The sequence below is a fragment of the Amphibalanus amphitrite genome, unplaced genomic scaffold (assembly GCF_019059575.1).
Source record: "Amphibalanus amphitrite isolate SeventyFive unplaced genomic scaffold, NRLGWU_Aamphi_draft 000149F_arrow, whole genome shotgun sequence".
NCBI classification, from domain to species: Eukaryota; Metazoa; Arthropoda; class Thecostraca; order Balanomorpha; family Balanidae; genus Amphibalanus; species Amphibalanus amphitrite.
Window position 1 is genome coordinate 345,349 of NW_024881644.1, and position 121,003 is coordinate 466,351.

General features: G+C 48.5%; 1 protein-coding gene across 1 annotated transcript; it reads right to left on the reverse strand.

Annotated features, from left to right (window-relative positions):
* Positions 1-16,787: 16,787 nt before the first annotated feature.
* On the reverse strand, positions 16,788-97,794 carry LOC122382886 (protein O-mannosyl-transferase Tmtc3-like). Its single transcript, XM_043368785.1, has 16 exons — positions 97,593-97,794; positions 63,327-63,391; positions 46,277-46,464; positions 41,328-41,464; positions 37,900-37,981; positions 37,478-37,577; positions 31,138-31,253; positions 29,310-29,482; positions 28,827-29,079; positions 27,966-28,114; positions 23,309-23,530; positions 20,521-20,614; positions 19,476-19,766; positions 18,955-19,236; positions 17,352-17,546; positions 16,788-17,025 (listed from the first exon to the last, which is right to left on the reverse strand). The coding sequence occupies exons 3-16, from the start codon at positions 46,460-46,462 to the stop codon at positions 16,801-16,803; spliced, it is 2,505 nt and encodes an 834-aa protein (XP_043224720.1). The 5' UTR covers positions 46,463-46,464; positions 63,327-63,391; positions 97,593-97,794; the 3' UTR covers positions 16,788-16,800.
* Between the last annotated feature and the right edge of the window lie 23,209 nt (positions 97,795-121,003).

Consider the following 121,003-nt stretch of genomic DNA (forward strand, 5'->3'; position numbering starts at 1 on the left):
TCTGGCAGCACACACCAATCAGACGGGCATTAACCTTCCAGGCGGTGGGGGGGGGGGGCATTTTTTGCCCCCCCTTTACTTTTTTCGATATATCTCGAGAACCGCTGCGCCGATCGTCACCAAACTTTCAGTACCCTCCCGGGAGTAGCTAGCGCACATGGTGACCAAAAATTTTTCCAAAGGCTATGATAGGTTGGCCGCTAATGACGTAAGAGTGACGTCATTTTTGCCATTTTCGACCCAAAAAAAAGGTTTCGCGGGAAGAGCTGTCAGGCCTACAGCTTTAGAGATACAGAAAAATGTTTTGACATAAAAGGTGTGGAATCAAAAGGGCTACAAAACTGCTATTTCGGTTTTTCGATTTTTTTTTATTTTGACCCCCAAAAATCAAAAAATAGATTTTTTGAATATAATAGCCAAAAAATCCAAAAAGTTTTTTGAATTTCGAAAAAAACGGAATATATGTGATAGTCCCTACCGCTTTCTATCTACATACCAAATTTGAGATCGATTGCTCTTTTTTTGTCCAAGTTATAGCGTAAAAAACTGTTCAAAATTGATGACGTCAAATTTTCAAACTCAATTTTTAGCAATTCTAGACCTCGTAGCGCAAAACAAAGACCACCATTAGACTCCCCGTGACGAGCTGCATCGAATCAATACCCATTTTATGCAAAAATATCAACTTTGAAATTTGACCTTTTTTGACCTAACCTTGACCTGACCTCCACCAGAAAGTGACCTAAACCGTACCTGATGGTCTTATAACCAACACCATTGAGTTGGAAATGAAAAACTGGCCATAAAACATGCATCACATAACCTTAGTAAAGTTGGGCTCATGTGGTGACCCTTGGTGACCTTTGGTGACCTGACCTGTGACCTGACCTGGTATGACCAGTGACCTCTAATAGCAACATATGTACTAGACAACTGACGCCTTATCGCTGATTTTCGACAAAATGCGTTTTACTCGGTGTTATAGCGCTTTCCCTAGAAGCCCTGTGGACGGTGAAACATTTTATCTTTGACCTGACCTGTGACGTCATCGGTGACCCCGAGGTCAATGAAATTTGGTTTCCCACGACAAATTTGACAGGGCTATCGAACGCCGTTTGAATTTTGCGGATCCGTCCAGTAGTTTCGGAGATACGGGGGGGGCAAAAAAGTGCCCCCCCCCACCGCGTGGAAGGTGGCTGGTAGGCCCACCGCCTGCCGGGTTAAGGGCCTTACGGTGGATTTAATGATAGTCCGCGTCGGGGAGATTTGCCATGCCAGTCACTGGCGACTAAAACGAGGTTCTGTGGGGGACGATATGCCTACATGTTTTACCACATTTGTTTTGAGTAGCGTTATGCCAGTGCGTGGAAAAGAAATAAATACACCCAACTATCAGCATTTGATGAATTTTATATTTAGCACAATGATACATGGTTCTATGTATTCTATGTATAAGTCTATGTATAAGCCTCTTAAATGTAAGTAAAAACAAATTCCTCGGAGCGGCCACGTGTTTCTTCTGGGAAAGCGTTTATTGGTGCAGCAAATGTCAGTATTTGAGTATTTGAGTTGGGATTAGGCATGTGTGCTGATATGAATCCGCTCTGGAATCCGGTTGTGTTTAATTTAGCCCAGTTTGATTGGCGTGTTGAAATTCTGGGATTCTGGGCCGTACAAACGTGATCCATATTAATCACCGTGGAATGAAAATGGGTTCCGCAGGATGTAATTCATCAGTAATCACGTGTCCGGTCGGCGGCAGACATTGCCTGTCGTGCGCCAGATTCGCTACCATATATATGGCAGCCAGGATATGGCAGCTCATCCATCAGCGCCTGGATGCCGGAAACGTCCGTGAAAATGATTCTGATATTGAATTATTGCATGGTCCGGATTTGTAAGAATGTATAATGCATAGTCACAGGTGATAAATAACAGCAATTTTTGCTTTCGTCGCTGTAGGGGATCTTCTTTCGGTCACTTGAGCCAATTACACATCAAACATTATTTTCATAGAACTGTTTCCATTGGCATGTGCTAGGTGCCATACGTTTCATCAGAAGATGCGCAACCAGAAACCATCGCACACTTCGTTTCTTATTACATACGCTTATCATTCTCAGTGAAAATAAGCTTCCTGTTAAAACAAGAGAGGCTTGCCGTTTCCAAGGAGACAGAGTTGTGGAGCGAAATATGTGCTTGATTGTTGAGTGCAGGTGCCTATGTGATGCAAACCCTGTTCAGATCCATGATTAGAGATTGTCACTCCCGAGGTTTATATCCCGCTGCTGGTGAGGATTTTGAAGGGCTTGCGTTCAATCCCCAGCTGTCTGTTCTCATTCTCTTCCGATTCCAGTTTTGTAATCTATTGTCAAATCACATTTTCCTGTTCCCCTCCTTTTGTTTTTTGTTTCTCTCCAATCAGCAATTTGTTCCCCTCCTGTTCGTCCGTTTCATGCATTTTCGCCAAGCCAGGATCAGAGAGGGAACACGATGGAGTGCAAATAAAATAACGATGGAACGAGGCCCGTCAAAGCTTTACATTCGTTGCGCGTCGTCGACAGAGCTTTGCGTCGGATTGGCAGTGGGGGCTGCGCATATCTACCAGCCTGACAGCTCGGCGCTGTACCGAATGGTGTGCGACTGCAGCTTTCAAGCGGGGACTGTTGGGGAGAACTTCTTTAAATCCGATCACTCACGAACGGACAGGAGGACAGCAATCGTGACAAACTAGAAGAATTGTAAACATCTCGTGTTTAGCGCAATCTGCTTTTTATGAATGTGTGTAGAAACGTCCTTTTCAGCCCTCTTTCCTTCATTTGATGGTCATAATTGCTGAAACATGTATTGGGTTGGGCTTCCCGTCACCACCGACGGGAATTTCCGCGCTCTGTGAGCGCATACAACTGGTGGAACTGTGTAGCGAGATAGTTGCGAGCTTTGGTGACACGTCATCACTCAGGAAAAAAAAACACTACACGCCTCACCTCCTTTACTCTCACAAAACAATTCAACTGGAACCATCCAGCCGCTTGATTGCACTAGTTTTAGGCTCCGTCATTTATTTTGGCCGTGTTTTGTTCTGATATGATCCTTTGCTTTAGTGTTGTTTCAAGCCACCAGGAAAATTAATGATACCTGTTGATAGAGCCCATCTTCTTGTGTGAAAATACAGCGACACTCCTATTTTAGTTCTATATGGGAGATCAATATTGCTTAATAAAGGTCTACTACACCGTACAGGTAATACTCATTCACGCAAAAAATGCTGGTGAATAAAATATATGTCAAACGAGAGGAAAAAAACATCCAAATATCCGTTATCCTCCCCCTGAATGGGTAATTATTTTCGGAATATACCTTTTATCGCGCAGATACCTGTCTAACGTCTATGTAGTTCTACAAAGGTCACTATTATAGGCATTTGGGGCCGTACAAGTCACTGCGATGAAAGCTAGGATTGTGCTGATGCAGTGTTTTGCGACTGTGAAGATGGCCTGACCGTATTGAATACTGCTCAAAAAAGTGAAAGTGGCCAGTGTCCGTAGTGAGTGACGTTAGCCCTCACCTCAATCAGGCGTACACTGCTGCCTGCGTTGACGCTGCGCCATTGTAGTTCTGCAAAGTGTCACTAGGTGGCTCTAGTAGTAACGCCTGTAGGTATGCTGTGCCGCATAGCGCTGTACCGCGTTAGCTTTTAGTCGGCGGTGAATGACGAGTGGAAGTGAAACGTTAAGTGCAGAGAGTGGAAAGAGGTCCGAGTTTTTGAAAGCGGTGAATGGGACTAATGTAACAGTGACTAACCACACTACACTCAGATCCAAATGAAAATCACCCCTGCACAAAACGGAGAAACGCCTCCCGCAATAATAACTGGGTTAGTGCTTCAGCTGTTAGTCTCCGCCGCCAACGAATTTGCCCACGTCTACTGACACCTCCTGTCAGAGGCTGGGAGTAATGAATGCAGCTTTCTCAAATCAGCGGCCCAACATCGATTCAGCGGCCGTGAGTTTCAATTCCAATAGAATTGCGAGAACTTCAGCCGTCGTTTTCGGGCACGTCCCTTCCTGAAACGTCCCGGTAGATTCTATTGCTAAAAGAAAATTATTTTGGACTTTAATTTACATTCAAATATAGCTTATCAGACACTAGCTTTCGACGACTGCAAACTGAGGCGCACATCATTGAATAAAAACGTCTGTAGGATTTGTTGACAGCTTAATTTTGGGAGTGTTCGTGCGATATTTACTGTGTGCACGGGTAACGGTGTACACCCGCTGAGGCAGAGTCCAATAAAACCCGGGTCGGCCGGCGTCGTTCCATTAGCCCGGTCCTATAACCCGGACACCCCGCGGCGATCGGCGTCGTGTCCCGCCTGTGACCTCTGATTTGTGACTGGGTCAGACCCAATACCGGAGGAGCCAGGGGAGACTGGCCGGCGATCTTGGTTGGGGCTTCTATATTTAACTACATTTCTGTGCGATTACATCAAACTATTCTTGTAAATCTGATCCTAAGCCTCAAGCATGTTTTTAAACTGCTTCAATCATCAAATATCACTAATCAAGTGACGAGATAAAGCTTACAGTGTTAGTAGGTGCACTGCCTACTTCCATACACGCCCACGTCTGCAATCGCTCGCCTGGCACCCCGTCCAGCCTGCCGCACCGACCGTCAATCTGCACAGGTCGGTGGGTGCGGCCAGAATCTGACGGTCGTCGACCGATTGTGCCGCGGCCAATGTGACCGTCGGGACCGACCATGTCCATCCACAGAATAACGGCGGCACGGTGGTCGAGCCGGTTGGACGCAGCACTCAGAAAACACTTTGAGAACATTTTTGAATAAGGGCTCATATGAGTGCCAAAACAGGGCTCAAATCTGTATGATTTTAAAATCGGTATCAGTTAGGCTCCCTTTTCGGGCATAAAGTACATTAGCCCCGAAAGCGGCATCAGTTCGTCTTCCTTTTCGGGCTCAATTCGAGCTGCGTTTTAGGGCTCCACGACGTTCCGCCATTCCGTCTTTTGCTGTTTTCAGTGCCATGTGTTGGTGTACCTACCGCCGTGATTTCAAAATGAATGGTAAGTTATTAGTTATCAGTTATCGCTATCTTTTAGAAAAAATCAAGATGTTGATGATCATGCCATTTTAATCCCTTATCAATTATAATTGTGGTGGCATTTGTTCAGAAAAGGTCTGATCTACAATTGTGGCGCCGTTGATACGAATACGCACGGGTTTGATTATTCGTTTTTCTTGTATTTGCGCCACATGAAAGCATCATATCTGAATTCAGGATGTCAAATAGTGTAAGAATGTGCAAAATTTTTGTCTGGTTCTTCGTGATGATGTGATTGAAGCAATGCTTTCAAGGGTAGGTAAGGATTTTGTTACTTGTTCGTAATTGGTTATCTTGATGCTCAACTAAAATTAATCCTAACCTTGCCTACTAACCTATTAAGTTAAACTTAGTACCAAAACCTACCAACCTACAACCTATTTGGATCTTTCATATGCTTATAACATAATAACATGCTGCTGCTTCTGCTAACATGCTGCGGAATGCTGGTTGACATGATGGAATGCTGGTATCACAGTGTTCCATGTTTCAGAATTTTAGGTGAATAACCACACATGATGGGGAAAATATTTTCATCCTAAAAATATGACAAGTGGCTTTATTTCATCTTTGCTAAAAAAAATATGTCAAAAGTTTGATTCAACAGCCAGCTGCCAGGTTACGCATGACTTGACAGTTGATGCATCTACTCTACATCATTTCATTTTAGATCCTGTGAAGGTTCTGACAAAATCTGAGGTAGGTAAAAAATGGCATTATGCAGTTTTGCGGAAAGACTAAATCTATCTCATTTTGTCTTCAGATTTTTTTTTTGGGACACCCAATTGAAATCCAATTTTAGAACACTGTGACACCATGCCTGTGTGCCAAGTAAGAGGAAGGGTCTACAAGCATACATCAAGATAACCAATTATGGACAAGTTGAGACTTGAGTCATCAGCTCTTATTTGTGGTTACGTTACAATACCTTCAACTGCATGATTTTGCACAACTTCCATACAGGCATCCAGACTGGAAAAGGTTCAAGTCCATACTTATTCTGGTGCTTGAATATGACAGTTCAAAGATGGAAGGCATATGATGCTACAAAATGAAAAAAGTAATTCTACTTACAAAAAATAGGTATTCATATCTATCCTAAACTAAACTGACCTAAACTTACCTAACCTAATCCAACCCAACCCAACCACCCCAACCAGCCCAGCCCAGCCCAACCCCCCAGTAAACATGCCGACGTCGGCCCGACGTCGGGCCGAGGCTCGGCCCGACGTCGGCCCAACGTCGGTTCAACCTCGGCCCGACATCGGCTGGACGTCGGATATGCCCGCATGTTCCGACGTCCAGCCGAAGTCCAGCCGACGTCGAGCCGACGTCGGGCCGAGATCGTTTGCCGAGGTTGACGAGATCGTTTGTCGTTGGACCGACGGGGCCGACGTCGGCATGTTTATTGGGACAACGCGCCAAAAATATTAACCGGCGGCGGGATTCGAGCCCCCCAGTCGCCGACGTCGGCATGTTTACTGGGACAACACGCCAAAAGCATCAGCCGGCGATGGGATTCGAACCCCGTGCCATTCGAACGCGAGGTTAGTGCGCTAACCACTACACCACGCAGCCAGCTAACGGATATGGTTTGTTTTGTTGTGTTATGCCCTTTTGGTCTGACAAGACCATTTCAGAGCCGGAAGGATTATAGGATGGAGACATTGGTCTTCTTGGCGAGCACCCTGGGTCCAGTTCATATAGAGTCCCTGGTCCCATTGCTGTTACGTGACACTTATTGGAAAGGGCGACCCCACAATGGATTCATAGCCACTCTTACACACCTGCACCAACGTTTCCCAAAGTGTCCCTTTGATAAGTGGCACTTTGGCAAAGTGACACTTGCCGACTACCCTTTCCATATGAACTGGGCCCGGCCCTGGTGAGTTGCCGGGGCTGAGCCTGACCAAAGGATAGGCCGAGCAGCCCCCAAGCACTCACCGCACCCGGCTACGGGCGAGCTCGGCTTACGGGCAATCCCAAATGGGATAAAGTTTCCCGTGCAGTCCGGATCAGGGGGTTGCGGCGTGGAGGAATATTTGAGTTTCCTGAGGATATTTTGAATACAGAAGCTCTTTATGAAACATGAAACATGTATTTTATATTATTTCAACGGTCAAAACAGCGGCCGATGTCGGTCCGACGTCGCCCCGACGTCGGCCCGACATCGGCTGGACCTCAGCAATTGATCTCGGTCCGACGTCGGCCCGACGTCGGCTGGACCTCGGCTGGACGTCGGAACATGCGGGCATATCGGACATCCAGCCGACGTCGTGCCGAGGTTGGACCGACGTCGGGCCGACGTCGGCATGCCGATGCCGAGTTGCCGACGTCACCCCGACGTCGGCCGACGTCGGGCCGACGTCGGCATGTTTACTGGGCCAGCCCAGCCCAGCCCAACTCAACCCAAAACCTACAGTCTAAAACCTAGAGCTAAAACCTGCAGCCCAAACTGGAAAACATCCATATGGTACGCCGGACGCCCGTGAAGCCGTCATGCGCCGAAGTTCGGCGCAAGCTATTTTGCAATTTGCGCTGAAATTTCTGCATTATTTGCGCCGAAGGTTAGTGCCCTTTTGCAACAAAATTAAGCCACTTATACAAAAAGCACGTTTACATCTGCTGGCCAAGGTTTTATAAACCAGACAGAACGCTCTGGGCCTTAACCACTCCTGACTCCCATGTTTGAGCGTCCAAATTAGTTGATGTTTCCATGGAAGCTGAATACCACAATACTTGTAGCGCACTGTAGCATCGTGCCGTGAAATAAGGCTCGGGACGGAAGTTCCGGGGTCACAAAAATTGGTGTGGCGGTGTTGTCGCGGCTGGCGGGCGCCAGCAAGGGGTTTAAGTTTACGACACCACTCTTGTTTCAGGAGAGGTGTCAGCGATTCGAGACTACTTGGGCATGCGGGCAGCGGGGTCGGCGTGGCTGCCTGCGGCTGCGGCCACACATCTTGGCGTCCTGGAGGCGGAGATGCTGATGGTGGCATGAGTCATCACTGGCTGCCCGATTTCCATGCTCCAAGACTCGCCGTGAGGGCAGAGGCGGGCGTCGTGCCGATGGAGAGATGAGGAGGGATGGGCTGGCATCGCGCCTACTGGCGAAGGCGCTCTCCCTCCCGTCGGAGGACCCGCCGCGTCGTGGCGGAAGCCCCCCCCCCAACCGTGACTGAAGTCAGTGACCGGCTGGAGAGAGCGCGGGGGAGCGGTGTGGGACCACTGGAGTGGCGCTGCCCGCCGAGGCGCGCTTATCCACGAGACTGCCCCCGTAGACGCCAACAGACGGCGTCACGGTCCACCTGGACCGGCTGCCGATCGGGGCGTCCGCGACAGCGAGGAGGAGTGCTGCGGAGGCGTGCCTGGGAGCGCTCCCCCAGCGTGCGACGTGGGCCTGGGTCGACGGGTCTGCGACCGGGGGAGTAATAGGAAGGCGGCGCTGGGGCCCTCACCGAGCACCCAGACAGTACAACATTGGTACTGCGGGAGGTGGCGGGGAGGATTTGCTCAAGTTACCGATCTGAGATGGTGGCGCTCAAGACGGCAAAGCAACATCTCCTGGAGCACCCGTCCTTCGAGGAAGACCCCATAATCATTTGCTCCGACTCGCAGGCGTCGCTGGCGACGCCACGAGGTGGACAAGTGGCTCAGACACCCCCCCCCCCTCATCCCCTAGGTGCCGCCATCTGGGAGTATATGATGGCCCTAGTGGCTGTAGGGGGCCGAAGAATCCACCATAGAAGGAGGGCGGCGATAGCCCGATTAAGCTGGGCGTCCAGTGGAGCCTCGGCTCTATCATGGGCATTGGGCAAGGACTCTGCGAGCACCCCCGTCTCCTCCATCTTCGACGGCACTCCAGTCCCACCCGAGCTGTCCCCACCCGAGTTTCCCAGCAGCATGGGCCACATGAAACCGAACAGCGCCGAGCCGCTCGACGCTGAGGACCAGGCGAGAGGAACAGTGAAAAGGTGAAACGCTCGAAACGGCGCGCGCCGCCGGCCGAGGGCGCCGAGCCGGCCCAGGCCGGCTGCGGGTCAAACAGAAGCCGTCTCCGCGGCGGCCGCCCAGTGACAGCGACTCGGACTGACGTCGAGGCACCGCTGCCGCCTCCGCCGACCAACCCGCCGCCCAGCAAGGGCAGTTTGAAGGCGGCTGCGCCGGTGAAGGTGGCGCGGCCTGGCAGGGGCTGGGGCCGGCCCACTCCCAGCTACCCGTCCCGCGAGGTGCTCAGTACCACCGACTCGTCCGATTCTGAGGCAGCGCCGTCGGCGGGCCGCCGCCAGCAGTGACGACGACCGGCTGGCGGCGTTCGCGCGGGACTTGTCCGACTCCTGGTACTCGGACTTGCCGCCCAAACTGGACGCCGGCGGCGTGAGCACCAGCAACGCCAATAAAAAGTCCACCTTCATCCGGCTCTTCTCGCACCGTGTCAAAAGGACTACGCCGCGCGGCCGGCCGGCCAACTCGAATGAGCGCAGCGAAAGGCACACGTCCCCGACGGCGGCACTGGCGCCTCCCGCCGCGCCGCTGCCGGCGTTGCTGGCAACGCCGATCCAGGCCCATCGATTTCTACTGTTTTGTTGCCTACGTGCCGCTGCCGCCGCTCAGCCAGCACAATGGCGTGCCGGTGTTGCGCTGTCGGATCGAAAAGCGGCTCGTGCAGCGGACGGACGGGTGCGGCCCGCGCGATGAGCCGCCGCCGCACACCGAGCTGCGCCGCGCGGACGTGAAGGTGGAGCTGGCAGCGGCCTGCTCAGTCCCCTCGACGGCGTCGACCGGCTCTCCGGCGATTTGCGGTCAGAAACGCCGCCGCTTCTGGGACCCTGCACCCTGGGACCAAGGTGTCAGAGCGCGGCGCTGCCCGTGAGACGTTAAGTTAGCACAGGCAATGTCGTCTGCACTCCTTGCAGTTCATGTTGAATACACAACCATGTTGCGAAGTAATAGGCGCCGGGTTTTTCAGTTCATAGAACTTTTTCCCTGGCTATTACACCCCACAACCGAACACTGACACCTTGCACAAGTATGACTGTGTGTATGAATGTTAATAAATACATGAACCAATGTTGTGTTTTCGGTTCCAGTACCTTCTTTGGGCACTTCGGCAACAAGTAAGTAATCCGTTAGCTTTGCCACACCTAAGATAGGCTCCCACGTTGTTATTTGCTCCCGGGTTAACATAAACCGGTTTAACGTAACTTTTGCATCCCGGCCAAAATTGCCGGGTTATAGGGACCCTCCCAGCTTAACATTCGTTTTGAGTTGAGATAGCCAAGTTTGCGGCCAGGCTCAGAAACCACCATTTATCCTGGTCGCAACCCCCGCAGCTTTATGGTGTTCAAGAAATTTCTTCCCTTTACTTGCAGGGTGGGACCAGCGTGGTCCCTATCTCTTAACCATTACGGGAATCTGATGACGTCATCAGGCTTTCGAACGTCCGTTAAATGTTTGACTAAAACGTTTTGTAGCACGCGGTGGTATATGCTGCTTTGCGCGCAACAAATGCCGCACCTTCAAATAAAGGCGCTAGTGAGCCCTAATATTGGCTTCACCACACAATTTGAGCCCTCAAACTGGATTCAGGTGAGCTCGAAAATGGGGATCGGGCTGAAAACTGGTTTCATAGTGAGACTAGTTTTGAAGCTTGACACCGATAATGGGTACTGACTGAGCTCTGTTTCTGCGATCAATGATACCGATTTAACCCTATTCCTGGCGGGCTCCGCCGGGACAAGAAACTGGCGGGGGGGGGGGGCCGATTCGGCCCCCCCCTGAGATCTCGAGAACGAAGCAAGATAGCGACAAGCGGTAAACGGCATCGGATACGCATGGACAAGGTCTACAATTTTTACAAAGGTCATTTTCAGGTCAGGTCAAAGATGACGTCACAGGGGTCGAAAAAGTCAAAATGGCGGCGCTAGATATGGAGAGAGTTTTTCTCGAATAACTTTCGGATTAGTCAAGATAGGAACAAACTAAGGGCATCATCGTGATCCTCTCGTCAATCCGCATCGAATGATATACATGTTGACCTCGAAAGGTCAAGGTCAAAGGTTGACCTCAGGTCACGTGACCTCGAGGTCATCATGTATATCATTCGATGCGTCTTGACGAGCTGAACACAATGAGACCATCCACGCGTCTGTATCTTGTTCCTGTACGGAGTTATTGGCCAAAAACCTTTGGTGACCTTTGATGACGTCACATGACCTCACAGCTGCCCAACAGCAAAACAGACCTCAAGGTAGTGAAGGTTGATCGTATATGAAGTCATGTATGGTATATGGGGCCATTCCGACCCGTTTTAGTGGTAAAAACAGGGAGTTGATTTTTCCCCCATTGACTTATAATGGGGAGGTCGCGAAACTGACCTGACCTTAGGTCACCGATATCAAAATTCCGAGATATACAAATTGCACATACTGGTACCCTAACTAAAGCCTGAAGAGAAGAAATTGATCGGTCAAAAACTCTAGCTCTGGCGTGATTGCAAACTTTTCTGAGGTAGGGTCACCAAACCGCCTCTGGTGACCTGACCTGAGGTCAGATCAACTCAAAATTTTCAGACATGTTGCGTAGAAGCCTTATAGGAAAAGTCAGAAAATTTGAGCTTCCTAGCTCAACGCGTTTGGGAGAAATAACCAAAAAACCTCAGGGGGGGGGGGGCTCCTGAGGCCCCCCGCCAGGAATAGGGTTAAGGGATCGTATGAGCCCATGTGGCGTTGCTCAGAAAGTATTCTCGAAATGTGCTGTCTGTTTTGAATATGGTACATTAGCCCGAAAACTGGTCTCTGAGACCGAAAATGGGGATACTGTTTTCTCAGTGAGGGCGACCGAAGGTGAGCAACAAATCTATTGAATTGTTCATTGTTTATCAATCAGTTAAGCAATTAGACGGTTAGTAATTAATCACATGTAGTAGTTACTGCTATACTTAGTTACTACACAGTACACAGCCTGATACTTCACATGAGGCCCAGATGATTAGGTATGTTCATTAAAAAGCAGCATACATTGGCATCAATTGACGAAGAACGTCACAACAGCAGTCAGCACAGCTATAACATCAGTCACATTTAACTTTCTCTCACCGTTTCGAGGATGCCGCTCTTGGTGTGATCGATTCCAGCCACTGCAGCAGCTCCAACTTGGTCGAACGTCAGACCATTCTGCTTAACAATTAGCGTGTACGCGTGGGGCACGGCCGCCTAATGGCTCAGGAGGTTCGATGCAGCTAAATGGTTAAGTAGTTCAGCGGCGAATTTCAATTGGCAGCAACAGGATAATTCCCAAACGGCGATAGGCCAAAGCTGGCAAGCATCATTTCAAAGTTATTTATTTGAGCTGTACTGATTTAGAAAAACAAAATATATCCAAAATATATAAAACAGAGAGAGAGAGAGAGAGAGAGAGAGAGAGAGAGAGAGAGAGAGAGAGAGAGGGAGAGAGAGGAGGGAGAGAGAGAGAGGGAGGGAGAGGGAGATGGAGGGAGAGAGAGGGAGAGGGAGAGATGGAGATTGAGAAAGAGAGAGAGAGAGGGAGAGGGGGAAGGGAGAGGGAGAGGGAGGGTGAGAGGGAGAGGGAGAGTGTGAGGGAGAGGGAGCGAGAGAGAGGGAGAGGGAGAGAGGAGAGAGATACTATGACTGATCTGAACAGCGCATCCTCAGCAGGATCGCTACCCCCGTCCCACAAGATATACCCCACGGACCACCCAACGGACCACGCTATAGCCCAATATCACCGAGTAAGCCATTCCCCACAATCACACCTATCCGTGCTTCTATCCTCAGGATACTGAAATCCTTCTCCTCCAGGCCGCAACCCCCCTCCGGGCTGGACAGGCAACTTTATCTCATGCGGGCTGCTCCCTTGGAGCGGCACCGCTGCTCCTGAGGGAGCGCACCCCGTAGCCGGGTGCAGTGAGTGCCTTGGGGCTGGGTGGCCTGTCCTCTGGACGGGCTCAGCCCCGGCGACTCACTAGGGTGCCTGCCCAGACCAATGTCTCCCCCTAATTCCTATCATCCTTCCGGCTCTGCAATGGTCTCGACCGAAAGGGCCTAACCTAACAAAACAAACAAACAAAATCCCCACAACCACAACCGTCCATAGCGACTTTCATCACCCGGCGCAGAATCGTGTTGGCCCGTGTCATCTGCATCCGGGAGCCGGGCGTCGTGCTCTCATATAATACCGGCCCGCGGGCATGTACCGGCCAATCAGCATCGTTCATATAGAGCCGGCCTGACCGCCGGCGGGCACATATAGGGTCGGCCCTTATGTACCGATATTGGATCGCCTCCCAGCTCACCGCCGCTGTCACCGCTCCTCCGTCAGTTGGGGTCAGATATACACCGCGTCTATCCTCTTCGTGTTTTTTTTCGCAAGTGGTACCTAGAGCGTGTTTACTCAGCTCTCCATCTTACAGCTCTCTTATTTGTCTATCCTTGCTTCACTCTCTCCCTGGTTGTCCGTAATCTAACCACCGCTCATCATCTCTGTCCGTTTTTTCTCTCTCTCCCTCTCTCTCTCTCTCTCTCTCTCTCTCTCTCTCTCAGCGTCTCTACATTACGTCTCCCTTTTCCCGTCCTCCGTCTCTCCTATCCCGTGACCGCCCGTCCTGCCGACCCGCCCGTCGCCCGTCGGTCGCAGCTGACGACGGTCGCCGCCCACCGTCCGCTCTTGGCGGGGGCGGGGGCGGGGGCGGGGGCGTCCAGCCGGAGCGACGATTCGATGCCCGTCGGCCGTCGCTCTCGACTGTCGGTGTCGTTTCCGGCGGCGGCATCGATGAGCAGCGACGACGAGAAGGGACGCTGGCGACGGGGTGGACGTGTGGGCGACAATTCGTTCAGTCAATTCGTTCAGTCGCAACGAATTGACGGGAGGCCGTGAGGGCGACAAGAGCGCACCTCAGTTCTCAGTTGGTTTCCAAGGTGAGTCGTGTGCTGTTACCGGGTAGTTGAACTCCGATGCATAAATTTGTCCTATTTGTATTCGAAGGTATTCTCATATCTCGATATCTCGGCATCATTGAAGTCACCGACGAAGGCACGTTAACAACCACTATGGAATACATGCTTTATACATTTTTTCACTGATGGAGGACAGCGAGGTAGTCCAGTAAACTCATTCCTGAAGACAAAGCAAAGTGTGGACGATTTCTTTGGATAATCGTGGTGCAGGCTTGCTTTACTTAGAAGTCGCATAGGTCAACGGTATAGGATTGGGATTAGCTTTGGGTAACAGTTTGGGCTGATTTCTGACGTCCGTGCCAATTCCATCTACTCCATCACCACGATTGAAGGAAAACAATCGTGTTGAAGCACCCTAAGTTACCTAGAACTTTCGGAACGAACCCATCGCTTGTCCGAGACTTTGCGACTCAGTGATTCTGTGGCCGGCGTAATGCGCGACGACTTTTTGGATCGATAAGCAATAAGTACCAATACCACTTCGCCCAGGTAGGCATAGCAGGCTTACTATGAAGCTAGCTGAAGACTGACGGATGGCCGTCACTGAGCTTTTTCTATCCGACCAGGCAACGCCTCCGTGAGAGGTCGGTGTCAAGGTCAGTGCAGAGGCGGCGCCAATATGAGGTACCTATTTTCGTCAGCAATACCCGCACCGTTCATGTTAGACTTCCCTGAAGGCATCACTAGCCGCAGACCTTTTGGCAAGTCACTATTTGACATGGTAAAATGTTACGTTCAGGCTTTGTGGTGAAATGCTGGGATACATTGCGATAGCAGCAAAAAGATGAAACTTCCGTATCTGCCGTCTGTCAAATCTGCTTATTCACCCACCAGTGACCAGACTTTAAAATAAAAATAAAACGCACACAATCTATATATTTCCTGTATCACAGATGGGCTCCTCAGCTCTCGTATTGACTTCTTGTGACGTCATATCACGTCACGAGCACACGACCTCAACGCCAGCTGACGAGAAAAGCTCGCGAACACAAACAGCCAGCTGACCACTGATGACGTCACGAAAATACGCGACACCGCGACACAACGCCTTCGCCAGTCTGAGAAAAGTCGCCCAACTTACTGTCGGTTTTCGACACATCGACTTTCTCCTTATGCAACATGGCGGCCGTCCCAGCGTTCAGACATGGTCCAAACACAGCGCACACAGACACATTCGCAACATGGCTGTCAGATGCCGATAGAACAGAGCACGACAGTCATGCAAGACAAGGCGAGCACAGTGAACATTGAACAAAGTCGCTGCTTTTCAAGGTTCAGATGGGCAGCGTGGATACGATTTCTCAGCTCATGGTTGGGTGACCCACGCAGTTGCAACGGCCCGCTGGGAGGCTCAGCGATTTTGCTTAAAATATGGTCCATTAGCAGCGGCTACACTTTGTCTGAAAGTATGGATGAATATACATTGTGTACGACAACTGATCATCAGTTGGGCCATACGTGCAGATGCGTCATGTAACATGTTTTATGGAAAAGACTAAAGTACCGCAAAATTATAAATGGAGAGATGAAGCCAAAATGAGCAATAACTGAATGTTGAACCGCAACGGTCTCGATGTCGAACAACACAACATTTAAAGAAACACGAGAAAAATAAATAGGCACAAATAAACCAGCGAGGCGTTTCAATTTCGTTCCTAATCGTTGAAATGCCCAAAAGCTTAACACATTATAGTATTGTCGACTACAGAAGATGAACGGCACGCTCCTGTACAAACAAGTCACACTACAGACACACAAACAACACCTATTTGGCGCACAATCGCAGCTACATTTCCAGTCATCAAAACATCGGCATTACGTCCAAAAGAGTTCAGCCGATCTGTTCCCATTGACCAACACGATCACATATACATCGATAAGCACACGCAGCGTCACTTGCCTGACTATTTGTCGGGGGTAAGTTACAAAGAACCTCGTCTTGTATCAGAGTTCAAGCTCTGACATCCATATGCCTCGACTCATGTGTCACCCCATGTGTCTTATTTTGACTGACACTATGCCACACCTGACACACTATGCCACCAGCGGACATTGCAGCGAGAACGTACAGCTCTGGAGAGAAGCAGGGCAAGAAAGGCACGTCAGCTCCCCAGCAAAACAAGAGTCCAAGTGCAGCACCCTGAGAACAGCTCCGAGCTAGAAATTTGATCAAAATACCAACAGCACGACGGTTAAGAAATAATCGTTACTGTTCGGAGATGATGCTTGGTGTAAAGCTGCCGAAGAGTTGCCGTGCAGGCTAACCATACCAACCGAGTTCTAGACCGCTCAGAAGGCTGCGCGAACTTGTTCTAATCGTATTTGTCTAGTGGACAGCCGTGTACCATCTCCAAGTGAACAGCCACATGACATGCCACTTTACACTTGGCATGGACACTGTCACAACTCTGTGTTGTTCACCAAGGCATGCCACATAGCTGGCCGTTTACCTGAAACAAACAAGTGATTGATGTTGAATTATGAGTAGCAATTATTAGCGAACGTCCACATTTAATTTAACTGATAACTATTCATTTCCAAAGTCACAACAATCGAAGCAACGAAAAAGCATTGCGACGAAACGCGTATTCACAAGCGGAATGTTTGATATTTTAACAATATTCTTTTTAATTGAGGTGTAAGCTATAAGAAAACATTGCAGCCAATCCAGCGCGCCGCACCCCTACCATTCAGCGTGTCGCGTTGCTAGGAGACGCCGTCCTGTCGGGCGCCGGCGACTGCCGCCGGCTGTCTCCGGGAGCGCACTATCCTCAGGTGTCTCTGAATGTACTCCTCGTGAGGGGCCAAGTGAACCGCCCGCAGCAGGCACTGCTCGGCCCTGGCCAGCTCGGAACGCTCCACGTACACCACACACAGGTTGTGCAGACCCTGTACGTGGTCAGGGTCCAGACGCAAAATGTGCTCGTAACACTGCGGAGGCAGGGGGAAGGGACGGTCAGTCAGTGGCTGCACTGAGAGTCCACATGTGAGGTATAGAATGGCGAAAAGGCAAAAAATAACGCATTTTGAACCAGGAAATATCCCAGAAGAGCGCAGAAAGTGGAAGTTAAGAGCAATCAGTCAAAAACATTATGTAATTAATGAAGAACCATTATTTTTACTTACGTTAATCGAATAGCAGGCACCTCAGACTCATCTCTCAAGCTCTCTTTTTACGAGACCTTAAACTAAAATAGCTGTTCTGAGTTCTGACATATAAGTGTTTTGAAAAAGCGAACAAAATCTGTCACACATACCCGTTCCGCCTCATCCAGATCCTTCATATTGTTGACGTATATGTCTCCCAGGAGGATGAAGGCCTTGATGTGGTCTGGGTGATGATGGACCAGGTGGTGCAGAAAAGGGGCGGCCTCCAGCGGCCTGCCCGAGTCACTCAGTAGGAGCGCCAGGTTGAACAGCGCACTACGGAAGTCGGGCTTCAGTTCCACTGCCTGTCAATGAGAGCACAGGAGGAATTCTAAAAGCAGCGACATTAGAAAAAAAAACACGTTGCATATTCATCTGAACGGCAACAGATATTACTGGCTTAGATGAGTCGTTTCACTGGCAATGTATTAGGCCTAGGGTGATAGATTGTCGCATTGGTTTGAAAAGTCTAGCCTTATCTCACGAGGAAAGCTGATTTTGTCGAAGTTCCCACGTCTGAAGAGCCTCTCTTGAACGTTTATTGCCTTCCCCCAGGTGATCTCAGATTATAAAAGTCTCGCCTGTAGTATCCCCCCGAACACTGGCTATCTGACGTCCGAGTGGTTCTTTGAATTCATATCCGTCTAAACATTCCACATCCGTTCTGAAAGAACATCTCACAAGACTTAACCCTATTAGTGGCAGGCTCCTGGCTACCCCTATTAGTGGCAGGGGGGGCTGTTTACGACCCCCCTTGATATCTCGAGATCTAACGGGCCGATTTTCAAAATTCAAACGGCATTCGATTTCGCTCAACGTGATCTACATTTCTAAAAAATAAAAATTAAAAAATGTCAATAGGGGGGGGGGTAGAGGGGGGTAAAAACGGGCAAATTGCAGATACATTTTAGACTGTTTATCACGGCCAAGTTTCTGAACCAATCTTAACGCAACTTTTGCCGATCGATAGAGAATGAACCAGGAATTCACATGGATCCTAAAAATATGCATTTTCAAAAATCATAGGCGGATACAGATCATTGAGATTGGGGGTACACAAAAAGTATAGTAAATAAGGTTTTTGTTGGTACTGTTTCTAAAAAGGGTGGTCATGGTCTTGTTATGTTACAATTTTCTTATGAGAGAACGACTACAATTGTATTGGTCATGCATAGGCGGTGTCAGGGCACCTATGTTGGGAGGTAAAACATAACCCCCCTTTTTGGACGCCTGGATCCGCCTATTATAGCAAAAACGTGTCAAAAGAGGATGCACAATAACTGTATATGTTATCACATGATACCTTTCATTCACTGTTCGTAAAACTGGTGCAGCATCGTGATCTTCGCTCAAATGACTCGCTTCACGAATAGGACCCCCAATTCCCAGTGCTCTGGAGCCGCCCCTGGTAAAGTTATGAACTTGAAATTTTCAGGGAATGTGCCCAATTTAGTTTTAGGAAAAGTCAGAAAATTTCAGCATCGTAGCTTGAGCGGTTTCGGAGATATTCCCGAAAAACCTGAGGGGTGGATAAAAACAACCCCCCCCTGCCACTAATAGGGTTAATAAGACATAAGCACACCTTTCCAATGTTCCTTTAGATCCAATCCATACTCCATTGCCAGTAGCCTTCCTGTTCTCGACACTGCCGTCTCTCCACAACAATCAAAAGCCACCCTAGAGTGGATTCCACCACCTCTCTGCCGTCCTTACCTTCCTGAAGTGCGCCTCGGCGGCGGGCAGATCACGCTCGTCCATGGCCAGCATGCCCAGGTTGAAGTGGACCCTCTCGGCTCCCACCACGGCCGGCGAGAGCTGCAGCAGCCGCCGGAGACGCAGCCGCGCAGTCGGCCGTAGTCGCGCCGCGCCCGACTCCTGGATTATGGCGGCCGAGTTCAGCAGAGCCTGCTGGTGGTCCGGCTCAAACTCCAGCGCCTTGTCCAGGTAGGCCAGAGCCTGTGCCTGGCGACCCAGCTCCAGGTACACGATACCCAGCTGAAATGAGACAACAGGGATCAGCGGGTTCTTGCGGGTAGTTGGTATCCTGCCTGGCAGTTACTTTATAACTATAATATGCCATAATGCATCAGCATTGTTATTTACGTTCCATTGATCACGTTAGATATGTCGTACTTCTTGTATGGCTGTCTTAGTACTCAAGTAAAAAAGATGTCCTCACATCAAGTAATAGTAGATGACCGGGTTGTTTTTACGCTAAGTGTTACGATACTCACGTTATAGTAGATGTCCGGGTTATCGTTGTCGTAGAAGAGCGCCGTTTCGTAGGTGCGCTGCGCCTCTCGGGTCCGGTTCAGACGCACCAGCACGTCGCCACGGTTTATGTACGCCTGGGTGTAGTCGGCCCGCATGCTGATGGCCTGGCGGTAGAGGGTGTCGGCCTCCTCCAGTCGCGCCGGGTCCCGCGACACCAGGTTCGCCAGGTTCAGGAACACGGTCAGGTGGTTAGGAGCCACGCGCGCCTCGTACGTCTCGCCAGATTTGGCCTTCGGTAGCAGAGACTTAGCCTGTGAAACGGAGAAAGCAGTAAAAATAGAGCGTCCGACTGAGCTCTAATTGTATAATTGTTTTTGCTTCATGTATGGTCCAGGGTAAAATGGATTACTGTGTTTCTGTATTAAAAATGTCAAGTAACACTATACTATACCGTTTCTGTGGATTAGCATTTGACCTTTTCAAAATGTTTAATACCATAGTACACGAATTTCATTTCAGTGTAACAGCGTTTCTCTGCTGAATTTCTCGGCAGCGCTGACAGGAGAATCCCCGAGGCGGCGTTGACAGCGTTAATCCAATGTACCTGTGACGCGACATGACGTTCACTGCCGCCGTTCCTCTGTCTGGCACCTCAGGGAGCTAACTCAGTCAGACCGACAGTCAGTCCAGCCGGATCGGCCAGCTTAGTCATTCAGCTAGCCAGCAGAGCAGGTAAAATGTCGAAATAATCTATGGCGTCCGTAGTCTTGCCGTGAAAGCGACAGAGACAAGAAAAAAACACAAAATGCATGATATAAAATATTATTATTTAAGTCCGTCTATACACTCGGGAGCTGAAAATCATGATTACTTTTGGAGACGTCAGCCTTCAAAGACAGCATTTTCGTTTTTTGTGGAAGAGGCTAATTTATCACGTTAGGGAGTCTATATGATGGTTGGAAAGGCACTTAATTAAGTACGACAGCATGCTGAAGAGACGTACTGTGAATGTATGTAATGTACATACAACACATGCAAGTGTACATGCTGCGATTCATGACTGACCTTCATGTACGCCTCCTCAGCTTCGGTGTACATTTGGAGGCTGTTGTAGGTGCGGCCCACGTTGATGTAAGCACCTATGTCGTCGCCTTGTACCCTGGAACATAAAACAATACCGTAAGTTCCCCCTATGGACAATGAAGTGCCGAAGCGTCGCATAGTGCTTCGTTTGGGAAATCGAGCTGGAATAGAAAGACTGCGAAGAAAGCACGTTGTTTGATTCTAAAATTTCAATCCATTCATTCCGTTCAGTGCATTACATGACCACATCGCTTTTTCAGACATCATTCTTAGTATCACCTTTTAACATTCCATCCCCCTTAGGCTAGTCTCCCTTAGGCTTGACATCACACCTAAGCCGAAAATACCTCGCCATCGCATCTCCGGTGATACACCCTTGGCGCAGGCGTTTACAAAAAACAACAACATGGTGGCCTGCGGCGTCTCGCGGAAACAGGAGACACATAACGGGGTGTCCCGGGGGAGCGCGAGCTTCCAAAGCTCTTGGCGCCATTTCGGCGCCACCTTCGCGGCATCTTAGTGGTGGCGCGACGCGGGCTCTGATCTCACGCTAAAATATTCATGCTGTTTTTAAAAGCGTATCTGCCAAATGGCAGGCTTGTCAAAGTTTGTCGGCGCCGCTGGTTCCGGCGACAGACAGCCGGCAAAGTTGGCGCCGAGTGGAAAATGTCCCGGCCGCCCGGCACTTCCAGTCTGCTGGGACTGGCGCCGGCGCGTCAACTCTGCCACGTCTGTCTGGAGGCACCGGACTGAAGCAGTTTACCGCGTCTGGAGGCGCTGGACTGGATATAGCTATCTCAGGGGACTGTGCCCCTCCCTTGTCACAGAAATAAGTTATTCTGATGATGTGTTTAAAAATGGCCAGTAAACAAGTTTGTTTTAATGAACAGGGGGGTGCTTAAAGACGGCGAGTCAGCATATCTGGCAAGTTTCGTAGCTACACATTGTTGTACCTACTGCTGCTACATAAGCGCTTACATTGTTTTCGCATGCCGATTTATTGCCTTTTTATCATAAAATGATTCATTTATAACAACGTAGTACCACTTTATCATTAGCAAATTACTCATTGCCGTTTTAATACACGAGAGAGAAGATTTTGCAATTCTACTGTTTTCTTCCCCATTGAGTTGTCACTTAGATGTTTAGTTTATTGGTACATTGATCCTCGAATCCCATCTACACGAGCCATTGTTTGTCTCCAAGTTCCGATCGGATCCCGCTGGGGCCGATGGCCAATTTCGTTTGGTTTTCGGGTCAGCACGCGCCGCATGTGTCCAACTTACGCTGGCGGCGGGTGACATTAAGGGCCAATAGGAGGGGAGCCAGGACGCGGCCGCGGTCACCGCGCTGACAAGAGATCGCCGCCGTGATATATCGCCCCAATCAGCCTGTGCCACGATGGTCGGGATTCGCCACACCAGCGGCGGCGAATGGCCCTTACGGCACGGCGCCAGTGGTGGTCAGTGTCGGCCCAGCGGTCAGAGCCACCCCCTGCCGACTCTGTGTAATGAAGAGCTGATCGACGGACAGAGACGCACGCCAAAGACATTCCACAATACCTCCAGCGAGAGCGAAGCCTTTCCCAGATGCATTGAGAATGATTGATACAACGAAAAAGAGCATAATCTCCTTTCTAGCATAACGTTGGTGTAAGAAGCCGGTTAGAAACCGTTCGGATCCTCTATTCACCCCGCAAAAAGAGACGGCCTGTAGACAATGGCGGTGTCGCCAAACATGCGTCATGAAGTTTGTGAGCGGGACTATTTATGTGAGCGTGCGACCACGGTCAGCTTTCAACCTTCACCCATGATTGTCTGCCGGTGTGCAAAGATTAAACCGCTCATCACTGGTCCGATTATGACAATCTTTACATGTAAGTGGAATGACGAGCTTATCATTCCAATTTGCAGTGGTGTTTTATCAAATGACGAACATTCAAGTAAATCCAGTATTCATTGTTATCGATTTTTCTGTCGGCAGCAAGTGCCTGCAAATAAATCAAACGCATGGTGGCGAGCAGCAGCGACCTCCTGGGATTGAATCTATTTTTAGAGAGCCCGCAGTGGCGATAAACGCCAGCGGCGAGGGTTAGTTAGTGTTGTGGCCCCTACGAGGAGGTCCGTAGGCGCCTGAAGTTATACTGCACCGCAGGGACCTGTTACTGAATGCAGCAAAATAGGCGCCTGACGCTATACTGTTCCGCAAAGACTACAGCTTCGTCCCCAGATGGCAGCAGCAGTGTGGGCGCCTGAAGGTAAACTGTGCCGCAGATATTACAATTTTGTCCCTAGGTGGCAGCAGTGTGGGCGCCTGATGGTATACTGTGCCGCAGAGATAAGAGCCTTGTCCCTAGATGGCAGCACTGCAAACGCCTGAAGGTATACTGTGCCGCAGAGAGTTCAGCTTTGTCCCTAGGTGGCAGCAGTGTGGGCGCCTGGAGGTATACTGTGCCGCAGAGATTACAGCATCGTCCCTAGATGGCAGCACCGCGAACGCCTGAAGGTATACTGTGCCGCAGAGTTCAACCTTGTCCCTACTATGGGCGCCTGGAGGTATACTGTGCCGCAGAGATTACAGCATTGTCCCTAGATGGCAGCACCGAATGCGCCTGAAGTTATACTGTACCGCACAGCTCACTGTATCTCTGCGGGCTTTGCGTCATGCGTTTTTTTTTTGTGACAGCAGAAGACTGACGCCAATGACATCCCTTCAAGGGGACAGCAAAAGACAAATATAAGCCCTCGCCAACTCCGACTTCTCAACTTACTTGACAGCCTGCTGGAAGAATTTGAGCGCCCTCTCGAACTGCCGCTGGCCTTCCAGTGCATGACCGACGTTGTTGTACAGCTTGGCGTTATTCCTGTTGACGCGCAGGCCGGCAGTGAAGATGGAGTACTCGTCCCTCCAGTCGTGGTTCCGCCGGTACGTTTTCAGGCCGTGCGTTAGTAGCAGGACGGCCAGCGCGGCGTACAGAACGCTGCGACACCGGCTGTCGAATAGAGAACGGCCCGGTCAGCTTTCATGGGCTAAGGCTGGTAATGCATGGTCATGCTTATGGCTGTGGTCGTAATTATGCTGATTTTGATCATCATTATAACTCATCATTATAGTTTGGCCATAATCCTAATTTTGCGCGGCTATGATGATAGATCATTTAGTGTAAATACCGACAATTAAGGATCCTGTCAGTGTCCCATGCCAGGCAATATTTTTCTTCAGAATGCTGCAGTAAGAATATTTATTCTTGCTTAAATGCTTTTCGTCAATAATGAAGAGCATTATGTATCGTCGCTAAAATATTACACCTAAATCCATCTCCATGTTTATGACTAGAGTTTGTTTGTCGTTTATATAATTTCAACGGATCATCCATTCTCGCTCGTTGCTTTCCTTACCTTACCTTACCTTACCTACACTTATCGGGATTTAGAAAGGCACAACGCCTGAAGGTCCCGATCTTGTCGAGTAGGTTCTGGATACACTAGGTTAAATCTTGGGTTGGCACTGGGCTAAGGTAAAGTTTTTTTTTCGTTTTTAAAGTGAAATAATCTTTTATGATTGTAGAGTCCTTTTGCAGCGGGAGGGTGGGCCGACAAAGCTCCAAAGAGAGTCGACACTGACAGTTACAGCGGGCATTATGTCAGACGAGCTGCCTTCGTACGACCATTGAGTCAACAAATCGTTCAACAGCGACCAGTTGAGTGACTGTGTAGCCCCGTGAAAAAGTGTGTCCCATAAAAACATCGCTCTAACGGATGCATGCTAAAGGGCAAAACATTGACATAACTGACATAAAAGAAACAAAGTTGGCGAACACATTGATTGGCTATCAAATGCACTTGAAGATGAAATTTTCCGAAGCCAAAGATTTATTCGTGGTTGCTCCCTGCCGTAGCAAATTATTACTTTGACTAGTACGTAACGGACTAATCATAGATTAGCTCATGTAGATCAGCACACTAGCTTGGCTAGTTTACTGACTAAGCAAACCAGTGCCACAAACATGTAAATTTTACAACTCAATCAATAACCAACGTAGCTTCGATTGCAAACTTCTTGGAATCATCTGCGTCCCATCGCTTCGAACCAGTCATCAAAGACAAGTGGCACTGTTAGATATCACAGAGCCGCCCTTCACTGTCCTCACCAGTCGACTGTTGGACAGGCCCGACCGCATAAAACTCAGTAATAATTAACGCCCCGACCGGCGGGGTGGCCGACCGTCGGACTTATGGGCAAACTATGCTAAGCACGGAAGTCTTTATTGCGAAATCAATGGTCGCTACAACAGAGCGGCGGACATCCATAACGGCAGCATGTACGTACGCGCGACGAGTCGGCGTAAATTATGGCGATTTTCAGCAGCCAAATGGCTGGCAGCGAGGCGAATCGTTCGACGGCGGTCGGTGGTCGACGCGGCCCAACCGGCCGACGATCCGACCGTCCATCGGCCCGGTCATCCGCCGAGCGGCGCTCGTTGGCGGCCCGAACGACCGCTCTAGTCGCCCCATATGTATCCGCGGCTGGCCCGCAGAACCGAGGGCAGACCACAACCGGTCCGCGGACTGGACCACACGTCAGACCATCATGGACCGCAGACCGACCACGGACCACTGCATAGAGCGCTATCGGACCACAGACAGGACCACGCGTCAGACTTAAGGCCGCCGTCCACTGTGCGGAACGCGTGGTCCGTACGGAATTTAACACAGAACCCTATGGACGCATCCGGTCCGTACGGAAATCGTGTGCGCTCCGTGCGGACCGCATCCGAACGACAATCAGCTGTTGATTTTCCGTCAGCTCTCCGCAAGCGTTTCGGAAGCGGTTGCTACGGAAACGAAATAACAAAGTCCGACATGTTGAACTTTTCTGCGGAGAGCGCAGGCGGAACGGGCGCGGACAGGTGCAGTCTTCCGTCTTCGAGTTTTCAATTGCAGATTTAAGAAATAATTTCAATTCTTTCAAGATGAAGTAAGTGAACTCAAGTTCCTTGACATGGCAGCACCATGTTATGCTAGTAAATTGCAATATTTTCTTTTGTAATAACTGATAATTGCTCTTCACAAAGTGTTCGCCAGTGTCCGTGAGCTTTCCGTCTGCGGTCCGGATGCGGTTAGCGTGCGGCGACATTCCTGACGGACTCCGGACGGAATTCCGTCGCAGTGGACGGCGGCCTTAACACAGACCGCGGACCGACCACTACAGATACAAAAGCAGATCTCCACGGACCGAGGACTTGACCATAGAGTTAGCTGCTGTCCAGACCGTAGGCCGCAGTCTAGACCCACCGAGATCGCATAGTGAATACAGACCCGGCCAAAGACCGCACCAGTTCTCACCGGCACTACTGTTCCTGCTCACTGGTCCGTTCCTTCGGACCGTGGTTTCAGGTGATGCGTTTTGGATCACGCAGTACATACGTCCCCGGGTCGATACCCATGATCGGGGTCTTTCAGAACCTTACGGAAACTCCAGCTCCATCAAAGCCTGTCGTGACCGCTTAGAGCCTCTGGAAATCCATCGGCGTCGTAGATGATAGCCAACCATCGCTGGCATATGACTTCCCGGCTACGTAATACCGATACATCCGGTATATAATAGCTCCGTTTTATAGGCTGTGTGGGAATGAAATGATCAGATATGACCGAATTGCCCCAAATAAAAATAGGTTGTTACTGCGGAGGGGGGCTATCGGTGGGGGCTATCACATATAGGTATTCCGTGTTTTTCGAAAGTCGAAAAAACTGTTTTGGATTTTTTGGCAGTTCTTTCATGTTTTTATTTTTTGGGGTCAAAATGTAAAAAAAAATCAAAATTTCGAGATAGCCATTTTGTAGCCCTGGTATTTTTACATCTTTTATGTCGTAAACGTTTTTCTGTATCTTCAACGCTATAGGCCTGACAGCTCTTCCCACGCAACCTTTTTTTGGGGGTCGAAAACGGCAGAACATGACGTCACTCTGACGTCATTTGCGGCCAACCTATCATAGCCTTTGGAACTTTCTTTTTGATCACAATATGTAAAATTGATGCCCGGAAGGGTACTAAGTTTGGTGAGGATCGGCGCAGCGGTTCTGGAGATATATTGAAAAGTATGGAGGGGGGGCAAAAAATAGCCCCCCCCCCCACACCAGGTCGCGGGTTAAGCCTATATGGATTTGCATGTTTCATCACGTTCGTTGGCTTGCTTTAAAAAAAAAAACAGCACCTTTGAGAGCCAACAACGAATGAACTGACTAACAAATGAAATAATAAATGAATGAATGGCGGATAACTGGGCGCTGTCATATCCCCGCCAGCGCGCTGTCGCAGCGGAAATGGGCCGGTTGCGCGCTGCCGCTCCGGACCCGGCCGGGTCCTGCTCATCTCCGGATGAAATGTCAATGTAAATACCGTCTCGTTAGAGTTAATGGGCACGTGGGGCGGCGGCGTCATATGAGAGCCGGCCGCTACGGATGGTGTGTGCTCTGTCACCGTTCCGAGCTCGCTCATAAAGGTGGCTGGCTCTGCCCGTGGTGACGAATAACGGGGTGCTGGCGACCAGGACTGAGCGGACAATGACATGTTGATAGACGACTAGAGCCCTAACGGGTTTTACAGCCGCTTCAACAACACGATTATAGCCAATCGCGGAAATCGTTCGAGCCAGACGTTTAGGTTTTATCAACAGAAGACATTAAGCTGCATATGAGCGCTAGTTGATTTTCTTGGCGTTTCATGAATGTCTGCTCAATTCAGCAGCAATAAATTTTCACGGTCGTAAACTATGCAGAGGGGACAATCAATGAGACACATTGGCCATTTCGGTGTCCTATTGTGCTTTTACTCCTGAGTCGTTTGCATCCAGCGGATTAATAAGTAATGAGAAGGCGCCGGCTGGCGGCCGTTCGCCGGCCACCGTATGGGCTCGGAGGCCGGCGATATAGGGCCGCTTCATGGCATTCGTATCCGCTCGCGACATGACTGCTGTCGCGACGGCGGCCAAGATTTCCCAGGGGCCCCCTGCAGCGGCGTCACTTAAAACTATGAGAGCCGGCGGCGGCGGCCGCGTCGTGCTCAGGCCGCCCCAAGACCGTCTCCGCCCGAATACAACTCATTCCAACAGAAACGCGCTAGCCGGAAGAGGGCACCGCTTATCGGCGCAAAGTTTCTGCATGTGTTGGCGGAAACAGAATGGCTTAATTTAAAGGTTAATTTAGCACCAACTGTCATGGTAAAGTTTCTTTTAATTTCTCCGTAATCTAACAGGCTCAATTTTCAGCAGTTTCCAAGCTGCGTGCTCTTTGTTAGATATGTCTGATTTATTTCAAAGCTTACAAACTTACGCTTTAACTTTTAAGACTAGGAATCATTGCCGCCATTTGGTAACCGTATCCTATACTTAACGGTTCCATCAGAGGTCCCCAGTTCTCAGCACTAACCCGTGACTCAGCAGCACGCAGAATCCGGCGGCCACCAGCAGGCAGAGGCCCATGGACGGCATGTACAGCACCCTCTCGGCCACCACGAAGCCGACGGGGAAGAACAGGTTGCTGGCTGGCAGGTACGGCAGCACCAGTAGCGCCAGACTCTGTGGGAAGAAGACGATGAACTCAGCCGCCGGCGCACCGGTACAGCGGGTGGGTTTTAATTAGTATTTTGGTTGTTACTACGTGCGTGGATTCTGGGGGAAATATTGAGCTTTATCAGGGTATATATGCAGTGGATGGAGGGAGGGATGATGCTCTAAAACATGTTCTAAAGATGATTGGTGCCCTGCGTTCTCAGTGGTCGTCCACAGGGAGAGAGGGAGGAGCGCGGCTGATGGAGAGGCGGCTGCGGTCGCGGTGGGGAGAGGGAGGAGGGGGCGGTGAGAGCGTGGTCGCCGGTAACTCTCTGAAATGGCGACACCGATTGGACATTGACGCAGATGGAGCCCCATGGCGCGGCCGCAGCACGTCCAGAGAACGGTGATCTCTGATCGGGTCGGCCAGCGCTGAGAGAGCGCCACCGAAAAATCGACAGGTAGGGATGAACACCACATTTTCAGAAAAATGAAAATCTAAGTAATAGTGTCGTCCTATGGTCACGATAGATGCATGATAAGAATTTGAAACATTGCATATGATTTTTACATGATCACCAACTGCAATCGACATAGGTACCATCTACCGACGAATCATGGTCATAACAAATGATAGCCATATTTATGACTGTAGCTGTATACGCTAGCGTTTAAAAGACCTTATCACAAGTAAATCAATACCAAATTTATAGCAAAACATACAAAATACCAGACTTACCATGATTATTGCGTCTGAGAGTCTGTCGGCAGCGGATAGCGCCCTCCAGAGCAGGCGACCCACCCCTGCCATCACCAGCAGCGGACTGAGGTTGCGTGGGTCACCGATAGATGTCACTAGCGGCACGGTGCCCATGGTCCAGTCACAGCAGAGCTGATCCGGCACCAGCAGCAGGCCGGCGTTCACGGCCGCCAGGTATGTGTAGGTGAGCTGGCGGGTCGGTGTCATAGCCGCCGCCGCTGGATTGTCGAATCTGGGACCGGGGAGCGGAGACACTGCGTGTCAACACGGTTTGTTCACGGCATGATCATTTCAAAATGTTGAAAAGATTGCTACGAGCTGGGTATGTGCTAGCAATTCTCCGTAAACTGCGAGTGTAGACGTCCTCGCCAGCAGTTAAGTGTTTCGTCTGTCATAGCATGCGTGTATTCTAAGGACACACGAGGTACGAAGTAAACTTTTTACCGTGACCTTGCAACTGACCTGGTAAAAGCCGGCAGCTGGGCGCCCATGACCTTGACCCTGGCCACCAGCAGACAGAGGGCGCTGGCAGCGAGCACCAGCAGCCGGGAGGAGGCGGCCCTCAGCCAGTCGGGAGGCGGCACCTTCCCGCTAACCAGCGAGCGCAGCAGGTAGGGCAGACCGGCCAGCCGCAACTGCAGACGAAAACAGAAACTGAGAAGGTGGTAGAAACTGGTGTGACTTGTCCGGAAACTGAATGACATTGGTGTTTAGAGAATATGAGTTCATGTAAGTGTGACAATTGAAAACATAAACAAGTTGGTATGCGGAATCACGTTAGTTTGATCACAGGTGCAAATCTCCCTGCAGCAGCGCTGTACAAATAAGACTCCTGACAGTCTGTGGTTGGTGGGATCAACCAGACCCAGTTGAAGACAGTGAGTGAGACGGACTGTGTGGGCACACTAAGCCTCGTTCTACACATTGTGTGTCGCATATCGACGGCCGCCACTGTTCCGGGACCCCCAATCCGGCTCAGTGTTCGCGCGGTCGGCTGGCTCCCGAGAGCTGTATGGCTGCCGCGGCCCCGCGCTGACAGCTTTGACAGCTCGTGCGCGACTGACGAGCCGCCACTGGCGGGGCGGAACCGGCTCCCTCAACTCGCCACATCAAAACAAGCCGCAATTAATTACTAAATGTCGGGCCAGGGCGGGCTTTCACGGTATGAAATGTGGCACTGGCGTACTCTGGTCATCCGGGAAAATCGTCACGAACGGCCAATAGCGATGGAAGACTAATCACAGAAAAATCAAATGGTGCTCAGTTACTTCGATTTTCTGATAGATACTAGATAGTAGCCGTTTTCACGACGGGCTATGCGATGACTGCACCTAATTTGACCAAATCTGCACCTAATCTCTCTTACAGCCAATATCATGTGTCGTTAGCTGTCACGTCTCAGCAGCTTTCGGTAATTTCAGAATGGTATCGGTGACGATTCTGTGATGTCAGTCACAGGTCGTAGGGTCCTAGTGATTCACCTTTGAGACCGGTAATTCAGTGTGATTCTGTGCCTGATCCAGTGTGATTCAGAACCAGATTCAGTATGATTCAGAGTCTGATCCAGTGTGTATCACAGCTTGGTTCAGTGAGATTCAAAGCCTGATCAGTGAGATTCAAAGCCGCCGCTGGCCGCCACGAGTGCCGGCCAGTCTGGGGATGAAGTGGTCTAATCAGACCACTGTCCGTCATCTGAACGGTTATAAAGAGCGCTGGCACAATTCCGAAGTCGTCTCCTGCAGCGTTTGTGAAGACAAATGGAGGTGAGATTCCCGAAGATTTGTCATCCTAGAATCCGGCCAAGTTTTAATGAGCGCTCCGCCGAGTGGTCCTTTTCGACGGAGCCGGGCGACATTAAGATTCCGATGGATTCGCGATTGAGTTGCAGTCGAGTTGGTGCGCCACGTGTGAAGTCTGTTAGAGCCGATCGGCCGGGCGGCATGAGCCGACTGTCGAGTGGCAATCATCGACCTCCGCCGCTCCCCAACCGTCCCGCGGGCTGCTCATCAGAGGAACGGATTCGTTTGAAGTGGGGTGTAGCACACATTCACATTCCACATCGGTAGCACTTGAACGTATGAAATTTACATTGAACGGAGAAGCCAAAACATCTAGATACCCACAGCGTAACTCTTCTTCACTTTTTATTTTTTCATTTTAACGGCATGCTCGATAGATATTTTAGATGCTGAAAATTGGAGCTACATGTTATCATTTAGATTGTGACCCACAAGTTCCCACTTATTTGTGGAAAGTGACCACCAGACCAATATACATAGATTTGACTTACCTTTCTGATGACGAACACCTCGTAGACGGCGCAGACGCCGATGGCCGTGATGCCCTGTTCCTTACAGAGCAGTGCCGCTGTGACGCAGAGAAGAGTGACTCCCACCCAGCTCCAGTCTGAAACAGAGACAGACAGACGTCGAGATATCGCCACTTCACTACAGAGTTACACAGAAGAGAGTCATTCAGTAATGGCGGGATGTTTCAGTCTGAAACAGAGGTCGTCCGATCGTCACACTGCCACAAAGTCACACGTCACATCGTAAAACAAAGTAGCGTGACGCTCACCCAGTCCAAACTGAAACAGAGATCGTCACAACGTCACACTGTCACAAGCTGTCACAACGGTCACAACCAACAGTGGCGTGACCTATACCCCGGTCCAAGCTCAGACAACATACAACGTCACACCAAAGCAGCTAAGACAATGATGAAAAATGATGCATCCAGACACCAGACATTCTATCAAAATACAAAATAAATAAAAATCCCTTCGCACAACCCAAAGACCCGTCCCCCTCCATTCCTCACACCACCGCCGAGTATGACGTCACCCGAGGCCGAGCGACAGTTGTCCAGCCGCTTCACAAATCATTGGTCCGCCGCGGCGACGACAATCGGCCAATCGCGTCGCTCGATCGGCCGTGAAAAGAAGCTGTCACCGCGCCCGGCGAACGGCAGAGCGATCGGTGAACACTGAACAGCCGCGCCGCGCCCGGCCGGACCGAGGGCTGGCGATGGACCTCGACTGTAGAGCACGGCCCGCCGGGCTGTTGATTGATCTCACGATCTCACGATTGATCTCTGACACGATCGATGTCGCTCAGCTGTAAAAGCGGTTTTTGTGGGATGGTAAAATAAATGTCTTCGTGTGTTTTGGGCTGGCTGATCTGGCGTGTCTATACAACATGTTGATGACGTTTGGATCGATGCATTTTTTCGTTTCTTTTTGCGTTTAAATTTACTTAACATATTTTCTTTGATCTTTCATTTGTCCTTTACTACCTTCTTTTTCTTGTTTTCTGGCAGACTTTTGGGTTATTTGGCGATTGGTATGACAGTTGCCTTCGTTAGGTACACTGAAATAAATTCATAAAGTAAAGATATTTGCTGTAAAAGAGATTAGGTGCAGATTTCGTCAACTTAGGTGCACACACCGGATAGCCCGTCGTGAAAACGGCTAGTATCTCTCTAGACTCTGGCCTATGGCCTCTGGTCACTTGTCTCTCGTCAGAGATCTATCGTCTCTGATTTCCGTTCCATACCAAGCCGTTCCATCTTCTATCTCCGTAAGAACACATCCCCGACGGGGTTGAGCGAACACACATTATTCGAACACGCAGTGAGAGAATAATGTCGTGCAGACACGGCAGGGCGGCACGGGGCGAGACAGGTGGAGACCTCCCCAGGGAGAGGGGCACGTCGGGTCGGACTGGGGCGGAGCGGGCCGAGCGGCGGACGCGGCGGTGGCACCTGGTGAGATAGTGCCCGCGGACACGACACACAGTCACGGTTATCAGCGCGCCGATGGGCCACAATGGTCGGAAAGTTGGCCGTACCCGGTCTCGAAAATGAGGTGATTCAAGGCGGTATACATGTTACTTGTATTTAAGTGACACAATTTTGATCAAATAATGGCTGTGGAAGCTTTGTAACTTTGATGTCAAAACTTTGTTCCACGAAACTTGCAGGAAGTAAATAACACTAGGTACTGTTCTTGCAGATTATTCATTCACGAAAAAATAGTACGAGTGTTTATCCCTAGTGTCAGATGCAGGAACCCGTTAAGTACCCCACTCGCCTACTGTCATGTTGGTTCGCTTCCAGTCCCGACCACCACCAGTGGACGCTGACCGGGGGATCAGCCCCACGCGCTGCGGACGCTCGAGCCCGCACTCAGCCCCTATCAACTCCGAGTCCCGACGGATGACCGGCCAGCAATCGATGCTTCTCAGAACGGCGCGGACAGTAGTCGGCTCTGCAAATAAAGGCCGCTAAGAGCAGCCGCCGCCTCTGTCCGGTCTCAGCCGCCTCCGTCCCGTCTCTGCGCTCCAGCGCTGACCGTGTCGAGTTCAATATCCCCAGAACGGTCCACTGGTATCCACTCCACACCGGACCAAGGGCTTTTCTTAAGTTATTTCGTCTAATACTGTCACGAAGTCCGCTGGCCGTAGCTCAAGATCTTCGCAGTTTAATATCGCAGTAAATGCAGCATGAACGGTGAATGATTGGAACATAAATCACGGAATCGTTTTGATAGTGGCTTGATCTGGAGAATCGTACGTTACTGCGCCGTTGATTCTAATTTTTCTCCGAACAAATTTGTCTCAACAGGGCGAGACCAATCAAAGCCTGGGCACTTAAAAGCAAATCAGACCATTTCGAATTTGTCAAGAATGTAAGGCGATGGCACAGTCATAGCTTTACTGTTTGACTGAACAAATGGCCATAGTAAATCCAAACTTAGATCGGACTTGCTGCTAAGAAATGTGGTTATTCATTTCCTAATTTGCAGAAAAAAATGGAGCATCCAAAACTGGACAATGAGTTTTCTAAATTTCCTTACCATCGACTATCTGTATTGCCTGAATCCAATTACGACCTCAACGACTCCAAACCTGCTTCGTTTCCCCGAGCCAATACCCGTCTTCATCGAGCTCCAGGCATCATCCGTCGATTCGGACAGAGCGCGCTCTCGAACAGCCGTCGCCGCTGGCTACGAAGTCGTCTAAATCCTCTGATTAATGACAGCAGCGGTGTATTAACACGGAATTAACCCGCACACTGTCACACCGACGTGTCGACACGCAAATTTGACGAATGGCCGCCGAGATGGGCTCAGTCCGGCCAGCCGCTGAAATTGGGTCATTTGGACGGACTGGGACGGCGCAGGAGCGGAACGACGAGCTTGGCGGTTTACGGGTTCAGTGTAGCGTGCTCAAATTAACAGGGGCATTTGGTGAGGACCGAAATCACCACCGCGGAAAGGGAGATCTTCATTTGCTACTGCAGAATGGCCGGTGCTGGTGACAGTCTCCAAAATAACGTCCATATATCGTCGCCATATGCACTAGCGATATGACACGTGCTTCATAATATCCTGAACGAGTTATGCTTCACATTAACCGGGTACCGCACTCAATAAACAATGAAAAGCTTGTGTTGGCGGAGCAAACGGTGCACGCCATATCATAACATCGGCACGGCCCTGCAATGCATTACAGCCGTCTACTGTTATGCTATACAAGCTGGCAAGTGCTCCCCTGAGGCCCATTCGATGACACCATGATCCCATGAGTGGATACAATTTCCCTCGGCGTCATGGCCACACACTGCCCGGGTGTCATTTCCTGACACACCGTGGGGACCCCCGCACAGCTCGCTGTAGCAACAGAGTCCCCGAGTCCCCGAGGTAAACGAATTGCAACAGCTCGTGTCCGTTTGTCTCGGGATCAGACCTACGAAAAGCCTCCGTAACAGGCGTCACGGGGTGCTTCGCGCCGCCGCCCCGGCAGCACGGACGGTTTTACGGCGACAAGTAGGTATGTTTGCTCAGGTGCCGGCGGCGACATCAAAATCAATGAGGCCAATTATACGCCTCGCAGCTTTGCTGGAACATCGTAATTTTGAATAATATATCACGACGTCGGTGTGCACGGTCGCATTAGGCGTTCCGGTATAGGGTCGGGCGTGTTGCGCCGCCGAGTTGGCTGACGTGGGACGCGTGTGATTGACGAGTGTGCTGAGCGGCTCACTGAAGTTGGGAGCCCGCCGGAAAATGACAGTCGCCCGGCTGGTCGGAAATTGGACGGCACACAGCTCCGAGAACCAATAGCAACGGTGTGTGGCGTGATGAGATGACGCCAGAACAGGGTCAAAGGGGTGGAGAGGTGTTCATGCGGTTGTGCAACTGGTCGGGCGTGTAGCTTGGTACCGAGCGGCAGAGGTTTCCTGAGAATCCGGCGCTGTCTTGCAAAGTGGTCAAAACCTGATCGGCTGCCAAATATGGATCACAAATGAGAGACACTGCTTATGGTGACGAAAATGGAAGGTGCGTTAGTCTTGTCTGACTATCGGTGTCAGAAGATGCTTTTGACGACATAAATATCAACCATCGGTCAAAGCACGCTCTTAGAGACTGACGGGAACAGGCCACAGCTATATGTGAGAGCATTTGAAACACTAAAAGCAATATAAGTAAAGATCATCGAAGTGGTTTGAAGGAGCACTTCGAGCAAGCACTTCTGTTATGTAAGTCTGAGGTGAGTGTATTTGAGGCACTGAGTGAATGTGACGGGTGTCATATGGCCTTTCAATCGCGACGCATGTGCCGCCCATACCAATAGCCAGCGACGGCGCGCGATGACCCAGAAAATGACATTCTGAATTTCTGATGGATCATGCCAAGAAGGCTGGCTAAAAGGCCTGCTAAGCCTGAATGGCCATAACTTCTGAACGGTCGTCACTATGATGGCGTCAAAGGCTTCAGAATGCGCCATTTATTACCAGGCATTGCTTCGAAGGTTGGTTCAAGCGCGCATGCATTTAACCCGCGCCCCACTGGGGTCTGTGTATAACACGCCCTACTGGGGGGGGGGGGGCTATTCATAGCCCCCCCCCTCCTAACTCCGAAACTACTGGGCCGATCGTCAAAATTCAAACAAAGTCTGATAGCCCCGGAAAAACTGTCGAACGAAACCTGATTTCATTGACCTCGAGGTCACCGATGACGTCACAGGTCAGGTCAAAGTAAAAATTATTAGCATTTTGGCTTGTTCACATTTTGGGCTCTGGCCGCCGTCTTACAAGTCAGATCAGGCTCATTTTTGGTAAACACACTCTTAAACAGATGCTCTAGATACCCTGAGGGTACCAAGCTTTTACTTTGATTTTCAGGTCAAGGTCAGGTCATCACAGGTCACGAAAATATTTTATCATGCGTCGGTCACGTGACACATGTTTTATGGTCCATTTAGGCCATAGATTTCGAATTTGATGTCGTCTGTGTCATTCGAGGTCATTTTGAGTCGAATTTAGCTTAGGTCAGGTCACTTTCAGGTCAAAAAAGGTCAAATTTTGAAGTTAAAATTTTTTAACAAAAAAGGTGTCTATTGGATGCAGTTTGAGCTCAGGAACACGATGGTGCCATTTATATTGGTGTACGATGTCAAATACGTACTGAAAAATGGATTTGAAAAATTAATAATTGTGAATTTTTTGCAATAATGCGTATAACTTGGCCATTTTTGAAGATATTTAGCTAAAACTTGCTAGAGTTAGTCATAATCATGCGTTCTGTCACATATATTCCGGTTTTTTCGAAAAGTCAAAAACTTTTTGAAAAAATATAAAAATACAAATTTTGAATATTATTATATCAAATTTTCGTAATTTTCAAAATTTTGAAAATTCGAGATAGCAGTTTGATAGCGCGGTCAATTCTGAGTCCTTTCATGCAAAGAAATTAGATCTAGCTTAAAAACTGAGCTCTTGGGAGCGATTGCCGTGGTTCAATGTTTTGCGTCGAAATCGGACGAACATGACGTCACTCTGACGTCATTTCCGGCCGACCTATGGTAGCTACGAAGTTCAAATTTCGACACAAGGTGTCAAATTGATGCAGCCGAAGGTACTGTAAGTTTGGCGTCGATCCGTCAAGCGGTTTGGAAGTTATTGCAGAAAAACGGGAGGGGGGGCTATAAATAGCCCCCCCCCCCCCAGTGGGGCGCGGGTTAAAAACAATGGCCTCGCCGGTATGGCAAATGATCGTAGCGTATTCGACGCATTAAGTATTTTTGATTACGAAACAATCAATACATAATATTTTACATAGCCCAGGACACCTCACTTTCGTTTTACATGCTCCCGAATGAACAGCACACCAAATATTGATATTGATAGACAAATTGAATTATAATTGGAAAACAATGGAAACGTTTTTGGGTTATATTACTTTAAGTCGGCTACAAATGCGTTTCGATATAAATCTTTTTCAAGCCATAAAGACAAAGTCAACTTTGATGTTTAGGCGAATTTTTTACAGTGACTTTGTCTTTATGGCTTGAAAAAGATTTATATCGAAACACATGTGTAGCCGACTTAAAGTAATACAACCCAAAAACGTTCCCATTGTTTTCCAATTATAATTCACACCAAATATTGTCATGCATAACATTATATCGATTAGTGTCTTGCATAGTTGAATAATGCGCACTTTGTTTCCCTACAGACGACATGAATAATGGTACCCATGATGGAAATACTTTGAAGCTTGACATTATCGCCAGCAGCACAGCACCATGTTTGCGCCGCATTACACAAACTTTAGGACTGCAACTTACCAGTTCCCTGCGGGGCTCTCGTAGCTCTGACGTAGGACAGTATGGCGACGATGAAGAACACGGACGATAGAAGTTCAGCGCGGCCAACCACCCCAGTCACCTGTCAGGGAAAACCAACGGTCGAATTTGGTGACACGATTAAAAAACGCGTATTATTGAAGAACATTTGGTGTTGATTGTCAAACGTTCAGCGCAACAAACTACATATACCATTCTAAGAAAGTAAAGTTGCTGGTCAGTGTCAAAATATACGGAAATATAGACCGCAAGAAATAATTATTTTCAGCATCCTCATAACGAGCTACATAAGCCTGAACGGATAATAGTGCGGGAGAGACAACAAATACAGACCATGTGTAAGTTGAGGTCACTCGTAACTGCTTGAATGTTCAGAAACAGTCTCATCGTCCCTGATCACTCACCGCCTCTGTGTGTATTGGATGCACGGCGAACAGCAGAGCCGCCACAAAACTGCACATGTCCGAGACAAAGAGTGTACATAACCTGCAACAATGTCACCACAGCATACCGGTCACAGGAGCATAGTGATAGCTAAACGAAGACATGGGGCATGGGAGTACCAAGCCTGCTCCAGATTTTTGGACATGGCAACGAGTAACCTCATAGTGTTAGGGGGTTTCTGGACGAAGGAAAAGATCACAAGCTACACAAATATATTACGTAAAAGGCCAGACCTACGACATCACTGTAAAAACTAATATATAGTTTTACTCACAAGATTAACCCTCGCCCGCACATGCCATTTTCCCATCCTAGAACGCACATGGGGGGGGGGGTGGTTGCTACCCCCCCCGCGCCATTTCGTTCCTGTTGGAGATAGAGCTTAGCAGTAAAGACCAAAAAGATTCTTTGGGAAGAGACGAATCCAATGATACCCAGTTTTACCTTCTCAGGTCAGTCATTGACCTTCCAGGTCAGGTCAAACTAAAAAATGTTGCTGTTTTGGGTCACCGTTGGATATCAAGTGTGCTGCTTATCAAATACCGATGACGATGCTGTTTTCTGGTGCCAAGCCAGCTAGAACCTCTTTGTCACACTACCCGACCAGAATTTTGCTGCTGAGGTCATTTCAGGTCAAGTTAGGTCAAGGTCAATTATATGTGTTTGTATGTCTGTGTGTGTCTGTGTGTATACTGATGTGTGCACCGATTGTTTTTGGGTCCATATTACATGAAATCATGATCTGAGAAACTTTTACCAAAAATGTAGTCAAAAAACTTCAAAAAAGTAAATTCAGCTTGCCTAAAACGCAATTATCTTAGATGACCTAGGTTGACCTTGACCCTGACCTTGACCCCTGTACATCGTCGAACAACATGTTCCATGATAGGTGGGAGGTAAGACTGGCAAAAAAGGCCGAAATCAGGGTGTCAAAAGCTCATAAGGCCCATGGCAAACGCAAGATGTTGAGAATTGGCCATTTGGGTCTTGACATGACCTGAAAAACAAGGTCATATCTCCGAAACCAAACATCATAGAAACTTGAAATTTTCAGTGGACATCAAGAAAGGATAGAGGAGCAGTTATACGAAAAATCAGCCTTCTAGCTCTAAAAATGTTGAGTGCAGAGCAGAAAGACTACCTGGGGGGGGGGGGGTGGTGGCAACCACCCCCCCCATGTGCGGGCGAGGGTTAAAGCAAAATTATTAATGCTTTCTACCTGTCACACTAGCTTGAAAGAGATAAAAGAGCATTTACAGTACACCGTCCTACGATAATCAACATAAAACAGTATTTTGCTAGTTCATTGTTGGCTTTATTGAATTTATAGACTGATTCCCGAACTTGATTAAACCTCTGAACTGCCTCGGAGCGAGCCTGGAGCCTTTGAACACTAATCGTTCACATGTTGCAAGTTTGACTTCATTTCATAGCTGAAATGAGTTTGCTGAAGGGTACCGTCTTTACTGACAGGCTCAGAAACTAATAACGCCCTGAGGCAGGTGACCCGGGCGAGCCCCGCACACAAAGTCTTCTTCATAAATCCATGCCGCCTGTTACCAGGGAAATTTTAGGTCGGCTGCTCTAGCAATAATGCTACCACAATACTGCATGACAGGGCGAGGAAGTCATTACATTAAAAAAAACGGCCGATTTTCGCCATTAAAGTCCCCTAATTGACAGAGTCGTCAAGAACAAAGTAAAATAATTGTCTGCCATTGAAGTCGACCAAGGGCTACTGAATATCTTAAAGCCATTTTAACTGACAGCGCCGATTGGTCCTAATTTTAAGTGAATTCTGCTAGATTAATACCACATATACGTAATATGGTGATATGTTAGACCACAACTGATTACATCAGACGTCTTTTGGAGGGATAAAATAAGCACAGGAAAAAAGATGAAAATCTGATCAGAAATATAAGCAACATCTCCAACCTATGTTGAAACTTTAAAACACGACAGCACTGTAACGGAATCCAAAGCAAAATCCACTCTTAAATTGCTAAAACACAGTAGGGTGTCTCGTTTTAAGTATAGTATCCAGCATCTAAATAGAATATAGACGCCCTTAACCCTAGAACGCCTAGGGGGGGGTTGTATCAACCCCCCCCCCTGAGGTTTTTCGGAAATAGTGGAAAAACGGCGGCGCGCAGCGCCGCCAAATTTTGGATACCTTATGGGGCAAACCTTGCGCATCTTTTGATCAAAAAAATTTGACCGGGTCATGTCAGGTCACGGAGTTATGACGTCACAAAGGGAACAGCCTCCGGCCGGATTTTCACAAACTGAGTGCCAACGCCCGAGGTTTCCTGCCGGTGGTACGGACATCGGTTGATGGATCGTGATGAAACTTCCCATGCATGTTGGGGCAAGTATTGGCTATCATATGGTATAAGAAACTTGACCGGGTCAGGTCAGGTCACGGAGCTATGACGTCACAAGAGGAACAGCGTCCGGTACTATTTTTGAAAAGCGCCCGAACCACTATTTTGCTAATTCTTGTCACCTCAATGGGAATATGCAGCAATATTAGCTCCTATAGGGAGCAAATGGACATCCCAAATCCAAAAATACAATCAGATTTCAAAAATTTAAATTTTGATTTTTCGAATTTCTGCCGCCGACTGTGACCTTGCCGACTTCCGGCGCTCCCAACGCGCCATTTTTAGAGCTAGGGAAACGAAATACATAGCAAACGATAGAGAATTGATCAAGGAACACGATAGTGAAGGTTTCAAGTCGATATCTCCCACCGTTTTGCCGCAATCGCCGCGAAAAATTTGGAAAAGTCTATTTTTCCGAAAATTTGACCTTTGACCGGTCAAAAGTAGGTCAAATGTTGACCTAGGACCAAAAAATATACCACCAATCGCGAGATCTCGTTGAGAGCAATCCGTTGGTTTTTTCCGCTAAGCTCTACGACCTTCCGTTTCGAAACGCCAGGGGGGGGGGGTCGTAACAACCCCCCCCCTGGTCGTTCGTGTTATGAGAAATGGCCTGGTCGTGCGAGGGTTAACCCAAAATGCACCATGTCGACATCGTTAGCACGCCTACACACAGTCAAGGCTAGCCCTTCTTCACGAACGTCACTGGCTGCATTGAGTCTGACCTGAAGTAGCTAACCACTAACCAGCCCACCAATGAGTAAGATCTGAGGCCGATGACCCACTCCCCACCCAGTGCCGAGCTGGTGGTAACCTGATGAGCATGCACTCAGCACTTCGGTAGGTCTGATCTGAAGAAGATCTGAAGTCTCACCCACCCAGCGCCGAGTCCCCCTGAGCTTAAGTATTTCGAACTCCCACTCAGCACTCAGGTCTGACCTGAAGTGTAAGCATAGGCCTCAAAGCGCCCTGAAGATAGCCCACCCAGCGCCGAGTCTCACCTGAAGTAGAGCACGCAGACGAGCACGTGCAGCAGGACATTGGTGAGGTGGTAGCCGAACGGCCTCAGCTGGTGCAGCAGGTAGTTCCAGCGGAACGTCAGCACGCACAGGGGACGGTACGACTTGTGGGACTGCTCCTGGAAACGAGAGAAAGGGATGGTCAGCGGTTAACACACATAGAGAAAGGTCAACTGACGCACAGCAACCGATACGACTTGCATGACTGCACTCCTGGAAACGGGAGAAAGGGACGGTCAGCACTCAGCACCAATAGGGGAACGTTGGGACATACAGCAGCCGGTACGACTTGTGGGGCATCTCCTGGAGAAGATGCAAGAGTCTGGTCAGCATGCACAGAGGAACGCCAGTGCCTAGAACAAACCCAGCGACGGGCGCGACTTATGACAAATTGCTAATATCAATCAGGGAAGCAGATTGATTGTTCAATCATCAAATGAAACAAATCGTAAAGATTTAAGTTGATCGTTGAATCAATACCGCATCGCCGATAGCTGAGCTGAAGTGATATTCTAGTTCCATATGATAATTTTCCCATTTCAAAAACGATGCCCATAAATTGACCCACATCTAGTCTGTTTCCACGTAAAGCGCATTGAAATGCATCCAATATGGCGAAACCCATCATTTTGACAAACGAACCTGGTTCAGAAATCTCCAGTGGTTGGTAGGAGTATTGGTTGATGTAAACGTGCTGAGTAGGCGCATCGATACCACCTCTTAATCACCGGCCGGGGTCACATTACGACCACGAGCGGAATGGACTCTACGAGAGCAGGGTTCGACATCTCATCCGCGCCGCTGCGCTGACCTATTCAACGCCCGCTGGAGGATTTTGACATTACGAAACTGGATAATATGAGAAGAAAGGCGGTTTAAATTTTACACTGCTTGCAAACACATGTATCGTTGATGTTTTGGTGTGTATGATCAAATGAACTGGATCGCTCTTAAGAGATCGAATCATTTCTACCACTCGCGCACCTCCGTGAAAGGAATAGCCAAGAGTTTATCAGTACTCATGAGCCTTCAATGTCAAGCACAAATGTTGACCTCAGCCGGCAATGGGTTTTGCCTGTAGCTGACAATACCTAATAAACAAACAATTCCACCACATGCATGACATGACGAATAAAATCCAAGAGCTCAGGAGCAGTGCTTCAGACCGCTGCGACTCCTGTCACTTCACCATGACCATGTGATGGCGACGAGTCACGGTCACCCCTGTCCACGGGACAGCGAGGGCAGGCCGTGGGTGGTGAACCAATCAATGGGCAAAGACGTACGAGCATCGCTCCGCGGTTAGCCAACAGCTCAGCGTCGAGCGCTAATTGGAACAGATCAGTGAGGACAGCCGTGGCCGCCCTCTCTTGGCAGCGGCACAAAATCGATACAGGGCGTATATACTGAAGAAGCTTTATAAATGCCGCGACGGTAGATGTAATACAACAATGTGGGATTCTGTCAGGATTTTCTGAGTCTTATTGAGTTTTGTGATTGGTGATGAATGTGACTGAGCATTCAACAGCGGAAGTAGCTCGCCTTGGCACGGAACTTCAAACTGGGGCAGCAGTCTATAGAGATTGCTGAAAATACCAGATTCACGAGTGCCCCTGGAAGCACTTATTCGTCACATTGATACAATTTTGATGAAAAACAAATATAAGACAGTAAAATACGAACGATTCCCGAGTCACGTGTAGCGGCCATAAAATGGTTAGAAACTGAGTCAACACCAATTAGAAAATGCGTTGGAATTGGTCCGTGACAAGAACAAACGTCAACTCAAATATGTGTCGAGACTTTCAGTTGGCTTTACAGCTAGAAAAGTCCAGTTCCGGGTCATCTATCAACAAACGCTGTTTCGTCGAACTCCGGCCAACTGGGTATGGTATGACATGACATGACTGTTCGTCCTACATTAAACAATGTGCTCTCTTCAGTCTAAAGCATTGCCTGTGTACCAACCAATCCGAATGTTTTTTCTTCTTCAAATCTGCGTGTCTTTGTGTGAGCTATTTGGAGGCAGCTGTACTGTTACAAAAGTGCTATCGCCTCTGAAATAAAAGACAAGAGTCGTATTTCAGCATCGAAACTAAAGAAGAGTTAATTTAGTATCAGCTGTTGCCTCTGGTTTACATCAATTATGTATATGTGGGTAGAAATAACTAAATATGCAAACGACTGCATTTTCATTACGTCTGCTTTCTGTTCTTATAGTATTTTCCTTATAGATCACGGAGAAAGACATCCACACCAGCAGACGCCATTCCCCGTTCCTCCACGTCGGCTGGGCGAGCGGCTCACCACGCGTCTAATAACCGTCACAGATCAGCACATAGTCTCAATGGCCCCTCTGTTGACCCAGGGGTCGAGGAAAAACAGACTGAAGCGCAGCTGGGCGGCGATAATTTCTCACGAGTCCGAGGAATTGGCTCGCCGGAGCGGCCGACTCGGTCTGAGCGAGCCCCCTGAGGAGCCGCCAGAGAGGCAATATTGGCAGACGGAGCGTCTGATTAGCTTCCGGGCCTCGTCTGTCCTGCACTGTCGGCGGTTGTATGGTGAATGTACGTGCGTATGTTTGTGTGTGCTTGTATGTGACTGCAAGGATGTTTGTGGTGCTTTTGTGTGGGTTTGTATGTAATCATGTTTCTTAGGTCGCACGAGCCAATATCAATCGACTTAAAAAGAGATGGTCGTCTCTAATTTTCATTAGCAAATCTGAGCTACCGAGGTGCATATTCCAAAAAATCTGTCAACATTAACTTGAAAATAAATTTATAGGAGCACTGCGTGACAATATGCAGCGCTATCAGTCCACGACTACAATTACAACTTCGCATTGGAATTGATTTAATGTAAATACAGCTATAATAAATTTCACAGCACAAAACATCACAAAATAACATCCACAACAGCAAACATCACATCTGCCCCACACCTCCACACCCTTCCACATCGAGCATACCATTACCCTCCACCCACCGTCCACGTCTTCTGCACCCATCGGGCACCCCTCCCGGCCTCTGTCTGACCTTGGGACTACCATCCCGCTCCTCCCAGTGGCAGGGAGCCCCCACTGCGTGATTTAGGTAGTGTCACTGCACCCTCTCCTCGGCGTACACTGAGAGCCGCACCGGGGGAGAGAGGAGTGCACACCAGTCCCATCCCATTCCACCGCCCTCAGTCGTCTCCATAGCGTCCCACGTACGGCGCGGCCGAGGCGGGCACGACCCGCGCACTGCCGACGATGTTCCCGTCACAGATAAGTGATGCCATCGTAAATAGGACAATTTACGGTAGCCGGGCTGAAGGCGGCAGCAACCCGGCTGAATACTGAACAGGTCACCGGCGGAGGTAAGACGAACCGGTGGCGGTGGTGAGAGGGAGAGGCTGGGCTGTGCGGGTTCTATGAATGCGTGTGAGGGGAGGGGAGTGGGGTAACGAAGGGTAGGGTGTGGGATGTGCAAGGCAATGTGGGATATTTGTGTGTGGGGTCCTGTGGGTCACGAAGTACTGTGTGTGTCGGGGGGGGATGGAATATTGCACATGGGATGGGATATGTGTACTGTGTAGGTGCGATATTCATGGCATTTGAACTGTGAGAAATGTAGATGTCTATGTCTTGTGTAAGGTGTAGTATGGCGTGTTTGGGTATGCGGGCTCAGTTTTTGTCCCACATGGACCATACTTGCACGCAACTCGTTGTTCCGCACGTGTTACGCACATCCCAATCGCGTAAAACCATATGATATAGAAAAAACACGTCTGATGCCCGGAGCCCTGAGGCATCCCTACTCCCCTGGTCCAAGTGAACAAACCACCACACCAAGTTGGGATAACACCAAGCTAACCCCGACAAAGAATCTCATAAGCTTATGAACAGGATAGTATTCCACACGAATTACAAACGGCACCCGTAAAGGAGACGGCGGCACGAGCCAAGACGCCTCAGGGCCGACGCAGTTCGTGTGCATCGCCGTCACCGTGGGTGCCTTCGTTCCCATCGGCCAGACAGCCAACGGCCCGAACTAATGGAATTGAATGTGCATCGCGCTATAAAATTTGCAAGTCGGCGAGCGACATATCGCTAGAACGCGATCGGCGTCCAGAAAAGACGACAAGTAACGCTCACGAAGGGCTTCACTGGGCGAGCTAGCCGGCTGTGCAGGTTCAGAGGAGGGCTGGTTGCATCATATCCGGCAGATCGCGGCTGAATGGACAACCTTGTGTATTTTTAGATGCAAGGACTTTCGGCTCAGTGATTTTTCAGCACGTGTGCATTTCAATGGAATTATTTTCCTCATCGTCAACACCAATCAAGCTATCACAAGTCGACCAGTCGATTGAATTCGAAGTAACAAAGTACAGTAGAAGCTTACCAGGGAATCCATTTATGGCGTATTTTAGCAGGTGGCACGGTAGCAAAAATAATACTTAATACTTAATGAAATTACCTCAGTGCCACATACCTTTATATAGGAACTAAGTGACGACGCTATAATAAAACACCGTCGGCAAAAGGAGAGAGAGAAAAAAAAAACGTTCGTTTCAGCTTTCTCAAGAAAATATAATAAAAAGGCAGAAGTGGGTAGAAGTGGGGGGCAACGTAAAATATAAATGGCTGGCTAGAGATGTGCCCGATTTGGCCACCCATCTGCACCTTTTCGCTGTTGAAACGAAGTCCGATGGCCGAAATGCGAATGACGATTGAGGAGCATCTGCGAAAGATTGACGGCAAATCGCTTGTTGAATAGTCTGCACCCGGGAAAGGAGAAGCGAAGAAAAAAACTTACTTCCTCTTAAAGAAAAAGTGAGACAATGAAAATGTTTTCACGAGCAGTAAATTATTTCGACCAGCTAGCTAATTGGCTACCACCACCTACATCCTTCAACCCGGGTGCACAGCGCTGTCGCCCCACCACCCTCACCTTCTCCATGGGCGTGCCCCAGAAGTCGTTGTGCAGCAGATTGGTGAGCGGCGTGTGCGGTCGCAGGTCTCTGTTGTCCTTCACCGCACTGATGTCGTCGAACACAAAGTCGCAGTGCAGAGCGTTGTGGTAGCAGAGTGCGACTGCCACCATCAGCCCGGCGTGGTACACCCAGTGGCGCAGCATGACTGGAAACACAGAGGATAACAGAGGGTCACCGAGACGCTATTTTGCAACAGGGTTACGCGAGAGAAGTTTGGACAGCGGTCAAATAAACGGAACATTTATTATAGCTAAGATATAGCCAGAGAAATAACTTATTAGGCATCTCTCTCAAAGCCTTTCCGTCCGCTTTGCATCTGCAGGTTGCATTTTGACGTCACAACTCAGCAGCTCATCTCCACTAAACATTCACGTAAACAAATCAGTAGACCTTATGACAGTTCGTACGTTTAACTCCGAACCACGCTTACCTGCAGTAGGTACGTACAGCACAAGTGAAGACCTCCGAAACAGATGAGTAGCATCTACATAGATCTGAAGCGTATGTCTGGCGTGCCAAGATAAATGTGAGGCTGGTATTTTCATTTGCTCGCTGGGTTCATTTGCAAGTTGAGGCTTCAGCGAAAGCAAATGTACTTTTCGCCACCCTACACGTCCATAAGTGATCTACCAGCGACTGGCATGCTATGTTATGGCACAAAATGTCCCTCACTAAATCGCCACCTAGTGTCACTACGTCAAGTAATGGGCATCCAGGGACCTTCCGTCCCAGCACAGCGCCTCGACACGGCATACTGCGCGATGAATGTGAGTGCTGAAATACCAATTACTTAGGCCACAGCTTCTGCACCAGAGAGCGAGCACTCATATAAATCACTATAATCTCTTCATGAATAGCAGGCCGTCTCGCAAGCACGGTTTTTACCCGCCTAGCTACTCGATGTTTCCTTGTATTACCCCTGAAATGGTGCACCCATCCGAACACAGGGCTGTCATTGTGTTCCAATACGGCGACATAGATATGACGCCAATGTGCCGTATTATTGCTCATAATTGCCCCGAATGGCGCAGCAGAGTCGTTTGGCACAGACTTGGCTCGATGAGCCCGGCATAATGATCATTATCGCGTGCCTTGCTGGATGCCTTTGGATCAGATTGTACGCCTGCCGTGCTTTAGCTGCTATGCAACGCCAAGATTCGGAGCCGGCGATTCCAAGTATCCGTGTGCATTTGTTCCTAGATGATTGCGGCGCTTGTTGGAATGATGGCATCTAAAGGCTCACTGGCTTAATTCGTTTCATTAATATTATCATAGTGAATCAACTATTGATCCATATGCACGAGAATGCTATACATTTTATGATGTTATGTCATGCGTTGCTGGGCTCAGGAACATGAATAGGTAGATGTGGTACAGCTTCGTCTACCTTTAAGCTCACTTGCCAAGTGTACACAGGCTATAAAATGCATACATTTTACAGAGCTTATTTCCAGTCCTCCAGTTTAGATGCAGTTTAGATGCAGTTTAGACTGTTCCTCTGTTCCCCAGTCGTCGCCCGCTCACCCTCCCTCCCTGCATGACAAACGACCCAGCGACGATCTGCTGTCGTGGTCGCGGAATATCGCCCGACGCGGTGTCAACCGACACGCCAAAAAAGCTTCATCCAGGATAAACGAGCTGTCACAGCGGCTCGACAGCTGCTGAAGCTCTCCGTCAGGCGCCGACAGCTCGACGGCTCAAACAGCTCACACTGCTAGGGCTTGCACAGCTCCGCGACAGCTCACAGCGGGCTGTGGCGGCTCACAGCAGGCTGCGGCAGCTCGTGGCCGAAACTGCTCACCATAAAACTCATCGGCAGTCGGCAGCCGGTCTAAGAACGGTCACACAAACAGCTGAAAAACCCACCGCCGGCTGAAATGCGCCAACAAAAGCGCTACCGATGAGGGGGAGCGTTATCTACGAGTGTTGTGCTTGGCTGAACGCTGAGCTATGGAACTGAGTGGTGGCCGGGTAGCTGGCGTTTCTCTTCGACCGGCGGCGCACTAAATGAACAATCTATCGGGCAGTGATGGAACGAGCTACTTGGCCTCGAACCTAGGTGACGGCTGGGGTTGGAATGGGCGGCATAGGTACTCGTAGTGCATCTGCATAGGGTATGGTGGAGAGAGGATTGCACGCTCCGTGCATGATCAGCACTCAGTAGTTCGTTAAACTGTTACCCTAACGACTTTTGAAAGCTGACCTAGGAATGAAGCCAGCTTTGAGCTTTCTGGAGCCCATAGGTTATCGATTTCTGCAAACATTCGTGATTACATCGATACAAAACCCACCAATTTGAAGCAGGCGCGCCATAAATCATCAGGCCGTATAGTTAAGGGGCACTTGATACAGCACGCAAGGGAATAAATGACCCACATTTATATACTGCATCAAACTTGAACCAAATAATGAGTGATCAAATAAGCAGGTATGGTGGAAAAGGGATATTATATGTCATTAGCATGATAAAACAAATGAAAACAATTCATAAACGTAAGTAAAGCTAACAGCTTTTGTAGTGCCGCAGAAATGCATGGATGGGGCATTTCGATCGGGTCATACCCAAGGCTTTGTTTGTAGTTTTAGTTCGCCAAAATTACAATGCCCAACTGTAAACCAAACAAACGATGCTTTTATATCAATAGGTAGAGAACGTAAACATATGGCTGACCAAGCGAAACAGACAGCACCGATTTGTCCCTTGCCTAGAGAAAATTACGCACCGGGACCACGCGTTACAAATCAAAACAGGCTGGGCAGGACGTGTTCGTGCATAACCAGGCCTGTCTCCGGCGACCGACTGCGCTTGCGACCACATCATCCCTCTCTCTCCCTCTCGCTACTCTCAACCGTGTCCTCTACACAGTACAGATCTAGGTGGGTCACCATAAGTCACCCTCTCTCGAGCTGAGGGGACGGAACGGTCTACGGAGGCACATGGGGGAAAAGGCGCCCACTGTTTATGTTCTGTTTGTGGTAGATACCGTCCATCAACTGAGGACAGTGGCGTGCATCGTAAGCGAGGTTCGTCGAGAGCCACGCCGGCTGTTGCGTATACCGACCGGCGACCAGCCGGGACACCCCGAATCCCCGGAACCCCCAGTCCAGAGACCCCGGAGCCGGAGGAGCCCCTAAGCCCCCTGGAGCCAGGGGGACTCCCAGAGCCCCCGGGGTCAGCATATCCCCCGAGTCTCAGTAGCCAGGAACTCCCCAAGCCGGAGGGTGCGCGTGAGCCCGCTGAGCCACCGAGACCGGCCGCATCGATCCCAACATACCAATAATGAGCCAGCCGCTCCATCCGTGCCGGGCGGGGGCGGGGGCGGGGGCGGCGCGCCACGCACGCACCTGTCGCTGCCGTTGATCTCCGATCACTGCGACGATATCGACTCACCGGCGGCGGCAGCGGCGCGGCCGAGCCTGCCAGCGAGGCCGCAAACGAGCCAGGTGGATAAATACAGCGGGCTAGAGCCTGATCGGTGGACTTGCTGTGCGGAGTATAGGACGCAGAACGCAAGCGGAAGGCAAGGAGCGAGTGTGTTTTATAGTTTGCTAACTTTAAATCGGTGTTGACTTCAAGACGACAAAAAAGAATGCACACTAATGTAAAATATGTTATGTGGAACGCAAAAGTTCAAAAAGATCATTTATTACAAACGTCTTCTATGCCACTGAAGAATGTGAAAAGCGTATACAAAGAAATACTTCATTCTCCGCAATCCCACTGCGACAAATTCAAGCAGTAAAATATCAGATATTTGATTAACTGACGTGATTGATTTCCCAATACAAGATTATATCTTGACAAAAAAGCTGCGACACTCCAAAAACGTTAGGTTGCTAAATCGCTTACAATCATTACCGGAAACAATCCTGAGGACGATAAATATGTGCTGACTTCAACGACGCCGAAATGGCAGGCTCGGACGCACACAATGCAAACGCAAATATTACGCAGCAATAATGGGAGGGGTGCGCAGTAATGTGAGTGCCTGAAGCCACCCAGTGAAGCCAAGAATAGCAAGAGTGCCCTTGCTATGGATCATTATAGTAACACGATAGGCTGGTAGTACCTACAGTACCCCAGCATATCAATGAAAGAACAACTTATATGAATGCATGACTTTGCAAAGGGGTAAAGCTGAGCAGTAAAATAATGAAACATCGTAAATGGCCCTACCGTCACCTTCAAACAACATCATTAGCTTGACAAATAATGCAAAGAATAAGGACTGCATAAAGAAGTTCAAACATAACCTGAAAAGCTCTAATATCTTTATGGTTTTTAACTCGGTGCTGACATTGTTTCATAAGAAATATGTGAAAAAAGTAATAAACCAATGGACCTTCCGTATCCTCTCCAAGCGGCCATTTAAAGTGGTGAGTTCTTTTAGTGGCAATTTTTCATCACGAATCATTGAATAGGCAATGACCGTTAACCCGCGCCCCGTTGGGCTCTGCCGAGCAACGCGCCCCGTTGGGGGGGCCATTTTGGCCCCCCCCCCTAAGATCTCGAGAACCACGCAACGTAGCGACAAGCGGCAAACGGTGTTGGATAGCCCTATCAGAGAACTACCTTGTGACCAAATTTTATTGACCTAGGTCAAACCGATGACGTCACAGGTCAGGTCAAAGGTCCAATTTTCACCGTTTACAGGCATTTCAAGAAATGCGTTGTAAAATCGAGTAAAATGCATTTCATTGAAAATCATCGATGGGGAAATGTTCTTCAAACACATATTTTGCTAGTTGAGGTCACTGATACCAGGTCAGGTCACTGAGGTCAGGTCACTGGGGGGTCACAATATGAAAGTGTCGTGTGATACATGTTTTATGGTCCATTTTACATGACAAATGCGATTATGTGGGTCAGGCAGCCTTTGGGGCCAGCTTAGGTCACGTTTTGGTCAAGGTCAGGTCAAGGTCAGGTCAAGGTCAGGTCAAATTAGGTCAAATTTCAAAGTTGATATTTTTTGCATAAAATGGGTATCGAATCGATGCAGCTCGTCACGGGGAGTTCAATGATGGTCTTTGTTTTGCCGTACGAGGTCTAGAATCGCTAAAAATTGAGTTCAAAAATTTGACGTCATCATTTTTGAACAGTTTTTTCGCTATAACTTGGCCAAAAAACGAGATATCGATCTGAAATTTGGTATGTATATAGAAGAGCGCAGGGACTATCACATATATTCCGGTTGTTTCGAAATTCGGAAAAATTTTGGATTTTTTTTTAGTTTTTCTAAAAAAAATCAATTTTTTGAAATTTTTTGGGTCAAAAACCCAAAATTTTGAAAATCCGAGATAGCAGTTTTGTAGCGCCGCTTTTTGTCTATTAGACCATATAAAGAACTTTGAAATTGCTTGATAACTGTAGATTTGGTGAGCATTTCAAGATTGCATGTTTTTTGCTCATTTTTGCTCGAACATGACCTCAGTTTGACCTCAATAACTCCTGACCTAAGGTGACCTAAGACTTGAAATTTGGTGTGAAGGTGTCGAATTGATGCTCGGAAAGGTATTGAAAATTTGGCGGCGCTGCGCGCCGCCGTTTTCTTGCTATTCAGGAAAAACCACAGGGGGGGGGGGCCAAAATGGCCCCCCCCAACGGGGCGAGGGTTAATAGCAGTGGTCAACGAAAGCTACTGTTTCATTTGACGGATAAGAAATATAACTACACTGACGTTATATTTTGAAAAAAAAAAAATTATATAATACAATCTCAATTTCACGGCCAATCGAAATAAAATGATGACATCAGTAAGTATAACAACAGAGGTGAAAAAACCGGCTACTCGCATGCGTGCGTAGGTGACAGCCATAGGAATAAGGAGACAGATTCGAGCATCTTAGTGCACCTAAAATTAATAACTTGGCCGTTTCCGCGCTAAAATCAGAGCTGTCTTCCCATAGAGAGCCACTATGGACCACGGCACAAAAATTTAACAGCGTCATCTCTTTGTAGACAGCTGGGGCTGAAAAATCCCGCCGGTGCGACAGCCGGTGCGTTGTGAATCGCCATAGACAACGCAGGAAAAACGGCGACAGCGCGACAGCTCGTCCCCGCTCGTCGCCGGTTGAGCGGTGGCGGGGACCCCGGCGCGGCCTTGGCCGCCGCTGGAGTAGGGGAGGACCGGACGACTGGGACGGGGGACGTCACATCTGGGCCGCAACTGGGGTGAGGTCCATGACCATCGGTCCCAGAAACTTTGTAGGAGCGTTGATAATTGGTTCTGACTTATGAAGCAAAGGCAAGTGAATCAGTGACAAAACTGACAAGTGACAATCCTTTCGTGAGTTCTGATTGAACTGGATCTGGAAGCCAGGAGCCAGGAGGAGCTAGAAAGTCGATCAGACCTTTAGATAAGTTGGAAGAAAGTGATTAATTTTTTGTTGTTGTGTCACTGAAATATGGTGATGCGTTGTAATGCCCAGAGGCCGAAATTTGGCCTTCAAAGGTGATGAGAAAACGTAAAAAAGGTACCTACTGTTTCAAGATGACTTGTAAAAAATTCGTGACAGCTAGACATCGCGTAGGTGACAGCTTTTGAGTTTTATTCACCTCTGTATAACAACTGTAGTTAGAAAGTGGTTCAGGAAAGGGTAAATATGTGAACAAACTATATTTGGATCAGAAATATGCAAAATGGGTTGAAAGCCCGGTCCGACAGGATTTCTGTCACTGGAAGGCACCAGAAATATTTCTTCAGAAGTTAGACAGATTCTCGAATCTCAGCTTTGATACCATGATACCACGCTCGCAAAATAAAAATGTCAAAGTGGGTGTGCCACTTCAAAACAGAGCTGGATTTCCATTTTTGTGTAACTGCAGACGTTCTCAGTTGACAAGTTATCATACATGAGACGCTTCCGACAAGCTGTCTCAATACGGAGCTTTGCAGCGGCGCGCTTGACTTGAATAAACAACTCATCGTCATCCAGACTACCGCCCTCCGACTTCTGAATCCGCAGCGCAAAGTTTAGCTATCACTCTAACTTGCCGCAGCGAGACTGGCAGCGATCCGTCTCGGGCCGGGCTCTGCCGTCCGCCGGTCGGCGCCAGACCCGGCTGTTTTTCTCCCGGACTGGGGAGCGGCGCCAACCAATGCTCCCCCTTTGTTCGCAGCAGTCCAACCGTGCGGAATTAAAACAAAACAAACCCATCGTTTGACAGTTATTGCATTCCAGTCCGGTTTAAAACAACTTTGGGACGGGCTCTCTCTAATAATAGTCAGAGAGGAACGCTCAAGCATCAATTGCAGCAAATGCGAACAACTTCAGCGGTATATTTGAAACTTACAAGACGAAACGAACACGAGCGATAATGGGCGATAAAATCGAATGTCCTCGAGGCTGATTTGTCAAAGCATTGCTCTGATAGACTTTGACAAAACGTTAGCATTCTGTGAACAACCGCACCAGCTTCTAATTAAAGCAAAAGTAGTTGAGCGACCCCGCGAAACATTATTTATCAGAAACTGTAACATTGGTCTTTAGACACCATATGTAATTTGAATGAATATTACACCCGTACATTGTACAAACTCACACAAGGTTGAGGTAGATAAACATCCTAATAAAGATATCTTCATAATGGTCTCAAAAGATGTAGCTCTGGAGGCTCAGCAGGCAAGCGCTTATACAAACGATTTCGCACAACCCGTCGTCGTGAGATGTCCTGTAGCTTCAATAATGCAATATATAAATATATCATTTTGTTTCCACACCACTGCTCTGTACGATTTCAGCGTGTCATACGGCTTCATTTAGCTTACCGCTAGGCTATATTTACCCGTAACAGACGTCAGCATAAAACAAAAACGCGAGCAGTACCTAACTATTGACAAAACATGCAGGATTGAGCCAGACAGCTAGTGTTATAGGAAGAACCACCAATCTATATTTTGCTATTTTACCCCATAAAAATTAGTTAATACAGCCACATGGACAATTGTCCGGCTTTTACATCACATTTCAATTCAATTTTTACGATGAAATTCTTGGATGATCTTTGACTTCATACGTGTCATAGAATCGATTAAAATCACTGCAATATAAATTGCCCTGTCACACGTCAGCGCATTATCAAGCACGAAGGTCATCTGTGACATGTCACGAGTCACCAGTCACTGCCAGTCACCAGCAATGTTACTGCCAGTCACCAGTGCCAATTGGTTGTCACCAAATGTCACCAACCGTCTGTCGCGCGACACCTGCAGGCTGACAGGAAGTCTGCGGCTGGTCCGCTGCCGATCGCGCCAAATAACATCAGTCACCGGACCAGCCTTCGACACGGGAGCGCCGTCACGACCGAAATTAATTGAATCGTGACCTTCGGGACGTCGCGTGGCCTGTCCGGTCGGGGACCTCACGTATGACGTGGTGCGGTGACCCATCAGCGCGGGGCTCTCGGGATCTCACGGGCTCAGCTCTCAGCGCACCACCGTATGGGCTTCGGGTACACGTGTGACCCCATGGGCTTAGCGGGCGGCACGTGCGCCGGGTACGTGCCGAAAAGGATCCCGCGGGCCGGCGGATAATCCGCCAAAAGTCCATTGCCGAGAGTGAAGATGGCTCGCCGGTCGGTCGGTGGGAGTGCGCCGGCCGCGCCGCTCGTTCAGGGGGCTCTCGATCATTATCAGCGGTCCGTGGAGAGGTCGCCGGCGGCTCGCCATCTCACTGAGGCCGCGGAGCTGTCAGCCATCAATGACTCTCACCGGCTCAGACCCCAGACACGACCTTTGGAAACCACCTCCCAATGTGCACCCAACGAGCGCTTTATCATCTCAGGAATCGACACGGAAATCGTTAGGGGTCCAGCACCTTTGTATCCTTTTTCATCTTGCTATAAGATATCTATTTGTTTGTAAAATAGTTAAATAAATAATAATTTCCTGTAAAAAAACACGCACAGCAAAAGCTATCGCAATACAAAGCACTTAAGATACCAGCGCTCTAACGCTGAAACGATTTCAACGATCGATGTATTCGACGCACTATCGCAATCGACGTCACCAGCACAACAGTCGAAAGGCATTCGACGCATTCTGCAGGGGAAATCAGCAACAGCCTCGGAGGATGGAGGGGAGACGAGGGGGAAACGCCGAAGGGGAGAGAAGGTAGAGAGACGGAGGAAAATCGTTTCACCTGTTACGTGAGTGAGTTCCGTGGCGTTTTAGTACGGTGACTTGGAAGTTGAGAGAAGTCGAACACACCTGTTGTTCTTGGCACGACTTTGCGGTTGTAGGCATCGGTCCATGTCTTTGTTATTTCAGTGTCGGTTTGTTGTTAGTGAGTTGTTTAGAGATGTAAGTGATAATTAAGGTAAACAATAGAATGAGGCCCATCTCTTTTTGGGACAGAGCTAACGACCTGACGTACAGCCCTCTGCAAACTGCGTGGTAGGTATTCTTTTTTCGACAAAACCGAGAATAACGCGAATACTATGCCATCGGTCACTCGGAAATCGTATCATTATGACGCGCGAGACTTCGCACCTGAGATTGGCATTATCATCGTGTTCATTTTCTATCCGGTTTGGCAACAAAATCCAAAAGTTTATATTTGCCCCCAAAACAGACTTTTGCATTTTGTTGCCACACAAGGCGTATACTTTGTCTAGTGATGGACCTAATCGAAGAAGTGGAAGTATTTCGCATCTATTTGCAGTGCGTTCCGACCGACTGATAACATAGCCTTTGAGTTATCACCGGTTTTGTCGAAAAAAAAGAATACCTACCACGCAGTCTGCTGAGGGCTGTATGTGTTATGTCATTACATACATTACATCTACATGTAATTGTCGTGGCATACATTGTCACACAGGTATTATGCGTCTTTCAGCCAAAGATGGTGCATACATGAGTAACGAAGCACATTCAAGAAAGACCATGGCACACTGCGCAGTGAACACATATCACTTCCGTCACCAGGGAATTCCATCAGACCCACTCCATGACACCCCCAAAAGCCATCAGCGGCACACCATGGGCTCCGCAGGCCGCAGGCTTCCATCAGCTCGACATCAACCGCCTATTGTCGCGACCCCAGCCGCAGCTGACGTGACCCAGTCCCCGTCCCAGCCCGTCCTCATCTGCACTAGCGTCTTTTTCACCAGCAGCTCAGCAATATCGGTAGCATTTCCGGGGCACCAGCACCAGTCGCACCGCCACCAGCCATCTCAGCACAGCGGCCGAGCACCAGCAGCGGCCGCGGTCTCGTCCCCACTTTATGACCCGTGAACCATCGCCCTCGTCACACTAATAATGACGCTAATGACGTCCGTAAATCGCCACCGCCGAGGCAGAGTGGCGCTGCCATCCGCCCTGCATCTAACGCCGGCGCCGTGGCAATATCGCACCGCATCAAAAACACCCCATAGATCGCGCGCCAGAGTCCGCACACACTGGCACACTTCCTCTCGCATTCGGCGAGTTCCGCTTCCTTCCTCTCGCCATCTCTCACAGGGCCTTTCATGTCCCTCCTTCCGGCATCCGTTCGTCAATGGCGACCGTTCGTCATCCATCAGACATCGGGAAGGGTAAACACGAGTCGGCGCCGCCACGCCCTCCCCCCCCCCGCCGTCCACACCACGCTCCCCCTCCCGTCGGCACCGTCGAGCTGGTACCGTCGGCACCGTCGCGTCGTCGTCGGCGTGACCGCCGGCACCCGGCCGGCCGGCTCCATTTCCTGCCGGCGTTAGCCGCGTCCGGACGGACGGGAAGTGGTCGCCGCCGGCGCACAGTGACCAATATGGACCACAATGGTGCGGCCGAGGAACCGGCACGACAAGGTGCACGGCTGAGCAGACCCGCCGCTAGTTAACCCCACCCTGGCGTCTAACGCTGCGACCTCAAACATCAGCCTCCGTCCGTCTTTTTCCACCTGAGCGGGCGCCGGGCGCTTGGACTTTCGGAAAGTTTCGTAGCTGCCAATTGGTGATGAAGCAGTTACAGTTAGCAGGGAAAGAAAGCGCTGAACTCGCACCATTTCGCAACTTACGACTGTTTTATACCGCCATTTCACTGCACAGCAGCCATTAAGCTGTTGAATGTTGACCAGGTTAGAATGACGTCATCTTTCGGTCATAAAACCAAGAACGGTTTTGACGAGCAGCGTCACACTCACATAGCACGATGTTTGCCATCTGAACACCTACATCAGGATGAAGATGGAGATTATAGCCTTCATCTTTATAGCGGTAGATTGTATGTATAACGTTGGATGTGAAGCTGTCATTGATCTGAATTAAGTACATTTCGTTTCTGCGTCATCAAATGTGCAATGTGCATTGTGCATCTCCGTAAGCCAGAAATAATCTGAGCCTGTTCAAATCGTATAATTCTGTAACAAAAGATCCTCACGTAACGAGATGTGAAATTCATATACTAGTTTATGCATTTGGTATAAATTTGCTTCAGCAGCGTGACATTTATCTACCATCCAGAGTTACAATCAGTTTGCCTTCACGTTAAGCCAGATAGTCACCCGTGGCTCGGGATTTCCCTGCCATCTCACCTCCCGATAACAAGATACACAGCCAAATGTTCCGCAGAAATCGCATTCATTGCTCGACCTATCTGGGGCACATCGCACGCTCCCCGCGGCGATCGGCCCGGGAATATTCGCGCATATATTAGGGCATGGGACACGCTGCGCGCACCGCGCTGGGTCCGGCGCCGATACGGCGTCTCGCTGACGAGCATTGTGCCATTGATGCGTCGGAATATACGGCAGACCAGCTCAAAGGAATTCGGAAATACTGCCGGCCATATTCGCGCGAGGTCTGGCGGTATTACATTGCGATCGAACATGGCGCCCGCTTCAGGAGCTGGCGTACTGAAAGAATATGGAGAGGAAATGGGACGGCAGAGCCATGAGCTGACACGAGAGAGAGAGAGAGAGAGAGAGAGAGAGAGAGAGAGAGAGAGAGAGAGAGAGAGAGAGAGAGAGAGAGAGAGAGAGAGAGAGAGAGAGAAAGAGAAAGAGAAGAGAGAGAGAGAGAGAGAGAGAGAGAGAGAGAGAGAGAGAGAGAGAGAGAGAGAGAGAGAGAGAGAGAGAGAGAGAGAGAGAGAGAGAGAGAGAGAGAGAGAGAGAGAGAGAGAGAGAGAGAGAGAGAGAGAGAGAGAGAGAGAGAGAGAGAGAGAGAGAGGAATAAATGCAGAGACAGAGAGGAAATGATTGCGCCTAATATATTGTTCAATGATGGAGATGGATGTATCACGTTATATTTCATTACATAAATTTGCCTAATGCACATCAAGTCAAACAAGAAATTTCCTCCGTTTTCATTTGATGCTGTTCGGGTAACTGCTGCTAGCCGAAGCCACTGGTAGCTTTCTTGGCTCTATATCTGGGATTACCGCAGGCTACTCTAACTAATCCCATCTCTGGTGGTTATAGCCTCTATTTCCATGCGTCTAACACACGGTCTAGGGACCACCCACCGACCCACCAGTGTCATGAAGGCGCCTGTTACCAGGGTCGCCGGAAGAGGAGCAACAGTTCCCCAGAACAGTCGCGCATATACTCCCCAGGGGAGCACGTCGCCGAAAGACGACTGCAAATTAGCGTCATCAATTTTCAGAGCTCGTAAAGAGATCCGGGGTCGCCGCTCCGAACCGCGAAGAGACACTCTATGAAGCTCTGGGTGCTGAGCTGGTTTAGCCAAGTCCGCCCATCCTGTTACTAAAGTTGGTGGAGCGCCGGAATATTGATATGGCAAGGGCCATGGGTGGTGTTATCTATAATTAAACTGCACAGAACTTGAGTAAAATCGTGCTATGTTAACCCGCGCCCCACTGGGGTCTGTGTATAACACGCCCTACTGGGGGGGGGGGGGGCTATTCATAGCCCCCCCCTCCTAACTCCGAAACTACTGGGCCGATCGTCAAAATTCAAACGGCGTCTGATAGCCCCGGAAAAACTGTCGAGCGAAACCTAATTTCATTGACCTCGAGGTCACCGATGACGTCACAGGTCAGGTCAAAGTAAAAATTATTAGCATTTTGGCTTGTTCACATTTTGGGCTCTGGCCGCCGTCTTACAAGTCAGATCAGGCTCATTTTTGGTACACACACTCTTAAACAGATGCTCTAGATACCCTGAGGGTACCAAGCTTTTACTTTGATTTTCAGGTCAAGGTCAGGTCATCACAGGTCACGAAAATATTTTATCATGCGTCGGTCACGTGACACATGTTTTATGGTCCATTTAGGCCATAGATTTCGAATTTGATGTCGTCTGTGTCATTCGAGGTCATTTTGAGTCGAATTTAGCTTAGGTCAGGTCACTTTCAGGTCAAAAAAGGTCAAATTTTGAAGTTGAAATTTTTCAACAAAAAAGGTGTCTATTGGATGCAGTTTGAGCTCAGGAACACGATGGTGCCATTTATATTGGTGTACGATGTCAAATACGTACTGAAAAATTGATTTGAAAAATTAATAATTGTGAATTTTTTGCAATAATGCGTATAACTTGGCCATTTTTGAACATATTTAGCTTAAACTTGCTAGAGTTAGTCATAATCAAGCGTTCTGTCACATATATTCCGTTTTTTTCGAAAAGTCAAAAACTTTTTGAAAAAATATAAAAATACATATTTTGAATATTATTATATCAAATTTTCGAAATTTTCAAAATTTTGAAAATTCGAGATAGTAGTTTGATAGCGCGGTCAATTCTGAGTCCTTTCATGCAAAGAAATTGGATCTAGCTTAAAAACTGAGCTCTTGGGAGCGATTGCCGTGGTTCAATGTTTTGCGTCGAAATCGGCCGAACATGACGTCACTCTGACGTCATTTCCGGCCGACCTATGGTAGCTACGAAGTTCAAATTTTGACACAAGGTGTCAAATTGATGCAGCCAAAGGTACTGTAAGTTTGGCGTCGATCCGTCAAGCGGTTTGGAAGTTATTGCAGAAAAACGGGAGGGGGGGGGCTATAAATAGCCCCCCCAGTGGGGCGCGGGTTAACATAACTAGTACAAATGATGTCCAAAAATGGATTATTGCTTTAACCCGCGCACCGACGGGGGTCTGCGCCAACTTAGTACCGACGGGGGGGGGGGGGGGCGGATGACCGCCCCCCCCCTGAGATCTCGAGAACGAAGCAAGATAGCGACAAGCGGTAAACGGCATCGGATACGCACGGTCAAGATATACAATTTTTACTAAGGTCATTTTCAGGTCAGGTCAAAGATGACGTCACAGGGGTCGAAAAAGTCAAAATGGCGGCGCTGGATATGGATAGAGTTTTTCTCGAATAACTTTCGAATTAGTCAAGATAGGAACAAACTAAGGGCAGCATCGTGATCCTCTCGTCAATCCGCATCGAATGATATATATGTTGACCTCGAAAGGTCAAGGTCAAAGGTTGACCTCAGGTCACGTGACCTCGAGGTCATCATATATATCATTCGATGCGTCTTGACGAGCTGAACACAATGAGACCATCCACGCGTCTGTATCTTGTTCCTGTACGGAGTTATTGGCCAAAAACCTTTGGTGACCTTTGATGACGTCACATGACCTCACAGCTGCCCAACAGCAAAACAGACCTCAAGGTAGTGAAGGTTGATCGTATATGAAGTCATGTATGGTATATGGGGCCATTCCGACCCGTTTTAGTGGTAAAAACAGGGAGTTGATTTTTCCCCCATTGACTTATAATGGGGAGGTCGCGAAATTGACCTGACCTTAGGTCACCGATATAAAAATTCCGAGATATACAAATTGTAGCTACTAATGACCTAATAACATCCTGCGACTTTCAAAGGCCTCCGACATCTACTGTAGCTCTGGCACGGTACAAAGTTGCAAAAAAGTGACTTGAGGTTGGGTCATTTAAAGTGACCTGGTGACCTGACCTTGAAAGGTAGGAGGTTCAAACTTGCACACCATGTGTAAAATTGATGAGGGAATAGTCATACCAAATTTCGCGGCGCTACGCGCCGCGGTTTTCCCGCTATTCGCGAAAAACCTCAGGGGGGCGGATATCCGCCCCCCCCGTCGGTGCGCGGGTTAAAAATACTTCATCGGAAAACAACAAAGGCAACAGGAACTGGTACTTTTGCAAATTGTCGGGATACTTATGCATAAGTTTGCTTGCATAATGGTTTTATGGCGGATCGTTACTGTAAAATATGATGCATTTCCCCTTCCTACACATAACCAAGTACGTAAAGTGAAGTCTCTAAATTTAGGACATGATCCCGTCGGTGACGTCAGTTGACCTCTATAACGGGCAATGGCTGAGCCTGAAGGTCAACCTGCTCACGGCAAAATATTGGCACTGGCTCCTACCAGACCGCGATCACATCTTTTAAAGGTAAGGTCTATTTGCGTGACGTTAACGCCTAGTCCAGGCAATATATGATGAGATCGAATCCGAGTACAGCAGGCGAAATATGAAATTCATGGTTATGAGAGGCAGCACCTAACCCCAGTCGTGTCGTTTATCCGGTTGTATAATATAATCGGTAAACGTTGGATCGCTTAGCAGTAATGGCAAACCGACTTTGGGCTGCTGCTATGAAGACTTGTTTTACTACATTATTGCCGTTAGATGCTAAATTCACATACAATGTGATATGTGTATTGTGCATGCAGTATGCGGGGTACCTATACCACAATGTAAAAAAAAAACGAAGTGTTAACCCGCGCCCCGCTGGGGGGCAGAATCTGCCCCCTCCCGTTTTTCACCGATAACTTCTAAACGCGTTACGCCAGCAACGTCAATCTTACAGTACCTTATCATACATCAATTTGACACGTTCCCTGAAAATTGGAGCGAAATCCGTCGGAATTTTTTTGAGAAATTGACGTTTTAGTGACGTCATGTTCGCCATTTTCGCCTAAAAACGGCAAAATTTCAAACGCCGCTAACATCTTTAGTTTTGAAGGAATAAAGACGTAACAAAAAGGTTATACGTGATTCTACTTTGTCTATCAAATGGCTACCTCGGTTTTTTGAAAATTTTGGATTTTGGCCCAATTTAAAAAAAAAACTGATTTTTTTGGGAAAATTATTATAAAATCCAAAATTTTGAGTGAATCGAAAAACCCGGAATATATGTCAGAGAAGTGGTCTATGTGCACCTGCATACCAATTTTTAGAAGAATCGGTTTAAAAATGTGGGAGTTATTCAAAATTTTATGACGTCACGACACACAATTTTTTTTAAATGATTTTTTTTGAAGTTCTAGACCTCGCACGGAAACAAAAATAGCACCATTCGATTCGCTGTGAAAAACTGCATTAGATAGACACCTTTTTAAGCCTTAAAAACCAACTTCAAAATTTGACCTCACTTGACCTGACCTTGACCTGACCTCGACCTGAAATTCATCCAGAGGTGGTCAATATCACTTATTGAGTGTGCCTATTGAAATCTATGAGCAAAATGACCCATAAAACATATGTCGCACATGCCCTTTTCTATATTTTGTTTTTGGTGACCTGACCTGACCTGACCTTGACCTTGACCTTTGAATGACATTGTATGCAACGAATATTGTCTTGGTAGTCTAAGAACACGTTTTGGGCAATCAGTCTCAGTCCATTCTTCGGCAACTACGGTGCAAGGCCGATACTGTAGAAACTTGCATTTTGTACCCTTGGCCTGACCTTGACCTGACCTCTGACCTACTTAAGCAAAAAAATTGGGCTCTTAAGATCCGCCTTGTTGAGAGCTTTCGATTGCCGTTTTCCCCGTCTTTCTACGACCATCGGTTCGGAAGTTAGACCCCTGCTGCGTATGGCCCCTGCTGGGGGCCATACGCGCCCCCCCCCCCCCAGCAGGGCGCGTATGGCTGAATAGCCCAGCGGGGCGCGGGTTAACTCGTGACTATTGGACATGTAGCAATCAGTACCTATGATATTCATTCATGACACTTTCACTGATTTGGGATGAGCGCCAGTAAAACGATCATCACCGCCGCAGAACCAGTATAAGACACGCGTCATGAAAGGTTTTGGCTCCTCCTCGATCTCCAAGATTGCTAATGAGGCTCACCTTAATTACTGACCGGATAAACTTCACTTTGGGATGAAGAGCAGCAGCAACTTTGTCCAGACTTCCTGCAAAGAAAAACTAGTGTTAATAAGGTGCTCGATCAATATGGAAAGCCTGGTCAATAAGGGAAAACATTGGAAGGGGCGTTTCAAATGTGCAACTGTGAACTGACATTTGTGCAGGCCTCTGGCCCACCCTTTGATATCGAATGATATCACACTCATCGAGCCTGGCGGATATCAATCGGTCTTAAACGAAACACTGAGCTTACAAAACCAACAGGAACCGACAGAAATACGGCGCTAACGTGTATACCACAATTTGTCACCTGAGTGACTGAAACAAAGTGTCGGTGATTTGAACAAATAACAGGTGGAACACTGTTACAAAAGTAAATCATGCAAAAACGTTCCTCGGTACACCGGTGTGTGTAGTGCACTGTCTCCTTCTGCTTATGGCCATTTTAACCATTTACACAAAATCAAAATAATACCATTAATTCACTCTTCAGCTGATATCAAAAGATATACCCGACATACGGTAATAATTTAGCGGCTGATTACCTGACGCCGGCGCTTGCGTGCGTGACCTCTCAAAAATGAACACGACTCAAAGTGGCTGTCATGCGCAGGTAATGTCGCATCAAACATGCATCGCCCAATCGGGGAAGTCTATTGAATGGGGCTCTAGCGCAGCGCATGACGCCCAGCACCAGTCCTTGCAGCAGCGTCCCAGCACCAGCGACCTAGCACCAGCATGACTACGCCAGCTCCCCAGCACCAGCATCCAGCACCGCCGTCCTGTCAGTGTCTCTGGCGCCTTACAACTAGAGACTGCCACACCTCTCTACACTGGCCGACAAACCACTTCGCAAAACCGGCCGACCGCCGACCGTCAGTCAGCGACTGTCCTTTTCCAATGCTCCTACGCGCTAGCAAAGACGGTGCGAAAGTGATTCGGGGCTTTATTCTCACGAAAACAGCGTCTTTGGGTGAGGTGACAGCCCGATGAGGTATAACACGCGACAAGCGAATAACATGACATGGCGGCGGCGGGGAGGCGGACGGCAACGCGTGTGTCGCCAGACAGACCAGGCAGAAATGGGACACAGCGTTATCGCGGGCGCGCGTCCCCTAGCCTAAGTCACGTGACCGCGACGGACGTCTTGGCTGCGCAGCGGCCGCGCGCTGGTTCATTGCCCCTAGAGGGCCAAACAGAGAAGTCATGGTACCACAAAATTTTTCGCTCGTATATGATTGGAAAAAGCTCCTAGCTGCGCTAAACGCCGATTTTAGTGTGTCCGTCAGCGACTGATCAGTTTGGTGTCGACGTCTGGTCATTTGTCGAGTCATAAACGTCACCAATGATGCCACCCAAGCGGTGTCGGGTCTCACTCCACTGTGACTTGTACACGCACAGGACTTGGGCGATAAACAAACCGTTTTTGTTCTACGACTTCTCTTTTGCGCAGGCGCGCGGCCAAAGGGAGTTCCATCGGACTAGCGAGTGCCCATTCAGTGGATCGCCTGAGCGTCTCTGCAGTTGATCGTGGAAACTTTATGACGTCATAATGACGTGATCGTGGAGGTGATCGCGGCGGCCGAACGCCGGTCCGCGGAGAATCGGCTCCTCATCGCGCCGGCCGACCGACCTCGGGTCATAGAGATAGGCGGATTTCCGGAGTAAGCTGGTCATCTGGGGACCCGTGCTGGTGCGGTGTCCCGCAGGATACGGGGCGTCATCGGACGGCACACCGTCAGCGGCGTCATGGGCGGCATCATGACATCGTGGCGAACGGAATTATCGCCCATGTAGAATAAATGACGTCATCGGTTTTAATCGACGTGCTTAATTAAGTGTGAAATGTTGTTTGAGGCTGCTGATAAATCCAATGGCAAATAAAAGACAAAATGAAAGCAATTGATGATGTCACATTTATCATTTAGTTAATTCAAACCAGGTCCAGTTTCAGCGCTAAGCGCGATGTAGCGGCGGTGGGCCTCTCCATTAACACTGACAGCTAGTCTGCGCTGCCCGCCCCATCGACAAACGACGCCGGCATTCCTGAATCATTCATGTTGAGTGATGAACCGTTGAGAAATGTATGCATGAATGGAGACTAAGTGGGCTAGGATGTCCGCCGGTGGCCGCCGTGGCGGTGTGGCCGGCACCGATTCCCGGGTAGGCATTCACGGACAATTCGCCACCGTGCCCTGCATTGGGTGGTACATTGCAGCGATATGAGGCTGGCCATGACCACCGAAATCGATTCAGGTGCACCGGCAACCAGGCGGCAGTGCAGCCCGTGAATGCAATGCCGGGGCGACGCGTGACTGCCAGGGCGAATTAGCATTTCAGTTGAGTGGCTCGACACAATGAAGTGAAGCTTGGAACGGTGCAGTGAAAAGTGTGACTGGGTGTGCACTGCGCACGATGCAGCCGAATGGACTAGCTTGCAAAGTTCAGTCTGAAGTAGCAAATTGGTCTTCGTGGTGGCAAACCCACAAAAAAAAAAAAACATTTGATAAATACATGTCATGGCATTTGACAAGATTGATATAGATAGGCAAATTGAATTATAAGTGGAAAACAATGGGAACGTTTTTGGTTATATTACTTTAAGTTGGCTACACATGATTAAATGGTAATGCAGGAAAAGTGAAACTGAGCAGATTTACGGCTGAACTTATTTTGCACGATCTAAAAACTAGAAGTGCGAAGTGAGAAGCGACGGGTGTGAAGCATTGCTATTTGAATTTTAATATGTGCCGCAAACTATTTTGACAACTTTGATGTTTAGGCGAATTATTTACATTTTATTTTGTCTTTATGGCTTGAAAAAGATGTATATCGAAACACATGTGTAGCCAACTTAAAGTAATATAACCAAAAACGTTCCCATTGTTTTCCACTTATAATTCCATTTGACAAGCTTCAAAACATTCGTTTCATTGCTCTCACACTCTGCTATTGCATATCATATCGCTCTTCAAAAAGTAACAGACGAGGCCATTCAGATCTTACGGATCTGCCTTGATTGCGGGAAAAATATCCACCGTTATATGCATATTGCATACACAGCAAACCCGAATGTCTGGGGGACAAAATACTAAAAAAAAGTTTGGCTTCAAGTCAAAATCCACACTCCAACTGTTAATGTTTTCTGATAAGGAACAAAATCAATGAAATGTCTGGCAAAAAAGTTCCAAATATAATATGTCTCACTGAGCCTAGTAGTAACACTAATTCAAAGTCACATGAATTTAGACTTCAACCACAGCATGCAAGGTTCGTTTATACATATATCTCGAGCAATGCCGAAAACCAATCGGAATTTCTTTTGGCGCTCACCAATTGGGACGTCAGGGCAGAGCTGCCGGCCGATACATCCTCACTGACAGGCAAACTCCGCACCACGACGCCAGTGATGATGCATTGGCCGCATTCAGGGCCCAGTAATTGGAACGATGCCTCCTTCCCGCCGCGCTCCCGTGATGTGTCTGATTTGGACGCGCTACCGCAAACGCAGACGTCACATATTTGAACGTTTAAAACCACAAAAAGACTGGAAACCGCGGATAATGTGAGCTGGCATACGCCGAATCGCGATTCCGGCCAAACATGGTCTCGAGAAATATGCCACAGGTCAAAGGTCAGTTGGGTCAGAGTCATGAAATTTTTAGGTTAGATGTAATATTGATGATCTCGAGGGCACCGAAAGTTTCGGCGCGATCGGCCGCTTTTTGCGCGAGTAATTTGCGGAAAACCATGGGGTTTTATCCGACCCCTTCCCCCTCCCCCTCCCCACAAGTGCGATGGTTAATAAGGTTACGGTATGTATAATTTACGCTTGTCATCCTATTCCTAATGAATGTGTCTCAGAAAATATGCATCATATAAATCACGAAGTAAAATTATTCGCCTATACCTATTCGCCTATATTCGCCTATACCTATATCGTGCTGTTTGCCCTAGCGCTCCTCGAGTGGGGTGTTAAGATACTCTAATGTGAATATTCCGTGTTCAGGCAAGTTTCGGCAGCCAAACTAGGCGTTGTCTTGTGCAGGAGAAAGTGGCGAATTCGATAGGATATATTTCGGAGTGGAAAAGTGTGGAGAACATTGTTGATTTCCTACATTTATTTAGAATATCATTCCTTCAATATGGTGTCTGTAAGGGTTTTTTTGTAAAGGGCATTTTTGTGACCTTAGTAAGGTTGTGGCATACTTTCTGTTTGCCATCCCATTCCTAATAAAGGTGCCTTTCAGACGATATGCAACTTTAAGACCTCGCAAGATTAAAACCAACAGGACAGGACAATGAAATTGAGCTATACTTTCGGGCCTTGCTGAGCCCATTGAGTAATCACGCATGAGTGTGAACTTTGGGCGCATTTTTCCTAGTTTTGCTGTAGACATACAGATAAAACAATGCCATATATGAAAAATTCAGACATTTCTTAGCCCCACTGACACAAAAAACAAACAAAAATCCAAAAAAGATTTTTTGAATTAATAGGCGCTAGATCGGAAAAATCCCCACTGTGCATTGTGCTGCTGCCGTTCGAGAACTCACTTTTGATTGAAAACCGGTACATGCAATGCACACACTGGGTTGGGTATATGACGATATTGGCAGGTAAATACTGCCGGCATCGTTGGATGTGATGCTGAATCGACGAAGAAGCCATATGATTGCTGAGGACCGAAGCAAGACATTTAGCGAGCACATGTAACACAGGACGATCAAGAAGCGAAATCTACTGGTACACATCTTATACGTGCAGGGGTCGATATCGAGTCAGAAACGAGAAGCCGAGATCTAGCGACAGATTCCGAGCTAAGTCTATGGCGTGTGCGTGGCCCACGCAGACCAGAACAGCCGCTCACCCCTCATTGTGGCCGCGTCCCCATGGGGCACGGGGCGACCGCTGAGTGCGGGCCGTTTGCGCGACTCTGATGCCGACTCGACCACCTGTGTCCCGACGCACGAGACGCCGCCGCCGCTCGCCTCTCTGCGCCCCTGTGCGGGCCTCGTTAGATCCAGGTGTCTCCCGTCGATACCGGCAGCAGGGACCACCTGTGCCCACCCCTCCCCTCCCTCCCCTCCCCTCGGCCTGCCCCTCCCGCCCTCGGCCCGCCGCTCCCTGTTCGTGCTTCCGGGCCCGAGCCGGATGGGCCATAGTCGGAACTCGGCACGTCAAACTTTGGTAGCAAAATTACGTCAATGAGCTGGAATCACGAGATCAAATACTTGAAGCCTAAGTATGCGCAACAAGTTTAGACGAAGGAAAGGTCGTGATACAGGAAGTGCACTCATTCAGGCATTCATAATAGGAAAATCTAATTAATTATTCCGTAGCATAGTGTTCTGCACTCAGAACGAGAAATGATATGTAACCCATACTTCAATGATTAAATGAGCCCAGAACTTTCGGTCATGCACGGAACACCGAAGATGAAGCTGGTAATTCATCCAATTTAACGATGCAATCAAGACCTTGGCCACGTCAGTCTGCTGATCTAAATAATTCGAAACAAATTTATATCTTTCTTTTTGCCGAACGTGGTTGCTGCTGAATTTTGCTGGATGCAGTCGCACCTCATATTAATTTTCTGCTTAACATTTTTTATTATTATATATTTTAAAGGCTTTGGTTTAAACTAAGGCTTTGGACCATGACGTCATGATGAATTAGGTTGTGATGTTATATCCATGTGTCTTACAAAGTCCGTGCTCAATCGGCATCGCACTATGGGAATACGCGGCTCGTTTCATCTTCCCATCACCGTACTCGCAGACGCACCAGACCTGTAGCGCTCCTCCCCTTGCCTGCGGCATCTCCTCACAGACAATCGGTCCTATTGATGTGCGTCGTCGATAGCGCCGCGGTATGGCTCCACGCGATGGCGTCGAGGCGCCAGCTGACATTGCCTGAGGCGAGTTGGTCGGTCGGGGCCGGGTCAATAGCCTCCCGTTCCATCATCGTCCGCCCCCCCCCCCCTACCTTCCCGCCCCCGGCCCCTCCCACGCAGCTGACTTGTTGCCCGTTGGGGATGCGGCGACCGCCTCGGCTCAGCTCAGGGTCTGCTGCACTTTATACTGGAGGGGAGATCCAATGATAGATGATTAGGGATTAGGGTGATCATCATTTGAACCACATCAAAAAAGTACACTACATTTCGCAACGTAGCAAAATGGTGAAGCGAATACCAATCATAACCGAATTCGAAGCATGTTTATCATATAATTTGCTCCCGAATCCCGCATATCTTGCCAGTTGCGCCAGCACAGTTGTATCGGTCTACTGTACCAGTAGGACGGCCGTATATTGGCATGCTTCTGTGCGATGTGCAGCCGAGATTGATGTATGTGGATGATTGTCCGATCGCCTCCCTCCCTGCGGCAGCGCCGCGGGCCGGGTAATAAATTTGCCGGCAAATAAAGCCAGCGAGTCGTCCATTGTCCCCACGACGTCACGGGACTGTGTACACAGCTGCCCAGACAAAACACCATGCAGCCGAGATAGAAGAATCGCCAATTACCGTAAACCGGGGTGAGTTGATATGGATTTTGAGGTTTTTCTAGATTTCTTTAAAAGCCACATTCATTTACGGAATTCTTTTTGTGCCAGTTTCATGGCACATGCCTTGGTGAGGCAATCAGCAAAAATGAATAAAAAATGTATATATTAAGCCCATTTTTTAAAACGCCAAAGTTCATATCAACTCACCACCCCCCAGGGGGTGAGTTGATATGGTTCTGGATTTTTCAAAATTTCTTGGCTAAAGAAGCTCAGAGGTGAGTTGATAAAATGCCAGTGTTTAAAAAAAGGATGAGAGAACACATCCTGAGAGAAACCATCAGAAAAATGGTAGTAGTTTGGCAGCAGACCTCACATTCATGAAAACGCAATCATGTCCAACACAGCGCTATCAAAATGGCTTGATTTTATCAGCATCATTTTTTCGCTTTATGATACTTAGTTTTACTTAGAACATTCTGAACTTGGCTAGTCACGTGTCCTCAAGCCAACGGTATCAAAACTGGCAATATATTTTGGAATTACAAGTGTATTTTCTTGTAGTCAAAACACATTGTCAGTTGCGGGTCAAGGTTGATATGCCTCTGACAGAGATGATGGATTGAAATGAAAGATTACATATACTTCTGAGCTTTTGTTGACTGGTAGTCAACAAAATATTAATGAAGTGAAGTGAAGCGAATATAATTCGGACTGTATTATATAAGGTGAAATAAGCGACATAAATCAGAATTCGGCATCAAAAGCCAAAATCAACCCTCGCACTTATAGGCGGGCGAACGGACCACCTCGGCTTTTCGCACATAACTCGCGTAAAAAGCGGCTGATCGCGACGAAACTTTCAGTACCTCTCGAGTTTATCAATTTTACACATGTTCTAAAGATTTCATGACCCTGACTCAAATGGTTTTTGACTTGTGACCTGATTCTCGAGACCATGCTTGGCCGGAATCGCGATTTGGCATAGTCGGCTCACATTATCCGCACATTTCCAGTCTTTTTGTGATTGTAACGTCCAAACATGTAAATGATGTTGGTCCCACGCAGTATTGTGGGTGTCAACTGTCAAGGTCACCTGAAGGTCAGGTCAGGTCATTGACCTTTGGTGCCCTCGGCTCACTTTTCGGAGTTTTACATATTTCTAGGGTAGTTTTTTCGGGCCGATTTCGAATTTAACATGCATTTGATCATTTACGAAGTAGTTTTAGTGCCTTCGTAAAATGTTACGACACCGTCAGTGGTGGTAGTTGACACTTGACACTCCCTATGGATAGCCGGCAGGACACCTACTGGTTGACCTGACCTGACCTGACCTGGCCTAAATGTACGAAGGCATCTGTGATCAAAACTAACATGACATTCGTGATCAGCAACAGCCAAAAAATAATAAACTCGCTTTACGAACTTCAAATAACCCCCTATTTTCCCGACTTCTGGGTAATTGACCTGGCCTGGAAGATTAACCAATGACCTAGGACCTTAAAGTTGGTTATCATCGGCTTCCTCGCGTCTCGGGCAACACGCTCATTTTTTCCGCGAAGCTCTAGCTCCACCAGGGGCCAAACGACGGTGGGATTCCAACGGACCCCCCCCCCCCCCCACTATACGTTAAACGCTGGCAAAACTCGAATACGGGCGAGGGCTAAAACACCAGTCAATTTCTTTATATTGTTTGTTGCATTTCATTTTGTCACTCATTCTTGGTTGGCAACTGCCAAGCAGGAAAACTAATCCGTTTCACGAGATCAGAATTCCCGCGCTGTTAGCCATACAGAAACGACAGTTCTGTCATTTTCGAAACTACGAATAATTACATTTTTTTTAATTTGTATGTATATAGGTGTTCTATAGTTCTATAGTTCTATAGTATATTTGTAGCTTGTAGGGAGCCACCTTGAGGCTTGACAGGGAGTTGTGCTGTGCCTTTTGCATGTTAGGTATGTCCACAGAAAAACAACTTTGGGGTCACTGATGTAATGATGTTAGTTGTCGGACCTTCGTCCCCGTCTTGAGTTGAGATGCTAGTTTCACAACGTTTCGGCCAGTTACTCTCCGGCTGTCGTCACTCGTCAGGTGTTCTTTGACCCTCAGAAGGACCTGGATGTTGGTGGCGTTGCGCCGTACGCGTCAAACCGTTCGAAAGGTCCTGTAGTCCGCGGGAATCGAACTCGTGTTTCCCCGGTGATGGTCAACGGTTCTAACCACTCCACTATCGAGGCAGATTAGACTATGGCCGGAGAAGTTACTGGCTGAAACGTTGTGAAACTAACATCTCACCTCAAGACGGGGACGAAAGTCCGACAACTTACATCAGTGATACTAACAGGCCTCGTCTCAAGCATTCAGAAAAAAAAAACTAAAGCTTTTGGGGGTTGATGGAATGATGTGGGGAAAGAAAAGGAGAAGAGTTGGTCTAATTGACTTTGTCTTACCTGCAGACCCATATTTCATGCTAATTTGCATGCATACCAGCCTGATATCAGCTTTTATCATGCATATCAACTCACCACTTGATGGCATATCAACTCACCACCTGTCACTTTTCTTAAAATTATAAAAAAGCGTTGTTATAGGTGAAACCCAAAACTACCTGGGATCAACAGTAAATTGATGGTAGTTTCTTTCCCAGTGCATGTTGTTCCATGAATATCCACCGTCTTTGCTGTAGGGTGGGGACTTTTCCTTAGTTTCAAAATCAGAAGAAAAAAAGGACTTTGAAAAAAGTAATATGTTAAGAAGGCACTGCACCACATGCGTGCCTTTCTCAGTTATATGCATCTCTTATTGGTTGCTTCACTTCACAGAAAAATAAAACTGAAAATTGGTTTACAAATGGATGAGCAGCACACATTTTAACATTTTTCGAGCAATTTATATCAACTCACCACCCCATATCAACTCACCCCGGTTTACGGTAGGTCTTAACTGCTGCTAAATATTCATTATTCTGCCATGTTAGCTACCTTCTCTGTTTATTTAGAGCGCTTAGAGAATCAGATAAACAAGAAATAGCGGCTGTAAGCAGCTGGTGCAATATTCTGGTCGGACTCTGTGATCTGCCATAAAATGTAGCCGATGCGGAATTTTTAGAAATTATTTTCTGGCCGCAAGCGCCAATAATCCCTAACATACGAGTACTTCAATTAGGGCTAAATCAACCAATCAGCACTCATGAAAAGAACATAAATTTAATTATTCGTAAAATAAGAACATCCTCACATAAAACGAATGAAAATATGCCCAGAATACCGCATCACTTTCATATAAAGGCATGACGATCAATTCACCAGTGGCCACTTGTTCATCAGAGCCCTCAATAAAATCTCGGCCACAAACTGGTCGGGACTGAATAGGACGCTGATTAGGTCAGCGTTGCGGTGATATTTCTGGAGGGAACTCTGTTAGCAATCGGCGCCATTCGTCAGCGCGGCGCCGCCCGCGCGGCGCTCTATAAGCGGGACGTATAAATGGACCGCTGCCCACATATGCGGCAATGTGAAGGTGACATCTCAGATTATCAGACAGCTGTGGGAGGAAGGTGGGCAGCAAGTTCGTCCTCTAAATAAGTTCGGACAGCGCTCAGTCTTGAACGACATTTGAGAGATCGGGAGAGCTTTGTGGTCACAGGCAGGTTTTCCACCTTGTATTTGGCATTTAAAGGTTTTTAACCCGCGCCGTGCTGGTGGCCTGAACTTTCCGCCGAGTGCTGGGGGGGGGGGGGGGGCGTTTTCACGCCCCCCGTCTAACTCGGCTCCTGGGCCACGTAGCGACACGCGGTAAGCGGCAATCGAAAGAGCGTCAAAAATAAGGACGAAAACACTTCGGTCATTTTTTGGGTCAGGTCAAAGGTCAGGTCACCAGAGGTCACCAAAGGTAAAATGTTGACTATTTCAACATTTTGGAAACTGCCAACGGCTATCTCGGGAACCGATAGAGCTACAGCGCCGCGGAAAAGCGCATTCGATAGCCCTTTTACAGACCTTTCTGAGTAATGTTCTCAGATTTGACCTCAGGTCAACGGTTTAGCCTCCAGAGGGCAAAAACTCCAAAAATAGCCGTTTTTACGAAAAACGTTTTTTCGTCAATAACTTTTGACTCATAAGCGGCATGACATTACTTTTGCCAGCATCGTGTTCCTCTCGTCGAGACGCGTCGAATGAACTATTTGTTGACCTTGAAAGGTCATTTTGAAAATTTGACCTCAGGTCAAGGTCATGACCTGACCGAAAAGGGTCATGTTGCATATCAGTCGATCCGTATCGTCGAGCTGAACACATCTGACGTGTTTTCACCGCTCTAGCACGTCTCTATCAAAAGTTATAGCCAAAAAACTGCTGGCGACCGTTCATGACCTGAGATGACCTCAGGGGCACACAGAGGGGTCAAAGGTGCATTTTTCCTATTCAGTGTGTCATGTTTACCTATGAACCGATGTTTGAGAGCGTTTTGAACGATATTCGTCCAAAAGAGGCGCATTTCAATTTTCTCCCATTGACTTATAATGGAGAGGTCGCAAAATTGACCTGACCTTAGGTCACAGATATCAAAAATCCGAGAAATACATTTTATACATACTGTTACTCATATCAATCGCTGAAAGTTTCAAAGTGATCGTTCAGTCGGTGTAGCTATAGCGAGCCTTTGAACTTTTTCTGAGGTAAGGTCACTTGACGTGACCTGGTGACCTGACCTTGAACGGCCTAGGTCTGAAATTTTCACAACATGTGCGGAAATGATGTAGGAACACGTGTACCAAAAACGGCGGCGCTGCGCGCCGCCGTTTTTGAGATATTCGCGAAAAACCTGAGGGGGGGGGGGCGTAAAAACGCCCCCCCCCAGCACGGCGCGGGTTAATAGATCAAATAAGTCAGATGCAAACAAAAGTGTCTATGTAGAGCTTAATAAAATATCGGATGAAGCTTCGTGGAAAAATAATGATGAAGCACATCAATCGTGAGGCACCTTACTGTATAGGTACCGCGGTCAAGCATACTGCTGCCCCACATAAAAGTTAATCAAGCACACTTCATGTTTTATTCCAATTTTCCAAACATAGAACTACCGATTCTGCAAAACATTCGCACTGTAACAATTCCGTGATGTTTGAACTTCAAGCCTACAGACACTTGCCATGGAGCGCGATGTGTGCTTCAACAGTGGTTGCTTTGCTACAATATGATTACGGAGCGAGCGAAGCGAGCGTAGTCTTTCCTTAGATTAACGGAAATTTCTGAGTATGAGCGGCCGGCCGCGGCCGGCCGTGGTCACGATTCTGCGACGCTTATATCTCAGCAACCACTTGACCGATTTACACGCGGTAATTTTTGTAGGGTAGCTTCATTCCTTCTACCAAGTATTGGACTATTCCCGATGCATGTGGGTGACCCCTTATGCACGTGCCACGTGCAAAACGAAGAGGTGTCACTTTTGTAATTGTTGCAATATCTCGGTAACTACTTGGCCGATTTCGCTGAAAGTTGGCATGCAGGTAGGCACCCACTAGGCACTGCATATCCATGTGCCAGAGTTGGGGCGCTGCTGCACGTGCGCACGTGCAGGGGTCGTTTCCAGATCTCGAGAACGGCTCGACCGATTGCGCTCAAATTTGGTACACAGTTAGAGACCGGTTAGTAGGGTGCCGTGCACAAGTCAGTTGGGACCCATTTTGCACGTGCGCACGTGCAGGGTGCCGCTTCCAGATCTCGAGAACGGCTGGGCCGATTGTGCCCAAATTTGGCACATCGCTAGGGACCGGTTAGTAGGGTGCCGTGCACAAGTCAGTTGGAGGTACTCCCTCGCAATTTCGCACGTGCAAGGCCCACCCTCTCGCTCGCTCCGTTAGTCGCCCCAAAAGGCGTTATACTGGTATAATTAGGGCAAACGACTCGACGTCGCTTATACACAACGATCCGACATCTAACGGCAAAGCAAGTACGAGTCAGTGAAGCGCTACCAGCGGCGTACGCGGCAGCGGCATAAAACGCTGTAACAACGTCTCAACCATAATCGTTTATGCATGACCGCATGTAAATGCAAAACGGTGCTGTAGTCGGGTTAACGGTAGACACACCGAACACATAGCGCACAGCAAACGTATGCATGGGTCACCACCGAAACTAAGCGTGTCACACCCAAGCCTATGGCAACAGCACATTACACCTCATTTGGTTGAATAGCCACAGCACGCAGGCTTGAGGAAGGACTCACCTTTCAGGCTCGCTATCATCAACACATGAAACCCGAGATCTGCAAGACACACAGGGCACAGCTGGGGCACACTGCGTATGTCGGGAGATCGGAATGGGACTTTTTGTTGCAGAAATGTCCCAATGAAACACGGTCATGATCCGTAACGGCACGGGGGCGTGCGGCGACTGCCTGTCAACGCCGGGAAGTTGGGCTGTAAACCGGCTGAAATGGCCCGGCCAATGGCGAAAACATGCCGATAAAAAGGCTCGTAGTGTTTTATAGCAGTGACGTTTGCATACAGCGGGGTTCATCAGTCTGTTCATCTTTATTCTAATTTACTTAATTCAATTTGAGACAATTTTGGAGGTTGTTATGGCTGATGATCTACAAAAAAGTCATAAAAACTGAAATGGTCTGATATCATGCACAACTGCAGAATTGATAAGCATAGCACTTTTATAAAACATTTTTAAAAATGTGTTGCGAGATATACCAAAATACGAGTACCTGTAGCATGGGGATGTGCTAATTTCCAATGTGAGATATAAAGCAATAGAAATGAAGAACATTATTCTAATACGGCACTGAAGCCGGCTTCTCATGCAAACTTCCTACGATAAGTGCAGTACATTTGTGTCAGCATGCATATGAATGAGGTGAATACACAGCATATTTACGTAACTACGGAAGCACCACTCAGTCCCAAAACAAAAAATGGCCTTCATTTGCCACCCTTTGCAACTCTAGCAACCTGTCATAATTAAACCACGAAGCCATGGTCAGACCCCACTTCCACGTTGAATTGCCCGCCAGGAAACACACCCAAACAATGGCTGCGAGGTGTGTTTGTCATGGTTGATGAGGAGGCCCGCGGCACGATACCGTCCTGATGGCGATGATTCCAGCCTGGCGCGGCGGCGCTTATTGTGACGCGGCGTCAGCTGATGTGTCCACAGCGAGGCGCCATGGCAACACCATTAGCTGCACCTGGTCAGGCTCATTCACCACAGTCGGCAACACATGGCGACATACGAGTACCGAGGAAGAAACGGTTTGTCATGGAGAGGGGCGTACTCATGCCGAGCATATTATGTAGTGCATAGCGTACTTGTCCTTGGCAGCCTGTCGTCTGCGAAAAGCAGTGAAAAGTTCATCTGTCTGCTGGTGTTTTTGAAACGCTCCCAACTCATTTTTTTAGATATCAGAGAGACGGGCATCTACAAACAAGTGAAGTGTTGTACTTCATTACTAGGCAAATAGCAATGCAATTGGAGGAGGCGTTATTAAAAATAAGTTTTCAGCCGCTTTACTTTAATTTCCTTTACGATATATAGCGCTCGGGACTGAAGGCATGCATCACTCAACATTGATTTGTTGTTCAATCATTCAATGGCCAAGCTTTAGAGCAACAAATATGTATCATCAAATCGCATTGGTCTTCATTTCTCTTTGTCCCGTACGTCAAGATTTGCCAGTTTATTTCGGCATTCATCTTCAGTGCGAAATTATTCTTGGATTGGATACCAACTAACGACCGTTAGACGCCGGACAAAGGACATGCTTTCGCCCTTATCTCCAACAAATGGCGCCGGCGAAGGAAAGTACGCCTGGCGTCCCATATGCCAGACTGGGGCAGCGGCGGGTCATTTCCGGACGCCACTATAACCTCGTTCTTCCCCTCGGAGCCACGACATCAGCACCGCAAATAACTCTGGGGAATTCCTACTGCACGTTTATCTCGAGTTAAACTGACCAATGGTCATCGTGGTGAGCGAAATGGCGAGACGGTCCAAAAAGCCTGACTGTTGGTAACACAGAACGACTTAACGCCGTGTACATAAGCCGACGTTATGATCCGTCGAATTGCCGCTGCGTTTCCCGGCACCTAATCAGTGTTGTGCAGCTGATCAGACGGATAACACTGACAGAATAATCAACTCAAGTGTGAAAGCTACTGGGTTGGGAGAAAGAGGGACGTGAATGACAGAACATTGGCACTGGCACTGCACCCGTTTCCATTCGCAACGAGCAAACGCCACACGCAGAGTTCATGTAGGTTAACTCAAGCGCTTCATACATATATGTGCAAATTATAGTCCTGGCTCATGTATTGATCAAAGTTCTCGTTGGAGGCAAGGTACGCATCCGGGAGGAGATACGAGGTGTATTGCTAAGCAAAAGCAAGGCTCATACAGCGTATAAGAAGTGAAGGATCTTCACTTCTTATAGCTACCTTGTTGCCTTATCAGGGACCCGTCAAATGATCAGTCACTTGGTCTATGACCAGATATTTGCAATCGAAGAAGTCTTGGAGCTACAGATCCAGCCTAGACTGGTTGAACACCCGCAGTAACCTCGCCGAAAATAGCCCGTTTTTCCAAAACTTCATTAAAAAGGATGAGTCTAAAAATGGTTGACATGCCGGATCAGACCAGGTACAATCGATATTCGATGCCATCTTGTTAATTTTAGCAACAACTAAGCTATCTTTCATCGTTCACATGCGAACTTAACTCAAATTGGGTGCAAATCGACCTAACTAGTGAGCGAGAGTGTCATGAACTAAACCAGAGTTTTGAGGTGCGAAGACGGCAACTGGGGTCCGAGAAAGTGCGATACCTTCCAAGAAGAGTATTAGAAACCAACACCACGTCTACTTGACTCTAATCCGCGGCCTCGGCCAGCTTCAAAATCCCTTCAACATAGACAGTAGGTGACACCTGTCGACCTCCCCGGTGCCTCTGATGTCCCCCGGTGACCTCTGTCGTCCCCTGGTGACCTCTGTCGTCCCCCGGTGACCTCTGTAGTACCCCGATAACCTGTGCTGTCCCTCGGTGACCTCTGCCATTCCCCGGTGACCTCTGGCGTCCCCGCTGACCTCTGTAGACCTCAGAGGTCACTCACCTGTGCGCAGCAGGAGGTCGGAAGCACGCGGTCGCCGCGGGATCAGGATCCCGGCACATCACTTACCACTAATCCTCGACGTGGTGCGAGTGCGGGAGAGTGGGGAGGAAAGGAGAGAGGGGAAGGGAGGGATAGAGGAGCGGGGAGAGACCGGCACCCCGCGAAATCCTGGCTTTGTCGGTTCGGTACCCCGTCGTCAGGAACGAGTTCCTTCTCCCAACAAGGAGGGCCACCGAAGTCATTGACAGACTGTCGGCCGACGGTGGCAAATGGCAATGGGGGAGAGGATTTAGTGGGTAGGAAGTTTGCCCTGGTGCAGTTGGGGTGGTGTCTTCTAAAGGTGCTCACTGGCCCTTTTTGTTTGGTGAATTGATCGTGCCGAGGAAATTCTGACAATCATCACATCTCCTCTAAACGGCGCCGTGCTGTGCTCAAAAGTCCCACTTCCCAGAACCGTCCGCTCTCTCGGTTTATGGCCGAGATGGCTGGCGGAGACGTTGTCGCGTGCACATCTAGCCCCGGTGACGAGTCCTCTCGCCAGGAGCGGCGACTGCAATCCGGCGGGTCTTAGCCGACCGCTCTATCGGCGATCGGTCCGAATCGAGGTCATTCGGATTCAGATGAGATCGAATCAGATGAGAGCGGATCCAGGGAGTGTAGCCAGATGACATCAGATGGGATCTTACAGATGAAATGAGATCTTCAAGCTTTACTGCTATACCTATGATCGAGATGACCCAATGTAATGAAGAAAGCTTCATCCCCAAAACAGCACTTAAAAGCTGACTCGACTCACGTTCATCACCTCCCAAAATGCCCAGACGATGTGACGTAGTTTTGATGACAAGACAGGCTTCCAACAAAGTCTGTTTGTCACCAACTAAATTTATAAGGCTGACATGTTTGAGTGCTCGCCTAAGTCTACATGGCCAACTTTGACACAAATATTTGGCGACGTGTTGTACAAAGAAATACAAGACTCATTCTTCAGCTCTTAGGAAGGCGGCTCGCATCTAAGTACTGACACCAAAGTATTTACTTGTCCGCATCCGCGTCCAACTTTCCACTCATTGTCTGTCAGTGCCCCCCAACATACGAGTTGCGCCCTCACCAGCGTACCCGGACCGCCCAACTTGTCTCCTGGCGAGGTAAACTTACAGGGCTGGACAGTGCGGCAGGGAGTCCGCCCTCTCCGTCTCCAGGCCGTCAATCACCCAGAGGTGTCACCGGACCTGGTCACTTGGCGGAACCGAACCGCCGCCGTGGCCTCGTTCAAGGTCAGGTCGAGTCGCGGCCGGGGGCGGGGACGGGCGAGCAGTGCTGGTCGGTCAATACTGGTGTCCCGCCACAGTTGGCTGACAGGCCGCGGCATGGCTACGGTCGGTCCAGCACGACTAGGTCCGCCAGAGAGGACCAGAGTCTGACCAGAGGACCACGGACTCGCGGATTAGCGGCCCACAGAGCTGGTGAGTTGTAGGGTCAAAGGAGCAATGAACTTGCCGGGCGGCAAAATCAGCGGCCAGCAGGACCAGCGTATATTGCAGGACCATGAGCCACGCTCAAGACTTATCGACCATACTCCAGACAAGCAGACTGGCTTTTCGAATTAAAGGCTGCGGCCTGCAAGAGAACAAAGCCAATGGTCTCACTGAACAAATATGTTTCGGCTAAAATTCGACAAAGTGACTAACAGGGCTACCAAAATGATGGAAGTTTGCCAAACAATAAAATATGATGAAAATTAATTAACATCTACAGAACCACTACAACAGAAAGTGCAAAAAATACTGCCTCTTTTCGGCGTCACTGGTAGAACGAGGAATGGGTACAATTCAATATCAGATTATAGCAGCAATGTATCACACAATCAACGAATGTCATACATCTCCCAAATCATAGTGCATCGTCACATGATTGCTACAGCTAAAAAAGGAACCTAACTGGCCTCACACGATGCTCCAGACAGCGCCGTGCCGGCTGACTGCGAGTGATTGATTGCGTCATCGACACTGCTGCCCGGTGATACGGCGTGACGCCTCTGAAAGCAGACTCTGCGGCCGATGTGGCTACGTTTTTAATGCAGCCGTGAATCATTTATCGCGGCCGCCGGGCGCCGCCACATCACATCAAACATGCACCAAAACACAGCGTGACGGTGGCGTGCCGGTGGCTGGTGATGGCGACTGTGCCACAAGGCCAGACAGAGCCACTCATTCTACCGAACCGCTCGCCCGCTGGCAGTGATAGGGGCGAACCGCGGCGACACGCGGTCTGCTGGGAAAAGGCGGCGCTTGAACAATCTCTCCGCTTATTGTCCCCGCAAGTATAATTTTATTGCCAACACAAGTAAACCTTAGTCATTGCTCCACTTACGTACTGTATACCATATTCCTCCAATCTTCTCCTCATCCAAGAGTATGCTCTTTTGCGCTATCGCCCTGCATCCCCATTCCGCTAATCCAGATTTGTAACTCAATTTAGTAACATCTATCTCTGAACCTGTGACCACAATCAGTCTGTGAGTGACACCCCGACCGAAATCCCTCAATCCCCTCCACTGTCGTGTCCGGATTTGCGGCGTCCATGTGAGACAGGTCGGCCACCAGCCTGACACCGTCTGCCGTCGCGGGGGCAGAGCACCCTGACCGATGGCGTCGCTCCGCTGCCTGGCCGCGGCGAGCCGCCGTAACCGGCATCAAGTCACACCATCCGTCCTCAGACGAGACCCGGGCTGTCCTCGGGGACACGAGATGTCCTCGGGGACGCGAGCTGTCCTCGGGGACACGATATGTCCTTGGGGACACAGCAGGGCTACAGGTGTCGGGCGGGGACCGAGAGAGGTTCACATCGCACTGGCCGGGATGTCGGCAGCGCGCAGCGGGGAACGTTTTTCCTCTCCTATCCAGCCCCTCTGAAATGTCTGCTTCCGGCTTAACGAGGCTGAATGCATTCCGCAAACTCCGACTGGAAGTGTGTATTTGTCCAAGTTAAGCTCACGGGTGAAAAATGCGACGAGAATGGGCCGAGAACAATAGCGACTAATGACATTGAATGAAAACAGAGGTCTTCTTGTTCGCCTGACGGCTCAATCGGGAGAGAACGGCTGAATGCACTGGAGCGGCATTCTTCCCAAAGAGTTGCTTTGAGTACAATGGTAGTTCGGAACTTCTTGAGAAAGGCGCATGTTGAGGGAAGAAGACAGTCAATTGGGCTTCGTCAGCGCCGATTGAGTTACACCGAAAATACGTGTCCTTTTAATGACTCGAAAATAAAGTTTTATAGCGCGTAGGAAAGTGCCACACCCCGTTTAATTTGTGACACACCTCAGTAAATTACACACAAGATCAACACTTCAATTTTAAATGACAACTGCGCGTAAAACAGGATAGCATGCAACGATGTTGCAAACATAGTTTTCACAGCCACACGAAGGAAATAGTGATCCCAACATAAACGTCAAGTTTGTAACCTAGACGTTACTAAAGCGTAATTTACATGCTTGCGCCAGCTCCGTTGCGCTGTTTCATTACCAGTAAGAAGGGCGTCAGCACCGGAGCTGGTTGATAATGATACTGTGCGTTAATTAGATGGGCCTCGGACGGCTGTTGATTTCGCGAAAACGCGCTGCGCCGGTGATGCGAGGAAAACCACTCCGGAAATTGGACACGCGCCTACCTATTCCATTATTCCAATAACCTGCAACCCATCCACCCTGCAGTGTTTATTCGTCGAGCAAAAACCACCAACCTAGTGCGGAATCTACCGAGGTTTCCGGGTAGTCTCCATTCTCGAGCTAACCATAGGGGAACGCCTTATCTGGTTTAATGGCCGCGAAATTAGAACATCACGGTAGGGTGCAATCAACGCTAGCCAGAGCGAAAATAGCAGTTTGTGAGAACGGAAACGGAAAAATATAAGCGATATCGTGCAAGGATATCACGAGATAAGAAAATCAGGCAGACATGCGACTTGCGAGTGAATAAATGGAGCACAAGATGAATAAGATTTAGATAAGAATACGAGAGATATTGTGACGAGGACGTAGTTAGCGATAAAAAGCTTACTAACAGGTCGCGGCCCATACTACATACATGAATGATGACAAAGACGTAGAAAAACACGCAACTACAGAGTAAAAACAAATAGGGTGAGCGAGCAGCACGGAGCAGCGCGTTTCTCACACATGAGCTGTGCACACAGTGGCGTTTTAGCGGCCTGGTGCCCGGTGTTGACCGGTCTGTCGGTTACGGGTCGCCCAGAGCCGACCATTGTGTGCTGGCGACGGCTGTGCAGCGGCGACAATACCTTCATCAGTCGCTCGTTTTGTCGTGCCGGCGCTTTCTTTGCTCGACAAACAATGCTGGCGGCGCGGCGCCGCGGAGACCGGCGATGGTGCCAGGGCGAGGGGAGGAGTGATCAGAGGTGCGTCAGAACCGTGCAGGAGGCACAGGAACTATGAGTCGAGAAAAAATAACGTGAGCAATCGCCTTAGCTTTGGGATTGACGGTAAGTAACAAATAAAATGGAAAGTTAAACGCGAAATGGCTGCGGGGAAAAAATGTTTTGGGCATTAGAGACATACCAAAACGTCATGTCTATTCCATTAATCGTTTATACTATCAACGAGAAAGTGCATTGCATTGAATAGCCGTCAATATTTCATTTTATAGCAAAATATGTTGATTTCGTCGCAGCTAGTGACAACATAAAGTGATGAACCAGAACTTCAGTAGTAAGCAACCGATCCCAATCCCTGTTCTAATTTCACAACTTAGGTGAGAAATCCATAATCCATCCAATGGGATGAGAAATCCATAACAGAACATAATTATATTATATTTAACCACTAAAAAGTTACTCGTCCGATCATAAATACACCGAAATTTCATGACATTTCAGAACAACTCAATTTCTACAATGTCCCTGTAATAGCAGCCCTACCTTCCCATTTATCAACGAACTTCGGCTGAGCTCCTGCGCCGTTCCGTCACATTAGTGTTGTCACTTTTCATCTGAGACTGAGATTGGGACAATTTTCCCAGCCAAAATGATCGATTACCGTCACGATGTTAAATATAGTATGAAATAATAGAGCTCTGCGTGATTGATGTGGCAGCTTTGCTCAGAAGAAAAATGGCCGAATTATTTCTGACGTGTTTCGTGTCCTTACTTCTCGAATCTTCCGAGAAAAGTAACGGGGTAAGAACAAAGCCTTAACTTACCTGGTGAACCGTGGAAATGTTTAAGTAACGGACAACGGTACAATTTTGAATTATGGACTTGCAGCATTTCTTTGAAATTTTATTGCTGCTCTTTCTGGCTTGTCCAGAACTAATGACAAATAATTTCAAACGCCTGAAGTTGGAAAGAGGCAAATATCTGTCACATCCCTCCTAATAACCGCATTCATTTCTCTCACAGCAGCCACCGCGGACATCCCAATGTTTTCTGGACCGCGTGTGCTGCGGTGGCGGTGGGACAGGCTCCCCAAATGACCCGCTCACATATCACATCACTTCTGGATGGCCGAGCGCAGAATCAGCTCTCGCCCGGCACAGTCGGACCGATCCATCGCCAATATGCTCGCTCCGATGCTTGCAGGTCCCTCCCACTCTCCCTCCCTCCCCTTCCGTTCCGTCCCCCACGATAACGAGGCGGCGGGTGACACTCACTCCGTGTTCGCAGCGACGGCATCGGCAGCTTCTTAGCTCGCGTCAGCGGTGCAACAGCCAATCAGCGCTCCCCGGGGCCAAAACAGCTCGTTCCGGCCGAACACTGTAATCAGTGTAGCGTTCACACGACAAACACGCCAATAACGTTGGCGACCTCCCCTCTCTCGTCGCCGATACTCTTTTCTTGCCTGTTCCCTAGAGCTATTTTCTACGCTCCTTCTCGTCGTTTCGTTGCTGGCTCTCTTTCTCTTATAACTGTATCCATTCTCGTTTACCAATCTCCTTATTTTATCTAATTTCTAAAAACATCTGCACTCCAATCGTAGGAACCCTTTCCCTCACTGCTCCCATAAGCGTAACTTTATATCTCTTTGTGGGTGCTCAAGCACCCCCAATCCTGAGCTCAGCACCCCCTGCCTTCTTAAAGCACCCCCAGCCTCCTCAAAACATTCCCAGCTGACTCAAGGCCCTCAATAATCAGAATGTCCATCTCCTAGTACTGTAATGAGCCCAGTGAATCATGCAAATACTATGCTTACTCAATTCAGTGACTAAGAGAATATACATTGAATAAATCACCACAAATTAAGATGCATGACATTTGTGTTAACATTACATACATCTGATATTATTAGGGGCCCGGGAACCATTTTCAAGTTGGGGGGGGGGGGCGAGCCTAAAATACCTGACATGATGCATATCATTTCAAGTATGAGAAATACCGTATGTGTCACCAGCTGAAAAAAATGAGCATTTGACGTTGTTTTTTAGCGATCTCAGGTTGAAATACCACGCTATGAGGCGGACGCTTCAACTTGACAGGTCTCTCTCGTGATGATTTGCAGAAAATGTCCAGTCGTTTTACGCCAGGCTATCGAAGGACGTGTTCAGACGTCAGTGACTTGTGTGCACGACAAGGACAAGGTGGCTATGAACAGAACCAAAGCAATTTACAATTACAATTTATGAAACAGTGGCATAGCTAGGGGTCTAAGGGGACACGTAGGGTAAGGTGCCTAATTAGCGACCCCCTTAATTTGAACCGTCATTGCTCACGCTCTGTGGGTGCCACTGTGTTACTGGCTTCATTTTCGGAGAGATCGTTCATTTTTCTATTAAAATATAGTCATTTTCTGCCCCAATATTCACTAACTTATTTGTAGTGAGCGTTTCGGCAAACCATTGCAAAAAACGCTAATAGGGAACTCTTCCCGATTAGCGACCGGGGAGGGTCGCTAATAGGTCTATGGGTTTCCCCATATTAAAAATGGCAAAAAAATGCGACGCCTTAAAAGATGAAATATGATCTAAAAAAGGTGACCTATACGCAAAGCACTCAATCACTCGAACAGGAACGTTTATCCAACACATTTACGTAAGTAAAAACTGATCACGTGATGCACCGAAGGCGAAAAGAAGGCGGAAACCCAAATTTTGCGGGCTATCTTGTATGATATTCGAGGTCCGCGCTGAATTCGGCACCCCTGCAGTCAGTGACGACATTTGGCATCCCCCGCCACACATTGCAAGCTTCAGGAACACCTCATTTTCATTTCTCTCTTTTCCCCTTTCTTTCCCTTCTTGAGCTATTTGCGACCATGTCGGGCGCAAATAGGAAATACTAGGGTTACCCGCGTGCTCCGCAACGCGAAGAGGGGTTATTTTTTACCCGTGGGCCGTGGGTATTGGGTGGTCTGTGTCGATTTGGTTGGTATTCATTTTGTTCAATTGCTTTTTGACGGCCAAAACAAAAAAGATACATCGCATCGAGGTGCCCGTGTCGTATTATCATGCGTTCTACCTAAGAATGATTCGAAAACTGGCGTGAAGTCTTTTGAGGGCCATCGATGAATTTCGCTAAAAATGACAATGTAATGGTTTGGAACATTTACATTTTTAAGAATACTGTTGCTTATAATGTAAAAATGAAGAGTGAATATTGGACAGAATTGAATGCTCTATCCAATGGTACCATATTCAATTGCCAAAGGTATCAGGTTATGCAGCAAACCCCGTGTGATTAATAAAGTGGCACAAAATTGACAAACACCATTTTCTCCTGTGATTGGCACCACCTTAATTTGGATCAATCAGCTTTTCACAATTTTTATATGAGAGGCGGTACCTTTCTCTTGCAAATAGGCGTTGATTCAACTCGCTCCATTAAACGGTCACCTAAAAATAAAATTAATTCCAAAATCCCTCAAAAACCGCAATTTTTCAAATAAAAGTGCCCTCTCCGGTGCACGTGGCGCGTGCTATCCTCTGCATTGCACACCATTCAATAGCCCGTTCAATTCTGTACACGATGCTGTTTTCCCCGTGCCGGTCGGACCCCTGGTCACCAAGATATTGCACGGGAACTGGACCCGTGTCGGCCAAAATTAGCCGTTTTCGCCCGATTTCGCACGCCGATTTATACATGTAAAGTCTATGACGCGAATTTGCACTTTTTGAGCACGCGCCACGCGCTCCCTATCAATCCGATCGAGCTGAGACACCTCAAAGGCACGTCGCGCATCCTTGATCTATAAGTTGTGCAAATTTCACCGGGCTAGGTGCAACGGTCTGGCCTGTAGTCCACGCAAAGCAGCACCAAGTCGGGACCTCGGTAACGGACAGACGCACCCTCCTCAAATAGTAATATAGATGAGTTGCGACACATTTTTAAACGCCATGCTGTGCACAGTTGAGCGATTCACTATGGGAAAACGGCAATCAATTAAAAAAGGAATGTCGATTCAGAATAAAAAAGGTGCATCATCCTAATGTGCATCGCTTTTCATCAGAGAGGGCCCAAACACACACGTTTTGGATAAGAAACTCGTCATTTTTATTTAAACTCACCTGAAACGTCCCACCAGAAACATCGACGACCGGAAAATAATTAAATTTGATAACCAAAGTATGGCTGACCTTTTGACGATGTTTTTACCCCGTTTTCTCATGCCAGTTTTCCTGTAGGGAGGTAGGTCGCAAATCGGAAAGGGTCGCTAATTAGGCACCTTACCCTACCCCCTCCCCCCCCCCATCGAGTTCAAAGGGACCCTCGGGTCCGAGAGGCCCTGCGGCACCATTTGACCGCTGAGGGTTAACGATGGCCATATTTCTACTCAGAAGGGCCCCGTGGGGCTCGTTAGAGCACCTCATGGGCCCTAAATAGCAACACTAAGGTCTCCATAAGGGCCCCACGCCGACTTCTGAGGGCCTCTTGCGGCTTTTAAGGACACCTCGGTGGTCTTCAAAGGCCTGTTAAGCCTGAAACAGACTCTTTCCGCAGTCAGGAAATCGCATGCGAGAGTCTATTCAAATACATGGAAGCACGCTCGCATCAATCGCACGCACCTCCCGCGAGCGATTGATGCGAGAGGAATTACAATGTATTTGAATAGGCTCTCGCATGCGATTTCCTGAACGCGGAAAGAGTCTACTTCAGCCTTTACTGGCCTCTGAGAGGTCTTACCGGCCTTTGAGGGGACAGTTCTAGGGGCATTTTCTACCTGTGATGGTCCCACACTTATTTTTCTAAGGGCCCCATAACGGCAACTATGGGGCCCTCGTCGGTGCCTATGAGGGCCCACACCGGTGTCTCTGAGCGTTTCACACCCCTAACTGAGTGTCTACACCAGTGCCTATTAAAGCCATATATCGGCGGCTCTGAGGACCCAACAGTCAACACCTGTGCGTCTAAAGGCCACCCACTGATGACTTGAGGGCCCCACAACGGTGACCCTGAGGGTCCCACCGGCGTCTGACAGTACCATGCCGGTCTCTTAGGACCCCGTGCAGGACTTCTTCTGCCGGCCTAAGCCCTAAGGACCCCTTGCCGGTCACTGAGACCCCCTGCCGGCTTGTAGAGAGTTCGCGTCAGCAGCTCTAAAGGCCCCACACCCGTCTGTAACGGCTCTACACCAGCGTCTATGAGGGCCCGGAGCAACGCCTGTAAGGACCCTCATCGGCGCCTCTGAGAGAATCACACTAGCACCTCTGATCGTCCACACCGGCACCTGCATGGCGGCCCCACACCGGTGCCTCCCTTACCGGCGGCTCTGAGGGCCTTACGCCGGTGATTCTGAGGGTGCCACCGATAACTCGACACCTTTTTTTAAACCCCACATTTGTTCTCCGGTGAATTTCAGATAAGTTGGTTAGAGACCTTCAAAAAAGGTACAATCACTCGATTTTTCTCAAGTTTGTCTGTCTTGGCAGATAAAGCAATACCAGAACAGGCCTACGAACACACATATTTGATCAGGATCGGACGGTTGGACACTTTTAAAAGGAGATCTTTCGTGCCTCCCGGAAATTCACGGGAGAGCAGATGTGGGGTTTAAAAAAAGGTGTCGAACTGAAGGCACCACACAAGCCCTTAGTGTAGCTGAGCTTTAATCCCATACCGGCCCTCCGAGGGCGCCACGTCAGTGCACTCATTGCCCCACATCCCTCCCTCACATCCGGAGCGGGTAAACTGTGTTATACCTATAGCAACGATTTTACCACCGTTGTACAGTCTGTCTTAAAAGTACCGCGCAAAGTGGCGGTGGATCCATCAAGCCTGACCGAGAAAGGGTCTGTTTTAATTTGAAAGTCACCGACCAATTGACCTAAGGAATGGACGAGGATGTCAATTGCTTCGGTGACCCAAATTTAGCACGCCCTTCCTCAGTCAGGCTCGATGGATCCACCGTCACTTTGCGCGGTACTTTTAAGACAGACTGTACGTTATGTATTTCTCAAAGTTGACTCAAAATGGTCCAGTACAAAATCTGGCCTGCCAAACTTATGGCCAAGGTCAGGCCCAAACACGTTTTGGGCAATCAGTCTCAGTCCATGACTCCATTCTTCGGCAACTATACGGTGCAAGGCCGATACTGTAGAAACTTGCAATTTGTACCCTTGACCTGACCTTGACATTGACCTCAAACTTTAAATCAAGTACATGTTTTTAGTTATTCGTGATGAGATCTTTCGATTGGCGTTTGAATTTTCCAAATCGGACCATTAGTTCGGGAGATGACAGGGGGGTAAAATTTATCCCCCCCCCCCCCCAGCCCCGCGCGTTCGGCTGGAGACCCCAGCCCCGCGCGGGTTAATGCATTGGGTGAGCCAAAATTGTTTTACAGTGGCGCTATTAAAACAAGCTCTCGAACCGATTAAACATCATTTCTTGCATGATGCCTGATGGCTACAGTAAAAAAGAACAGCTAAAAAAAACTACAAAAACTATGGCATGCCTTTCTGAAAGCTATTAAGCACCCCCAATAATTTTTGGAAAACTACACCCATGACTGCTCCCTTCCCTTTTAGCTATGTCAGCTTTGTTTAAATTATCCGTGCAAGTTCCGTCTATTATTTTAGGCTTATCCTACAAAATGTTATTATTGACGACCCGGAGTGTTTCATCTTTCGAACAAGAGTTACAGGTTAAACCACGCTCATGCACTAACATCTATCCGCCACAACTTGCCCCACGCAGTCACGCACATCCGCACCTCCTTATGTAGCTGGTCGCTCTGCCTGCATCCTTTTCCACCCCTGTTTCTGTCTCCCCAGTCCCGAATTCCGCTCACTTAGTCGACGCCAGCGGAGACGGCGCCCATAGTGTTCGGGTAATGGTCGCTGCCGAGAGGCCGGTGGCGACGACGAACGGCGGCGCGGCGGCGGCGATAACGGCGCTGACGGCGTAAGTGGCGCGGCGCGACGATCGACGACGCGTCGCTTTCGTCGCGGCGTTGTGGCGTCGGGTAATGAGGCGCGCAGTTGGTGCCGCCACACCGCTCAGCCGCGACTAATGAGGGCAGGGCCGGACACTGGCCGCCGGTACGGGCTGGTACGGCGGTGGTAGGACTGGTACCGATTGGTACAGCGGGGACACGAAGCTGGTACGAACTGGCACGGACTGGTACGGCGGTGGTACGGATTGGTACAGCGGTGGTGCGGACTGGTACTTACAGAGTGTTACGGCAAATATACGAGCTGGTACGGACTGGTACGGCATACTACGGACTGGTATAGTCTGTTCCATATCAAGCTTGCAGTTGGAGTTTCTTCGGCAGATCACTCCTCCGCTCAAGAAATTGCGTCTTAAAATGTAAGAGCTGTATATACAGAAATCACGCACTGTTTTCAGCAGGGCACTTCGGCTGCAAACTTGAAACGGAACAGAGTATACGGACTGGCACGGACTGGTACAGCAGTGGTACAGGACTGGTACGGCGGTGGTCTAGTACAGACTGGAATGGTGGGTCGCTGGCATGGCCAATGGCCATGTAAGTACGTACGGGGCTGGCTCGGACTGAGAGATCCTTGATCAGATATAAAGCGTTTTTTTTTTTTTTTAGCAAAACGGGAGCGGGAAAAACAATACACAACACTCAAAGCTACCATCCGAGCCACCTGAACGCACCTGGATACACCGCCGGTTTCCGCGTGCCATCGACCGTTCACTTTCCGCTCTGTCTGGGTCAAAGTTGTGGAACAAAGTTGCGGCCAGTTCCAGCGCGCCGCGCCGTTTAAAGTTTCCAGCACACGTAAGCTGTTTACCGGCGAAGAAACGGTAATGAATGGGAGCGCCGCTCGCTAAACAAACCTCCAGTCCGCCAGAGCGACTTAAGAGCGATAAATGGAGAGACTTTTAAAACGGTATTCGGAAGATGTTGTTGAGGACCAAATAGCGATCGGCACGTATAAATGTAAAAAAGAAATGTGGGCCAGACGTCATGTGTAGTCTGGAATTGCACAAAACGATTGGCAAGAACCATGAATGCGGAGGATTATGGATGCGCGCAAGTACATTTTAAACTTTCCACTAAAGAAAATGAGGCATATTGCGGCGAAATGTTGCACCTACTGAATTTTCCAACATGTGTTTACTAGGTACCAAAGTAAGATTGCTCATTTGAACATGTGTTCATCAGAACATCTGAATGTCGATAACAAAAACTGGATGCAATATTCCAGGAATATGTCTTTCTTTGTTGAACTATGCATTGGATAGAGGACAGATAAAGACGCAACCACTTGCAAAAAAAGTGTTTCGAGCTCATCAACACTTCAAGCTTTCAAGATTTATATTTGTGTTGTGGCAAACAGTCAACTGAACAAGACTTAACAGGAAGCGATCAGGTAAGTGATTACGGCATTTCAACGTCAGCCAACACGACAGAAATATTGCAGGTTTGGAAGAAACGTTGCACTCGTTCTAATATTTGTTTTCTTTTTCGTGTGTTTTTGTTTCTTTAAAGGATTTTCTGCCGCCGACACCAAAGATTAGACCCAAAAACATTGCTGGACCATGAGCAGAGTATCAGCAGTAATCGTCTTACGCTAATCATAAAACGTCAAAAGTTCGCTCATTATTCAATAAAATCGCCATCACGGCGCCGCTAATTTGTTTCAGCCCCGAACTTCGGAGCATTAGCCGGGAGATCCGCACTGCCCAGGAGCCGTAGAAAGTCGATCGGGATTGCGTTCCCTATAGCCCGTCGACTCGCAAGTCTCCAGTCCAGGCTCAGTTCACCTTTCCCAGCCATCAGGGGGCTCTACTTCTGTCTCCGCCATAGCCGATATAGCGGTGTTTCAGAATATCACGAGGGAGCTGTTTGCATTGCCCTGCACTCCGATGGGGCCGAATATCAGGCCACAACAGGAAACCACAGCGGGACATGAGACTCCGGAACGGCCAGAGAAGGAGCAGCAGGCGTGAGAGACATGGAGGAAAAGACGTAAAAGGAGACGTTGAAATGTCGGCAATGCTGTTGAAATAGTCCGGAAATGCCAAGAAACTGTAAAATAAGGGTATTTTTCATACGTTGCTAACGAATATGATAACAAAGGCTGGCATATACGAGACTTCCGGCGTCGAATTTGTCAAGATAAATTTTTCTATATAAATAAGTATATAAAGCAATTTCCTACAATTTTCTCGACTAGAGAAACACATGGCTCTATTCCATTAATCATAACACATCATTCTATATAAACAATATCTATACACCTATCTAGCCACGCCTTTGCAATGCTCCTATTTGCATTCCTCTATATAAATAAAGTAAATATAGCAAATGCAAAGGAACCCATAACTGGAAAATATGTTGATTGGATACCAGAACGGACAAGAAATGACTTCAATGGCTTGTGAAACATGAAAGGTAGATTATTACACACTTAACGTGATTGCAAGGCTCCAAGGTGCGAAGATATAATTTTGCTAATAACATGTACCTACACCTAAAGGCAATCAATGTCACCGGCCATTTGCAAAAAAAAATAATAATAAATAAACGCTGTTGTGCACCAGCTTGGCAAAACGACGAATAGATGAAAACCCCAATCCTTTTGCATTGAGACACAGAGAAAAAGTTTCTTATTTTTATAGCATATGCACGTCGCAATCAAGGGGAAGAAAATGGGGAAGAAAAATAGAGAGAGAGAGAGAGAGAGAGAGAGAGAGAGAGAGAGAGAGAGAGAGAGAGAGAGAGAGAGAGAGAGAGAGAGAGAGAGAGAGAAAGAGAGAGAGAGAGAGAGAGAGAGAGAGAAAGAGAGAGAGACAGAGAGAGAGAGAGAGAGAGAGAAAGAGAGAGAGAGAGAGAGAGAGAGAGAGAGAGAGAGAGAGAGAGAGAGAGAGAGAGAGAGAGAGAGAGAGAGAGAGAGAGAGAGAGAGAGAGAGAGAGAGAGAGAGCACCTAAGCGCCTTAGGCTCCTTTGTCTCCGTCGGACGGTGGTGTCACTAAGCGCCCGAGACGTGAAAGCGATTCCAGACCGCATTGGAATTGCAGGGAAGCTCCTCGTCTCGGCTCAGAAACAATATTCCGGGCCGGCGCGAGTGAGTCGAGCTGGTTTAAGCTTTGACAGGCCACATTTACTGATCTGTCGAATAGGACAGCTCCATCCGGGGGCCCGAGCGGAGGCTTTTCACGCTTTGAACCGGCCGGGATAGCGCTGGCAGCGGACGGATCAAACGGGTGATTGGCCGGGGGTCGGACACCCGCGCTCCGTCTGACTGGCCGCTCCCCGGAGAACCGGTGGCCCAGAGGACAAACATATCAGACTGAGACCCGACAATGAGATGGAGCGAGCTAGACGAAGCGTGATGGAGTCGAGTCGGCTCCGGCGAACCGCCGACACTTAGTGATATTGAAATATGTAAATCGGGGAGCCAGACGAGATATAAGAGCCGAGAATAGCTAATATTTGACCAGAGGAGGCAGCCAACTGTGCGGGGAACATATCCTTACGGAAAGTGCAGTCTTGAGACAGTGGATGCAGTACTTCGAAAATGATTATCTTCTAAAAGAGTTGTTATAAAAAGTCGAAACATCTATTTCTTGGTTGCGATTAAATGTATATGACAAAGCATATTACCTACAAGTTGTTTTCAGACATACCAAATGGGGTTTACGATTTACGAATTATGATACCCTTCTGAGAAGCCGAGAGGGATAGCTATTGAATCATGAACAAATTAAATCACTTATTTCAAGTATGCATTTCACTGACACACAATAGACACATTTTGTACAAGCGAATGCAGCACATACAAGGCGATCGTTGGCCTTACGTACCTAAGTGTATTTTTCTATTTACTTTACGTTGAGACTTTCGAGGATGAACTCCGCTTTATGCAGCAAATATGCCTTTCTAAGCTTCTGGAAAATGAGCGTGCATTGTTCATTCCACTACTAAGTCCGTAGGGCGTAGACCTTTTCAAAATAACCAAATTACTCACTACCCTTCACTTGCACAAGTTTAAGCGGTCCAAAGACATTGCGAAGCCACGCACATTTCAACTTCCAATTGGTCCAGCGTTCCAAAACCAACCAGCCGCCTAAATTGCACCCTAAGAAAAATGGGCACCTCGGAGAGCGCACTAATCGCCACTCGGTCTAAGCAGGTTGGTCGAACATCAGAAAGTTGTCAAATGTTTGCTCATAAGTTGAGGCGTTCCCATGTAGTCGGGTAGCGCGGCGAACAAACTGGGAGCCGTTAGCGAGTTAATGTAGCGCGGCCTGTGGTCATCCTGAGGTCATTTATCATCGCGCGGTGGCCAGAGCACTCGTGCCGCCGAAGCAGGAAGGTAGCCCAGTGGAACGGAACCTCGGCGGAATGGCCAGGAGTAAGTGGACGGAGGTAAACGAGGGCAGTTAGACGATTAGCCAAATGGGCTGAGTTCGAAGATTATGGACATAAAGGCTAAAATGGTATGCTTGAGGTTACAAGTTGACACTCAGGTGATTCACGGATAAATGTCAGTTTTTCACCAACTCATTACTCGGTGCGGTACTCATAAACTGAAAAGAAAAAACTGAACACGACGGAAGACAAGCTCTAACGGAAGTGGACAACTACCGACAAGGAAATACTTTGCGATGTGCGTCACACTTATTTTTGTTAGATGTTGCAGGCAAATAACCTTGCATAACCCTCGCCCATGTAGGGGGGGGGGGGGTTGGTGCAACCCCCCCCTGAGGTTTTTCTTAGCTACACGCCGAACCGTTTCAGATAGCCTGCTCAAATTTTCAGTACCCTATGGGGCATCCTTTGCGCAACTTTTGGTATTTTTTGTCAAGGTCATGTCAGGTCACGGAGTTATGACGTCATAAAGGGAACAACCTCCGGCCAGATTTACGCCAAATTGGAGATTGCTTCACATTGGTATAAATGCCGACTGACCTGACACACTGATGGATTGTTTTAGAATCATAACTGGCTGATTTGACATTGGCACAATGTCCGTTGACCTTTTCAAGGTTACTTAAGGTCAAGGTCAGGTCAGTGACCTCGGTTGACCTGTAATGACTTCTTGCACTTGTATGTCTTTTCGGGGTATTTTGATGCCCTGAATTCGAATTTGCTATCCATTTCAGGCATCGTCGGTTGTTTCTTGTAGTCCATTTTGGGTCAGGGTCAGGTCAGTGACGTCACACGCCTGACGTGACCCATTGCACAAATGACCTTGCAGACTTCCGATGCTCCCAACGCATCATTTTTAGAGTTATGACATCGAAATATGCACCAAACGATAGAGAATTGATCAAGGATCACAATAGTGAAGGTTTCAAGTCGATATCTCTTACCGTTTTGCCGCAATCGGAAATCTGAAAAAGTTAGATTTTTCCGAAAATTTGACCTTTGACCGGTCATAAGTAGGTCAAATGTTGACCTAGGACCAAAAAATATACCACCAATCGCGAGATCTCGTTGAGAGCAATCCGTTGGTCTTTTCCGCTAAGCTCTACGACGCTCCGTTTTCAAACGCCAGGGGGGGTCGCACCAACCCCCCCCCCCCCTGCATGGGCGAAGGTGGCAAAACACCGTTTACGGGCGAGGGATAATAGGCGTCTCCATCAATAATGTTTACCAGCTACAGGTCCACAGGTATGGCGAACGACCTTAAGAATCCACTTCAAAACATCTCGTCTCCAAGAATTTCAACAAAAATAAGCAACGCGAGGGTAATGTGAGCTGGAGCAGTGAGGTTCGTGTGGTTTTGAAAAGATTTTTGAGCGCTCTCGCTATTCTAAAGTACGCACAGGTCCAGAGAGAACGAGCCTCCGAAAGCAGCAAACAGGACTCGATGTGCACATCCAGACACATACCTATACCACTGACAGACCTCTCGCCTTTGCTGGTTTCCAGCTTCAACAGTCAATCTGCCCACGCAGTCCCTTCTGAGCATAATCTGAGGCCGATTCCTATTTGTAGCGATCTCTATGCTGGATGGCCCGCAAGGTAGCTGATCTCGAATTCATTGAATGTTTGCAGCGTGCTTGAAAATCATCCCAATTTCGCGAGATGGTTGAATCGGTAAAATGGTCTAGCATCAACAGCATCGTGATCTTAAAGTATCAGCTGAAACTCGTTTACCTCTATAGGTATGCCTTCTTTGATCTTTCCCACTCTATCGATCGATATATTTAATAGCAGCATGGTTCCAGCAAATTACATTTATGCACGAATGTATGACCATCAATCAGAAACCCGCTTATATCTAAAGATCGCTTAGGCTAGAAACTAGAACTGAGACGGATTACAGTACTCCTCCCGAAACAAAAAGAATAAAATCAGCGTCCTTAAAAAACCGACATCTGTTGGCCTCCAGGTGCTTCCGCAAATCATATTCATGGTGAAGACAAGCCACTTCGTCTTCTTGGCTGAATAAATTTTTGTTCTTTATGAGAGCATTTCTTTCGCAAACGTTTCTTTGGCATTTCTTTCGCATTTCTTTCGCAAACGCGAACGAAGTCCGAAGATGAAATGGCTTTTTTATTCCTATTCATTTGGACATCCATAATCAATACCGGAATATCAATCATAGGAATCAAAAGTTAAGGATGGTCAGTGAATACAAATGTCAGGCGTGTGTACCTAAATGTGTTTATTGATATGTTGACCACCATCGTCCGGTCGTCCTATACTATTCATTCATTTTCTCATGAACGTAAATGTCGGTTGCAGATGAGTTACTCTATTTAAACATTTCTGAATTATCCGAGACAGAAGCAAAAATATTGTCGTCACTATTGCGATCAAAGATGATTGGCATAGTCACCTGGCCCCATACCTCCCCGGACCCCGCGGCATCGGCAGAGGGGGCGGGGACGTCTGTGAACGGGGCGCGGAGCAATCACCGAGCCAAACCTGTTGCATCGCGAGACGCAACGCCAAAACATCAGACTGCGACACAGACGCGAATAAAACCGAGGACCGCTCACTTTGCCTCAACACTGCGTTAGCTTGCCAAGTGTGCCGAGTACAGAACCAGGCGTCCTATGCGACTCACTTTACACCACTGAACACACATCGCTAAAATTGTCGTGGGAGCCAAGATACAAATATATACCTAATCGAAGCATTCCGAGTCTTTCTTATCTTAGGAACGACGGATCTTCATTATCAACACAACACACACGGTCATACACCTATCAAAAACTGGTACTGCATAACATGCGGGACTGACCTGGGTTGGATCCGTTCAGCTCAGCATCGTTTTTCACCAAATGACGCGTCGGCCAGCTAGCAGCGACTTGACGAGACTCAAGTCCTCAGCACGAGTCGATGCGGCAAGCCAGAGTCACGAGCGAAGACGTCCAAGTCCTCTATTTCCCACCTGACCAGGTCACGAACACTCAGTCTACACGTCACGGGCCCTCACCACTCCAGTGCCGCGCCGCCACTGCCGCGGTCCAGGCGGTGCGTATGATGCCTTGGCCCGCGCTTCGGCGACCGACGGCATTCTGCTGCGACTGCCGCGCCCCTGGCGGCTGCGACGCGAAACTCGTCGCAGATCAACAAGTTGGACGGAGGGCGGGGGGCAGTTGGAGCTCGCTCGTCGCCGTTGATCTGTGCCGGGAGGCTCATAAGCTGCAGTCGGGATAATGAACACAGATGATGAGGTCCTGAGAGGTTAAGATGGAGAATGACGGCCCTCCCTGGTGGCGCTTAGAGTTTGGAGTCTCAGACTTCAAATTCAACGAGGGCGGAACCAATCCTCTTACAGAGTGCTTCGAAAGCTTTCAAGTCGAGAGCATTTTGTTGTATGAGGCGTTTACGCTTTCGCGTGGGTATCCAATTCTAGACGCCCTCGATGATAGGAAAGCAATTTCAAACGCCAAAAGGCAGACAAAAGCACGAAATTGGAAATCGATCTCTGAGCTTTCTTATAAGGTCCGGCTCAGACCGCCTCAATACCCTCATACAAAATACCTTAATTCGAAGGGAACGGGGCTGCTTCTTACGCCAGATGCTGTATTCAATACATAGATATCAGACCAGTGGCAGTCAGCTCCTGCCTCCTGAACGCCACAGACGCTAGACGTTATAGGTATTGGAAGGAAGTCGGAAGAGCATTCAGCCTGGGTCTCGCTTTCAAGTCTCAAGTGTGCTTGTTCGTAGGTAAAGTGTATATCCAAAGATATTGTCAAATCACTCACGTTGGCCGTAGCCAAATATCACGATGTGGCAAAATACAGCAGTGAAGAGGAACGATTCTCCTTAGCTACCATTTCGACATTACACTGAAACTTGAAAGTTTTTATTTATGCACGTGGGAGACTTTACTTACAGTCATCCATATATCTAAGTGTTCATCATTGTCGTTGAGAAGTCCTTATCCTTGCTAATTGATTATTTGCGTGGCCATGGATATGACTATAATACGCAGTGTGCACTGTGTGATCGTTGCTCTATGGCCGTTGATCTTACCCGAAATCCAAACGAATGACCTCCCAAGCTGGGTACCTACCCACTACCTACTTAGCATCGCTGCGTCTCGTAACGGCCCAGCGGCCCCAGCGCTGTTTTTTTTTTCTTCTTAAAAAAAAAACTAGCCCAATCAGAGGAGCCCAAAGGAGGGAGGCATCCTCGTTTCCTCCTCGGTCCTTGCCTAGGGTAAAAATGTTGAATGTGTTTATAAAAACCGATTGGTGCGGCGAGGGCTCACTCGTATTATTCCGGAAATGAACATTAAGCAAGGATCTGATCGGCAAACGAATTTTGTTTAGCTAGGATAGTCAGCTGATCATAGTCAGCTGATAGCTCAGCTGACGGGTACAACTCCAGAAGCTCCGTCTTTATTGATCGGTTACTTAGTGTTTTTGAAGTGATGAAGGATGAAGACAAGTAATTTGTGATTCGCTATCATCATTGTGTCATAGGCCACAATTGCAAGCTTGACAATTTTGGTGGTGACGACAAAAAGTGATATTCCGTTATCCACGCCTTGTGAATGGTTGAGAGGCCTCTACTTCTCTACGTTTCTTTTCTTGCTCAGGAGTAATTGCTATCTTTGGCATACCTTGTTCGCACAAGAAAGGTTCGAGGAACGCAAGGCCGGGAAAGAGAATGTGACTTTAAATGGAAAATGAGGAAAAAAGGGACTCAAAATAAGGTAATTTAAACGATTTTCATAAGTTTTATGGTTTGTGCACTACTACAAACTCACTTGGCCAACTCCTACCAACAAAACGTGACGTCTTTAGTGGAGAACTTTCATTGTGCAATATGCAATAAGACAACGGACGTTATCCATACAGCATCATGTTCGGTCCGGTTTGGAGAACATTTGTTTTGATACTGATTACCCTGAGATGTTTCATTGTTAGCACCGAACATCCAGAGTACAGTCCCCTCAAAGCAAGACTGGTACAAAATGTCGGAATGTTACCCATGCCTCCACGGATGCGATCGTCCCATGCCCACAGAAGATTTAGAAGTTCAAAACTGTACCTGACCGTGCTTCTACTGATACTTTCTGGAGACATTGAGATAAATCCAGGACCGATACAAGTCATGGGCTCCAGGGATGATCAAAATATGAGGAATGATCAAAATGATGCAACTGAAAACTTTCTTCTAAATCGGACCAAGGCACTTCAAAAGAAATTTGATAGCTTGGATCGACCCGACTATTCGATCACGAGTCGCGATGGCATGCAGGTTACCATGAAGCTCAATGCTGCTCTCTTTGAAGTATTTAAGAACGAGTTTGGGAAGCTCATTGAACACAAAGGAATCAGAGTAACTGATCAAAAAAGATCGCATGACCGTACTCGGCTGATAACCAAGTTCTTTGCCAAAATTGAGTTCGAGACTTTGAAAGTGGCCATGACAAGCTATTTTACTACTTCAACTGTTCTCATTCAATCTAACCAAACAGGGCCTGATGGATTGGGAGCAGCCATGATTTTTACGACGTCACACTTAGTCCCCTTCCTAGATCAGCTGACTTCAAGGTTCCAGATGCCTATCATCCGCTCGGATTTGAAGCAAAAACTTCAGAGGTTGATTAAAGATGAGTCAAAATTGTGCAATGTATGTGAAATGCCGCTAACATTCAAGACGCTTAGAGGAAACAAAACAGCCGGAGTACTGCTTTGCGCAGCCAGTATGTGCCAGAATATGTCGCACGTAACTTGCACCCAAGATAGGCGGAGTGATAACTGGCTGTGTTTAAGCCATCACGCACAACCTAAAATGCTCTCTTCGAAGATACTGGAGTCGATCCCCGTTGCAGCTCAAAGTGCTGGCGGACCTTATAAAGGGCCGCCTGCACCGCCTCTGCCTGTGGCACCGGAGCCGACACTTGCTCAGCGAGAGAGGTCACCTGCTCCCCTGGCAGTGGTATCGGAGCCGACATCGCCTCTGTCTATGGCATCGGAGCCGTCCTCTGGCCGGCTAGAGGAGTCAACTGCACCGCCGCTGCCTGTGGCACTGGAGCCGACCCCAGGCCAGCCAGAAAGTTCACCTGCACCCCTGGCAGTGGTATCGGAGCCGACAACGTCCCTTCCAGTGGCACCAGAGCAGCGAGAGAGGTCGCCAGTTCCGTCCCTGCCCGTGGCAAATGTACCGGCACCGCCCCTACTAGTGGCACCGGAGCTGACCATTGGCGAGCCAAAGGGGGAGCTGCTGAGATCTGGTTCAGGGGACAGGGAGCAAGTAGAACGGGTAGAGGGTTATAGTGGTGGTTGGGTAGGTGATGTGTTTGACCGCGTTGCCTCTGATACTGCAACGGATTTTACAGGGCACACTGTCCAAAATGCTCACTCCGATTCGTTACCTGGCCAATCGTTCTTAGGCGTCACACTGATGGACGTTATGGAGGCCATTAGGCTCATGCAATTCAGTATAGACCAACTTAGAAATGAAATACGGGATATTAGGATGAGACAAGAGGGTATTCGTAGAGAAATTGCTCATAAGAACATGTCGACGGTAACAGAATGCGCAAATGGGAACGATGAGTCACCAGGTGAATCGTTGCCTGCTGACAACCAAGTAGATCGTGAAGCATGGGTAGGGTCTGAAGGTGCTACCACTGATAAATGTTTGAGACCAGGCCGGGAATGCACCGGAAAGGATCTGAATGTCTCCAATGTTAGGTCCAAAGGAGAAGGTAGAAGTGAAACGGAGGAACCAGAGGTTATGGTTTATGGAGACTCCAGGGTTAAATTCATGGACAGAGCCTTTTGTGAACGTAGCCGAGACAAACGCATGAGGGAGAGAGAGAGAGAGAGAGACCATTTATTCAATAACAAACAGATGAATATAACAAATAAAGTATGCAATTGGCGCAAAAGTGCTACGCACTTAAATCATGGCGCCGCTTGCTAAACGAGAAGTACTTAACGTATTTAGCAACAATAATAATGATGAAACACAATGGAACAAGAAGAACGGAATAAAAATATTTATGTTGCAAAACATGTCAAAGTGATCGTCGATCGACCGGACCGCCCAAGCCCGGTAACGCTCCACGACCCCGGCGGCACTGTAAGGCTGCCCCGCACCGCGCCCACTCGTCCGACCACGGTAGTGGTGAGGATTGGGACTTGGGATGTTGTATTTTATAAGCGATGGGTAAGGATGATGAAGGATTGGACAGCGGTGGCAACCACACGGCCCTCCTCACGACTCAGGTCTGTACCGTGGATAAGGATGTCGAGTTGTTTGGAGGAAGGGAGAGTGGAAAAGTCAGTGCGGATGACGGGCGACACGGTGTTGTAAAGAATGTTTCGCTGAGTATGATAAAGTGGACAGGAAAGTAGGAAATGTTTTGTGTTTTCAGAATTATAGCCGCAAGTGCAAGAGGGTGAATTAGCTTGTTGTATGGAGAAAAGATGAGCATTAAGTTTTGAAGTATTCAGTCGTAGTTTTGTGTGTAAAATGTTGCCTGTTTTTGTGCCTAGGAAATAATACAGAGGTGGACGGGGTTGTGTAATCAGTTCTTTTAGGTGTTTTTTAAAGGTAAAGTAGTTATTGTTTGTGCGTAGATGTTCGGGCAATGTGTTCCAGAGGCTTGTAGAGGATGGGACGAAGGATCGGTGATAGGATGTGGTTCTGGCCAATGGTATTGTTTGAGCTGAAATATTTCGTAAAGTTCGTGTTGTGTTTTGCTGTCTTGTGTTAGGAATAATGGTCTTAATAAATTCGGGAACTATAGGATTGAATATTAATTTGTGATAAAACTGAAGTTTGTGGATTTTCCGTCTGTCGGTCAAAGAAGTCCATCCTAGTTCTCGTCGCAGTCCGTTAGTCGATGTCCGAAGTCCAGTCCCAGTGATCAGTCGTGCTGCTCTGTTTTGTGCTTTTTCTAGTCGCATGCCGTCAGTCGTTGTGATGTGTCCGTCGTAAGTGATGTCACAATAGTCGAGGAAAGGTTGAACGTAAGTAATATAGAGAGATAGAAGCATTCCTTTAGGTATGTGTTTTGCTATTGGGTATAAAGGGCCCATAGAACGATTAAATTTTAGAAGGACGTCATTAATGTGTGTGTGAAAGCGTAGATCTGTGGATAGTGTGAGGCCGAGATGTTTATGGTCATTTACTATTGGAATGGGGTTACCGCCGAAAGTAAGGGTTGGTCGATTAGTTTGTTGTCGATGTGAGAAAGTTTGTTGTGTGGTTTTCGTTGCATTGAATGTTATAGCCCATGTTTGTCCGTAGTTGTGTATGATGTCTAGGTCTTTCTGTAGTGTCGTTTGTGCGTCGTGACGGTTGTCAGTTGGAGAGTAAGACGAGTATAAAGAGCAGTCATCGGCATAAAAAAGCATTTTGTTTGTGGTTTTGTCACACAGTCCGTTTAAATATAAAATCGCCAGAAGTGGCCCTAAAACCGATCCTTGCGGTACCCCAGCGTCAAGTGTCAGTGTCTGTGATGTAATATTATTAATGTCAACTGTCTGCTGTCGGTCCGTCAGATAAGATTCAAGCCACGTCAGTAAGTTGTCCGTTATTCCAAACTCCTTTTTACACTTAATAAGAAGACCCTTGTGCCAAATCTTTTCAAAATATCGAGAAATGTCTAAGTATATTGTGGTGAAGTCGCGTCCGTTGTCGAGAGATTTGTACAGTAAGTCTGTCATGTATGTAAGTTGCAGTTGAGTGTTGTGTCCTGGTCGGTATCCACTTTGTCTGTCGGTTAGAAGCGAAAATTCAGTAATGTGTTGATATATATGAGCGAATATAATTTTTTCAAAAACTTTTGATATGCACGGAAGTAAACTGATTGGGCGATAATTATTTAATTCAGACGGAGTTCCCTTTCGCTTAAATATTGGTCGAACTTTAGCCTTTTTCCAAGATGTGGGGTATATTCCGGTGGTGAGAGATTTGTTAAAAAGTTGTGTCAAAGGTTCGTAAATCAGTAATGCTGTCATTTTTAAAATTTTCGTAGGCAATCTGTCTGAACCACAAGCTTTATTAGCGTCTAAGCTGTTCAGGGTTCGAAGGACTTCACCAGGGGTGATGTCAATGCTGCTGAGAGTGGGTACTGGTTCAGTGTTTCTTGCTGTGTATGTTTGAAGTTGTGCAATGTGTGCGTTTGTGATGTCAAGTTGTGTTTGTGAGGCAAAGTATGTATTCAGCATGGTGGCTTTGTCAGTGTCAGTTGTCGCTGTTGTGCCATCGTGTTGTATGAGTGTCGGTATGGAATGGTTTTGTTTATGACCTGTTATGTCTCTTAAAATTTTATGATATTTATGAGGGTCGTGTTTGTTCTGAAGTAGAAGTGATACTTTATTTTTTACATGTTCGTCGTAAAGTTGTCTATTCAAATTTGTCACGAAGTTGCGTTGGGTTTTCCATTTTGCCCACGCTTGTTTATCGGTTTTTCGTTTTCGGGCAGCATTAAATAAACGTTCACGTTTCCTAATTTCCTTCAGAAGTTCTGGTGTCACCCAAGGTTTGTCATGTCTTCGTTTGCTTTGTTTTATCGGTATGCACTCTTTGGCTGCGTCAATTATACGGTTAGTAAAATCAGTCGCTGCGTCATCAGTGTCCTTGTTAAGAATTGTTGTCCAGTCTGTTTGTTGTAAAATGTGTGTTAATTTATCGGCGTCTGTATTTGCATAGTCCCAGTACTCGGTTACATATTTGTCATCATTCCTTTCTCCCTGGATTGATAGCGTCACAAATACTGGAAAGTGGTCAAGTGTTGAAAATGAAGAGAGAAGTCCGCTATCAATGATAAATTTAGTATTGGATGTAAAAAAGAGGTCTCGTAGGTTGTATGTGTCATTTTCAATACGCGTAGGTTGGTCGATGAGTTGCGTTAGTCCAATGGTGTCAGTTGCGTCTCTTAATTTTCGGTCGAAAGCTGTCAGTCCACTATGTTGATAGGTATCTGGAGGGAGGAATAGGTTGCCAACATTTAAGTCGCCTGTCAATAATACATTTGGGGAGTAGAGATGTGCACGAGTCACACTGTCGGTCAGTCTGTCTATAAACTCTTCTTGTCGATGTGCTGGAATATTGGGTGGGAGATAGATTGAGCACAGTAAAAATGTAGAGTCTTTTGTTTTTATTTTTATCCAAATCCATTCTTCACCAGGCAATTCGAGTGAGGAAATTCTGGAAAATGTAAGTGAGCTGTGAATGTATACTGCCGTGCCTCCTCCGTGTCTGTCTCTGTGTCTTGTAATGGGTGGATGAAAATTGTCAATAGTATAAAGGTTCGGGTTAATTGAGTCGTCCAATTTAGTTTCAGTGAGTGCGAGAATTGTGATTTTATTAACGTCGACAAAATTTGTTAGCTCTTGGACCTTGCCAGTGGCCGTTATACTGTTTATATTTACATGGGCTATCGTAATATTATTCGATAATTTCTTGTTATTTATTGGCCCAGGGTTCGATTCAATTCCTCCGATAATCAAAAGAATACGCATGTCTGGAGGATAATTAAATAGTTTCGATGATGCATGATTTGACACAGAATCGGGAGAGAATTGGGTAAGGTTGAAGCGGGTTTTGGGAAGCGTTGGGGGAAAGGAGAGGAGGGGAGAGGCGGCCTGAGCGTGTGCTAGAGGGCGGCGGGGCGTCCACCGCGGTCCGGACGAAAGAGAGGAGGAGCAAACGTGCAGAGATACACTATGCAATTGGGTCAGGGGATCAATGAAGCTGACGGAGAACAAAGTAGTGTAACAACGTTTCAGAGAAAGAAAGGAAAAATAGGACCGGGATGAGGGATGTTCCGCAGTCGGACGGTGGCCCGGCGCAGGGACAAAAGTCACAGGTGGGGCGGGCCGAGCGCCCGGGTCGTTGGGCGGGCGGCCAATCGCGAAGCTCGCAAGTAGTTGGAATAGATATATGATAAACTAGTATGCAGATACAGCCAAATCATAAATAAATATACGGGGAACAAAAATACAGCGGTCGAGGACTTAACGCACTCGTTATCAATCACGGACATCAAAATCATCAAACGGACACACTCGTTATCAATCAATGACTAAACCAATCAATGACTAAACCAATCCATCGACCTGTCATCGAAACCAGACACCTCGACACAAAATAAGAGGGAAAACACACTCTTCAACCTACCATCTGAGTTAACTGAAATTAACTGGGTCAAACTGACCGAAAAACAGACAGGGTGTGCCTGCCGGGCGCGAAGCTTAAAGACTTATCGGACAGGCTCCCTGAAGTAATGCGGGGTAGTGGACCAAACTGTGTCGTTATTTTGCACGGTGGAGTTAACGACGTCGGTAGCACCCTTTCGGAGGAACTTATTGATACCTATAGGATGGTGATTACGGAAATTGTTAAATCAGGCAGAAAAGGCATAATAACTAGCATTCTCCCCAAACTTGGTGCTGGAAAAGAGTGGTCATCTAGAGCCATTGGGATTAATACAAGGGTTAAAAAATTGTGCAAGGAGAACAACATAGGGTTTATCGACTGTTGGGATGATTTCTGGGACAAACAAGAACTGTATTCGATAGATGGCTATCACTTAAATAGAAAGGGCGTGCTCCTTTTGAGCGAACTCTACGAAAAGAGGGTACAACAGGGAAACTAAAGAGGTCTAAAGGTGAGGATGACAAAAAAGCAAAGGCCATTGACACGTCTCTAAAATGTTTGTACACAAACGCTAGGAGTATAAGAAATAAATTTGGAGAGCTGCAACTTTACATGGATTCTGAAAAGCCTGACTTAGTGATTTTGACCGAATCGTGGGTTAGTGAAGGGTTGTTGGGGGATCGCATCAAAGATTATGAGGCAGACAATTAGGTATAATCTGTTCTCCTACCAAAGAACAGCGAAGGTAGGAGGCGGAATTCTTATATATGTGAAGAGGAATCTTAAGACTATTGAAATAGACCGTTTTGTTAAAAATACTAATATTGAGGCGCTCTGGATAGACATTTCCGTGGATGATGCTTCAACAAATAAAATCAGATTAGGTGCATTCTACAGACCCCCTAATCAATCGAAGGATACAGATTTAGCTATGATAAAGGAGATAGAGAGCGGAATAAGTCAAAGGACAATCATTATAGGAGATTTTAATTTGCCAAAACTTATGAGTACAAATGCAAACTGGGAATCGAGGCTTTTCAGGGAAAACTTTGAAGAGCTTTTTTTGACACAGCATGTTGTCCAGCCAACTAGAAATAATGAAATACTTGACCTAATTTTGACTAACGGCGAAAACCTTATCAGAGACGTGAATTCAGGCGAAAGCATTGGAAATAGTGATCATGTGCTTATCAGATTCAGCATACAGGGTCAAGTACAGAAAAGAAAGGTTACATTACCGATCATGCCCAATTTTGCCAGAGGAGATTATGATGGAATCAGGGCATTCTTTCAAACCATTAAATGGAGAACTATGTTAGAAGGCAGAAATGTTCACGGAATGTGGGAGTTTTTCAAGAAAACACTCACTGAGGCTCAAAAGCAGTTTATTCCTATGAAAAAGCAGCGTGGAGGGAAGTCCGCTACACCTATTTGGTTTAATAGCCTGGTACGACAACATTTCAGTGAAAAGAAGGGTGCGTTTCGCAAAATGAAAACCAACCCATCACAAGAAAATAAGGCTAGTTATATTTCAGCCAGAAGGAGACTTAACCCTCGCCCATGTAGGGGGGGGGGTTGGTGCAACCCCCCCCCTGAGGTTTTTCGGAAATAGTGCAAAAACGGCGGCGCGCAGCGCCGCCAAATTTTGGGTACCTTATGGGGCAAACCTTGCGCATCTTTTGATAAAAAAATTTGACCGGGTCATGTCAGGTCACGGAGTTATGACGTCACAAAGGGAACAGCCTCCGGCCGGATTTTCACAAACTGAGTGCCAACGCCCGAGGTTTCCTGCCGGTGGTACGGACATCGGTTGATGGATCGTGATGAAACTTCCCATGCATGTTGGGGCAAGTATTGGCTATCATATGGTATAAGAAACTTGACCAGGTCAGGTCAGGTCACGGAGCTATGACGTCACAAGAGGAACAGCGTCCGGTACTATTTTTGAAAAGCGCCCGAACCACTATTTTGCTAATTCTTGTCACCTCAATGGGAATATGCAGCAATATTAGCTTCTATAGGGAGCAAATGGACATCCCAAATCCAAAAATACAATCAGATTTCAAAAATTTAAATTTTGATTTTTCGAATTTCTGCCGCCGACTGTGACCTTGTCGACTTCCGGCGCTCCCAACGCGCCATTTTTAGAGCTAGGGAAACGAAATACATACCAAACGATAGAGAATTGATCAAGGAACACGATAGTGAAGGTTTCAAGTCGATATCTCCCACCGTTTTGCCGCAATCGCCGCGGAAATTTTGAAAAAGTCTATTTTTCCGAAAATTTGACCTTTGACCGGTCAAAAGTAGGTCAAATGTTGACCTAGGACCAAAAAATATACCACCAATCGCGAGATCTCGGCGAGAGCAATCCGTTGGTCTTTTCCGCTAAGCTCTACGACGCTCCGTTTTCAAACGCCAAGGGGGGGGGTCGCACCAACCCCCCCCCCCTGCATGGACGAAGGTGGCAGATCGCCGTTTACGGGCGAGGGTTAAAAGGAGTATAAGAAAAGCAAAAAGAGCATCAGAGATAAATCTAGCCAATGAGTGTGGAGGTGATTTGAAAAAGTTCTTCGGTTTTTATAAATTTAATAAACATGATTCAAGGATTGGACCAATAGAAAGTCAGCATCAGGTTTACCATGACGATGCCGACAAGGTTAAAATATTCAATGACCAGTTTTCGAGCGTTTTTACTGATGAGTGCCTCAGGCAGTTTCCTATAAATGTACCTGAATCCAGGGGCCCGGGAACGATTTTCAAGTTGGGGGGGCGAGCCTAAAATACCTGACATGATGCATATGAAACCGTGGCGTAGCTAGGGGTCTAAGGGACACGTACCCCTCCCCCTCCATCGGGTTCAAAGGAACCCTCGGGTCCGAGGGGCCCTGCGGCGCCATTTGACCACTGAGGGCTAACGATTGCCATATTTCGACTTAGAAGGGCCCCATGGGGCTCGTTAGAGTACCTCATGGACCCCAAATAGCCACACTAAGATCTCCATAAGGGCCCCACGCCGGCTTCTGAGGGCCTCTTATGGCTTTTAAGGGCCCCGCGGTGGTCTCCAAAGGCCCGTTACTGGCCTCTTGAGAGTTCTTACCGGCCTATGAGGGGCCACACCTGGGCATTTCCCGCCTGTGATGGTCCCGCATTTATTTTTCTGAGGGCCCCATAACGGCAACTTTGGGGCCCTCATCGGCGCCTATGAAGGCTCACGGCCATATCGGTGTCTCTGAGGGTTTCACACCCCCCAACTCTGAGTGCCTACACCAGTGCCAAAAAGCCCTATATTGGCGGCTCCGTGGACCCAACCAACACCTGCGCATCTAAAAAAGGCCATCCACTGGTGACTTTTGAGGGCCCCACACCGGTGACTCTTAGGGCCCCACCGGCGTCTGACAGTACCATGCCGGTCTCTAAGGACCCCACAGGACTTCCTCTGTCGGCCTAAGGGCCCCTTGCCGGTCACTGAGACCCCCTGCTGGCTTGTAGAGAGCTCGCGTCAGCAGCTCTTAAGGTCCCACACCCGTCTGTAACGGCTCCACACCAGCGTCTATGAGGGCCTACGCAACGCCTGTAAGAACCCTCACCGGCGCCTCTAAGAGAATCACACTAGCACCTCTAAGTGCCCACACCGGCACCTGCATGACGGCCCCATACCAGTGCCTCTAAACTCTATAGGCCCCTTACCGGCGGCTCTGAGGGCCCTGCGCCGGCGATTCTGAGGGTGCTACCGATAAACGAAGGCACCACACAAGCCCCTAGTGTCACTGAGCTTTAACCTTCGCCGGACATATTGGTTTTCTACATACGCGCCGGCCGAGGGGGGGGGGCGGGTACGACCCCCCTCGCCGTTTCGCCCCTGGTGGAGCTAGCGCGTCGCGGAAAAAACGAGCGTGTGCGCCGTTACGAGACGCAGAGATTGGTACCCGATTTTAAGGTCCTAGGTCAACCGGTGACCTCTGAGGTCAGGTCAAGTGCCCCAGGGTACGGTTCAGTTTTTGGTGAATAACTTCGCAAAAAACGGCCGCAGAGCCGCGATTTTGGCAGCATCGTGTTCGCCTCGCTCAGGCGCGTCGAATGATATACTTTTGTCCGGGTCAGGTCAAATTGGGGTGTTGACCTCAGGTCAAGGTCAGGTCAGCACCCCCAGGTCACGAAGTTGGTCGAAAGAGGTCATGTCGCATATCATTCGATTCGGCAGGTCTTCCTGAGTCTATTGGTGGCTTTCTCGACTCGCTAGCTCAATTTGATCAAGAGTTATTGACGAAAAACTAATATGACCTTGATGACGTCATAAATGACGTCACGCAAGGTCAACATTGCAAAAGTGACGCATCTAACCTTGCAAGGAGTGCATCAAATCACGATTCTGTGTGCTTGAGATAGTTTGAGATCGTTCCCGGCGCCAGAATAGCAGTTTTCATTTTTCCCCATTGACTTATAATGGTGAGGTCACGAAAATGACCTGACCTCATATGACCTTTAGGAAAAATCCGAGATATACAAGTTGTGAGACTCATAATGGATACTAGATCCTGCAAGTTTCATTTCCCTGTGACATCTCCTCTGGCAGTGAGGGCGTTGCGAAGTTGCGACATCTGAAGACCGTGCAGAGGTTCACTTATGACGTCATAGGTCAGTGACCTGACCTGACCCAAAAATGCGGTTGGTGTCAAAAGATTCGGCTTGGATCAAAGGTCAGGTATGCCAAGTTTCAGCTCTCTATCGCCAGCGTGTTCGGAGCTATCGCGAAAAAAACCTATGGGGGGGGGCGGCACCCGCCCCCCCTAGGGTTTTTTCGCCCGCCCCCACCCCCCACCACGGCACCCGCCCCCCCCCCCTCGGCCGGCGAGGGTTAATCCCATACCGGCCCTCCGAGGGCGCCACGTCAGTGCACTCATTGCCCTACACCCCTCCCTCACACCCGGAGCGGGTAAACTGTGATATACCTATAGCAACGATTTTACCACCGTTGTATGTACGTTATGTATTTTTCAAAGTTGACTCAAAATGGTCCATTATAAAATCTGGCCTGCCAAACTTATGGCTAAGGTCAGGCTCAAACCAAAGCGGGTTGACAATTGCAGATGTTGTCAAATCGATACTGTACCAATCAGCAGAAACCATTCAGATGGCAAGGAAAAAGCCGTGTGTTGATGTTTAGATGTATGAAGGAAACAAGAAGGAATGAAGTCCGGAAAAGGGAGGAAAGATCCTTTCTCGCTGCCTCAATGTTGAGGGGGCGCCGCCCCCTCGGCTCCCAAGTTGGGGGGGCAAGCGCCCCCGCTGCCCCCCCTGTTCCCGGGTCTATGCCTGAATCGACAACACACCCTAAACTTACAACTATTTACCTGTCTGAGGATGACATAACTAAAGCTTTGTGTAATCTTAAAGCAAATAAGACAAGTGGTCCAGATAAAATTAGCACTAGGGTCTTAAAAGAAGGAGCAAGAGAATTATCTGTTCCACTTTACATTATCTTTAAAGAGTCATTAGAATCAGGTGAAATTCCTGATGATTGGAAGTGTGCGAATGTCATTCCAATCTTCAAAGGTGGAAACAAAACTGTAGTGAGCAATTATAGACCAGTAAGTTTAAGTTCGGTCGTGTGTAAAGTGCTAGAAAGAATCATAAAACGTCAAATAGTTGCTCATTTTGAGGAACACGAGATTTTACTTCCATCTCAACATGGTTTTTGTAGTGGACGCTCCTGTTTGACAAACTTATTAGATTTCCTTGAATATTCGACAGACCTTTTGGACAGGAGTAACAGTGTATCAGTAGTTTATTTAGACTTCAGCAAGGCATTCGATAAAGTTCCACACAAAAGACTCTTGATCACATTAGAGCGTCATGGTTTAGACGGTCCTCTTCTCAAATGGATAGGGGCCTGGCTAGTAGGTCGCAGGCAGCGAGTCATTCTAAATGGCCATCAAGCTGACTGGAAAGCTGTCAAGAGTGGTGTGCCTCAGGGAACTGTTTTAGCACCATTGCTTTTCATTATTTTTGTAGATCTTATAGACTCTGACTTAACAAGTAACATATGGAAATTCGCGGATGATATCAAGATATAGAGGATTCTTCATGGCTCCGAGTGGAAGATAAGGATATCTTTTCCAAGCGGGGTTATTGAAAAACCGAGCGACGAAGGAGCGAGGTTTTTCTGTAACACGCGAGGAAAAGATATCCGATCTTCCGCGAGTGAGCCATGAGGAATCATATATCTTTCTATGTTGAGGTTTATTCTTAATTAATTCAATATTATATTTAAATGTATTCATCTGTGTAAAAAAAGATTTAGAGTAGTTTGTTTTTATTTCATAAGTTTCATACATAAACAGCCATTAAAAAATGCCGTTCGGTTATTGACCCATCATCAGTTGAACTCTTGATTTTTGGCTATGAAACCTCGAGACCTTATCTTTGCATCTCAGAGAGATGCAGAGATAACAAATTCTTATCTTTGCATCTCAGAGGAGTGCGGGATAGAAATATTCCTGCACTGTAGACCCAATGGCAAATAAACCTCAACTAGAAAGATAGCTAAAAATATTACTTCAGATGACGATAGAAGAGCACTACAGGCAGACTTAGATGCTCTTTTAAAATGGAGCAAGGAATGGCAGATGGAATTTAATGCTGATAAATGCAAAGTTCTTCATCTGGGAGTAAAAAGTAACGATACATATTATTTGAATGGAACTAAGTTGGCAACTGTGAGGGAAGAAAAGGACCTGGGTGTTTTGGTGACAAATGATCTGAAGTTCAGTGGCCATTATGTGCAAGCTCGAAAAAAGGCTTTAAAAATGTTGGGGGTTATAAATAAAAATGTATCATATAAAAGTAAAGAAGTAATGAAAAGACTCTATTGTTCATTAGTTCGGCCTCATCTTGAATACTGTGCACAAGCATGCCACTCGTCTCTAAAAAAGGATATAAAACTTTTGGAGCGTGTGCAGAGGAGGGCAACAAAGATGGTTCGTGGGCTGGGTGAAATGAGCTACAGAGAACGCCTGGCTTCCTTAAATATGTTTTCACTTCATTACCGCAGGATAAGAGGGGATTTGATTGAACTTTTTAAAATATACAAAGGAATTGATAAGTTAGATTTTGGGAAGATGTTTACACTCAATACAAATTCCACGAGAGGAAATGGGTGCAAACTAGTAAAGAAATTTTCCAGAACCAAGTTAAGACAGTCCTTTTTTACCAGTAGGGTCATAGAAGCTTGGAACGGTTTACCTCCTAGAGTTATCAATAGTTCCTCCTTAAGTAATTTTAAAAATGAGTTAGACTTGTATCATAAACAGCGTGGGCTAGTGTTCGATGAAATGGTGTAATTGTACCGTGTTTTACATACAGTGTTTGTTCATCTACCTGTAACCTCGTTGGGCCCAAGTGGCCTGCTGTTACATGGAATACATGTTATGTTATGTTATGTTATGTAGGATCAACTGGCTGACAACTGTGACATTTGGGATTTGAGCAGTGGACCTAGGAAATCGACCCCATCCGAGGAAAATGGATCTGAGATTCTCCAGTCCGCTCTCCGGAAAGACGGGAACAAACATGGCGCGTTTGCTCCGAAAGCGGCGGAGGAGCGCCAATGGGTTATGTTGACCGTCGTGTCGCTCCGAACACTTCCATTACCTAAACTGGGCAAAATATGAGCATAAATATGGACAGGACAGCCCTGTTGAGGACAGCCGATTAAGGACTTTAAAGGCACCTTTGTCGTAAGTGTGAGGTTTCCTAGTTAGTCGGGAGACGTTATTGTATTGGCATTTGCCATGGTGTTGGACCCCGCATGTTATTTCACGTGTTTACCGTTTCCATGGTTACGACTTTGGATTTGTATGAATGAACAGGGTCGATGGATTGGTTCTGGCCGGGCTGAGTCCGAACATGTCTGTGCTCCTTCTTTGGTTTATATTGTGAACCGCCAATACACGTAGCCGGTTCCATGTGGCATTTCTCAACACCAAGAAGACCTAACATGGCGCGGTCGGTAAGCTGAGCCAAGACTCCCGACCACAAATCAAGAACGACATCGGCATTACCTACCTCTCTACGACGGCCGACACTTCATCGCCGTGAGTTACACATTGACATTCACTGCGGTCGTGGCCAGCGGAAGTTCAATCGTGAGGTGAAATCGCATGTCTGACTTTGTAATGCCGCATTGTGTACCGTGCTTACTCTCGAAAGGATCGCTAGCGCAGCCGGAACACACTGGAGTTGATATAGCAGACAATATACGCCACTCAGTCACAAGTGCCTCGATGGTCTAGCGGTTAGCGTACCCGGCTTTCACGCGTGGGTACCGAGTTCGAATCTCGGGGAGGCAGGAATTTTTTAGCGTGATGTCTGCAGAAGAATTCGCCGCTGCAATCGCCAGTCTCACCAGCCTGCTGAAGGACCAGGCTGAGGCCGCCAACCAGCGGGAGCAGCGGATGGCCGATCTCGTCACCCAGGCTCTACGAGGCAGGCAAGGGAGCGCATCGGGAGACGGTGACGACTCCCAGACATCGGACACCACGAACAGCAGACCCCGCCTGCCGCCGTCAGCCACTCCAGCGCCGCGTCTGGTCTGTTCGGCCAGCCTCAGAGAGTTCTCGTCATGGCGTGAGAAGTATAAAGGCTACCGTCTTCTCACTGGCCTCGACTCCCTCGACATCCCTGAACAGCGGGCGGCCTTATTAACACTCCTTGACGACGAATGGACGCGTGTAATACGCTACTCGCTGGACGTGACAGACGCCACACCTATCGACACTCTGCTAACAAAGATGGAAAGTCACCTCAGGAGCCAAAGGAACGTCATCGTCGACAGAAAAGAGTTCCATACCAGACAGCAAGCAGACGGCGAGCCATTCGACGAGTATGTAATGGCCTTAAAGGAACTGGCAGAGTTCTGCGACTTCTGCGTCCACTGCGCAGACGACCGGCTCCGAGACAGGATCGTGACGGGCATCAGATGTGAGGAAACAGTGCGACTCCTCCTCGCCGAATCGTCATTGACACTGCAAAAAACGATCGACATCTGTCGGGCAAGAGAAAACGCGACGCAGGACAGTGAAGCGATCCGTGGTAGTCACGCTCGCCCCGTGTCCGCCTACCGGCAGCGACGAAGCCGGGACAGCAGAGCCGGCCGGAGTCACGGGGACAGCAGAGCCGGCCGGAGTCACGGCCCAGACGCCCGAGACACGTACCGAGAAGGCCGATACGGACGGGACGGCCAGGACAACCGGGAGAGAGGCTATGATAACGACCGACGGGACTACCGATCTGCCAGCCGTGGCAGGCGATGCGGCTACTGCGACGGACCATGGCACACCAAGGAGCAGCTAGCCTCCTGCCCTGCCAGAGGCACCACGTGCCGATCATGCGGCATCAAAGGGCACTACACATCCGTCTGCAGGAGATCTAGGCGGAGGCACACGCGGTCAGGCTCTGAAGACAGCCAGACATCTGACGGACCCCACCTGAACGGCGTGCAAATCCTAGGCGTCACAGCAAAGAAAACACCACAAGTCTCCCTCCTGGTTAGTCATCAGCGTGGACAGGGATCACTACTGTGGACGCCAGACACTGGAGCCGAAGTCTCTGTCATCGGCTCCAGAGAAGCGGAGCGGATTGGCATCGACACAGCACATCTGACACAGCCGGCAGACCGGCTCCTGGCCGCTGGAGGACACCAGTTGAAGTGTGCCGGCTCGCTCCAGTGCACACTCACCATGGGACAGCGCCAAACGTCCACCACCGTAACCGTCATACCGGGTCTCCAGGCAGCCCTCCTCTCATGGTACGACGCCATCGCCCTGGGGATAATCTCGCCGGACTTTCCGAAGCAGATCTACGGCATCACGGAAGCAACCGGAACGTCGCCTCCTGCTACCGGACACACGACAGCAGCGCCGGTAACGGCGCGCTCTCACACGGCGGTGGATGGCGACTCATCTCTCCCCACATGGGATCCAAGGAAAGGTGATCCGACTCCAGCACAGAGGCAGGAGCATCTAGACGCTCTGAAGAAGGCGTTCCCGATGGTGTTCAACACTCAGCCACCACTACGAGAGATGGCAGGCGGCCCAATGCGGATCGAACTAAAGCCAGATGCTCGCCCGTACGCGGTGACAGCCGCCAGAAACATCCCGCACGCATGGAAAGACGACATCAAGCGCCAGCTGGACGATCTGATCGCACAAGACGTCATCATGCCCGTGTCCCACCCGACCGAGTGGTGTCACCCGATGGTTCCGGTACCGAAGCCGCCGACAGACGGAAGCGGCGGCAAGACTTCCGTGCGGATGTGCGTGGATCTGACCAAACTCAACCTCTACGTCCGACGTGGAGCCCATCCTGTCACCACTCCTCACGATGCCGTCACCGGAATCGAGCAAGGCAGCCGATTCTTCACGAAGTTGGACGCGAAGTCAGGGTACTTTCAGATCCCGATCGCAGAGGAGGACCAAGACCTGACGTGTTTTATAACACCCTGGGGGCGCTTCAGGTTCAAGCGCGCCGTCATGGGCCTCTGCACGTCCGGTGACGAGTACGGACGGCGCGGAGACACAGCACTAGCTGGCGTGCCGAGAACGAGCAAGGTGGTAGATGACATCCTGGCATTTGACGACGACTACTCAAACCACCTCCAGCATGTTATCCAGATCCTCCAGCGGTGCGACAGCCACGGAATCACCCTGAACCCGGCGAAGGTGACGTTTGCCGCCGAGACGCTGGACTTCTGCGGATACGTCATCAGTCCTGACGACTACACGGCAGACCAGCGCAAGGTGCGGGCGATAGCCGACTTCCCGACCCCAGAGAATCTCACCGACCTGAGAAGCTTCATGGGACTAGTGAACCAGCTCGGAGCGTTCTCAACGGACACAGCCAGAACGGCCGAGCCTCTGCGAGACCTGCTAAGGCCCCGCAACCACTGGGCATGGACTACAGTACACCAGGCAGCGTTTGAAGCCGTCAAAGCAACGCTCATCGAGCCACCGATCCTGGCTTACTTCGACCCATCGCTGCCAACAACAGTCCACACAGACGCCTCGCGACTCAAAGGTTTGGGCTACGCGCTGCTGCAGCGTCACGGTCAGGACTGGAAGCTAGTGCAGTGTGGCTCCAGATTTCTCACTGACGTCGAGTCACGGTACGCTGTAGTGGAGCTCGAGATGCTGGCAGTAACGTGGGCAGTGCGCAAGTGCCACGTCTACCTGGCCGGGATGCCGGAGTTCAGACTCATCACCGACCACAGACCTCTGGTTCCCATCCTGAACACCAAGTCTCTGCCAGAGATAGAGAACCCAAGGCTCCAGCGACTGCGGGAAAAACTCATGTCCTACAGCTTCACAGCAGTGTGGAAAGCTGGCAAGACGCATCAACTCCCAGACGCACTATCAAGAGCACCGGTGGACCACCCGAGTCCCGAGGACGAAGAAGCAGAGCACGAAGTGGCACACCAGACGCGCAGCGTCCTGCTGGCACACATCAGGAACGGCGAAGACGACGACGGAGAAGGTCCACCATTTCGTGACGTCATTCTAGACAAGATCAGGGAGGCCGCCAGAACGGACGAGACCTACCAAAAGCTGACAGATGTAGTCCTGCACGGGTTTCCTGATCACAAGGCGGACCTCTCCAGCGTGATTCACCCCTACTGGAGCGTCCGCGAGCGACTTTCCGTGGACGACGGACTCCTCGTCTGCGGGGCCAGACTGATCATTCCGCACAGTCTCCGACGAGAAGTGCTGGACCGTCTCCACGACAGCCATCAAGGCGTGGCCCGGACGAAGCGGCGCGCCAGGCAGTCCGTCTTTTGGCCCAACATCTGTCAAGAAATCGACAACCTCGTGACATCATGCCAGCTCTGTCACGAGCGGCTACCCAGCCTTCCGAAGGAGCCGCTCATGACCGACCCTCTGCCGACGAGGGTGTTCCAGTCGGTATCGGCGGATTTCTTCCAGCACGCAGGGAAGACATTCTTCGTGTACGCCGACCGACTCTCTGGCTGGCCAATCGTCGTCTCCTGCAAATGGGAAGCAACATCACGAACTCTCGTCCGCTACCTGCGCGAGATTTTCTCTTCCACAGGCGTGCCAAACATTCTGAGAAGCGACGGAGGGCCACAGTTCTCTGCGCATCACACGAGGGACTTCCTGAAACGCTGGGGGGTTGAGCACGTGCTCTCAAGCCCCCACTATCCACAGTCGAACGGCCACGCCGAGGCCGCAGTCAAGCTCGTCAAACGCCTCCTGCAGAAGACGTCGGTGGCTGGGAACACGGACTGTGACGAGTTCGCTCGAGGCATCCTGGAGATCAGAAATACACCTGGGGCAGACGGACGCTCTCCCGCCCAAATTCTGTATGGGCATCCAGTGCGGTCGGCAGTCCCGATGCATCGTCGAGCCTTCGACAAAGTCTGGCAGAAGGCCGCAGAAGACTGCGACCGAAAGGGAGAGGAGAGACAGAAGAAAGCGGAAGAAGCGTACAACGAGCGAGCTAAGCCATTGCGGCCACTGCGCATCGGCGCGCACGTCTCCGTCCAGGACTCGACCATGGGCCTGTGGGACAAGATGGGACTCGTGGTGGGCATCGGACGCCGCCGAGACTACCTCGTCAAGACGCCGAGCGGCCGTATCTTGTGGCGTAACAGGAGGTTCATCCGCCCCTACCGCCCAATCATCGCAACACGAGGAGGTCTGGTCCGCAGAGACAACAAGGACGGGACGCCCGCCCCAACTCGAAAGACGGTGCGGTTCTCGGAGATGCCGCCGGAGACAATGGCACCGCGGCGCACCGGCCGACGGCGTCAGCCCCCGGGGAGGTTACAGGTCGACCCGGAGCTGAAGACCTACCGGTCGACCCGGGGGGAGATGTGAGGTTTCCTAGTTAGTCGGGAGACGTTATTGTATTGGCATTTGCCATGGTGTTGGACCCCGCATGTTATTTCACGTGTTTACCGTTTCCATGGTTACGACTTTGGATTTGTATGAATGAACAGGGTCGATGGATTGGTTCTGGCCGGGCTGAGTCCGAACATGTCTGTGCTCCTTCTTTGGTTTATATTGTGAACCGCCAATACACGTAGCCGGTTCCATGTGGCATTTCTCAACACCAAGAAGACCTAACAGTAAGCTCATTCACCAGGAAGCAGCATCGTTCATTTATATATAAGCAGTAACATTGTGTACATTGCCCATTAGAGATGCTGTATGGAAAAAGGAGCCTGAGCCGTCTGCACCGTACCCTCCACAATTTGATCGTGATGTGACGCCAGCAGTCTTTACTGCGCACTGTATCACTTTACAAAATGGTGTGTAGTTATGTCCATCATTTACTCCTCATGTGCCCATTCAACCTTTACCCATACTGCATGTTTCCGATTTACCAGTCACGTGAGAAACTAGGTATTCGAGATATAAAATGTAACCGTAGGTTTCACCCATGCATGAATCAAGCTCCGAAAATCGAAGGACCTTTGGGGCCTAGCATGAGACAAAATGTATTATAGTGGGCTAGCCTATAATGTAGCGATTCGGTTCGTCAATTCATCGCCAGAGCTGGTGCGGTGTCTCCCAGATAGGTGTCTCTGACATCCCGATCCGCGATCGCCCTGTGAGGTCCACACCGTTCATTTCATTCACCACAGGACCAAGGCCGTATATCGCAGGACACGGCGACAATGGAACAGGAAGCAGAGTGGTCGTAACTCATCCCGCCATTGTCGTAAAATCGAGAAGAATTAGCAGTACATCAGTATCTGTCATGCCTCGTTTGAGGCAGACAGCATGGCTTTTTCGGATACGGCATCGACATAGATTGTGAGATGGAGATTGGGGTCGAGAGTTTCATGATATAATCGAGCCTGTGATGAAATTCAAACGCTGTCGTTCAGTTCTTTCTCATGCTTGTTCGAAGCTAATCTGAGCGTTTCCTCTGCCTGCCTTTTACCTCAAAAGGCCGTCCCTCCTACAGCAGAGATGATGTGGGGTCGTCGCCACCCATCTGACAATTTCCACGCACCGGCCGCACTTCTCGCGATGGCGATGCATTGGCGGGGACGCCACCGTGTATCGACTCTCATTGGGCCTGATAGACCGCAGCATTTCATTACCGCAGCATTTCATTACACCACATCAAACGCGCCCGTAACCCTATCCCACTTGTTTGTCGGCGGTGCTCGCGATGAGGAGATGCAGAAAATCCATACGCGAATATCGGCATCGGCATCGGGTTTCGAGTGGTGCGTCGGCAAATAATTTGCGGACACGTGAGCGCGTTATGCTCAGAGCACCAGGGCGTGAGTGATGAAAATTAGAAACGAACATGATCCTTTTCAGCATCGCAACGTCAGAATGTCGCTAAATAAGCTACATGTGCTCGTACACCTTATTAAAATAAGAGATCACGTCATTTTTAGACCTTTTGATTCCACTCATGATGAGGAAAAACAATGACTATTGATAGTTGTTAATATCCACTGATTTACCCCGCAGGACAACAACTACCCAGAAGCAGCCATCCACTCATCCATCGTCCCCGGGGAACACCTTCATGAACTCCGACCAGCCCCTCGGGCGGACCGCCGATTACATCCAATGACAATTGCGGAGAGCTCCCGCGACCCGGGTCTGATCAGACCGGCTTGCACGTGATGAAGAGCTGCTCTCCCAGCAGCGTCTCGGAGGCGATTCCACGGTCCTGGATGAGCGGCAGTGGGCAGGCCAGAGCGCGGCGTTCCATTAGCCGATTGAGCGGCGTGGATTTGCATTTTGATGATGGTCGCGGCGGTATTGCACGCGCAACTGGTCCCATGGGCCGGTTATCGTATACGGACGGCTAGGCAGCTCGGTCTCGAAGAGTTAACCCGCGCCCTGTGGTTGGAACCCCTGTGGAACCCCCCCCCCCCCCCTTGTGGTTTTTCGCAAATATCTCAAAAACGGCGGCGCGGAGCGCCGCCGTTTTTGGTACACCTTATCATACATCAATTCTACACATGTTGTGAAAATTTCAGACCAAGGTCATTCAAGGTCAGGTCACCAGGTCACTTCAAGTGAC

Excerpts from the sequence above, each read along its gene's own strand:
- LOC122382886 (XM_043368785.1), bottom strand. The coding sequence starts at position 46,462 with ATGCTGCGCCACTGGGTGTACCACGCCGGGCTGATGGTGGCAGTCGCA. Across the intron at positions 31,254-37,477 it reads GAGAGCCCCGCAGGGAACTG|ACTGGAGCTGGGTGGGAGTC; the intron begins GTAAGTTGCAGT and ends TCTCTGTTTCAG. Across the intron at positions 23,531-27,965 it reads TGCGTGCTGCTGAGTCACGG|CCGGTGTCGCAGCGTTCTGT; the intron begins GTTAGTGCTGAG and ends TCTATTCGACAG.